A 144,179-nucleotide genomic window follows, 5' to 3' on the forward strand; every position below is an offset into this window, starting at 1 on the left:
TTCGAGAGCATTCGAGTAGCTCAGCTACTGAATTATACTATCCTAACTCTCACTGTCATCAAATACTCATGTACCTTCAAATTCTTACCTAATTTGGGAAGAGGAACTTTTTCTTTTAAAATCTGCCATAAAAATATTTATTTTACTTCAGTCAATATCCCAATCAAAATTCAACAAACATTGTCAACATGAATATGCTCCAGTTGAGATGAAAGCAATAATATGGTGAATTTTTCTGAGCTATTGCAATTACAACACCATGAAATCTACTTAATAATAATATCTAGGGGTCAATAGATTTATTCACATTATTTGAAGTTTGAATTATTTTTATTCAGATGAAACTACATTTTTTCTTCTGAAACTAAGTTTAAAAGTTTATAGATACAAAGTAAATTTATTATAGTAAACTTTTACTTTATTTCATTAATATTTTGGTTTAAATTTAAAAAAAAAACACTTTAAATTAGGTAAAAGTTAGTCAAAATCTCTAGTTTTAAAAATTCTTAACGGAAAATCTCCTATTATTTATTGAAAGGCTTTACTTTATTAGAAACTTTGGGTAAGATTAAATACTGTAACAGCACTTACTTTTGCAAGCCCGTTGCAATCATGAAAATTTAAGCCTTCCAAAATATTTTAACTTCATTTATTAAATCAACATCCAGTTCAGTTCATGTAAAATTCACGAAATTTTCAGCTTGCCAAATCTCAGATACCTTCATTTTCGCAAAAAAAGTGCTTTTACAGTATATCTTTTGAGACTTCAAAAGTTTTTTCTTTTTTCTAAAATCCATATAAAGAACAAAATTTAACTAATTATTCTGTATATTTATTATTTTAAGGTAAGGTAGGCACATGTGGTTAAAGTATAAACAATAAGAAAAATTAATAAAATGAAGAAAGTGAAAGGGTTAAAGATATTATTTCAAATTAAAGATTTTAAAATATATATAATATGTATAGAGAATTTAGAAAAGAAAAGGCAAATAAAATTCATTGATCATTGCATATTTTTATTTTTTTTTTTAAAGATGTAGCATTATTTAATTTGAGGAAAATATAAGTAAAACATACATTGTTAAAATTAAGCAATTTCACGATATTATCTAAGAAGCAATGTTGAGCAGTCATGGGAATTGGCACAAAAACTATTCCTAATTAATAAGTCATAATAAGTCAGTTGAGAGGTTTTAGTTTAACCAAATAGGAAATATTTATGTATTATCAAAATTCATTTGCGTTCAAATTTTTGTAAATGTAACATACAATTCAAATGATTAAGGAAGATCTCATTTTGTAAGTTTTACTCAAAAATACACAACCCAAAAAATATAAAATAGAGAGATTTTTAAGAGAGTTGTTTTGTAAAATGAAAACTAATAAAATTACAGCAACATCTACTACGGAAAAATAGCACCTTAGCCAATTAATTACATGAATAATTTTCAATCTCATGAAAAGTTGTCAGTTTGGAGATTTTAACATATACAGCTCTTCAGAAATAAATTGCTGTCAAGACTCAATTAGGTGCTTTCAAAAGTATGACAATTTATGAACGTAACTTACAATGAATTGATTGTTAGCTTCTTAAATTTTAATAATGTAAAGTAGCACACCTGATGTTAGCTGCAAAAAAGTTTCATTCCTTGAATGAAAACATATGTTAACCGGGGATAAGTTAACTATTTAGATTCTATGATTTTGGAGGATATCCCCCTACTTCTCAATTAGGGGAATGTGGGGCAAAGTAAAATGGTAGAATAATTACTTTGTTTTTAGCGCCATCTATCTACTCATCTTCCCTTATGTAGCCTATTTTAGTCGGGAAAAGTTACTTCTGAAGATCAAAGAATATGATCATGCAAGACATTTTCAAAAATTAATTTTGTTACTAAAAAATGATGAAGTTCTTTTAATTAACATTTTATATACTAAATGAAACCCACTAATATTTGATGCAGTATTTATTTATTTAATATTAAACTTATTTTCATTTTAAATATTTTTTACAATTAGTCACGTGCATGCGGGGCAAAGTGAAATAGATCATTTTGCTTACTTATTCAATCATTTATTAAATCATTTACATATTCATTTATTTTATTCATAATAAATGAATGCTATGATGATACGCAGTAAATTTCATATGAAATGATAGATAGTTTATTGCTTATTTATGAAATACAAAATGAATTTCATATTCATTTATTGCATTCCTTCATTTAATAACTCACTCATTTTCTCAATCCTTCACTATTCCATTCATTAACTTTTTCTCATATATTAATTATTTTATTCATTTTTTCCTTCCATTATCTATTCATTTCTTCATTCATTATTTAATTTATTCATCCATTTGACCAAAAATATTTTTAAATAATAAATAGAAAACATTTTATTAGAAGAATATTTCATTTTTCACTTTGCCTAATAGAAACAAGAAGTTCCGTCTAGAACTAAGCGAGCCTACTTTCCCGTATACCCATACTACTTTCTAGTACCTGATCAATATTCTCAAAAATAGCTAAAATCGCAAATTCTTTCAAACATATTTCTTTTTTAATATCTTAAGCTGATTTCTAGGAATAAAAGATTCCTCACTCATCTAAAAAAAAAAACAGCACCTTTCAAACAAAGCAGCTAATACACTTTTTTCCATTAAAAAAATTCTTTAACAGCGCGCGTTCAAAACGAAAAAATAATAATTAAAATTAATAAGCTCATTAAAATAAATACATCATATCACCAAAAAAAAAATCGTTTCTTTTTACCCTGTTGCTAAAAATATTTTTTTAAATGAATTAATGCACTTTCCAAAATAAATAAAAACAATAAAATGTCAACTTAAAAAAAAAATAATTTTCATTGTCAAAAAAAAAAATCGTGTGCGCATATCTTTAAGTACAAACATAAATGACTTCAAGTTTATTCACCGAAAACTGAATACCTAAATTAAATCTTTACCGTGAAAATAAAAACAAGTCATATCAACAATAATTATTTCAAAGTTAAAACCATAGCTGCGGAGTCGGAGTCAATCTCATTTTGAGATAAAGGAGTCTGAGTCGAATATCCAAGAATTGGAGTCATTTGTCCTCCGTGTATAAATTTTTGCCAAAGCTATGAAGTCAGAGTCAAAGTAGGGGAGTCGGAGTCTGACTAATTGTCGGGCACAGGAGTCGGAGTCAGGTGCTCTAAATTCTCGGAGTCGGAGTCTGGAGTTTGGTGTCAAGAGCTATTTACAACAAAATTTGTTTGAAGTAAATCCGCCTTCAAGTACGGAATCTACATTGACTTTCAGTTTCCCGTAGGCGCTAATATTAAGGGGTTTGAACTGTTCAAAATTGAACGGAAAATTGTTCAAATCAAAAAGATATTTTATATACAAGTTTTTCATCAAAAGCTTTTTCCTACAAAGTTTGTTTGAAGCAAATTCGCCTCACAGTTCGGAATTGCCTTGAATTTCCCTGTAGGCGCTAATGTTAAGTTTTTTTTGAACTGTTCAAAATTGAACAAAAAATAGTTCAAATCAAAAAGTGAAATATGGGAATGAGGTGTCCTTGCCGAGATCTTTTGAACAAAAAAAGGTTTGTTCAAATCGGACTATTCATTCAAAAGTTATTAGGGGGGGGGGGGGACAGACAGACACATTTTCCCCCATCTCAATACCCTACTTTCCAATTTTTAATTTTTCGATATTTATTTAATTATTTTGTTTATTTTTGTCATTTTTTTTTGTTTTTCGCGATATTTTTAAGATGCATAAAGCCTTCTTTCATGTTTTTTTCTTCTTTTTCTGACTTTTACTGGGAAAGTAGGCTAAAAAAAAAAGAGTGAAATTTTTCCACTTTTTTTTGAAGGTACAAATTTTGTGGCAAAAGTTAAAAATGAAGTTTTATTGTAAATTACAATATTCATTCTTTATGTACCATAATTTTCAAAGCAAATTTGCAATTTGTTCATTTTGAAAAAAATAAGTTATAAAAACTATTTCACTTTGCCCCACATTTCCCTACTAACAAATAAGAATTTAAGACACATAGAGAGCTTGAAAACAAAAAGTCTACATGAAAAGGATTGAAATAGGTGCAGTTTTTGATTTTAGCTGTAGTATTAAAATATTATTTTGTGGAATGACACATTTTCTATGATTTTTATGCATGGCACACAGGTAGCCAGTTATATATTAATCAATTATTCAAATCCCTATCACTAAAAGGAAGAAAAGTTACCTTTTTATGAGAATACAATAAATATCTCAGCATTTAAAATTGATGTTAAGAAGTTGAAATCTAATTGTTAAGATGGTTTGAGTCTTTTTCAAGCACCTAATTGGCATCTTAAACAGATGACCACAAACAGTGTGAACAACTAACATATATTTAGATGATGCCTTCCATATAGCCTGTATTCAGATGTTGGATAAGAGTTTGAATGAAAGCCATTTCTTTGCGAGTATTCTCAAAGATGATGGTGGGATCTTCTGCTGTGCAGCGTAAACAGTTTGGAGCCATCACCATAGCCAAATTTTTTGCATCCATTTTTGTTACTGCACAATTTTCTTCAGCTGCAAATACCTGGAGACAAATAGAGAAATACCAAAGATATCATTCATGGCCAGAAATCTGAATTAAAAACCTTTTTAGAATATTTTTAATGTGTGTGGGGGGGGGGGGGGAATCTGGTGTAGTCCAGGAGAAAAAGGTGAGAGGACGGATACAAGGAATGGGCTATGGGGGTGATCGCCCCTCCCTTGAGGCAAATTTTCCGAATTGAAGTCTTAAAACGCAATTGTAGGCCATATTTGACGAAGTTAAGGAAAGAGATGGAGTTCGAATTTGAATCACCTTCTCGTAAATTTTTCAGATTTGAAGTTTCAAAGAAACAAAATCAGACTGATTTTTGGCAATGTTAGTTAAAAAGGAGTATGGAGTTCCCCCGATAGATAAAAATGTTGTGCTGCCCCCCCTTTCAAGCATGTTTTAAATACGTAGGTGAGTTTAAAAATCAATCGCTCCCTCCTAGAAAAAATTCCGGATCCATTCTTTGTACAAGCAGAAGCTAATGAAATCAAAAGTTGAGAGACACTTACTTATGTTAGAAAATCAAAATGGTTGTGGAATGCTGAGTCAAAAAAAAAAAAAGTGGGAATCACAGAAAGATTCTAAAGTTTTACATATGTCTTTAAGATCATAATATTTCCTATGATTTTTACAGCTATTTCTGCATTATTCTTATTGTTCTGCAAAAAATTTCTTGTAAGGGTAGAAATTAACACAGCGTGTCATTTTATTTCATACATTTTTTGGCTTTGGGATGTTCATAAAATTGTAATATATAAAATTGTAATATATATATTTAAAAAAAAAAAAATTCTAACTTTATATAATGTCATTTAAAATTATTGATATCTGAAAGAAAATAAGTAGAGCCTTACCAAATTTGACACTTGCAGTCATCTTTTAGACATTAATTTTTTTATACATAGTTTGATGTTGGAAACTTTAAAACTCATACGCATGCGGTGTTCAAGTTGATGTCAAGGTGGTTTCTGTTCTTACATTTATAAAATTCATTGTTGAAAATAACTGCTTGAAGCATAGGTTGATTCAAATATTGTACAAAGAGATCTTATTAACTTTATATATACATTAGAGAATTAGGTAACAAGTTTAATTCAGTTAAAATAATATTTTAATTTTTGTAGAAATAAACTCAAATATCCATATCATGCATTTTTTTTTCTTAAGTTCTGCAAATTTTTCTCCCATACAATATCATTTTGAAATTCAATCATTTCGTGTACAAATTATATTGCAGGTACAGGCAGATAGATCTGACCAATGAGTGAAATCAAAACTTGGAAATTTAAACTAATTAATGTTAAAACAAAGTGAATGGTTTGCGTGCCATCCAAAATTCATTACCCCTGGTCAAGAATGAAATCCATATGGATAGCTAGAAATTTAACTAACTTTGTGCTAGTACTTGAGAGATTTTTCTTAAGAAAATAAATTAACTTAAAAAAAAAAGGAATATATAGAAGCTTACTTGTAGGAACCGAATAAGATACGAGAAAACTAATCTATTCAGCTCGGGCAAATTTTTAACAATCTGAATTGAAGCTTCAGAATCATTGCAAAAGGTAATACATTCTTCATAGTACTCAGCTGGAATGAGCGGCTCAAACAATTCTCTGTACCACTGTTTGAGTAAGGATGCTGGAACGTGAGGATCATCACACTCCATTACTTCCCATTGGTCAATTCTCATCTTCATGGAGTTAATTTCATCCACATCGCCAGGAACCCTAAAAATTGTACAAACGTTATGTGTGAAACAGCAGTAAAATTAGGGTTTGTGGAGGCAAAATAATGGATGAATATTGCTTATTAACATGAATATCAGCGAGCAGGCCCAGATCTGCATTCCCGCAGACCCCGCAGTAGGGGACGACACTCCCTTTAGGCGCACAAGGGTTCAAGAAATCAAAAAAAAAAAAAAAAAAAAATTGAAAAATACTAGCACTAAGATTTATTCACGTGACAAATATACACTGATGGCCTCTGGAGAGGGGCCTCAGATTTTGTTGTAGGGGGGCCCAAGATTTAGAGATTTGGGCCTGTCAGTGAGTACAAAATCTTGCTTTTTCATGAACAAAAGTTTCAGGAATAATTTCATATTTTACAAATAATGATGTGAGTAATGCAAAATAACCCAGTATGTTGAGGCCATTGGCAAAACTTTAATATCTATATTATGAATTATTTGATCTAACGTATAACGGCTCATGTAATTTCTACTACAAAGTTCTGAAATTTGCCAAAGTAAGAAGATTTTGCCAAAATTTGCCAAAGTTAAATTTTTGGCATCAATACTTGCATGAGGAATGTTTTTCCTTTGCATAGCTAAGCAGACTGTTTAATTTCATCAAAAGTTATGGTATGAAAGTAGACAGCAACAATCGTTCGAGTTTAGCGACATCTGTTGGCGTTTGAGAATATATAAAAATCAGATTATTTTATTTTTAAAGGGAGATTATGAACTAAAATCAGTTTAAGGTTAATTATTTAAACTTTTGCACACACAAAATAAATAAATAAAACTTGTAGAAAATGTAATCGGTATTTCATATGCTTCCACATTATGAGGAAATTAAAAACATTGTTACAGTAAAATTTTAAAAGAGAATCAACGTAATAAACTCTTGGCATGAATAATTTAAAAAAAAAAAATCATCCCTTTTTTAATCAGCTTTTCAAATGCTGTGAAATAACTTACTGTTTCTAAAAGTGTTTTAAATTAATACACTTTTGGATTGTACTCTTAGCTAAAAAAATAAAGTATCAAAAATTGCTTTGATCAATCAAATATCAGTGCACCTAAATATTCCTTCAGTTTGGGCTCCATTTAGCTGCAACACTGCTTCAGATAATGTTGTCTGGACCCAAGGTAAACGATATGTGGGATATCTTTTCCTCTGAAGAGACATCACTTCTTCCAGACTGTTGCCAAACATTGAGGGTCGGAAGATTTGCACCTAAATAAAAGTTAGATACATTGAAAAACAGTTTAACTAGCAGTCAAAATTATTTGCAATAGATTTGCCAAATTATAATTGACAAGCCAATACATAACAAAAAATGTTACAAATAAAATGCTCAGTCTTATATAATTAAAAACTGAGTATATGTACCTATGTATTTATGTATGTAACTATGTATGTATTCATGTATGTATGTATTCCTCTATGTTCGAGTTCCTTCTCCTGAATGCCAGTGAAATGACCATCGAACCAGATATTGATAAATTTGTATTTTACCCATCTTTATGCTTGGCTATTTAACATAATCCTCCAATAATAACTAGCAGAGATATTAATTAAAAACTATTAATTATGATACCTAGATTTTGACATAAAATCCCTATTTTTTGAAGGCTTTCCTCCATTCAAATCATTATTCAGTACTTCATCTCAACTTTCCACAACAATGCTTTTATTAACATTAGTAGTGTGAAGAAAATCATTGAGAAGAAAGATGTGTTGCCTTTTTTTTCTCATATATGAAGAAATAAAATTTTGGCTTTTATTTTGAGGCCTTTCCTGTAATCCGGGAATTTAAAATGTTTCCATTCTGATTATTTTTCTGGAATCTGCCGGAAAAGTTTACTGTTTTCTTTTTTCTTTTGTTCAAGCCTGATTGTTTAACACACGTCACTTGACATACCTTTTATTTTCGAGGCGGACCGTGCAAAGCTGGGCGATACAGCTAGTAATATTTAAAAATTCAGAAATGTGCATTTTTGTGAAGCAACAATTTGTGAAACAAATGACAAACTTTTTCACTTTTCTATTACTCACCTTTAACATCAGTCAACTTCACTAAGATATCTTGAGAGCTAAATTCCTTGAAACATTTATAGGTTATTGAATTTTACTGAAATAAAAAAGCTTCTCAAAAATGTTGTTGTTTCATTTTTCAGTAGGTGCATGTGTCTAAGACAGTAGTTCCCAATCTGTGGGCAATAAATTTGTGAGGGGCTATAGGTGGGAGATGAGTATTTAGAACGAAATAATGATTATAAAACACTAGCGAATATCTGAACTGAAAATGTATAAGAAACTGATTGTTAAGAGTTCAGATAAGGAATTAGAAGTTCAAAAATAAGCATATTAAAGTTCAAGAGCTTTTTCTTTACACCTCGGTTGAACAATAAGGATTGTTTTCACCAATCATCCCCAAATTCATGAATGTTCATTTTTTTAAACTTTGAGTCACTACTTTTAATTTCTCCAGATTCCATTTTTTTTAATAAAAAGAAAATTTCATAAGAAAAAGTTCTTCTGATTTTATAAAGTACATCAATGTGATCTTGATTATGTATTTCTCTTCATATACCTATCAATTAGTTTAGGAAAAGAAAGATGGACCCCCCCCCCCCCTCCAAAAAAAAATACTCATATTTATTTAGTTTTTGTTCAAGAGTTTTTTCAAATAAATAAATAATTTATATTTTCAATAATATCGATGTTCATTAAAGCCAATTGATTGGTTGTTTTTTCAAGGGAGGAAGGGCCGAGAAGAGGGGGAGGGGTTGCAATGGGCTCAGAAAGCTTGGAAAGACTGATCTTCAAAATAGTGGAATTTCAGATTAAAATCTTCAGGTCAAAATTTGTTTACAAACAATTCATGTAAATTATTAACTAAATACAGCACTTCACTAATTAGGCTTCACCTGCACATTTTAAAATAGCATATTTGGAAAACACAGGGTTCCAAATACATTTTCAGTTTGTCCCCTGGGGAAAAAAAGAGACCTTTATCTCAAAACATAAATGAGAAAACCATTAATACAGTTGGAACCATTGGTAAGTTGGGAAAAATAAGGACTAACTTCTTTCAAAAATTTGTTCAAAAATAAGTGCATAAGACTACACTCATTAGCTATAGCATTTTTGTGGGATTTAATGAGATCTGCTATAGTGCAGCACCACGACCTGGGAACAGTTATTTTTATTCAAGCATCAATTAATTGCAAAAAGAAACTGTATATTTAAAAGTGAAAAATCACAAAAAAGAATCTTTTTACAAAATAAATTTTAAAAATCTTTAGTAGACAGATGATAATTGAAAAACTTTAAAAAAAAAAGTGGGGGGGGGGGGAAATGTCACAAAGATTGAAGAGGGGAAAAGGAAGGGCAAATTCAAAATTTGCACAAGAATTAAGTGGTATAAAAATGATCAAAAGAGAAAATACAAACAAGAAAAATGGTTCTATTTAAATTATTATTGGAGGTACTAATTTGAAGTAAAAAGAAGGAAATTTAGTACCAAGTTCACAACAGCATGATTCAACAAAAATAAACAGAAATTATAAAGGGTGATTCCACGATCATGGGCAGGAATTTTTCTCATAACTTCATTTATACACATTTTAATAGGGGCTGGCAGTTAAGAATTTTTTGACCCAGTGAAAGTAATTGACTCAGGTGACTTCCTAAGCAAATTTTTTTTTCTAATTTATTTTTCAATTGATATGTTTTTTTTTTAATGAAGTTAACTTTTCATGTGTGGGACACACTTTTGGACATCAGCTTCAGAGTTCTTGATTCTAGCAATATATCCTTCTATTCTGTTGTTGAAATCTATTACATATATACTTTGCTTTCCCACTAATTACTTTCTAGTGGTAATTTCAAAACGATACACAAGTAGTGGGCCATAGCAAAAGAAAACAGATATTTTGTCCCACAACTATATTTTACGACAAAAGTAATATTTCAAAAATGTAGCATACAAATATTGTTAACCTAAGATGCCACACATACACGTGTCATTCCTTAGGTAAAAATAATTTGGCTTATTACAAGTTTTGAAACAAAATGCAGATCCGTCTGGTGTGGAGCAAAATGTGTTTTCGTGAAATGGCCATAAAGGCACTATACGGAGTTATCACCCTATTGTCTAATTCACTGCATAATATAATAAACCTACTAAAAAATATGAATCTTACAACTGGCAACAATGCTAGGCATGAAATAAATCAATACCATGAGAGAAATCAAGAAAAAAACTTCCATTAATACAAAATGTAGCACTATGGACATCTATTAATGCTGGCCCCTTTATAAATTAAGATATAAAAGCTGGACTTAGGGAGAAAAAGATACCGATTGGGAGGTCAAAAAGAGGTCACTTGCTGAAAGATTAATGAATAAAAAATTACAAGTCAATACCATCTGGTGCAATATAATAATGATAATAAATACCCTGGATTGCTCTATTTCTTCTACATTTGGTTTTCTTAAACTTCTAGCAGCTCCTTTATGAGAAATTTGCTCCAACCTTTTACCGCAAACTAAAGCATACTGGCTGATTTTGAGCTATAAAAATAAGTGTTGAAAACTAAAATTTTTACCTTTTAAAGACAATTACAGAAATTTCAAATGGTTTGAAGTTTTCTGCAGCATAAATACAATTTTTAACAAATAAAAGCAAAATATGACATTAAGAGAATTTTCACCTTATGTGGCACATATAACTAACGATACTTGAAATAAAAATTGCAAAATGTCACTCCCAAAATATTTGGTTTCTCATTACAAAAACAATGCACATTTAGTGATAATTCACTTATAAAACCTTAAAAAATTCTGCTTTTAAAACTAAAGCTAGTACGGTAATTTAAATTATTATATATTTTTTTTTGGCCTAACAAAAATCTATCAATCTACCTTGGCACCCACCAAACATGACATCTACAAATAAAAAAGGCGACTTCTTCCAAATATTTTTTTTTCTGACTACAGCAATGATTATAAGGGTGAGGTGATAAACTTGGAGCTCAATTTTATTTTCATGTTTCAAGGAAAGTAACTGTGGATATTACTTCAAAATATTAATGTTTGTTACACATTTTTTTAATTTTTAAACAGAAAGAACAAATTTTGGCAGCCGGTGAACATTTTCAGAATATACTCAATCTCTAAGAACATTTAAACTGCCCTCCTCCCCCCCTGCTATGGTTGATTTATTTATTTTACTTTCCAATTTAGGAAATAAAACTAGAAATTATTTTTTGAAAAAAGCAGAAACATTAAAATTTTCAGAACATAATTATTTGTTTTACTTTGTATAACTGTTTATGAAACATTGTTTAACCCAAGTAATAACTTTTAGTTTATGTACTCATTCTTTAGATATTAGTAAATCAATTCTTTTGCTTAACAAAGCCATACTTGTTTAATAAAATTATTACCAAGTGTTTGTGATATGTCATGTCAAAATACTTGGGGGTAACTAATGTAAGGCTGATTTCATGTCTAAGCGTTTCTTCGGGGGAGAGTTATTGCGTACAAAATTCATCAAAATCTTAAGAAAAACGTAAGTCAAGTTGATAGATTTACAGCAATTTGCACTTATCTGCTTCAATACTCTCAAAATCAGCCCTAACAAAATTTGTACTCGTTTTCTTTTTTTTTATGCTGCCGCTAAAAGTCCCATGAATTTTAGTTTTCTTTTTTTTTGCCCCTCCACCCCTCCCCACTTATAAGACCCTGTTGCTGCCACTGACCAAGGGGTCTAGGGTGCAAAGGCAGATGTTCTGTTTAGGTGGTCAGTCAGCCAAACGCAGAACCCTCATTGTTTAGTTTCCAAGCATCTTTTATCATTTTATCAAGTATCACCGAAGAGATGAAAGACTGAGTTGACCACACCCGACTCATGAACTGAACTTGGGTCTGTGTCCTAGAAGTGCTGCCGTTGAGCCAATGGGCTTTTTTTTCCAAGGAGTATTCAAGTACTAGTGAGGACTATTTAGAAGCGCGAACCTATTACAATAATTAAATAACGAGCATGGATTTGATTCCAGCTCACATAAAAGTTTCAGCATTAGACAAAACCTTTTGCACTACACTATAAAAGCTTCAAAATCAATTATTAATAGTGGGTTTTATGTAACAGACTGACTACCACTAACCTAAAATAACAATAAAAGTGTAATCTTAAATATTAAAGGCGAATGTAGTAAAATTAGTAATTTAAAATTTTCAGAAGTTATTTCAAAGTTCATTTTAAAATTTTGCTGTGATTGAGCTATTAGGGAAACATATGAACTATTTTCCCAATGCCTTTTCATTTTAATAAAAGCAATGATTTTCAAGTCCTTATTGTACACAAAAGTTTGGCAGCTAATACATTGTTTTTAGACACAAGTATTTGTAGGTGGAAGTTTGGCAAATAATGATGCATTGCTATGGTCAGTTATATAATAACTTGAATCAAATTTAATAAATAAATAAACTATTAAAATAATAACTATCAGCAGATTTAAGGTAGCTTATGTTAAAATAGAAAATAACTCATAAACGTAAAAGATGCAAATGGATTAAAATCTGAAACACTGCATGCAATTTATAGCAAAGCTTGAGCTTGATATCGCCAAGTTTCAAAAAATCAGATTTTTTTTACTAAATGAGTTTTTTACTCTGATAGTTAAGTTGAAGTCTTAAACAAGCCAATTCCCTCAATGTACTAAATTTGATGTTCATTTTTCAAAGGAAAAAAAAAAAGATATATCAATATAATTCGCTAAATTATGCAAAAAACAGTGTCAACCCTTTTTTTAAACAAAATTCTTTTAATGCACCTTTTTGAAAATAAATCACAAAATTTAAAGACAAAAGATAGTGTACAAACCATGCAATAGAATATTTTTGAATGCCATCTCTAATTTGAACAATCAGAAGCGAATGTTCAAAATACTTACATCAGGTGGATCCAGACTGCTACTTTGATGTTTTTTAATGTAGCCTTCCAAGTATGGTTGGAATTTTGAAGAAGGCGGAAAAAAGGTCAAGCACACTGCCATTAGCTCCCAGCCTAACACCAAGCTTTCTCTGCAAGCAGAAAAATTGATCTTAAAATGAGTTAGGTAGAGGGCGAGTCCTGAGAAACTACCCTCATCAACAAGTAAATAAAAATTTTTCTTTATATTAATTGACATATACGGGTCATTCTTCAACTTTTCTGTCATACGGCTTTTATAGTAAAAACTTTTAAGAACAACTCATTTAACAACGATTTTTAATTTCATCAAAAATATATCTATTTAAACCTGTCAACAATTTTTTAATAATGATTTTTATTTTAGTATATTTGTGGTTCACAACATGTGAATTCTCACCTCTGCGGCATGTCACACACCGGGTGTGACTGTTTATGTTGCTTAATAACGTCTTTAATTAAAATTATATACTTATTTATTATTACTTTCACAAGTGTCTCAAAAACGGTTTAAGAATATTTAATATTTTAATATTGTGTTTTAGATCATTTTAGTAGGACAAGGAGTCATATCACACGATAAATTCTCACCTCCGTTACCTAAACACAAAATGCCATTCCCCATTAACACGTGGCAGTAATGACATCAAATTTTATTTTCCATGATACAAGGGATTCCTTGTTTATTTTCAGTTATTGATGAAGTTGTGATATTTTTGTCGAAAAACAAAAAAATAGATTTTGTTTCAAAGACTTAGTATGGTTATTCTGACTTCTCACCTCCGTGAACTTGGATTTCAAGGATGTAAATTAATGTAGAAAAAGAGTGAACATGTTTTCACATGCTTAACATGTGCAGATTGTAGCAACGAAGGAAAGAAAAATTCCCTGAAAAACATATCTATTAGGAATGAAAAATTCCACACCTCCGTAAATCTCACCTCTGTGACAGACCTTTTCAATGTCATTATTTCTGAGGGGAAAATAAATGATAGAGGGGAAATATATCAATAATAGGCATTCTACCAAAATTATAAATTGCCAGTATATCCTCAAATTTACTAAATACTATTTTTTAACATACATTTGAAACTACAGTGAAGCATCCTTTATACGTTTCTCTTTTATACATTTTTATCAATTATACATTTTTTAAATTGGTCCCTGCGAAGTCTAATACATACTAACCTATACCTATCATATGTTTTTTCCTTTGTACGCTTTTTTTATATAGTCCCTTCAAGAACATATAAACGGTGCTTCACTGTACTAATTAAGCTGTACTTTAATTAAAAGATCTTAATAGTATATTCCCACTAATTATTAAAATAGCTAATTGTTTGCACAATTAATAAAATTACTACTCTGATATTAAATTGGCCTCGATTTTTAAATATTAAAAGTTTTTTCTTTTTTTTATTTCCATAAACAAGGCATTTTTTTAATTTTTTTAAATTTATGAGTAAAATAATTTGAACTTAGCTGTTTCATTGTTTATGGTTACATCTAGTACGTAACACTTTCATGTAAGAATAAATAAAACAAGAAAACAAAAGGTTTCGAAATTGAAAAATATTTGCGTTCAAAAGTTACGTTTTCTGGAGAATGACCCATACACTGAAAATTCTCTCATTCATCTGTTTTATAATCCAACATTCTCCTAGTTAGACACGAGCAGAATCGGTCATATTTATTTTCCTGATTTTATGAGATGGCATTTCTAGCAAAAACAACAATAAAATGCTAGAAAAAAAAAAAACTTAGGCCAGCCTCTATCAACAGTGAGAATGAAACTATTTATGACAAACTCATCAATAATAAGGACTTCATTTGTTGAATCTGGTCAATCTTATGATCATTGATTAATATTTTTTAACTTTAAAAATATGTAACATAACTATTGTAATAATTAGGTAACATTCTCAATGTAATTTTACTAATAACTTTTCAACTTAGAAATAAGTTAGGAAAATATAATTAAAAAAGGAAACGAAACTAAAAATTGTGGTACACTGGTAGACAATAAGTTTTGGGAGCAAACCATTTTAAAGAACAACCTTACTTTTTTAAGCATGACATGGAACTCAATTGGCATAAAACTAAATTGACAATATAGTTTTAAAACAATACATAAAATAAGTTACATAAGTTAAGTATCTTAGTTCAGAAGTTAATGATTTTTTAAGAGCCCTTAGAAAATACCCCTCATAAAGCCTCACATAAGAGCAAATCAGCAACTTTAGAAAATAGATAACTGTCATTGTTAAATAATATAAAAATTTGAACTTAAAAATTATTCTGTTTTAAAAAATAAATGGATTAATAAATAAGCTGGAAAAAGAAACTTTGATTTAGGAGCAACTCAGATCTATGTAACTGACTATTGACCAGGGTTTGTGATTTTTTTTTTAAAATAAAAAAAGTCGGATTTTTTTATTTCAATCGGATTTTTGTCATTTAAATAAGATTTTTTAAATTTTCTTTTCAATCTTCAAACACTTGTAGTTATTAGTTGCTTTACTACAATATATTTCATACAGCAAATGTATTTAATTCAGCTTACTTTTTAAAACTAAGATAAGTTCTCTAAGTATTCAATATATTTTTAAGAATTATAAATGCGTTATGACACTTAGATCAGAAGTGATTTTGTTTTATGCTTTGCTTAAAAATAAGGTTTCCATAATCATGTAAATTTTAGTGTAAAAGAATATGTTAAATAATTACATTTTTTAACTAGAATTAGTGATGGATTATGGGGAAAACTGCAAATTTTTATTTGGTTCTGCACTGAATTGAACAGTAAGTTTGGAGCAAACGCAATATTGCAAGAGTTAAAATCTGTTACACACACAGAACGAGGATCTACATAGTTTTGCCAGTTGTAGTGAAGATTATATAATGCAGTGGACTCCCTCTATCTGAACACTCTCTAATGTGAACACCCGATATTCTGAACACATTTTGATGGTTCCGGAGAAACTCCATAGACTTAACATGGGCTGACTTCTCTGTACGCTGAACACAGTATAATATGAACACCCCAGTATTATGAATGCTATTTTCAATCCCCTTCAATTATTACCTCTCTATATACTGAACATGTTCACAATCGGTGCTCGGGAATTCCTATGAATCAAATTGGAAATCCTAAAATACATTCACGATTTTATCACTGATACAATGGTATTAAAGAGAAAATGGATAGAGGAAAAGGAAAAGCCATTTTCCTGGATAATACTGCATCACGTGAAAACATTCAGAGAGCAATATCAGCTTGAACTTTTTGCCACTAAACTAGATTTCAAGAATCCAACTATTGTATCAAGTTGTTTTCAAGACCTTTAAAGTATGATAACCATTAAGCAAAATGCGGCGGTTTTCTTGAAAATATCACTTAATTCAAATCAATTGATTTAAATCAATGTTTTTTTTTAAATCACATGATTTAAATCATGATCTTAATCATGATTTAAATCAAGCTGATTTAAATCATGATTTAAATCAACGAACCTTGCTATTGACTGAACATGATTTTTGGACATGAAAGAATTAACACCTTGAAAGCAGAATGGTTTAAGTACTGACTTTATCAAAAAACTTCTTTAAAAATCATTAAAATTGCTTCTGGGCATTCATGTAACATTTTCGATTATGGTCTAACTCTCATGTAAAGTTTTAACTTAAAGCTTGCATTTCTTTAAAACTTTAAAACTCATTTCCTTTGATTCCATTGATTATAAGAAAGGACATTAAAGTTATTCAATAGCTATAAAGATTTTTTCTATGAGCACTAGAAAAATGATAGCCATGAACCTAAAATCGAGGATTAAACAAAAAAATATGTTTTTCATAATACACAAAATTTTTTATACTTAATTAAAAATTAGAAATTCTTAGTTAAGCACAAAAATAAAAATAAATAAAACTCTTACTTATTTCAAAAGCATTTCATGGTAAATTAAGCTTTGTTCAAAGTAATAGTAAAGAAAATGTTTTTTTAAAAACTATTACTATTTTTTTAAACCACAACATATTGTTTTTTTGCCACTGCAAAGAAAAATCATAACAATAATATTTATGTAAGAATCTTACTTTTTCAAGAAAAATATTGCTTGAGAATCCAGTTTCTGTAGCACAAAGGTTAAATAACACTTTTCACACAACATGTTTTGTATAGATCACCTATTTTTAAAACTAAATAGCAAAAAAGTAAAAACCAAAATACTAAACAAAATGAACATAACAAACTTATAGTATCGTAATAATAATTAGAAACTTTCAACATAATGTTTGCATGTGTAACAAATAAACAGAACTTTAAAACTTAATAAAAACAATTAAAAGTTAAATCAAATTATTATTAAAATTGAAAAGTTTCTAAGAAAAAGGTGAAAATAGAACACACAAATTTTTGAAAAAAAAAAAGCAAAAATAAAACAGAACAAATAAATTTTTATTTTTCAATATTATTCAAACTGTACAAGTCCTACTATGTTCACACAAAAAAGCAAATCATAGTTTGAAGAAACAAAAAAGCAATACCGTTTTATTTTAACTTTTTCTATATTTCAATGTTGTGTTGAAAGCATGTCAATTTATTTATTTATTTTGAATGTGTAAACTAAAAAAAATCAACTTTACATGCTTGAAAAGATTTCGCTCATCATACATTTTTGAAGTTTACAGTACAGTAGACCCTCGTTTCACGCAAATACCACGTAAATTGAAACCGCATAAATTGAGACCTAATACTAGTGTTAAAATAGGGGTTTGGTTCCGTAGATAACAAAATACTTCATTCTAGTGAAGGCTTATTGTATAATAAGTTTAATGTGTACTTATATCGATTTTAATGCACAACATGCATAAATTAATTTCATGTTCTGTTTATAAAAAGGAGCTGGTTATGATAGTCTTTTGGCAGTCATTAAGATTTTTTCTCTGTAACTCTTTGCAGAGCATTATGGCATCTATGATCACCTGCGTCATTTCCGTGACAGAATCTTCTTTCACTAACAAAGCAGAAAGATAATTTCTATTGTCTAGGAATGGCTCAAAATTTTCAATGTGCAGGTTTTTATTAGTTGTGTCACCAATGTCGATATCCTCGTTGGTTTTGGTCACCTTTGTCACTTCTTAAAGCTCTTCTTCCAGTGAGTTCTGAATTGTGTGAGTTTAATAACTTTACTTCTGGAAAGAGCTCTGGAATCAATCGCATAAAATGTCTTCAGTGGCAGAAGCTTATTATTAGCACGCCAAAATGCAGTTCATTACGCGCAATCTGCAATCTTTAGGAGTTTGGATTTTGAAAGAGGGGAAAATTTTATCTGTTTGCATTGCTGTATTTGTGTAAAACCGAAACTCATTCGCATAAAATAAAATAAAGGTCTCATATCTTCAACCGCGTATAATCGAAACCGCGTAAAATAAACGCGGATAAAACAAGGGTCTACTGTAATTGGTTTTTTAATTTCAAGATACTTTCAACAGTCGATTAGTTACCTCTCATTCAAAATACTCAAATATTCAACAGTCAATTAGTTACCTCTCATTCAAAATACTCAAACATTCAACAGTCAATTAGTTACCTCTCATTCAAAATACTCAAACATTCAACAGTTAAATGGTGACCCTTTCATTCAAAATACTCAAACATTCAAAAGTTAAATAATGACCTATCATTCAAAATACTCATTTTTTTTAATTTTTAAGTTGCAAATTATTATAAAGTATGTACCATACCTCTTTCATAAACTTGCCTGAGGCTAACTTAATCTTCATAGAACCCTTATTTTTTGTTTTAACAGCACATACACTTCCTGATAATTAGTGGCGCAGCCAGAAAATTTTTCTGAAAGGGGTTTTCAAAATCGAAAATTGTTGCTTTCTTTCCCATTCAATTACAATACGTAATTATTCAATATCAAAGAATTTCTACAGATTAGTAATTATTTATTCAAAGTAATTGCTTAAAAACAATTAATAATTCGTATTGATATCACTATAAAACGAAGAAAGTGGAAAAAAAGCACAGAATATTTATTATTAGTTTTACTTTCATCTTATATTCATTATTTTGTGTGTTTTTCACGAGATCATTTAAATCATCCTCCTCAAATACATTCAAGTCTTTATGAATGTCAAATGCTAGCTAATAACGGTTTCGATCTTTCGATGAGAATTGGTTAAGAGCCTCAGAAAATCCGGCTTCCTCTCTCTAGATGTCCCTAAAAAGGATTTTTGCAGTGATGGAAATGCTGAGGGACCATGATACCCGGTAGAGCTTTGACACCATTTTAGCTGTCTTATACCAGTATGGACGTGGGGTGCTCATCACGAAATACAACTTTTACATTAAAGAATTGAAAAGTAATTAATGACTGCTTCCCGATCATTTAAAGCAGAAAGATATTTTGTTGAAACCTATTCCGATTGGAAAAGCTCAAATACTCTGCTTTTTTTCCTTGATTTTAACGGAGGAAATGGATGTGCTTGTGTTCTGGGAGGGGTTTTAACCCCAAAACCGTTCCCGTGGCTGTGCCACTGCTGATAACATTTTGAAAACATTATTGCCATACATTAACTGCACGCATGTTAAACGTAACTTTTATTTACGTTGATTTTAAACTATTTTTCTTTCATTCTATCTGCATCCTTCCCCTCTATCTTGGTTCTTTAACTAACATACAAATTAACAACAATCAACTCTAGTCATTGATCTTTCTAGAATAAATGCACATTGCTCAGTATCTACATTGGGAGCTGAAATGCTTAAGAAAATCACTGGCTTCAAGTTATGAATAAAAGAATTTCAAAACATTAACTTTTACAAAATAAAAACCAATATATAAAAGTAATAACTCAAGTTAAAAAAAGTTTTTTATTTTTTGTTTTAATGCTTTTTGACACAGAATAAATCATGGAATAAAAATAATAAAAACTTTAGATTACACTAACTGGGTTTTTCATTTTGTTGTTTCAAAAAAGTTTTAGCTCCTATGTTTCTAAATACTAAAAAAACATACCAGCTTTCTCGAGCAATATTATGAGGGGAATATGATTTTCAGAAATGCAAATAAGTTACTGGAGTTTTGTGATTAAATGAATTCAAAAACAAGTAACTTATTTTCGTTGTTTTCAGTGAATCACTCAAATGAAAAAAGAGAATGAAATTTTTTTAACCGTCACTAGGATGGCACTCAAGATATACCAGATATTTTTTGATCATGCAGCAACATATTTTTGTTTAAAAAAAAAGTGGTCATCTTAATAATTTTAACGCTACAGATTTAACAAAAGGTACTTCATGTCATGATCTCTTATTTTGACACGAAATTCAAAAATCAAATTTATTAAAATAATTAATAGCTTGAAATTCTAGGATAAGAACACCATGAGGGAAATAAAATATTGAAAACAAAACCAAGGATACCTTTTAGGATTTTCAGTGGTTTGTCTACAAATCTGAATGTAAAGCTCATCTCTTAACGCAGGTTTGTTCCAACCTCTGGTTGCAATGTCAAGAACCACAGCTTCGTACGTTTGACCACTTTTGGCTTTGTGATCTAACATATAGGTTTGAATCAATTTGAAAACTTCACAGGCATCTTTTTTCAAAGATTTGTCAGTAGTCATTATCATTGGTTTTCGAATGGGATCCTGTAAATTAACATACATATGAGACAATGAAATCATTACCAGAGTTTTAATTAAGTTTGATATAGAGGGGAAAATTAAATGGTTCAGTTGCATTTTTGCAATTTATGTGGATGTTCCTCGGAACAGACATTGTATTAACTGTATGAACTTTAAGAAACATGAAATCAAATTAAAGCATTTTAAACAGTATATATATGTTTAGTTGTTTAAAATTTAGTATTTTCCTAAAAACATGTAAATCCAAGCATCAAAGTGAAAAAATAAAGAAATTATTGAACTGAAAATTAAAATGAAGCATTTTGTGATAGCATAAGTTAAAGTAACTTCCAACTTTCAAAATAAACAAAACACTTACAGGATGCAAAAGTGTTGAAATCTCAAAAAAAAAAAAAAAAAAAAAGCATAAAATTTTCAGCAAAGCATGTGCTCAGTGCAAGAGTGTTTCCAAACCAATACGGTTTTAGTAATATATTGGAGAAATTATGAAAATTTAAAGTACTAGAGATGAATATTGAAATTTCAATGAAACATCAAATGATCAAACTTGAGCTGTTGAAGAGAAGGAAAATTTGCTACTCAGAATCTCTTTTTTTTCTAAAATGTTGCATGCTAGAGTTAATTCTTGCAATATAACAAACTTCACAAAAGTTGAAAACACGAAAAGTCCCAGCTTAAATATTTTGGGTTATTTTTTATTTTAACTCGAAGAAATCATCAAGAGTATAATCTCAGCACTAAAAATTTTCAAAAACCTTTACTTCTCCAAGGGAAAATAAATTTCAACTGCAAAATAAATAAATATGTCTAAATTTTGAAATATTTTAAAATACATACTTTGGACCAAGACAACATATCTTGCAGGGAAAATTTCTTACGAAATATTCCCTTAGTGTGACGATTCAAATTGTCTTCAGCATATTTTTGAATATCACCATTTGAAGATTTCCCCTCCTGCAAAAGATACACACGAAATATCATGAAATACTTACTTAAAATACAGCAAAATACTGTTGAAAATTTTGTTCAGTATTTGCTATTTACCAGCACTACAAAGTGAATTGGAAATTATTTTAGTCACTGTCTACCGAAGTCACAAAAAATACTAGCCAATTTTTCACTTTTGGTAGCCATTTTTAAAAATGTATGTACATAGCACAAAAAGTAAATCGCTGTTATATAAGCTGTGAGAAATATTGACGACAAATTGAGGGATTATAATAATCTACAAAATAAAACAAAAAGAAAAAAAAATTCAATGGATACATTTTTGATTATAACACATAATAAAGATATTAAAAAAAAATGTATTTGATAATAACAAAAGTAATGTAAGAACTCATACAGGTCTTATTTTATTTATTTTTGAGAAATTTCTGTCTCTTGATAAGATTATTTTTCAGGAATTAGGAACGTTTTAAGGATGTAAATGCAAAAATGAACTATTTAATTTTTTTTTAAATTGCGATCGTAGAAGCGGATCAAGTGAATAGGTGTAAAAAGTGCCAAGATTACTTGATTTTGTAACTCTAAATGAAAATACCGATCTAAAATGAACATCATAAAAAAAAAATTATTTGTCACTATACCTACACGCTTGCCACTTTTGGCTACTGTGACTTGATCTTTTGGTAACCATTTTCAATGAAATGGTCATATCTTGATGACTGGTGACTGTTAATCTAGAGTTTTATTTTTGGATGTGACCTAATTTCATTTCTAACTTTTGAAACTTTATTTAGAATATACAGTAAAACCTTGTTAAATCCTCACTCAAGGGACCAAAAATTTTGACCACTTATGCGGAGTGACGACTTAGGTGAAGTATGAATTAAAGAAAAAAAAGAAAGCATCTAAAAATGACTGAAATACTTAGCTTAACTGAATCCCAAAGCTGTAAGAGAAAAAACAGCCCTCATAGTGGGGTTTACTCGAAATGAAATGAAGTCATATTCAGAAATGAGCAAGAATGATCAAGAAAAATGTCCACATTAGGCAGAATCATAGCAAGAAGTATGCTTTGAATGACCAGCAGTGAGGAGTGAGATTTGAAGCAGAGACTGTGAGAGAAACAACCCTCATAGCAGGGTTTACTCGCAATGAAATGAAGTCAGATTCAGATGTGATCTAGAAAAATGTCCACATAGACAGAATCACAGTAAGAAGTACGCTTCGAAAGACCAGCAGTGAAGAACGAGATTTCAAGCAGGGACTGGATTCAAAGAATCATGCAACAGCTGCTGTTCCTTATTGAAAATCGGGAATGGTTTCAATGCAAAATTCTTCGCTTTCCAAAGGGAAGTTATTTAATGCACATAGAATTCTCAGGTCACATGGCCAAGTTTAAAATTCTGCTTTCACCTTGTCCTCTGATGAGAGTATTGCAGAGTTGATTCAGTTTCTTGTGAGCAATTCAAAATGCCCTTCTTATCCTTTTCTTCTGCTTTTGAAACAGCTACACCTTCTTTTCTAATTGTCCTTCACATCCCCTGTTGCTTTTCAATTCTCTGCACGAGAGCATAGTTTCTAAATTGAAAATTGGACTCAGAAAAATGAACATTACAGCGTTTCTACAAAGTCCGTTGCTATTTTCTAAGATCTGATAAGAAAGAAGATATTTATAAAACAATTTTCAAGTGACTAGAACCGTGGTAGAATTAAATTTGGTGATGAGCAAAGGAGGACTATTTTATATTAAGGTGAACAAGAAAATGCCAAAGTAAAACAGCGACATAAATGGAGTGACCACTTATCTGGTTGACTACTTATTGAGGTTTTACTGTATAATTAAATTAATTACAAAAAAAAAAAAAAAAATCTGCAGCAGATCCTGTTTATTTCAGTTCTTTCATAACAATGGATTTAACATAACAATGGATGTATTTTTGTTAAATATTTCATTAAAACAAAATGCAGTCTTAAATTAACTTAATTTTAAATTATTTAGAACTGCACACAATTTATTATACTAAAACTATAATCTAAATATTGATTTGATTCAAGTTGATTATGCATCGGTGCATTCAGACTTAACAATGTACTAAAATTGCTGAAACACTTAACTTTTAATTAAGTAATGCAATTTTATTAAATGAGGAAACTTCTTAACTATTGACAGAAAAGTAAAAATGAAATGAGACTCACATCATCATCTTCTTCTTCTTCTTCATCCTCCTCCTCTTCTTCTTCTTCAGCAGTGTTGCTTTCTAAGTGTTCATCGCTTCTGTCACAAATGGAATCATAATATGATGGCAACAGGTGCTGACTTGAATCTCTGTGGCAAAAAACGGGTGAAGACAATGGTGGGTCTGAACGCCCATTGAGTGGCTTTGAGCCTATAAAATTTACAAAATGTCCTTTTAAAAATCAAATTTGGCTATGAAAAAAAAAAAGCCAGGGTTCACTTTTATTGAATAGAAATTCCAATAGACATTGAAATGCATCTAGTCAAGCAAATGATCACTTTTGCTTCATCCTAAAATCATGATATGAAAATCCTCAAGGATAACTTTTGAAGCAGCTTGCATAATAGTTAGGTATGCACCGAACATTCGGTTGGTATTCATCTGACAAATTGAATATTTGGTTAAGCTAAATACTTCAACATTTGGCTACCAAATAATAATCAAATTGTTTAAAATATAAACAATTAGTAAATAAAACATTTGTTCACACAATGAATGAAAGCTATAGTATGATACTACAGTACAAAAATTCAAATTGTTACTTACTAAGATTATTACATTCAAAGTAGGTTATATGTAAAATAAGAGAAAACACTCAGATGTTGAAACTTAAATTTTGTTGCTTTTCAATTTTGCTTAAATCTTATGATATGTAACACAAATCCCACCATTACTAACTCATTTAAATATACAGTAACCAGATTAACCAGATTTTAATTACAGTAACCAGAAAAAAACCTTAATAATATTAAGTGTTCAGGAACATGTAGAGTAAATTAAATGCTTTTTCTATATAACAATATAAGCTGTTAAAATGTACATATATATATAAAAATATCTATCATAGCTTTAAAAATATTTAAAAAAGTTGATTATAATGTGTAGAAAATGCTTAGACATTAAATGCTACCATGATTATCAGTTATCAAATCATTTATAAGAAAAGACATAATTACGAATTTATGCATAATTGCAAATAAATCAAACAAGAAATTAATTACATTAATTTGCCTTTGGTTCTTGCCTTCTTTTACCTTGGATGATTTCTTATTTTCTATTTATTTAAAATTAATAATCATAGTTACTGAAGATAAAATTAGCATGTCAAATGGAAAATGCATTTACATTTTGCAAAAACATACAAAATAGGTTTTAAAAAATATTTCAAATTGCCATAAAATAAAAATTAATATTAGTTAAACTTTTTTTTTACCTGAATATTCAGTACAGGCATCCCTTGTATAACAGGGTACTTGTACAACATGGTTCCAATATCACACAGTACTAAATTTGCGATTATTATAACACGGTTACGATATTACACGATACAAAACTTGAATTTAATAATTCACGGTTTTGATGCAACATAAATGTTATTTCTTAAAAAGATGGAATTTCATTTTTGTTTAATACATTCTGCTAATTTTTGATAATAACTCTAATACATTTTTACTTGGTTTTTATGAAACTTAGTTTCGATATAACACGGTACACATCCCTTGATTCACAATAATTCTAAGTCTCTTATAACATGGTTTCGATATAACACAAAACATGGTTTTGATACAATACTATACATATTGACACCATTTTTACTATGTACATGATTAATCAGTGTAAAAAATAAGTTAAAAAGTTTTTTGATACTACACGGAACGAATTAACCATGTTATCCGAGGGACGCCTGTATTCCGCCGAATATTCGAATAAAATTTGAAAAAAATATCCGGAAAAAAAAGGGCATTTTCTGTATCACAAATAATAATGATACTGGTACCAATAAATAAATTTAAAAAAAATATGTACTTACAAGATAACTGTAGATCTGATTTCCCTTTCCTGTAAGATGAATGCAAAGTTGGTGGGTGGTAAAAAAGCTCCTCATAATCTCCTTCAAAGAACCTATAATTGTCAAGGTACTCTAACGATGAGGAATCATGATGGCTCATGCCCTCGTCATCAGCAAAATGGTCTTCATCATCTCTTGCACCATCAGAGTCATCACTTTGCGAGAAGGAATCTTTATCATCGTTGTAGTCTGTCAGTTTGCCTGAACAAATACAAAATAGAGCTAACTCCCAATTCCAAGAATTAACACATACTCTTTCTGTTAATTAGGATATTTTCTGAAGTTTGACAAAGTAATTAAAACCAAATGAAAAACAAAACTGTGTAGATTTGATATGTATCATCCTCATATAAATAACAGCAATGATCGAGTAACGTGCGTGTTTCAATAACGAAACTCGCGACACAGGATGATAATTTGATAATGTGTTTTGGTAATGTTTAACATGCAATGAAAGACTTTATTGTGACAAGGCTGAACTTGATCTGGTAACTTAACTGTTTTACTGGTAAGACTGTGTCATTTCAGGGGAATGAAGAAACAAAAAAGCGGTCAACTATGAATGCTATCTACTGGAGTTTTGGGTTAATCCACTTGAGTTAGGGTTACAATTTCAACTATCAAAATATTACCGAACCGGCAATTGTTTCGTTCAAATGTAGAAGAAGAGAAACAATTTTCACCCATTATACCTTGACGGGTGACTTTCTAGTTATAATATAATCAACAAAATATCACTTCTTAATTTTGAAGTAAGAAATTGCTTTTAAACTGCATGCTTCTAACCTAAATTTGTAGATTTTGAAAGTTGCATTTGTTGGGAATTCCAAATGATATTATCAATTCTTTATGTTTATTTTGATATATTTGGCTTTAATTAAATCTCGGATTTCATTTATCTAGCAACGTCACAAATACTAATTCAATGACTGTAATGTATTTCCAGATCTTAGACACGTGCGTGCCTTATGCCACGAAATGACGAAGTTCCTTTTTCATTTGATTGGCCGCCGTTCTAACATCGGGAAATGCGCATCTCAAATGCATGTCTTGAAATCCATGCAAATGACTCTGGCTGACTAGATATATTGTTTCGGTAGCTCAGATGCTTCTCTCATTTAAGGCTCCGTATTTTTAGTTTCTTGGTCATCCAAGTCGACTGCTTGCCGTCATGCTCTCGATTAAGCATTTTAAAATTGTAAACATAGTCAGCAAACCTTAAGTTTAAATTAATGGAACCTCGATTAGATAAACGACTCTTCATTAGTCACATTACAAATTTATCAATAATGGTTTTGCATATTTACTAAATTATCTATGCCTTGAGAGAACTTATTTTCCAATTTCATATTTCATATGTAAACAGCTTGCCAAGGATATCATTGTATTATATCACCATGGAGGAATATAAAAAGAAATAATTTCAACCACAGGTATTGTTTTCTACAAAGGGCTCCAGTTAAACTCTGCAGCTCAAAAGGGCCACTAATTAAATTAGTCATTGGTGCGATAACTTCATTGGATCTAATCTCAGCGCACAACAGCATTAGCGAATTAAAATCATGATGTTATTGTACAAATTAAGTTTTTAAAAATAAATTATAAGTTAGGAAACAAAATCAAATGCTGGTAAAAAATTAGCATACTACCATATTTAGATTGATTTTAAGCAAAATATTGCAATAATGTTAAAATATGCACAAAAATTGAATTGAAAACATGTTCCGGGTATTACAAGAAGCCCTTTTTATACTACAAGAGAAGTGAACTTCTTGATGAATCGACAATTGAGAACCAGCCGAAGGGTTTTTTTTTATGCCTTTTTGTTCAAAACTCACATTTTATGCATTGAAAAATTAGTTTCTTGTAGCCTCAAAACACGAGCGTGCAATTTAATTTGAATGTTATTGCTATATTTATTTACCATACCAAGGTAAACATTGTATCCCTAGTTTTAAGATGTTTTATTTATTGTACAGTATTTTCCCGCATATTATCCACAGCGGCGTATAATCCACAGGTCCTAAAGTTGGCCTGAAGGAAAAAAAATACCTTTGTATAATCCGTAGCCAATACAATGCAAAAATATAAAGTTTTGATATTTTTAACATACAATTTTAGCAACTAAACTAAAAACATGTAGAAATAATAACTTTTAAATATATTCAAAATTAATTTAAAAACTAATCTAAAAGATAATAATTTCTTCTCAAAATTATCATTATAGTACGCTAATTACTTGAAGCTTGAAGACAAAGAGTCAAGAAAGGTTCGAACGGTCTAATCTTGTGCAAATGAAGTCTTCTTCCTGTTGTTTATTTTACATAGCCTGAATAGCGAAAGAAAAACATTTAAGCTATGAAAAATAAACAACATGCAAGCAGGAAAATGGGCTCAGTTGGCAAATCTTTCTGTAAATATTGAGGTTCAATGCTTTGGTGTTGAGGAAAACAAAGCGTAGATAATCCGTGGCAGCGTACAATCCGCAGTAGATAGAAAATATCTACTACTAATCATCCATTTGGATTACTGAAACTAAGGAGAGATTTTGCTGAAAACCATGCTTTTAAGTCATACTGCTAATCTTAGTACAATTATACATAAACACGTAAGGATTGTATGGCTAAACCTGAGGAAAACATTCTGAATAGTTATAACTATCAGGATAAAATTCTGGTTGAGCTAATGACTGAAACAAAATATGTGCAAGCAAAGTTCCAACAATGCTGCAGCAACTATAACAGATAATCATCGAGCGGCATAATTGTCTGACACAAGTGTATCAGTTGCTGGTGTTTTTATGGAATGTCAACTGAAGAACTTCGAGACCATGACAGATTTAACGTGCACCAGTTACCACTAGTGTACAGGGAGAATTTTTTAAACTGCAGGCCTTTTCACTGGAAAACTATTTCAAAAAACTTGGGTGCAGATTAAGGTTGGTTAGGTGCAACAGTCAACACCAGTGATGGTCTTAAAAGAAGCTTGCAACACAAAGTAAAACTTCCGATGAATAAAAATGACTTACCTGATATCTGTGCTTGCTCCATTAGATATTGTTGCAGAGGGGATAAGTAATTTTCAGCTTGGTAACAACATGGCATATTATATTCAGGTGTTGTACATATTATATCATTTTCATAAATGTGCTTGCAAGAATTGTAATATCGCTGTCTGGAAAGAGGCTTAGAGTATGAATCAAATTTGAAATCTGGCGAGATCTTGGTCTTATGCTGTACCGGTTTAGGCAGAGGGAGTATAAGTTCAGGGATGTACCTATCTTCTTTTCTCTGAACATTACGAGTATTATAGCAATTCAATGGCAAGTCCAACGACTGCTGCTTATAAGATACGGCATTATGTTCATATTTTGGTATGTGGACATTGACCTTGCTTCTTTTAAAGGACTGCAAATTTTCCAAGGGCATCAATGGATTTTGTGGGCTGGAAGCAATATTCTCGGATTTATGAAACCCGTTTTGCGATTTCTGAGCACTGCGAACAAGCCACTGTCTTCTGCTCGCGAGAGGTGTTCCAACAGCTTCCGGACGATAAGAAGAATTATTCTCATGGGTGTAGCCGGACGCATGTTTTATTTGATCCAAATCAAACGACAGGGAGTTCTTCGAGTGAACTTTTCTGTAATGCTGAGGAGTGGACCTCTTCTTCTGCTCGGCAACATTGTTGAAGTTGGTGCAGCTTTTGCCTTTGGTATGGAAAAACTGCTGCGACATGTGTCTCCTGGTAGCAGTGGTGGAGTCGAAGCTGTGCTGCTTCGGTGGTGTTCTTGAAGGGGCACGCCAACCTTCAAAAGAATGTTGCTGCCAAACCGGCACAAGGTTACTCAGCATGGGTCTTTGTGCCGATCCGGAAGAAGGCACTTTCTTGAAATCCATGCTGGTATTTCTTTTTTCCCATTGCTTTGATTCTTGCCAAGAAACGCGAGGTTGCAATACGTTCTGATCTTGAAAATAAGTTGAATCCACACTTTCAGCAGAACAAAACTCCAATTTTCTGGAAGCAAGAAAAACATCATATGTGCAGAATTTTCTCACAGAAAGACTTATTTTGACAATAATAGAATATCTTGATATGTGCATACTAGTTAGTTCTTGGTTTGTTTATTTTTAATGGCGCAAGAGCCCTTAAGGGCTATACTGCGCCAAACAATTTTTTAGAATCAATTATATACATAAGTATAAAGTCAGGATATGATAAAAGTAAGCGTGTTTTGAGGAGAAAGGTATAAATATGAGTATAATTATGAGTAAGTAGGTATAATTATGAGTAAAAGGTATATATTCATAATTATACATAAAAAGTATAATTATGAGTAGTTTAAAATAAGTAATAAAAATATGCAAACATAAAAATAACGTTTGAAACAATATGTAGACAAAAACTTTGAATAACAAGAAAAGGACAAAATCACATTTTGACGAAACAAACACTAAATTAAAAAGGAGAAGCCAATCTCCGTGCTTGAAAACAGCGGTCAACTTAGAAAGGTGGCCGACTTACAAGGGTGGTCAACTTCACAGGTTTTAGTGTATTAAAATTTGGCATGTTTAATAACTCATTCATTAATGGCTGGAGAAGAAATGTGTTTACATTTTTGCAAAGAAAAAAGTACTTAAAGCAAGAAATTTCTTATTTCTGGAGGGGGGGGGGGCAAGCCCCCACTTGTCCATGGGCGCCTATGATGGTAAGTGTCAATAATAATGAATAGCATCCACAGAAAGGGATATCTGAACCCGCCACATCATAATTGAAAAATGTTTACATTTGATTCATTTCTTAATGTTTATAATAAGGTGTTTGACGGGCTTATATCATACAAGAAAGCATAATATGTCTCAAAGAATAAAAGTTTCATTCATTCAAAAATAAATGCATTTTGAAAATTACATACAAAACGGTAAACTTATTTTGCACAGCACAACTGATTGTTTTCGCTATTTTTTACTTCAATACTTAGCTGTACCTACACAGCAATGCCCATGCTAAGAATTTAAAGGCAGTTTCTTGAGTTAGTAAAAATCTCCCCTGAAGTAAATTGAAAAATTCCTATAAAACTATTTTGGACCACTACGGTGTCCAAAAAGGGCCTTTTTTTAAAAAAATTTCTGATATTTACTGGTCTTACCTTGCTATTTCGTTCTATTAATGTAAAAAATAATTATTGTAAAGTTTGAGTTCATAATTTTATCATTTAGAAGTAGCTTAATTTCCTCAAAGTTCGGTAATATCTGATTTTACACAATAAATGCAAAACGAAAGAGAAAGGCTAAGAAAGCAATACAACTTTATTTCATTCAAATCTTTAGCATTTTGTAAGTTGAAAATGATATAATACAGCCATTATATTTAAATCACTATGGATATGATTGTGCTAGTACCTACCAAACTATTTTTTGCTATCGGTATAAGCACAGCAATGTTTTTTGACGAGCAACAAGATCTGAAACTGATCTTCAATGGTTATTATTTTTTCATTACATTCTTTTATAATATATATCAATCCCTTTCAGCAAAACTATTAATAACTGGCTTCTTTGAATAAATTTTAGTGCTTTGTGATAATTCTCCCATATTTCGCAGATTTGTTTAATCTCTCAAGTTTTGCATGATAAAATGTATTAGGTAAATTCATTTTTTCAGTTAATTAAGCTGATCATGAAGTTAGGGAGTCCTCAAATTTCATGATATTTGGGCATAATCTCAGGTACTTTGCAGAATTATTTTTTTCATGCACTTCTTGAACAGCTTTACCGATTGTCTTCTATTCAAGTGTGTCAACTGATTGTCAAAAAGAGTCACATGCAATTTTACTTACCTCTTCATCAATATTTTTATATCGTAATTATGAAATTTGTATTTCATTACATTGAAATCATTTCATAGTACATTCTAAAGTACAGAAGCTGTCACCCAAGGTTTTAAGTACACACGTTTTGCAAGTATACCATATTTTTTGCAATCCAATATCTTCTATGGAAGTGATGGTGAACTAGTGAAACATTTATATTTCAAAACAGTACAAGATTATTAACATTCATTGAATATGGTGCATAGCTCTAGGTGCTATAAATCTGATTCCAGGAGAAGGGCCTTTATGATGAACTATTAAAATCTGTTCAAGAAATTCTCGATGATCATCTCTTGAGTAAGAGTCATACAGCAATTTTTTAACAGATTGTATTCCATAGTTCTTTACATCAGCCACTTTTCCTTATTATTCAGTCTTGTAATGCATTTATTCTTATCAATGAACTCCCAGCAGGCCTTGAATCTGTTACAGAGAAGTACTTTTGGTGCAGAAGAGAACCCTATGCATTTATTAAAAATGGCACCAATAATCAGTTCTATAATGTTGTGTTGACATTCCAGAATTTATTATTTCTTCTTCTTTTTTTTTTTTTTTTGCACCACTAAAACAGGTGCTATTGCTTTTGCCAGTATTGATGCTTCTTCAGTCAAAACACCACACTTCCTCAACTTACCGGATTACCCCGCATTATCTGGCATACCGGAAAAAAGCGAGGTTGACCGGCATGCCGGGAAATTCGAATTTTCTGGCATGCCGGATAGTTTGAGGTTTATTTTGCAACAAAACAAAAGTAAATTTCCCCATTCAGTTCCAATCAGAAAATAAACCACTGTAAGGAAAAAAAAAAGATTAATTTGAATTTTTGGCATCTTGAATTCAAATTATGTTTTTCGCAATCACGAGCGTGTGTGTGTATGAATACGCGTGTGTGTTTGTGTAGGCGCATGTGTGTGGGTGCGTGTGTATGTGTATGTATGAATGTGTGTGAATGTTGTGTATGCAGTGCTGTGTGTGTATGCACGTGTGTGTAGGCGTGTGCGTGTGTGTGTACGTAGGTTCTGTGCAGGCATGAGTGTGTGTATGAGTGTAGGAGTGTGTGTTTGTGTCTGTGTGCAGGCATGAGTATGTGTAGGCGTGTGTGTGTAGGATATGGACGCAACCTGGAGACGGTTTTTGCAATTGGAGCAGCATCGTGAGTCTGGTCCACGCGACGGTGGTGCTGGCAGAGGGTGCTGGTGGGAAAATGAAATGATAGGACGACAAAACAGTCAAGTAAGAACAATAAGCGATCGTGATTGCTCAAAAAAAGTAAATCCCGAAAGTAAACCTTTTTTCAAACAAAATGTGTGTTGCCTATAATATGTGCTTGTAATTTATGGTAGGTCATTATTAATGAATTTAATTATATGCCAATAAAGTTATTAACTCAGAAGCTATCATCGTTACTACAATTCATAATTTTTTTAAATAAATTACTTTAGGTTCCTTTTAGAGAGGTAAGTTTAATTTTTATTTATTTTATAACTATAGGAAATTCTTTAGCACTGATTTAGGGAAGGTAACTCACTGCTTAAATGTTTGCTTACTTAGTTTTGATTCCATTTTTATAAAATTATTCGTTATTGAACAATATTTTTCTGGTTAAAATAACAAATGACATTGTTAGTAAATATTTTTTCAAAATTAAACTGTTTAATAACACTACTAAGATATGTATAGAAATTATTAGGACTCGACCGATGCATCGGCCTGGCCGATGCATCGGCGCCGATGGTTCAACAATTTTGCCATCGGCATCGGCCGCCGATGCTAACTTGCAGGAAACATCGGCCCATCGGCCTTAACATACATCGAAAAGCCGATGGAATTGGCCGATGTTTTTGAAAAAAAAAAGGACCTTTGTTGTTTTACTTTTTAATACAAAGTAAAGGGAGTTATTGTTTTCATATAAAGTTGTTTACTTAAATTTCAATATGAATTTCTTATTTAGTCACACCTGAAAGAGTTTTTAATACTGCATTCAGGTACCAAACAAGTTAATTATTGCGTTGTTTTTTGCGGCTGGATGTACGTGTGTATCTCTCATAAGTCATAACTCAAAAATGGTAAGCTGTAGAAGGATAACTTTTCGCATGTGGGGTGTGCGTACATTCCAGTTGTGCACTTCCCTTTTTTGTTTTCGATCGGGTGTTCTAAAAAGCCTATTTACTCAGGCTTTTTAGAACACCTGAGCCTATTTACAAAAAAAAGCCTATTTACTCATCTTTTGTGGCTATTTATTACTTATTTCAATGGAAAACTAATATAGCGTCTCAGACTGACGATCATTTGGTGATATGTTGCCAAATTGGAGATCATGGAAAAAACATTTGAGATGGCGAAACCGGTTCTGTTTCATTTTGTTAGATTCCCGTTGAACAGACGGTAATTTTTAATTTTTCGATATTTGTAATATGAATCACAGTAATGCATTCTTTTCTGTATCGCTTCGGCTGAATTAAAAGTTTGGGGCTCGTTGAAATGCATTTTGAGGCCCTATTTCTCTATCACAGAAGTTGTGAAACATTTATCATAAGCGTTTTTGTAACTCTTACGGAGCTCCTATGGTTATGGGGCTTCTCGCGCAATTGCAACATTTGCTATGTTTAAAATTCGCCACTGCACGTCAAAACAAACTCGGGTGCAAGTTTTAAAAGGGTTTTTCAGCTCAATGTTTATGATTGTTTTGAACTCTCTAAAAAAGGAGAAGCATAACTACACCCTATACAGATTGTACGTATTACGATCCAAAAGTTCGGGGGACAAGCTGTATAATATCTTACCGAGAATAGTTTACAGTACCGAAGCACATCCACCTTCAAAAGGTCACCTTGAGGGACTATGTACTTCTTCTGTCAGTGTTCATATAACTTTTGGAAACACTCCTGGAAGCCATTTTTGCTAAGTTCTGTGATGCAGAAGAAAGCGGCGTCATTGATTTTTTTTTTTGCTGGGAACAGGTAAAAGTCACTCGGAGCTAAGTCCGACGAAACGTTATGTTATTTGTTTGTCATATCAGAGTATTGACCAATCGAACCGTGCATCCTCAACATGAAAGTCGCCTTCTTCCCCACGATGAAATTAAAGCAGCAGCGCTAGAGGCCTTACAGGAGGTTGCGATAAATTTCTTCCAGGAGTCCTTCTAAAAGTTATACGAACGTTGGCAGAAGTACACTCTCTTAAAAAATTCCAGCGATTTTAACTCAGACTGAGTAAATTTTCACTCCTTTACAGTTTCGAAAACGCACTTTCCTTATAGGAGTGAATTTCATTCCTTTTGCGGAGCGGTTATTTTCACTTCATTTGGATAAGCTAATTTTACTCCCTTTTGATAAGTGTTTTCCACTCTTTTTTAAGACTAAATTAATATCCTAAATGAGTGACTGCTTTCCGTTTTGGAAAGCCGCTATTTCACTCTTTTTTAGATTAAAATAGATTAAATCATTTCACTCTCATTTGGTGAAACTGTTTTTTAAATGTGTTTTCATGTGCTTATGCTGTGTATTTGAATTTAAAACTGTTTTTAAAATTGTTATTTCATTTGAAAAAAAAAATTAGGTTAAAAAAGTGCGAAAAAAAAAACTGTTTTTAGTGTTTCCGAAGAGGTTGCACAAAAACTGTATGGTAAGTACGAAAACTTTTCTAATTTATTAAAACTTTAACTGGTAATATTTCTTGAACTACTCGTATATCGTTACAAATCACCCACGTGCAATATTACGTACATTTCCGAATTTAAAGATTAAAATAAAATTAAACAAACCCACACAGTTCCAAATAAATATATTTAAAATTTTGAAACTCTATATTGATATTCTCGGTATGCCTTTTAACATTAATAATGTTTTAAAAGTTACCTCAGTTCAAATTAATTTAAAAAGTCACTCATAAATTATGACAAGATACGTTTGAATTCAATTTTGTTTCTTCGGGGCCATTCATTAATTACGTAAGGACAATTTTGGCAATATTTTTGACCTTCCCTTCCCCCTATGTAAGGGTATGTAAGATTCCCTCCCCCCCCCTCATCTTACGTAAGATTTTTTTTTTCTTCACAATAATAAAATAACAAGTATTACATCACTGGGATCGTTCTTAAATTAACTATCATTATTATTTTTTAAAACCTTTTTGAGTAAAGAAATGTTTACTGTAAGGAATCTAGACCGAATGTTTTTTCGACAAATAATTTTTGTATATGATGCGATACTAATTAAAAATAAGACATGCAAAACACTGAGTGATTCTTTTATTATATTTTACACGTTTCATTGTTTGAAACACAAAACAGCTCATCCTATAATACATACTTTTACCTTCCTGAAGCAAATGAAATATAATATTTGCCAAACCACTTGACCGCGGATTTCTAATATAAAATATCGGCTTGGAAAATATTAGTAAGAATGGATCTAACCCCCCCCCCTCCAAGTAAGGGTATGTAGAGAATTCCCCCCCCCCTCCCCGTCAGGACACTTAATTAATGAATTGGATGTTACACATATGAATGAGTGTATTGTACAAAGTTTATGATACTCTTTAAAGTTTATTATACACACAAACAATATTCGATTAATTTAAAATACACGCAGTGGTTGGAGCTCCGACCATCGGGAGCGGATTTGATATCCGACCTATAGATTTGCGCATGGTCGGGTCTGTAACACCTGCCTAAAATATATATACAGTACACACACACACACCAAAGATGGTAACGGCTGTTTCAAATGTCCTATTTTTGATTCGATGACCGAAACAAAATTGTTGATGAAAGTTTCATTCATTTGGAAGAAAAAGTTACAAAAAGTTCGCCGTAACATTGCACGTGGATGATTTGTAATGATATACGAGCAGTTCAAGAAATATCAACTGTTTCAAGTTTTAATAAAAAAGAAAATTCTTCGCACTTACCATGCAGTTTTTGTGCACTTCCTTCAGAAACCTCACTGGGCAACAAATATTGTTTAAATTCATTAAATGAAGCCATTTAGATAGCGAGATCCACTTGGTACTCGCGACCAACGTTGGGTAAGCCTAACGTGGAGGTATAGAAGATTCTCCCTAAACAAAATCACTTGACAGAATCGAACCAATGAAAATGTTTTTGAGTCCTTCTTTTAAAGAATGTTTTTATATTTCGCTCATCAAACGGAGTCTTTCCGAATTTCACGCGAATAAAGAAAAGTTTTAGTCTTGGTTTTTTCGTAAAGCGTCTTTTTTCGATAAAGCTAGCACTCAGAAAGAATGAATGCACCCGCAATAGATTTCACTCTTTTTAAGAGTTATTTTTTCGCTGCATAGTCTTTTAAGATGACCATTTTGTAGATAGATCTACTTCGGTAATGTGAACAATTCAGGGTAATATTTTTTTAGGTACATATGAATGTACTCATAAAATAGAAATTTAGGTCGAAATCTGATTTTTTTTTTGAGCAATCACGATTGCTTATTGTTCTCCCTTGACCGTCCTTGATGTTCCGGTTCCTTTTTCAGCTTGGACCAGGCCTGCAGCAGCACCACCGTCCACCGGCGGCGGCGCGGCTGCTCCTGAGCACTGTCCACCGGAATCCACTTTTGCTGGGCGGTGGCGTCCATGTCCTACACACGCATGCTCATACACAGTCGCCTACGTGCACACACGTAAGCCTACACACACACGCACACAACTATATACACGTAAGCACCCATGAGGAGGGACATGCTTGGGCGGGGGAGCCATTTCTGGGAACAATAACTCTAACCAGTAGAGTCTTGTCGCAACTTGTGATTGCGAAAAACATAATTTGAATTCAAAGTGTCGGAATTCAAAGTAGAGTTAATTTTTTTTTTTTTGTGATTACAATTCATTATTCGTAGAAAGGAAGTAAAGTGAATTGAATCAATGAGTTAGGTTCCACGGCACACAGATTCTGGGTTAAATATCGATTTATTTAGTTATATCTATATACACAACAACTATTCACATATGTTCACGTTGATACCATATACGGTGCTCAGTCTTTCACGGTTTTTGTAAATCCACCTTGGGGACCGGGCACTACTCTATCGTTCGTAACAGTCCACCTTTACAACGGGCACAATCTCTCCCGTCTCTACAGTTCTCTTTCAGGATCACGGGCCCAACTCTCCCGCTCCTAAAGTTCAGTTCGGACCTCGCTTGGTCCCGTAGAAAAACCGGCAGCCTCCGCGACCGCAACTGTGTCGTTCTCTCTTCGGTCTTCTCCCCCTTCTCTCCGGTGGGTTCTATTTATAGGGGGTGCCTGACCTTCGGTCAACACGGAGGGCTAGGGGACGCACGTATGCAGTTTTTGGGTCTCGTAGCCCCTTCGCCCTGTCACGCACGCACCTCCGTATGTCGTGCCGACCTAGTCCTAGCCTGACATAATGATCCTTTAAATCCCTGACAAACTTATAAATTTATTTCTGTTAGATTTTTTTTTGAGCAATCACGATTGCTTATTGTTCTTATTTGACTGTCCTTGACGTTATGCTGATTTTATTCCCTCCCCCCGACTCTGCAGCACTCCCGCCCACCGTCCTCCGCAGGCGCGACTCCTCCGATCCTGAGCAATGTCCCCCGAAATCCGCTTCTCCTGGTCGGTGGCGTCCATATCCTACACACGCTCATACACACACACGCACACACACGCTTATGTGCATACACAAGTATATGCACACACAAGTCTACACATGCACAAGAACTTACACATGCAGAGAAACACACACGCCTACTTGCATGCACAGGTCAATGCACACATAAGCCTTTACATGCACGCGCGCCTACACACACACACACAACTATACACACGTAACCGCCCAGGAGAATGGCAGGTTTGGGGGACAGGAGCAGTTTCTAGAAACAATAACTCCAATGAGTAGGGTCCTGTCCCAACTGGTGATTGAGAAAAACATAATTAAAAATATCAGAATTCAAATTATTTTTTTTAAACTTTTTTTTTTTTGCCATCGGCCAACGGCATCAGCCATCGGCCATCGGCAATCGGCCATCTTTGAACAATCGGCCAACAATCGGCATCGGCCCATCGGCCAAAAAATGCCATCGGTCGAGCCCTAGAAATTATATTCATTTTAAACTGAACATATATTTTTTCCGAACCTCGATTTTTCCGGCATGCCGGAAAGGACCAGGCAAGTGTTATTGAAAATTTGGTGACCCCCGAATTTTGTGGCATGCCGGATAATGCGGGGGTAATATGGTACAAAGAATTGTACTGATTTGCATAAACTGCAACATCTTACAAAAAACATTTGTATATTTACTATATTTCATGGCTAGTGTAATTTTGAAACTGTTTGCACAAAAATGGCAATTTTAAAATTATTTCTGTTGATAGAAAAAGCAATCGTATTTGGGATTAGTTTGATCCTTTGTCCATACACTTATATGGCAATGATGCAAACTTCATCTGCTTTGAGCTACCTCTAAATATTATTCAAATGTTATAAAATTTTGTCCCACTTATTTTCTAATGTATTGGAACCAAATGGGGGGGGGGGGGTACCAAATGGGGGAGGGGGGGGGGTAAGGCTCAAAAAATTTTCACCTTCGAAATTTTGGACCAACCTAATACACACATCCTTTAACCTAATATCAAAGTGTATTCCGTGTTGTAACACCATTCCCCATTAGAATAATCACAACCTTTCCTCAAAGCCCATAACACCCCCCCCCCCCGAAGAAAAAGAACTAGCTCAAAACAGAAATCTCTCCGAAGTGAACAAAATAATTATAGCAAAACAAAAATCACACTCCCTCTTAGAAAAAAGGAATTTAATTAAAATACGCAACACAATTGGAGAAAAATGAAATACCCCTTCTCCATCTCCCTAAGAAATCAAAAACTCCCGTTACAGTTTGATCCAACACCCCTTATAGGTTATCGTAACAAAGCAAAATTGACGTAAGTATAGTTTGTAAAGTCAGTTCCACATTTATGGTTTCTAAATGCAGACAAGTAACATGCACTCAGCGGCTCAGTTGTTAAAACAGAATTTAGCGTAGGCCTTTCAAAGTTATTGACATTTATAACAACTGTTCAAATAACACTGGTGGACAAAATTAAGAGATGGAAGGCATTTTCACATTTCTCGGAAAATATCACATAAAACCTGGATAGTTGGTTGCCATATAATAGCACTATGGCGCTGGTGTCGCTGAGATGGGTTTATGTATTCTTGTGGGTGTTGCTAAGGCCGCAAGAGGTATAAAAGTCCGCAGCCAGCTGCTCAGCTCATTCCACTCTACAACACAGTAACGATCTGCATTGTTTTTCTTGAATAATCTTGTTGGTTTTTTGTTGATTTTTAGGTGAAATGAGTGAACATCATCGTTTAGATGAAGGTATGAGGAGGACAATTGTGGGTAGACTTGAGGCAGGACAGTCCCAAGCTCAGGTTGCTAGGGAATTGGGTGTAACTCCAAGCGTTGTTTCAAACTTGTGGAGTTAGTTTAAAAACAGTGGGACAGTGTCTAGAAGACCAGGACAAGAACGTCCGAGAGCAATAACGCCCAATAAAGACCATTATTTGTTACTTACAGCCAATCGCCAGAGGACGTCTACAGCGACACAACTGTCTAGGGACCTTGCTGCTGCCACAGGAACATTAGTTTCAAGGTACAGAGTTGCCAGGAGGCTCGGTGAAAGAGGGCTGTATGCCAGGAAGCCCGCCATTTGCATCCCACTAACTCCCTCCCACAAAAGAGAGCTGGTACAGATGTGCAGAGAGCACCAACACTGGACAGAACTCCAATGGGCTAATGTTCTTATCACATATGAGTTCAGATTCAGTCTACAACCTGATTTTCGGTGAATATTCATATGGAGGGAACCTGGGACTCGATACCATCGCAGTAACATCATGGAAAGGGACCATTTTGCTGGTGGAGGAGTGATGGTTTGGGCAAGGATCAGGCAAGATACCTGCACACCTCTCCATGTGTTTGACACTGGTTCTGTGAATGCCCAAAGGTACAGGCAGGAGATGCCTATGTGTGACCTATGTGTGTCTTTTCAGGGGTGCTGTTGGCCCTGAATTCGTTTTTATAGACGATATTGCCCGCGACCTCACAGGGCTGTCTTGATTGAGAAGTGTCTGGAAAGCGGAGATATTCATCGAATGGATTGGCCAGCCAAATTTCCTGACCTCAGTCCCATTGAACATGCTTGGGATGCTCTTGGGAGGGCTATTGCGATACTCCAACCCTCACCCAGAACCATTCCGGAGTTGAAATCCGCTCTAGTGGATGAGTGGCAGGGTCTTCCACAAGCACTCCTTAACTCTCTCATTAACAGCATGTATACTCATTGTGCATACTGCCTATCAGTCAGACATGACCACACACCAAACTAGAGGCGACCACACATCATACAAGCCTCACTTTCATCGATATCTTTCATCATGAACTTCACTGCACATTGGAATGTAGGCAATAACTATGGCCAAGGGGAATGGCACTTAAATTTTTGCTTTGCACACATTATTGTCATACTATAACTTATATCCATACCAAATTTCATTTATTTTTATCCAGTATTTCTTGAGATATTTGGGAAAATGCTTTCCATCTCTTAATTTTGTATACCAGTGTATATCTATAAATTTAGAACATACTTCATCTTGTGCAGGAAAAAAAAGTTCTGTAGAGTGATGCAAAGGAAAGGAGATGTGAGGGAATTGATGCACCCCACAATTAGACAATTCATAGGAACTTTTTGCTTAAAAAAAAAAAAAAACTAATTTGAAATTTGCAAAAACTTTATTAAACTTTAATAAATAGCCTATATATGACTTTATTTTCACATATAAAGGGGAGATGGAGATACATTGCACACACTTTCTGGGTTTGCTATTCTAGTACAAAAGTTCAAGTAAAATGTAACAAAATAAAGTTATAAATGCAACTTTTAACAAAACAAATGTATTTATTACACAGACGTTATCATATGATAATTCCGATATCTTAGGCCTGGTCATTCGTTTTATTGTTGTAAGGAAAATTTTTTAAGAAATGTCTGAATATCTGCTTTCTTTGGCCAATTTTTGAGAGAAGTAGAATTTCAAAGAAATTACAAAAAAGGGATTCATTTTCTTGACATTTTTACTATAAAACATATGATGGAAACAAAACAGCATTGAACTTAAACATAATATTTGGCAGAAATCTTACTTAAAGCAGTAGTTTGTGCTGTCCAATGAACTGTGACTGTGAGAAGCCATACTCGAATCTCCAGAACACCCAGAGTCGTAAGAATACGTTGAAAGAGTATGCTCTGACAAGGATGAATAACCATGCTAAAAAAATACAAAAAATTAAAAATCATATACATATGTGATAATCTACCTTTTCAAAAAGGGCAGAGGGTTGACCAAAAACACAGAAACTGCAGATTTCACACTTTATAATTTAAAAATATTAAAATTAAATCAGTTTAAACTAATAAAGTTGATTAAGAGAATACTATTTTTTCTCCCACAACATCACTCACAAATAATTTATAATACCGATGGGCCTTAAGTATAATTAACAAAATGTAATCATTTTTTCTCTAGAGTATATAATAGTGGTTTATTGATAATAAAATGGATTTATAGCTGTTGGAATCTAACAAATTCCATGTTGGCTAAATTCTGCAACTGTGTATGCCAACCTGAATATTTGACGCCAAGTTCGGCAAAAACATTACATGGGATCGACTTGTTAAGTGAAATCACAAATTATTTTGTGTTTTAAGGCTAATTTTCAATGAAACAAGCCAAACTTTTAAATTAAAATGAGACAAAAAGTTCCATTAAAGTGTAAAATAATCCACCAAATCAGTAAATTAGGCTATTAAATGCAATTCAAATGTAAATCCATTCAATAACAGTAAAGTTCCATTTAAATGTAAAATAATTCAACTAAATTAAACATCATTAAAGGCTCTATTAAAATGTAAAACAAAACATGGGGAGAAAACATGGTCATAGCAAGTGATGTGACCAGGGGTGCGAACTGGGTCCGCTAAGAAAGTGCCAACCTTGACTTCCAAAGATTGCACAGGTTTGAGGGTGGGAAAAAAAAAGAAACAGATTTGCACATTTTTGAGGGTGCAAAAAAAAAGGGGGGGGGGGGGGGAAACGAATGTGCACTGGGCAATTTGCATAATGCCGTTTTATCCAGCACTTTGTATTTAACTATCAACTCGAAATAAATAAATTCATTCCTTTCGTAATCAGTTTTCACTATTTCTGTAATTTTTCCTTACATTTCGGAAACCAAAGTACTTGAAAAACATTGCATGTAGTTACATACTATTTACTATACAACACTCCACGGTCCTAGGTACCACCTACCATTACATGTGGTTTAACCGGTTGGATGGGGCCCTGATGACAGCCGTGTTTTGAACCAGACCAGGAGCCGAGTAACCCCTGACCTAGCACCTCCAGAGGTATTAATTTAGAATGGAAATTTGGAGGAGATTTGACCACGAATATATTAAATGTGTTTCAATTACCATTATTGAACATGGAGGATTTTTCTGTGGCTGGTTTCAAACCAGGGACCCTCCAGTTCCGAGTTCAAGACCTTACGAACTAAACCACAATGGCCCATTACATACTATACATACAAGTATGTTAGATCAACCTGTACAAAATATAGGGAAAGTAAAATAAATTAAAAACCATTCTCACTCGAATTTTTTCATTTCTTGGACTAGTACTTGATGGTGTTGTTTGGGTTGAAACACACTTTTGATACATGGGATTTTTTTGAAGATTTTTTGCCTAAAAAGTAAATTAAATTAGTTATGAAAGAACAGTATAAAAGTCAAAAAATTAAAATGTTTTGATAAATAAGTTATGTAAATAAAATAAGACAAAATTAAAGAATGTATTTCATTATTATATAAACATAAAAGAATTCACCAGCAACAGACTTGGAGACAAACTAAACTGATTCATGAAGATGAATATCTATTTGAAACTATTCATTTTATCACCATTACAGTCTATCTGAGGATTGTTGGTACTCGGCAAACTACGAAAATCAATTCTTTTACAAAGAAACTGCTAGCAGTGGTGCAGCCAGAAAATTATTCTGAGAGGGGTTTTCAAAATCGAAAATTGTTGAATCTTTTTTCATTCATTTCTAATGCAAAAATATTATTCAATTTATTTTACCAAATTTCTATGGATCAGTAATTATTCACTTGCTTAAAAATACTTCATATTGATATGGCAATAACTTTAAAATGGAGAGGGGGGGAGCCAAATATATTTATAACTACCTTTATTATAATCTTATGTCAATTTTTCGTGGGAGGTTTTCATGAGATCATTTGAAACTTTCTCTTCAGATAAATCAATATCTTTATAACTGTTTATATAAGAGCTAGGCCATTAAATCGTTCTTCCAAAATGGCTATAGAGAAATTCTACGTCCTAGGGAAAAGTATGATCTTTCGCAAAGTACGTGTATGTCAAAAGCAAGATAATAGTAACAGTTTCGATCTTTCGATAAGAATTAGGAAGGATCCTGAGCAAACCTCAGGAAAAACAGACCTGATTTCTCTGGCAATTACCTGCACATTACCCTCCCCACAAAACTACATATGAAACCTAAATACAAAAATGACCTGAAATCCACAAAATTCTAAAAATTTGCAAATTGCTTTTTTACAAGCTGAGTAGTTAAAAAGAGTTGAATATATTTAATGTAGCAAAGCTCAAAACATACGCTGATTTTAGTAGTAGTTTGTGTTGCAGTAGATTCCTTCTTAGCTTCACCACAACCTGTATCACTAATAGTCTGTTTCAAAGCCTATAAATACAAAATATTACAAATTATAAACACTGATCTTTTAAAATTTACAGAAACTTATTAAATGAATAAAAAGTAAGAAATTTGTTTACAAAAAAAAAAAAAAAAAAAACCTCACACAAGTTATAAAGAAAAGAGGAAAAATACCTAATTAAGTAAGATATTTTCTAAGTACATAGATTTATGTGAAAGACATTTCCTATTTTAAGCTCAAATTAACTTTTTCAGGAAGGCAAAGGTCCTTCTGAAAAAAGTTAATTTCTTCATTTATTCTGCAACAACAAAATGAATATCACATTCTAAAAATACAAATATTAAAACACCTTAATGTAAAAAAATCCGGAAAACTCAAAGTATTCAAAAACGAAAAAGATATCAACAAAATCAACATACTAAGCATTTAAAAAGTAAATAAGAACATTTTTAAAAGCCCAAGTTTCAAAATTTGCAGACAGATATTTTGGAGTTTCAAGGAATCTCTTTTGCAATGTGGTACGGTGTGAGCTCACACATGTAAAGCCATCTAACAAAAGGATTTTGCCTGCAATGCCTTGTGCTTTTTCCACAAGTTTGCCTATAATCTCAAAAATTGCTTACTTTTATTTCACTGAATGTACCCAAAGTACAAAAAAATGAATGATTTTTTTATATTTTGAAGCCTGGCTGCATTGCTCGGCTTCGCACGGTCAACCTTGAAAATAAAAGTTATGCCAAGTGATGCATGTTCAACAATCAGGCTTCAACTAGAGAAAAAAAAATGCTGTAAAATTTTACGTCAAAATAAATCATTCTTAAAGAAAGAAAACGGAAAATAAAAAATTCCCAAATAAATTAAACGCAACCCTCGATAAATACAACTAAAATCCCCCCCAAAAAAAGAAGATGAATTGCCAAATAATAATCAAAAGGAAAAACTTTATTTAGTCACAGCCCAAACAAAAAAGAGGTGCAACCTTCTGAATGCTGATTTAAAATCAGATTGCACAAACGATACTTTTTGAATATGAAAATAAAGTTCCATTAGGCTTAAAAAAGGTCCGGTGATTTTAGCCTTTTTTTTACTGAAATTCAAAGACTTAAAATTAAAGTTTCTTTCATTATTTATATCTAATATTTCATTTTACATTTGTATCAATTTTAAAGTAGTGTTTTCAGCATTAGCTGTTTTACTCATTTTTCTTCTGTTAAGTACTTTTACACAGTCATATGATTCATAAATAAAAAATATGCATCAGTTGATACACAGTCATAAAAATTTTCTTTATTCTGAGCATAGTCTAATATTTAATTAGGCACTTTTAATACGAATTAAAATTGTTACAATACTAATAGTTTTATGAAGATTAAATAAAAATGAAATACATTACTTTGTTATATTAATGATGAATTAATACATCATAAAAATATAGTACATAGCTTTTTGGTTAGATTTTATAAAAAACAAGCAATACTACTATGATTAATATAATATTTATATTGAAAATACCAAAGAAAAAATAAATATCGAAAATATCACCTTATTTTCAAAATAAATATCGGATATATATCGTGATATATATTGACTGATATATATAAGAAAACCCTAATACACACACATATACACACATATAGGGTGTTCTGTTTTAACCAGCAAGACTTTTATTTTCGCAACCATTAGTCCTAGATGGATACTTCCAATTGCAAAATGTTCAAAGTCAGATGCAGAGTTAAGCTATTGAAAGTTCGAAGCAAAAATAAAAATAAGTCAAAAAATACCTAGTTGGTTCCCTCACTTCCTTCGATTTTCAAAAAAAAAAAAAAAAAAGCTGTAAAATCACCAGGAAGAAATGAAAAATCATTATTAAGCCTAATGTCATATCAAAATCTATTTTCATATCAAAAAATTATCGTTTGCTCGATCTCATTTTAAATTAGCGTTTAGAACATTGCCATGTTTTTTTTTTTTTTGGCTGACTAAATAAAACTTTGTTTTTGTTTTGAGGTAAAAATTTCCCTTTTTGATTATTATTTGGCAATTTATCTTCTTTCTTTCTTTCTTTTTTTTTAGGATTTTAAGTGAGTTTAATTTATTCGAGAATTTTAGATTTACCGTTTTCTTTCTTTAAGAATGATTATTTTGACGTGTAATTTACAGTATTTCTTTCTGAGTGTTGAACATGTGTCACTTGACAGAACTTTTATTTTCAAGTTAGAAACTTCAAAGCTGGGCAATGCAGCTGTAGTACTTCATAAAACTACAAAAGTACAACAACATTTTATTTTATTTTTTACCACCATTGGCAAACAAATAAACACATTGTTACTCTTTTTGGAAAGATTGCAAAATGTTTTGTCTTGATAAATATCAACAAAACATCTACAGTTGGATATTGCTTGAACTTTTCCCTTTGTTGTTGATGATTTGTCATATCAAATGCATGTTAACAACTGTTTCTTTGATTTTACTGCTTGAAATATGCTTGTAATGCATTAGACTTAACTGTCACAAAATTTCATTTGAAAGTATCTCTACATAAAGCTGTAAAAATTTAGAAATCTGTTCTTACTTGAAGCTTTGATAAGGATAGCACATCACTGTTTTGTGGTTTCTGCCACATTGTCTTCTGACTTTTGGAGTTGTAGTAATAAAAGCGAGAAGTGTTTGGGTCAAAAATTTCCCACCAAAGAGTGTCATCAGATTTTTTTCTGAAATTTAAGAAACAACAAAACTGAAGCTCAAAGTAATTAATCTGTATTTTGAAAAGAAATTTTGAAACATTATAGCAAAATATAAAATCTCAAACATACAAAAAGAATTTGAGTTTCAAAATACAGAAACATACAAAAGTAAAAGATTTATTAAGATCATGATGTTCTTAGAGACTAATAGTCTGTTGACTAGTTTGCAGTATGGTTTCAGGAAAGGTAAATCCTGTACTACTAATTTATTGCATTTCTACGACAAGGTTACCTCAGCTTTAGATAACAAAAAATGTGTGGATGTTGTTTATATTGATTTTCAAAAAGCTTTTGACAAGGTACCGCATGTTGCTCTTCTCAGCAAGTTAGCTGACATTGGAATAGGAGGAAAAACTTTACTTTGGGTTAGAAATTGGCTTACTGGTAGGAAGCAAAGAGTAGTTGTGAGAGGAAATCATTCTAATTGGAGTGATGTTTTAAGTGGGGTTCCTCAGGGATCAGTTTTAGGGCCTCTTTTGTTTATTATATTTATGAATGACATCAATGAAAATATTTCTGGAAGCATGAATTGTTTTGCTGACGATGTAAAAGTTATGGGGATTGTCGAAAATGAAGAACAAGTAAAACAGCTGCAAGAGGATTTAGATCATATTACTAAGTGGGCAGATAAATGGGGTATGGCAGTTAATGTAGGGAAATGTCAAGTGCTACACTTAGGTCATGGAAATAAGCGTATGAGATATCGTTTACAGGGTTCAGTCATAAATCAGGCAGAAAATGTTATGGATCTGGGTGTCTTTATAAATCAGGACTTCAAGTTTAGTCAACAGTGCAGTATTGCTAGTAACAAAGCCAACAAAATGCTTGGGTTCATCAATAGATCTATTTCAAACAAATCTAAGAAAGTTCTTCTGCCTTTATATAGGAGTTTAGTAAGACCTCATTTGGAGTATGCTGTTCAGTTTTGGTCGCCTTATCTGAAGAAAGATATTTTTGTATTGGAAAGGGTTCAAAGAAGGGTAACTAAATTAGTAAGGGGACTCTCAGATTTAGATTATGATACCAGACTTAATAGGCTTAACATGTATAGCCTGGAGCAAAGGAGAGTCAGAGGGGACATGATTCAGTTATTTAAATTTATCAAAATGAAAGATGTAAATGGATTAAATTTTTGCGGGGAAAGCAGGACAAGGGGTCATTGTTTTAAGCTATTTAAATCTCAGGCTAACTTGGAAATCAGGAAAAACTACTACTTTAGCAGGGTTGTGGGCACTTGGAATAGCTTACCGGAAGAGGCGGTAATGAGCAAGGGAGTGGATAGCTTTAAGAGGGCCATTGATCTTCATTGGGGACTAATTAATTGACTAGGACCAGCCTAGCTGGGCCCAGTGCCTGTTGCTGGTCGTCACATTTGTATTTGTATTTGTATTTGTATAAAAATTTATGCAAAATTTCAACTTTTAGATTTATATAGTTAAACTTTTCTCTATGTGGTAGAACTACCACACTAATAAAATATGTTCCCTGGCATCGACTCTGGTACAATGACTATACCACAAACAGCCTGAAAAAGTGAACGGAGCCTCCGTGACTTTCCTTTTAAGATTTGTCCGTATGATGTATTTGACAACATGAATTCAAAATGAGTTTCAAAAGTTTTTCTAAAATTTTTTTTAGATTATTACACATTTATAAAATTTTTTTTAGATTATTGCACATTTTTTTTTCTTCCTTAACATATTAACCAGCTTAAAAATTTTTAGTACCTTTAATTTTATAATTGTTTTAAATATCAAGTTTACGTTTCCTGTCAGTTCAGCGATAAAAATTGTACCAAGCGGAAAAACATTAAATCGGGGGGTGGGGTTAAAATCATGAACACAATCATGAAGAACTTAATTTTGCTACTAAAAGAAACATGGAAAAGGAATATTGTAAAAAAAAAATAAGTAAGAACTCACATTAATGCTCCAGCTGGTGGATGCCAAACACACTCGCCTGTAAACATATTTACATAGATTTCTTCCTTGGTGCAAGGCTCTATGATTTCAAACCACTCAATTCTGGTGAAAAAAAAAAAATTAAGCAAACATTATAGCACATTTTTACACAACACGTAGTAAGGCTTTTATATCCTAATTTTATATCATCACACAGACAGAAGATTGTTCTGCTGTAGGCAGGTAAGTATCAGCAGAAATTAGTTTTTGAGATATTTGAAGAAAGGCGTTTTGGATTCCAACGTTTTTTACGTGCTTTTATTCAGCTGAAAACCAACTGAGCAAGCTTGTACAGTGAAGTTAACGTACAACGGATGACAAAAATGCAAAAAAAAACAAACAAAAAAACAAAAGAAAAATGAAAAATTGGCAGTTACTGCCCTTTACCTACTCACAGCAGTGTTCTTGTTAACATGCCCCCCCCCCCAAACACACTTATAATATACCACTGGCCAGATTATGTAGGATCCCTTCCAGTCTTATTCAGGCTAAGAAATGTGTCGGGAAAATAAAATTTAAAAATTACCTTGCTTAGCCTCCTTTATGTAGGGGTCATGCTTGTCTGACAGACATTTATGATATACGCCACAGATTTTACTAGAAGAAGGGTTTACTTTAGAGGTTGTAATGAGAAGGGAAGTTGATGGCTTTCAGAGGGCCATTGATCTTCATTTGGGACTTATAAATTGATTAAGGCCAGAGTCTGTAGCTGGCCATCATATTTGTTATTGTACTACTGTATTTGTAAAATCTATTCAAAGATATTTTTAAAACATTAGAGATAAGTAATCTGAAATAAAGTTTATATTGCTTTTTTCATGTGACCAGAATTTTGAAACTAAAAATCAGGACATATCACTAGCAAGAGAGAGGGGAGCAGGAGCGGATCCAGACTATGGATTTGGGAGGGGAACTTTTTTAGCAGTTTATGTTAATGGCGGGGAGGTCGGGGCATATGAAGTAACTCACTAAAAAAATAATCTTAAAAATTGAGTTTTATAACTTATCCTCTGCATCTTAACACCTCTTATAAAAAAAATGTCCTTTACAAATTTTGCAAGTATAATTTTCAGAAAATAATTTAAGAAATCATTATTTTCATTGCTATAATTTTTGGCAACTGATATGGGAGGTCCGGAAAATTTTGAAATTATAGCCCTAACCAGGAAACATCACGATCAAGGAAATTCAAAAAAATTCCAAATTGGTGGCATTCGAAAGAGCATTGGAAAACATGTTTATGGCACTGAAACTACGTGCCCTCGTGACCACGTTATCGAAATATGATGTCTTAAAAATTGCCGAAATTTTTAGTAAAGTCGCCAAATTTAGCGAGTTTTGTTCAGAAATGGAAGGTACGGCGCGAATTCAGCATCTGCATCTGACAAGACATTTCACTTCCATATTTGGTCACCACCAAAGCGCGTGAGAAATAGCGCATTAATTCTTTACTGGGGTGACTACCATGGCGCGGGGTGTCGTGGCACAGACTGCGGCATTGAAATTTTTAGGGGCTTGTGTTCCGGGATATTAACGTGCAACTGTATAGGGGAAAACGCCACAGCCCGAAATATTTGTTTTATTTTATTGTAAAAACAATGGAATTTTTTGTTATTCTTAAGACTGTTAAAAAACTGATGTTTAAAACTTTTATGCTTCTGCGGGTGAAATATTTCCACTGAAAGAGTTTTTTCGATGATGAAACTGTTTTGAAAAAAATATGATAACCGTAGTGAAATGGTAAACACACTTTAAAGTCTTTTTTTTTTTTAAAAAGTCGTAAATCTGAAGTCTTCAACAGTATCTAAATACGAAGAAAACGACATTTTTAAAGATTTCAAACCATGTTCTCAAATTTAAAAAAAACGATTTCTGTCAGTTATTTCCAGTGTGTTTTTCGTTATGTGTATCGTTTTCAAGTTATGTGTAAACCCTCTAACAAGTCAAATAAAAAAAAATGTATTAATTTTTATTTTGCTCGTATTTGAATTCCCTTTTAACGTGAAACATAATTGGTAAAAGTGACTTCAGTATTTTTAAAAATGACTAAATAACATGCAATATGATGTGTATTTACGTTATAGCGATTTTCAGTTGCAGTGACAGACTTTTTCGAACTACAGGGGTTGTTGTAATGAACGTCGACTATAAAATTTTTGATAAGAATCTGTTATGAAGTAATTTCCGACATCGTTAGTTTTGCTGTGCAAATTTTTGACATTTACTATCCGTTGTTTTCTTTTTTTTAATTATTATTTTTTTTGATTTTAAATTAAACATTTTTGCTAGCAGTGGTCAGACAATAAAACTTCATGAATGATAATAACTTTTGAAAAAATAAATAAGAGCTGGGATACTACAATCCATGATCATGTTCTTTCAACATCAAAAACTATCCATTTTATTTTCAATATATAAGCTTTAATAAGCATGTTTTTTTTACTTATTCATATTAAGTCTCATACATAATTATTAATTACTTACAACACATTTCCTTACAAGAGTACAAACTTAAATTAGTTAAGTAAAACACACTTGAAATGCACTTAAATTCTGAAATGCATTATTATCACGATTACAAAGTTAAATCCTACGTTCAATTTCGTTATAAAGTTGTAACTCCTCTGGATAAAGCTCTCTAGTTTCCATTTCACAGGCTTCATAGTTACTTTTTAATTTTACCCACACAAGTAAAGGGTTAATTCGAAGCATCGTTTACGCGCTTTGCAGATGACTAGAAATGGAAATGAGAGTCTTGCTAGACGCAGGCGATGAAATCACGTGGTATTTTCCATTTCTTGCCAAGTCTTTAAATTTGGCGATTTTTCGTAAGATTTCGACAGACTTTGACCCCCCATATCTCAAAAATAAAAGGACGTGGGCACACAATATTTGGGTCAAATTTTTTTCTAAAGATACTCTTTCGAATGCGACCATTTTAAACTTTTTTCATGATTACTGAACTCGTGATGTTTCCTGGTAAGGATGCAGTTTTAGACGGCCTCTGATGATGTTACGGGGAGGAAAGGTTCGAGGGGCTTTCTGTGGAAATTTTTAAAAATTGAAGTTTTAAAAATGCGATTACAGACAATATTTGTTGACGGTAAGGTAAGAGATGGGACTCTTAGGGGCTGCCCCAGATCGATTTTTTTTTTGTAGAATAGATCTAAATCGATCACCCCTCTGCCCAATCTTTCAAAATTGCAGTACCTAAAACGCAGGTGCAGACTAACTTTGATGATGTTACAAACAGTGGGGTTCTGGCGCTCTTATTGAAAAATGTTTTGAAATTGAAGTCCTAGGAAACAAAGTTTTTAAGCGATATTCAGTGATGAAGGATTTAAATGCTCTTCCCGTTGAAATTTTTTAAAATTGTAATTTTTTCATTTTTAGATTTCCTATGAGAGCATTCGGGCCCATGTCCGGAAATTTTTCGTAATTGGTGTCTTAAAAACGTGACTGTAGACCATATTTGATAACGTTACAGTTTCGGCAATTTTTCAAATTTGAAGCTCCAAAAAAAAGCAATATTAAACAATTATCAATGTTTCTAGAATGCGAGGTGTTAGGTAGTTCTCCCCTGGAATTTTTTCGAAATTCAAGCCCTGAAAACGAGATTTGAGACACTCTTTAAAGGTTTCGGCGGGGAAAAGGGGGCTTCCCAATTATGAAGACTTTCTTATTTTTAGACCAACTAGGAAAAAGAAAAAAAATGGAGAGGATGTAATTAACTGACTAATAAACCGCCACAATTGAAAATTTTTATTTCAACAGGGGTAGAAGTGACCGACTTGTTACATATAGGACATTTTCCACAAAAAATATAGGACAAATATAGGACACATTATTGGAATAGGAGGAAAAACTTTACTTTGGGTTAGAAATTGGCTTACTGGTAGGAAGCAAAGAGTAGTTGTGAGAGGAAATCATTCTAATTGGAGTGATGCTTTAAGTGGGGTTCTTCAGGGATCAGTTTTAGGGCCTCTTTTGTTTATTATATTTATGAATGACATCAATGAAAATATTTCTGGAAGCATGAATTGTTTTGCTGACGATGTAAAAGTTATGGGGATTGTCGAAAATGAAGAACAAGTAAAACAGCTGCAAGAGGATTTAGATCATATTACTAAGTGGGCAGATAAATGGGGTATGGCAGTTAATGTAGGGAAATGTCAAGTGCTACACTTAGGTCATGGAAATAAGCGTATGAGATATCGTTTACAGGGTTCAGTCATAAATCAAGCAGAAAATGTTATGGATCTGGGTGTCTTTATAAATCAGGACTTCAAGTTTAGTCAACAGTGCAGTATTGCTAGTAACAAAGCCAGCAAAATGCTTGGGTTCATCAATAGATCTATTTCAAACAAATCTAAGAAAGTTCTTCTGCCTTTATATAGGAGTTTAGTAAGACCTCATTTGGAGTATGCTGTTCAGTTTTGGTCGCCCTTATCTGAAGAAAGATATTTTTGTATTGGAAAGGGCTCAAAGAAGGGTAACTAAATTAGTAAGGGGACTCTCAGATTTAGATTATGATACCAGACTTAATAGGCTTAACATGTATAGCCTGGAGCAAAGGAGAGTCAGAGGGGACATGATTCAGTTATTTAAATTTATCAAAATGAAAGATGTAAATGGATTAAATTTTTGCGGGGAAAGCAGGACAAGGGGTCATTGTTTTAAGCTATTTAAATCTCAGGCTAACTTGGAAATCAGGAAAAACTACTACTTTAGCAGGGTCGTGGGCACTTGGAATAGCTTACCGGAAGAGGCGGTAATGAGCAAGGGAGTGGATAGCTTTAAGAGGGCCATTGATCTTCATTGGGGACTAATTAATTGACTAGGACCAGCCTAGCTGGGCCCAGAGCCTGTTGCTGGTCGTCACATTTGTATTTGTATTGTATGAATAATTTTGCTATGAAAAAAGAAATAATACATATCATATATTATTCAGTTGTTCTTATTAATGATTTTGTTTAAAAAAACCTCAAACAAAATATTTTACATCTATAATGACTTTCCTGTAGTTGAAAGAAAAATTTTTGAAAAAAGTGTACTTTATAGACTAAATAACTAAACAAAATTTGAAGAAAGATAATTTTTATTTTTTCTTCCTCACTCATGACCCAAGTACTAATTCCACTGCTCTTAGATTTTATATCTAAACTGAACCCTTTACGACTTGTATTAAGAACAAACAGAGCTTGAGAAGGATCCTTCTGACATTTTTCAGAGTTTTCTTTATGCTTGAATGTTTTAGCATGCTGCCTCAATTGCGAAAATCCACTATTGCTTATGGGCACTGAACAGTTGCAAAAATGGCAAAAAGCGATAAAATCATCTTTTCCTTTAGTGCACCATGCACCAAAATTTGTAGAATTAATGTCCTCCTGGTTCAACAACTCCACACAAAATGTTGTTAAGCAATGTGATTTCGCCATTATAATTCCACTTATTACAACAAACTACGTTTTAACATCATAAGGAACTAACCATTCCACGATCCCAAAATTCCACAAAAAGAAAAGATTGCAAAAAGAAAGTTAGAACATTCCGATCAGAAAAGGCACTAAACACAAAAATATACCAACGAAAACCATGATGGTAAACAAAACAAACGGCTGTTGCCCCCCCCCCCCCCAATGCAAAATTCTAAAACCAACTTCAGCATTAGTTCTCGAAACTCCAGCCACTATAGAGTGACGTCACATTGCAGTAGCCAATGAGAGAAGATGCCTGTTGCAGAATTTAGTCAGTTGAGTTTTTAATTTGAAATTCGTTTGGGCACGTACTTTCAGCGAAAAATCCGATGTCAGAAAGTTTATTTACCGTTCTTTTTAAAAGATATATATGGTATAAAACGGAATATAGGAAATATAGGACGATTTTGATGCTTTTTTTGAAAATATAGGAAATATAGGACTACTTCGACCCCTGTTTCAAGGTTCTTTTCAAAAGAAATTTAGATTTTTTCGCAACATTATTTTCTTCAACTTATTAAAATAACTTTGTTTTTCCAAGGTCCATTCTATTATTCTCTTTAATTGTAAGAAATGTTTTTAAGAAACATTCTAATCAGTCTTCTGGGGTGGTTAACCATCCCCTCTGGTTGCATCACTGAATTGTAGGAGCTTTAAATTTTTTGATCAACTCTACACCAAATGAATACAAAAGACAGTTTAAACAGGTTTGTGTTCAAAAAGACTCTTTTTGAAAGATTACTGGAAAACAGATGCAAAAAGCAAGTACGAAAATTTGGGAGAATAGAAATGGCCCTAAAGTGGATAAATTGAACTACTACTGGGAAGCTGTATTGTACCATATCGATGAGCCTTTCAGTACGACGAAAAATAATTACTCCGTCCCCGAACTCGAATTTTTATGTAAACTTCTTATAGTCTCAAAACCCCTTATGACGGAAGCATTTAATTTTTACATTTTTCTATAACTGTCTTTACATTCATGCATGGCTGGATTTTCAATTTTTCAGAACTGGAGCAAAACCAAAATCCTGCCACCCTTTACCCACCTTTGTTGAAATTTTATATCGAGGTTCAAAAAAAAAAAAAAGAAAAAAAAAAACAGAAATAGTGTAAATTTGCATCCTCCTAGAAGTTGCTACCCGGCAACTAGGGGGGGGGGCAAAGGGTATCAACTATGTACAAAAGGTAAGCCAAGAGCTTGCTGCTGCCTAGATCCGGCAGTGCGATTCTTGTATTCACACAAGTAGGCACGAATTCATTTATTAAGCAATCCCTGTTTTTCTGTATCAAAGACTGAAAACAAAGTGTGTCAACAAGTAGATGTTCTCTTTTAGTTTAGTGTCAACTCCAGCCGAATGTCTTTATTAAAAAAATGTGCATTTGTTTTATCGTTTTATTAATCTAATTTTGTTGCATTATAATAGGGGACTAGTTGGTACTATTTTCACTTATTAGAAGTTTCTCCTAGGGTGAATTCCCTTCATGCTATGTTAACAAACAGAAAAAATTAATCTTTAAAGTGTCAACTACAGGTGGTTTTACCTTACCCTGTTTTCTGAACAGATTTTGGTTTAGTTGGGGTTTTGGATTTTGGAAAAGGACATTTCCCAATTGTCATTTTTGGATTCGCATTTGCAATTCCGTCCTCATTCTTTACCGCGTCTTTCTCCAAGCTCAATTTCTATAAAACAGAATTTTCCTGCACTCTGTTCTAGAAGTTTTTAGGTACACATGAGATTTTGGGGGGAGGGGAACATTTCTCCAGTTCCCCTCCGTGGATTCGCTTTTGCCATTGTCTAATCGCTTTCCCTGGAGCCTTTCATCACGCTCTAAAAAACATGAAAATAAAATCCTATACTTTGTTTTCTGAACATTTTTAGGATTACTTGGGAATTTTTTTTTTTTGAGGGGAGAGGAGAACATTGCCCAGTTCCCCTCCTTGCATCCGCTTTTGCAGTTCACTCTTCGCTTTTCCTTGCGCTTTTCTTCAAGTTCAAGCAAGTTCTATAAAACAGAAATTTTTTTGCTGTACTCTGTTGCGAAAATGTTTAGGTACACGTGATATTTTTTTTTTTGGGGAGGGGGGAGGGGAACATTCCCCTACGGCTCCACCATCCGCCTCTGCTATTGTCTGATCGTTCTTCCTGTAGCCTATATTTTCAAGTTCAAGTTCTATGAAAAAATATCTTCCTGCTCTCTGTTCTAAAACCTTTTAGGTACACATGATATGTTGCGGGGAGGGGAACATTTCTCCAGTTCCCCTCCATGGATCCACTTCTGTTGTTGTCTAATTGCTTTTCCCGATGCCTTAGTTCACATTCTAAAAAACGGAAAAAAAATTCTGTACTCCTGTTATCTGAACTGTTTTAGGTACACTGGAGATTTTTTTTGAGGGGGGGGGGGGGGGACATTCCCACAGTTTTCTAATTTCAATCTGCTTTTGCAATTCTCTCCTCCCTTTTCCTGGTGTCTTTCTTGAAGTTCAAGTTTTAAAAAACGGAAGAATTGTGATGCATTCTGTTCCGAAACTTTTTAGGTATGATTGGAAATTTTTTTTTTGGGGGGGGGGGGAGGGGGCGTTCCCTTCCCATGGATCCGCGTCTGGGAGGGAGGGGAGACAATGTCCTTCTTTGTGGAATGAAATCATTAGCAATTGCTCAGAAATTTTGAAGAGTACAGCTAGTACTTGAGAAATAATTCAGATAAACCTAGGGGTGCCCCCCTAAATATCACAAAGATCCCTCTAAAGCAAAAGCTCCCCCCCCCCCCCCCAAAAAAAGTGAAATGCTTATCGATGAAAAGACATCCAACAAAAGAGAATGGAACTTCAGACAGATGTCTTTTTTCAAGCTCACTTATTTCGCATTGAAAAAGGGGTCCTTGTAACAATCAAAACATGTGTATGCAGTAATCTGCAAATTCGGTGCAATCACACAATGTTAATTCTTATTTTGATCCCACAAATGTGTTGAAAAATCTAGTTTATTTATATCTTCCCTTATTTGGGGAAATTGTAAGGCAGGAATTGGTGGTACTTTGTAATTTCAGGGAAAAGCGTTGCCTTTGGCCAGCGGGATTGTGAGCCAAAAAGCGGGTTAGTACAGCCAAAAACAGGATGTCTGACCACTTTACCTTTATACTCTGTTCTCACTGGAAAAACAAAGATGTTCTTCTTAATTCTGTGCATGCAATGCACACTCGCGTTAAGAAAACCCCTCTGCTTGAGCAGTGCTCTAAAAATGTTCAGTAATTAAGATAGCTCTATGCGAATGGGTTGTAAAAGGTATTTACAAAGGCACTTGAAAATGACATTCAAGGAGATTATTTATGGCTTTAACGATTAAAAATATTCTTAAGATTTCATTTGTATAAGTTTCCACAAACGTAATACATTGAATCTCATTAAAAATCAGAAAAACAGGATGCTTGGGTTTATCAATAGATTTATTTCAAACAAATCTAAGAAGGTTCTTCTGCCATTAAAAGAAGGAGTTTAGTACCGTATTCTCCTGCGTATTATCCACGGACGGCCTATAATCTGCAGGTCCTAAAATTGGCCTGAAGAAAAAAAAGCTTCGTATAATCCGCGGCGGCGTATAATCCACGGATAATACGATGTAAAAAGATAAAGTTTGAATTTAACATACCATTTGAGCAACTAAACTAAAAACGTGAAAAAGTAGTTACTTTGAAGGCATAATCAGAATTAATCTGAAATATAATCTAAAATATAATGATTTCTTCTTGAAATCTTGATTATAGTACGCTAATTACTTGAAAAACAGAGTCAAGACAATGGAGAAACGGTCTAATCTTGTGCAAATGGCTACCTATTTCACTGTAATCTTGCTTATTTTACATGACTTGAATCGCCAAGAGGAACTGTAAAATACTTAATAAAGATGTAAAAACTTTGGTTAAAATTTGTGAGACATAATGTATAAAATTTTAAATAAAATATTAAACTTGAATATTTCATTTGTTTACCATTTAACTTCATCTTAATATCATTGCGTTGTGAAGGTGACTACAAAATGATTAATAAATGTGTAACAAGCCATTTATTTTAAATATCAAAAAAAACAATAAGGTATCATAAATTGATAATTATCAATCTTCATTTAAAAACACAATTATAACGGATAAATTCTTAAAATTCGAGATTAAATATCATTTCATAGAATACCAATCAATTACCATCAGTGAATATATATTGACCGATAAACAGTTCCACCAATGTAAATATGGATTTAAGACATTAGTAACCACATTTTTGACCGATAAGCAATTCCACCAACGTAGATGATGAATTTAAACCTCAGTAAGCACATATCGACCGATAAGCAGTTCCGCCAATGTGGAGATGAATTTAGATATCAGTGAGCACATATTGACCGATAAGCAGTTCCACCAATGTAGAGATGAATATATATATAAAAAAAATACGAAGGGATGCGACGATCCCAACGTAAGACTTGCTGGTAGAACCAACGTATTTCTCAGGGATGGTTAATTCTCAATTTAGTCTGCAAGTCTTCACAGGCTCATTCAATATATTTTGCTGTGGCAGTCAGAGTCAGTTCCAAGGGAAGACATTTCGTCGTTTCTCTGGGACGGTGAGATTACTAATTAGTCTGAGATTATTTACAGACTCATTCAATACATTTTGATGGCGGTCAGTTCAAAAGAGGACATTTCGTCGTTTCTCGTTGATGGCGTTTTATGAAAAAAATTGGCAGATGAATGCTAGGTTAAATATATACGATGATCACACTATACACTTTGTTTCGAATCTTTTACGAATTTACGATGATAAAAGATACAATTTTTTTTTACGTTTTCTTCTAAAAGGCAAAAATAGCCCGCCAACAAACTCGCCTCCACACATCATCGCCGCTTGAAGAGCACACACTACTAGAGCAAGATAAATCACGAAAACAAGATTGCAAAATGGCAAAGGACGCTATCACTTTTGACGAATCATAATCCTGGGATTTAAACTTGACGTTTACCACGCCTTTGCATTTGACGTCATTATGTAACGGGCTCAGAAAAACTTTCGTTGAATATAAGTAATGCCAGCTGGTGCTGCCCTCTTGCGTGTGATCATGTTGTTAAAGTGAATAAAAAATACAATTCAACAATGAACTTTAACATTCCCCCCCCCTATAGGAAAAAGACGAAGATGGGGAGAGCAAATGTTTGTGGTAATGTGTAAACATTTCAAAATACATGACATTCAAAAACAAAAATGGCAAGTTACCTAAATTTCAATGGAAGTGAAAACCACTCTGTATTAGCATTAAAGAATTTTCCAAAAAAAAATTGAATCGAAAAAAAAATTGTTGTTCTTAATATATATGACAACATAGTTAAACTGAAAAACTGTTCGACCTTCAAATTGTAACAATTGTATGTTCAATAAAATTTCCATGATAAATCACAACAAATATTGCAATTGTTAGTTAAAACATTCTCCAAAGTAGCTAATTTTAGACAATGATCAACCATTATTGCAATTGTATATCAGGTAGCTAATCTGATATTAATTATTAGAGTGATCATACAGATGTTTTGCAGCAACAATACAAATGTATATTACAATAATAAATGAAGAGACAAAACAAAAAAAAATCCCCTACTCAGCAGGAAAAATTTTACTAACATGTAATTTAATGCTTTTATCATTTGTATCCTGCGGCTTTACCAAATAATTGTCATTTCTAAAAATTCTTTCAATGGTAAATGGCCCTTTATATTTAGGCATCAAAGCACCCGGTTTGTTCAAAACCCGAATGAATACCTTATCATTAATTTGAAATTTGTGAATTTTTCTACCCTTTAGTTGGGTTGCGTGTTGTTTAAAATATTTTTCTTCATTTTCTGCCACGGCTTTTTTATTTTCATTTGCACATTTATCCATTTCCTTAACATATGCATCATAATGAGACACTAATTCAAGATCAGAAAATATTTGCATTGGAACATTGATGTTTCTACCCAAAAATAGTTCAGCAGGAGAAAAACCAGTAACACCATGTTTACTGGCGTTATAATGTAATTTAAAAATCTGAAGTTTTTGAGACCATTCATATGTATTTTCGGATAATGATGCAACAGATTCCTTTAAAACTCGATGGGTTCTTTCAATTGTGGAGTTCCCACGGGGATAGTAAATTGAAGATTTCCTATGCTCAATGTTTAATCCCTTGAAAAATTGTTCAATCTCATCAGAAATTAAATTGGGACCATTATCAGTCAAAATTACCTTAGGCACTCCATAAGATGAAAAGTATGTGTTCAGGCATTTAATTATACTAGTAGACGAAATATTTGATAAACAGAAAGTTTCTAAAAATCTGGAATAATTGTCTACAATTGTAAAAATAAAAAATTTGTTATCAACCGACCTACATAATTTACCTACCAAATCACAAGATAAAAATGATCCAGGGCTTAAATCCTTCTTAGGAATGAATTTTGGTACAGTGTTATTACGTTTGTTCTTATTAGCCAGACATTTGGGACAAGCACGACAAAATTTTTTAACCGCAGTAAACATGGATGGAAAAAAAATATAACTTCTGCAAAAAATTATATGTCTTCTGAGCTGCAAAATGTGGAGTGTGGGCATTTTCAATAGCAGCATTTCTTAAAGTAGTTGGAACATAAATCCTTTTAAATTTTTGAATTTTATTCCTCTTCTTTACCTCAACAACCTTAAGTAAAATTTTGTCATCATCTAAACCAAATGTTTCCAAAGTATTTTTATCATTGTTTTGCAATCTTTCAATAATTTCTAAAATTTCCCTATCCTTCTGCTGTTCCTGGAAAATAATGTCCTTCGACAAGTTATGTTTTGGTTGGAAAAGATTAATGTTATTAACTGTCATTTGATTTTCCTCATATACGCGGCTTAAGAAATCGCTTGGATTTTTTGCCCCAGGGATAAATTGTGGGTCGTATGAAAAGTCACTTAAAAATAAAATCCATCTGCATACCACGTCAGGTTGTTTTTCCATGTGTAAGAATTCCGTCAAAGCTTTTGCATCACAAAAAAGAGTAAATTTGACTCCATATAAAATTTCCCTAAAATGTTTAATAGAAGAATAGATAGCGAAAAATTCCCGCCTCACAGAAGAATACTTTGATTCAGAAGGTGACAATTGCTTAGAAAAAAATTCAATTGGAAAAAATTGATTGTTGATTTTTTGCATAAGTATAGCTGAAATGGCAATTTTGCTAGCATCAGTAACCAAAAATAAAGGAGCATCCTTTACAAAATTTTTTAGTGTTGGCTTATTTAAAATGGCATCCTGTAATTTTTCAAAAGCATCCTGACACTCGTTTGACCATAGGAATGGTGTGTTCTTTTTAGTCAAATTAACAATAGGAGCAACAATTTCAGCATACTCAAACACAAGATGTCGAAAGTAATTAGTCATGCCTAAGAATGCTTGTACTTCTTTGGTGTCTTTTGGGATGGGAAATTTATTTACCTTATTTATGTTATTCTCAGAAGGAGAATAGCCATTATGGTCAATGTTGAATCCTAAATAGGTTATTGAAGATTTACACAGCTGAAGTTTAGATGGGTCAAGAGTCAGGTTAAAAAGTTTCAGTCTATCAAAAACCTGTTGTAGAAGATTTAACAACTGGGACATGTCATCAGCTGCCAGAACAATATCATCAAGGAACCATTGTAAGTTAGGTCCTTTTAATCCCTTTAAACAATGTGATAAAAGAGCACAAAAGTAGCTTCCACTATTTCTAGCACCAAAAGGAAGTCGTTTAGGCTGAAAATTCCCCAATTCAGAGCAAAAGGCCAACTTTTCCCTATCCTCGGTTCTTAATAAAATTTGGAAAAAAGCAGATTTTAAATCAAGCACACAATATAAATTTCTACCAGAAATATTCTGCACTATCTCTGAAATTTTTGGTAAACAAATTTTGAATGGTTCAGTAATAGCGTTTAAAAGGCGATAGTCAACTACCATTCTGAAATTTGGTTTTGCATTGGGATCATTTGATTTTGATGGTTTTTTTACAAAAATGCAAGGGAAAGAATAACTACTAGTGGAATGTTCAATAATTTCGGCCTCTAAAAGCTTATTAATCTCCTTTTCAGCAAATTGCTTAGCTATTCGAGGTAAAGGGTATGGTTTAGTTGATAGAGGAAAGTCGTGAAAAAGTTTAAATTCAGGTACTATAAAATCCGTAGAACCAAGTGTTAAATAATTTTTTGAAAAAACTTCATAGTTGTCCATTAATAATTTTGTCATTTTATTTTTGTCATTGTTATTAAGGTGATCTAAGCAAAAATCATTGGGAGAAAGTTCTTTCTTTCTTAACTCCTTAATTTCCTGCATTGTTAAATTGTTTACATGAGCGGTTTGAGAATCAGAAGGTTGTTCAAAATCATCTTCAGAAATTTCCTGAACAGTACCTAAGCATTGATTTTTTTGAATGATAAATTCAGTGTCCGAATTGTTGTCAACGATGATGTACATTCCCTCAGCATTTTTGGCAGAATGTAGAGAAAAATTGATGTTACATTTATCCTGAATCTTGCCAGGTGAAAAAAGCAATAGGTTGGAATCTCTAAGTTCCTTAGGAATACACATTTTTACGATTTCAAAAGAATTAGGAGAAATTTTAACATTAAGAGCAGATTTCACTTTGAAATAATTGGTTGAAAGTTCCTGAACATCATTACTAATGGTATCATTGGTTGCAGTAATAGCATTAGCCTGCTTAATTTGCTCATTAGGCGAAATAATAACGAAATCTAATTTAGTTTTGTCAGTGATTATTCTCTTATTTACAGTGTCGAGAATAATTTTGTTACGTTGGAAAAAATCATATCCCAAAATAAATTGATAATTAGTATTCCAAGAAAAATTTGTGGTGAAAAAAAGATTTGAAAACCATTTTCCCTGAATTTTGAATTTTAAATCTACAGCTGACCTACAACTTATACTTTCGTTATTCACGGTTTTAATTTTCACACCCCTTGATACATAGTTTAATTTTGAGATCTCTTTAATCTTTTCTAAAACGGAACCTTGACAGATTGAGATGTTCGCACCGGTGTCCATGAGTGCATAGCATTTAAAATCCTTAAAAGTAATTTCAATGACAGGTAATGCATTATCAGAGTTGGTGCAAGACATTAGTACCTTATTAGTAAAATTCTGTAATTCATTATCATTTTGATTGTGAGTATTAAATTTTTGTAAGGTTCCCATCTCCTGCACAATTTTCACATCATCTCTATAAAAAATATCATTGATCTCATTTGAAAATTTTTTTTCCTCCTTTAAAGTTTGGATCCTGCCATCCTTCAGTCAATTTGACATGATTATGGGGTTCCGAATTCTGATGGCTAGCATAACCTCGAATACCCCCTTCTAGTTTAAATTTCCTCTATTTGCATTTCCTTTATTGTATGGCCTGAAATTCCTAGCTCTCTGCCGGTTGTGATAACCTCTATAGCCTGAGCGGTTCCTTTGGGAAAAATTGTTTTGATTGTGACCCCTGGAATTACCTGGAAAGTACCAACATTTAGTGGTCCAGTGATTACGGCCACAAATATGACATTGAACATTTTCAAAATTGGTTTGATTTTGTGAAGTTGATGGACCCTGATTAAAATTTTTATCTTGAAAATTATTTGGTCTATTCACCTGAAGAGAATTTACATCATAATTAAAAGTTGCAGCATTCTCATTTATCCCCTTTGAACTTTTTAAATTGTTAACAGATTCTGTCAAAATGGAAATTTTTCGATTAGTTTCCTCCTGGCTTTGTAACAAAACATTAATTTCCAGTTGTGGGTTACAGAAATTCCCAGAACTGTTAAGGGCATTTTCAACATGCTTCGCAATTTTAAGTGCCTGTTTGAAAGTGTTGGGACCCTGCTTCTGAACCTCAATTCTGATGTCGGGCCTTAGAGCATCAATAAATTTGGAAAATTTTGATTTATCCACTAAATCCAAAAGATCCTTCTCTGCGTTGTTATTTGGGTTTAAAAATCTATCAGCGGCTTTAACAACACATTCACTTAAATCCGTTACGGATTGCCCCTGCTTTTGTGATATACCCCAGAAATCCTTTTGAGCAGATTCAAAGGAAATTGTGTAAGAATATTTTCTCTTTAACTCTTGAGAAAGCTCGGAAAATGTAGCATTGGCATTTCTTTTTAAGATTTCGGAAATAAATTCCTGTGCTTTGTCTCGTAATCTCAATTTTAAGATTATTATTTTCTTTGCAGCTGACCATTTTTCGAGTTCAGCAATTTCACAAATGTTATCCAGAAATGCATGCACATTCTCGGAGTCTTCTCCAGAAAATGTTGGGATAAGGGGTAACAATGAATTTGCCATGATATAAATTTTAGTACTTATTCAAAATATATATGCAACTCAAAAAAAATATATATGCATTGATGAAAAAAATGACACATAAATATTCAACATAATAATAAAAATCATAAAATGCAATAAATTATATAATGCAATCCAGAGTGGTCCCCAAAATTTCATTGAAAAGCAATAACCCCTGTTCGGCACACACGGCACCATAAAAATGTAAAATACTTAATAAAGATGTAAAAACTTTGGTTAAAATTTGTGAGACATAATGTATAAAATTTTAAATAAAATATTAAACTTGAATATTTCATTTGTTTACCATTTAACTTCATCTTAATATCATTGCGTTGTGAAGGTGACTACAAAATGATTAATAAATGTGTAACAAGCCATTTATTTTAAATATCAAAAAAAACAATAAGGTATCATAAATTGATAATTATCAATCTTCATTTAAAAACACAATTATAACGGATAAATTCTTAAAATTCGAGATTAAATATCATTTCATAGAATACCAATCAATTACCATCAGTGAATATATATTGACCGATAAACAGTTCCACCAATGTAAATATGGATTTAAGACATTAGTAACCACATTTTTGACCGATAAGCAATTCCACCAACGTAGATGATGAATTTAAACCTCAGTAAGCACATATCGACCGATAAGCAGTTCCGCCAATGTGGAGATGAATTTAGATATCAGTGAGCACATATTGACCGATAAGCAGTTCCACCAATGTAGAGATGAATATATATATAAAAAAAATACGAAGGGATGCGACGATCCCAACGTAAGACTTGCTGGTAGAACCAACGTATTTCTCAGGGATGGTTAATTCTCAATTTAGTCTGCAAGTCTTCACAGGCTCATTCAATATATTTTGCTGTGGCAGTCAGAGTCAGTTCCAAGGGAAGACATTTCGTCGTTTCTCTGGGACGGTGAGATTACTAATTAGTCTGAGATTATTTACAGACTCATTCAATACATTTTGATGGCGGTCAGTTCAAAAGAGGACATTTCGTCGTTTCTCGTTGATGGCGTTTTATGAAAAAAATTGGCAGATGAATGCTAGGTTAAATATATACGATGATCACACTATACACTTTGTTTCGAATCTTTTACGAATTTACGATGATAAAAGATACAATTTTTTTTTACGTTTTCTTCTAAAAGGCAAAAATAGCCCGCCAACAAACTCGCCTCCACACATCATCGCCGCTTGAAGAGCACACACTACTAGAGCAAGATAAATCACGAAAACAAAATTGCAAAATGGCAAAGGACGCTATCACTTTTGACGAATCATAATCCTGGGATTTAAACTTGACGTTTACCACGCCTTTGCATTTGACGTCATTATGTAACGGGCTCAGAAAAACTTTCGTTGAATATAAGTAATGCCAGCTGGTGCTGCCCTCTTGCGTGTGATCATGTTGTTAAAGTGAATAAAAAATACAATTCAACAATGAACTTTAACAGGAACATTCAAGCTACATAAAATAACCAACATACAGGCAGGCAGCAAAGAAGAACATGCATACTTCGTAAAATAAACAACATTCAGTCGGCGTACGGTCTCGATCGGTGAATCTTACTGTAAAAATATTGAGGTTCAATGCGTTGGTGTTAATGGGAAAAAAAAAATCACAGATAATCCGCGGCTGCATATAATCCGCACCTCATAAACTTTGCCTTTTTTAGCAGATAATCCGCAGATTATACACAGGAAAATACGGTAAGCCCTCATTTGGGGTATGCTATTCAGTTTTGGACGCCTTAATGAGGAAAGATATTTCTGTGTTGAAAAGGGTTTAAAAAAGTGTAACTAGACTAATAAGGGCACTGTCAGATTTAGATTATGATATCAGACTAAATAGGCTTAATATGTATAGCCTGGAGCAAAAGAGAGTCATAGGGGACATGATTCAGTTGTTTAAATTTATCAAAATGAAAGATGTTAATAGATTAAATTTTTGCACGGAAAGCAGGATGAGCGATCATTGTTTTAAGCTCTTCAAATCTCAGGCTAACCTAGAAATTGGGAAAAACTACTATTTTAGTAGGGTTGTGGGCACTTGGAACAGCTTACCGGTAAAGCTGAAAATTAGCGGTCGCCACGCGCCATGTGGCAATTAAAGTTGCAAAAGTGGCAATTAAAAATGTATCATCGATCGCCACCCCCGGTTGCCACTCTCGCTCAGTCACTCTACTTGCATTCCCAATCGAACCACATTCCCCTCGCCCTGTTCCGAGCTACTTCGATGCATTCTTTTCCCCACCGCTAGAGGGAGAAATTCATCTGCAGCAGTGTACCGTCATTTGCACTTTGAACCCTGCACGTGCCACCTGCCTTGCGATAGCTGTTCAGCGATCACGTGGTGGAAAGCCTAAAATTGAAGAAGAAGAGGAGTCACTTAAAGTTACATCATTTTTCCTCAAAAGATAAATGATCAATTTATTGATCACTTACCATTTCATGATTCATTTAAAAATATATATTAGTTTGAGATGTTGCTTACAACAGGAAAAACATCATAAAGGTCCCTATTATTTGCAAAATGATTTAGTAATGCTCCAAAACTGAACTTTTTCCTCGTTTTGCACTGTACTAAAAGGTTTGATTTTTTTTTTTTTTTTTGTCTCTTCTGTAAAATTTTATGCTTTTTGGTTGTGTCACCTTCCTTGCATGTGAGCGATATTCTGATGATACTTTTCTTCAAAAATTTGAAACATAGTTGCAGTTTTAAAAAGTGGCTACTAACTTTAAAAAGTGGCCACTAATAAAACTCAGTCTACCGGCCACTGACTACTAACCAAAATTCCCAGTTTTCAGCTTTACTTACCGGAAGGGTGGTAATGAGCACGGGGGTGGATAGCTTTAAGGGGGCCATTGATCTTCATTGGGGACTAATAAACTGACTAAGACCTAGCTGAGCCCAGAGCCTGTTGCTGGTCGCCACATTTGTAGTTGTATATTATACTTCACGGTTATATAAAATTGAACCAACAGTATTGTATAATTATAAGAGGAAAATTCCCCAACATAATAATAAATAGTCGATAAATTCATGAGGCAATGCTTGCTTTTTAAGGTTGACACCTGTAATACAAACAAACATATTAAAATTTTAGTTTGAATGAGCATTGAAAAGCTCTATCTTCGATTTTAATATCATGTTAGAATGAAAGTAAGATGCATTAGTTGATGATGTAGTTAAACTCTAAATTTTAGAGAGAAGAGGAATTATGTTAATGCTCCTCATCCTGATTGATTCTTCAAATGTCAACTTTGGATTCCTTTATTTTTACGCAGTCAATCAAATGCACTATTATGCCCTTGTCTAGAAAAATTAGTCATACTTAAAATTTGAAATAAGACCCCAAGACGTAAATAGTGAAAAATACAGCATGTAAGTCAACTTGAATGATTTTAAATAGTTATATTAAGGAATACATTTTTACTTTGAAATTTTTCAAACATTTTGTGTGATGGCTAAATAAATATTCTGTACGTTTTAAACTTCAAAACATCAAACTTTAAATTACACTTCATGATAACGAATGAGATGTAGCGATATTTTATAAATGACACCGGAACTTAAAAACACGTGAAAAAAAAAGCGTTTCAAATTACAAATAAATTTTCAATTGTTACTTCAAATATACGCACTTCTTCGACTCCATTCTTAGAGTGTGTCTAAAAGTCTAGAAAGCTTCTTATTTCCCAATTTTTATGAAAAAACGCAATCCCACAATCCAAAAAGCAAAACGAAACATCATGAAGCGCAAATAATCGCAGACGACTGCCAGATTCCGAAACAAAAACATACCTAGTAATGAAAAGTAAGACGCTATTTTTACTTATACCTTATATATAGCCTGCTTTTTCAGAGAGAACTCGATTACATAATTAAAAAAAAGAGTTGCATAACTATTTTAATTTTTTTTGGTATAGTCAAGATAATTAGGACGAAAACAAGTAGCATATGATGCACTCTCAACTCCACACTAACAGGTTTTCGCAAGAAAAATATATGATGGCGGTTAGCGTGAAGCTGAATGACGATCATTCTGCTAAAAATTTTGGAGTGAAAATTCCGTTTAAGGTTGACATTTGTGGTAAGTGCGTCATTATTTTTTAAACTAGTATTTCATAATATCCATGTATTCGCCCAAAAAGTGCGTATCTGTTTATCGTTTTGAATGATGAGTAGTTTTATTGCTAGCATGCGATATGATTCAATAGTAAACAAAAGAATTAACAATCTTAGCGTTGTTGTAACAGCTGTTTCAACGTCGTATTTCGTAAAACTTTGCCTAAATCAGGGTAAAATGTGACTCATGCTATTTTTTAATAACAATTTTTTTTAAATTCGCAATAATATCGTATTGATAAGAGTAGTATTTTATTCAGCATAGACTTGCTTTTCGGAATAGGATTTATCACAATTTGGCTTTACGATTTGAATATGTTTTTGAAAGAAAAAATATCATTCCCGTTAATCTTTTACGAAGTTATAATCATCCAAAAATCAATTTTACTTTCTTAATTTTAACTTAAACGAAAGCAATTTGCGAACCTTTCAGTATCAATTAGAAGTTTTCACAAATGATTGTAATGAATAAATTAAAATCGTATTTTTGAATTCTGCTCGAATTTTCAAACAGCCTGTCAATTTTTGCTTATGATACGATTAGAAATCTATTAAGATAAAATGAAGCATTTATCTATGTAATAAATAAAAGTAATGACAATAATATAATCAGAGCTCAAATAATGTTTCTTGTATTATGAAGCATAGAAAGTTTTATGAAATTGTGTAATGAATTTTAACCTAAGAATAGAGAAATTAGTTACAGCATAACCTCCAGATATAATTCAGTTATATACTTTTTGCTTTGAAATCAAATTTTAAAAGCTATATTAGCTAAAAGTGGTACAAAAAGCATAGTTAAGATAAAAATATGACGCATGCACTCAAAACCCATAACCACCGGAGGATCCACAATATGCAATGAAAGTTCATAAATCTATAAGGCATGAACACATTGTAGACAGCAGTTTGGTTTAACAAACAAATCTATTTGGTCACTCATATTTGATGTAAGTGTTACAAAAAAAATGCCTACAGTTACTTAATGTCTTGACAATTACTTATTGAATACATTTGTCATGGTATTTGTTTTTTCTTTAATTTTTTATTGTGTAAAACCAGTATACAAGAATAGACTGCTAAAAGTATCTATGGTTCAATTAAATTTTGTAGTTATTGGTCTATTGGACCAATGACATTTTTTTTTAGAATTTCTATGCCTGCTATTCCTTCTATTGGATTTTGAGATTTAAGGGTTTATCAAAAATACTCAGATTTTGATGCCTAAAAAATGTTTTTAAAAAGCCAAAAAAAAAAAAAAAAAAGCCTAAAAAGTTTATCAACGCACTTAAAATAAAAGAATTTCTCTTATATTTTCACATGAATTCTCACTTAAAATATTATTGCTTTCATAAGTGTACATATAATTGTCTTAAAATATTTATTCAAGATAAAGATTGTGATACAATTTTCAGTGAAGCTTGAAATAAATGGTAAATTCTGAAATTCAAAATACTAAAGGGAAAATGTATTTAAACCCAAGTATTGGCAGCTAAGGGGTAACAGGTGGCTGCCAGGATGTGCAACCCTTATCTTAATTCCATGTGGATGTCCCTCCCTATATCTTAACACTTGTTCTGAAGAATGAGAAGGGCAATCATGCACATCAGTGGATCCTGAAAAAGAGAGGCCAAGGAAGGGTCAACTCCTATCTTCCAGAATAACTTATAAAAAAGGGGAGTGAAGACCCCCCTTGCTTCACCCACTCACAAATTCTTCAGAAGTTATTTGTTTCTTTTTGTTATCAGCAGCTCCTTTCACTGATGGACACCTGTTGTTCCTTTTCCTGAAAATTGAATAGTGCAACTCAGTTGAAATGTAAGAAAGCTTTTAACAATGAGTCAGTTCTAATGAATTTATGTAGGATAGTGCTGATAAACTGGTTTTAGGAGATATAGAGAGCAAGGTTGGCCAAAATGGACCTTATGGTTTTTTCAAAAAAAAAAAAAAAAAAGCATTTGAAAAACAATTTTGCCTACTTTGTTTGGGCTATTTTTAAACAAAATAATTAAATACTGCTACAATATATTATCTATTTGTTAAGTTTTAAACAGCAGGTAATTAACTTGAAATTGTTTTATGTATTTTGAATTTTAATTGTCTTTACAGATATGCATTATACAAAATTTAATTACACCTATGCCTATCAAAGTCTTAAGGGACTAAAAAAAAGTTTCTAAGATTTTAAATCAAAGATATTTGATTCATTTCTGTAACTGATCCAGCAATAATTCAAAATATTCTTTGTTTAAATCAAGTAATTTCTGATTTTCTGAAGGATTGTAGATTGTGTAATGAAAGCTATATATTATCCAGAAACTTCACTCTGATGCTTAAAGTTTTTTCTGACTTTTCAGAACTTAAAAAATATTTACTAACAGTGGGCTGAAAACTGCATGAACATCCTTTATTACTGTCCTACAAAAATAGTTAATATTTCTTACTCAATGGAAAGAAAAAGGGAAAACTATTGAATCAAAAAATTTAATTAAAAAACTATCTCTATTTAGGCTTAAATTCAGTTAAAACAGATCTAGACAATTGATGTTCTGCTGCACTATTGAACAAATAAAGTAAAATAAAGTGGGGAAAAAAAGAATAATAATAATTTATCAAAATCTGAGCCTCTATTGTTCTTGACCAGTCTTACATAATATAGATGAACGCGCGAATGGCGTTCGCAGAAAATTTTTGGCTCTGCAGAAATTTTTTTTCAAACTGCTACCGTTGATTTAAAAAATATATATATATATATATATATATATTTTTTTTTTTAAAGGGAATTTTTAAGAAAATCCCAGAATTTATTTCTGTTAAAGCCTTTCTCCAAAAGCATTTTAAAGCACATGTGTAAAAAAAAAATAATGGTTTTGGCAGTGGTTCAGTTGGTGAAAAATAAGCAAACTATATGTTATTGTAAAAAAAAATTAAATGATGTAATGATTTAAAGCACTTTTTTTTTGTCTCTTTCATATTTGAATATAAATTTAATTTTTTATTCAAGGGTGAGTGAGGCAAAATAATTATTTGCAGAAAATTTTCCAGTTAGGATTTGTGTTCGCAGAAAGCTTTTCATTTTATCTAAGTCTGTTCTTGACCTTGGGTTTCAGTATCTTCCATATTTTTCTGCCGAAAATGCTAATTTTTTACTAGTTTTACTGATTTTTCTCACTTTAAGATGATTTCTAAGTTTTGTCCATTTGTTCACGAAAGTAGAAAATACATGTTCACTTCAGTATGAACTTAATGAGTGACTTATATAAAAAAAAAACTTCCATATTTTTCTGCAGAAAATGCTGAATTTTTATTAGTTTTACTGATTTTTTCACCCCAAAATGGTTTTTTTGAAAATGATCCAATGGGCAATTCCGGTAAAAAATGAAAAAAAATTTCTCAGTTTTAATTCTATTTCCCAAATATAAACTGATACAAAATGATTAAATTTATTTACAAGATACTTACTACATCCCACTGAATGAAAAATCATATTAGTTTTCCAAAATAGATCCCTAAAGTATAAATTAAAAAAGTTTAAAGAGTTGGTGTCGGACGTAAACACACAAATAGTAAAAATATTTTTTGGCGAGTTCAAGCAACATTTTTCAAAGAAGTGTTTCCCGGTTAGCTTTTATTATTTAATATGATCATTAAACCTTCATGTACAGTTTAACTTAAAGTGCATACTGCAACCAGAATTTTTGAATGAACTAGTATTAATAACTGTTTTACAGCAGGGGTACTTAGCCCGTAAAATTTCGCTATAAGAGTTCCCCACACTATGGGATAAGTGGTTCCTCCCATAACAGTGAGGATTTGAAAATCAAAAACAACTCTGATGAAATATTTGTATTAGTGAAATACAAGACAACTATGATGACTTAGTAGAAATTTATAGTTCAGCTATCAAAAACTGCTAAAGCTGGTGATTAGTTATTTGTGAAACTTACCTGAAAGAAAACCATTAAGATTTATGTAGATTGTTGATCTAATGTTGATAATTATTCTTCCTTAGCCAACTTTACATAGACGCAGTCATTTAGGGTTTCCAATTTCTTTTTCAACTTATAGTTAGGGCTAATTTGCCAAAATTGATCTTAATCAACTGTATTACGTTCATTCAACACACCTTTATTTGTAAAACTAAAATATATACCTAAAGGCTTTCAATAAATTTCACAAATGAAATTGTTTTGTTTTAAAATTTTTTGTGATACGGATTGAAAAGACAGTAAATATCTCATAAATGAATGCATTTGCAAAAAAGTAATTCACACTAAAAATTTACATAACTTTATCATGTAAGACTCTCTTATCCCTTTTTTAGATATACTTCATTTAAATTTAATTAAATGGGGGGTGACCAGGGTTGCCAGACGTCCCAGATTTCAAGGGACAGTCCCGTATTTTGAAAAATTGTTCCGCGTCCCGGGGAACTTCCATACGGGATGGCTAATGTCCGTATTCTTGCTGATAACAATGTTTTACAGAACGAGGCATTATTTTAAGGGGGAAAAAATAATGGGCAATAAGAAAATCATGTGGCAACAAACGCAAAAAATTATTTTCTTTTTGATTTTGTTCGTATGTTTTTGTTTTGGCAGCAGACCATGAGGAACCGAATGGTTACTTCTTCTTTGCTCATTGACTAAGGTTGGAAATATATCTCTGCGCCTGCTTTGTCAATCACAATGAAAACAATTTTTATAATTTGATAGATGGCATTTTGTGAAGTTTAATGCTTTATTGCGATTGAATTTTTCAGATTTATCATGAATAAACGTCTTAAAAATCTGCCTCCCCCCCCCTTTCACTCCTAGAGGTCAGTCCCGTATTTACTGTTCTTAATTCTGGCAACCCTGAGGGTGACCTACTTACCCCTTACTATGGGGTATGTGGGTTACTCATTCAATTTTTTTTAAATATAATCCTTTAGAATAGTTAAAGCATTCTTTTATAAAATAATGATGGATTTCTGTTTATTAATAATGTCCAAGATAAAACCAGACAATAACTTTAATTTTTTTTTATTTCAAAACTTTTGTATAAGTTTTAAAAAACGAACTGTCCTCAAAAGGGGTCCTACTTACCCCAATCAACCCTATATGTATATACAGTAAATTCTCTAAGTTGTTTTTTATGGTTTCACTTTAACTTTGAAATTAAAGGCTAAAAAAGGAGAAACAGTTGAAAACATATGCTGTTTAAAGGAATGTAACTGTCTTACGTAAAAAATTTTTTACATCCGACACCTAGATTTTAATAAAAATATTCATAACTTACAAAATGGAAATAGGTTACATCAATGAGATTGAAAATCTTACTTTGTATCCAAAAATACATGTATGCAGCTTTAAAATTATTGTCTCAGCATAATTAATTGCACATTTTGGTGTCGGACGTAAAACACTGAATGTACCCCAGAGGAATTTTACAAATCAAAATGAATAATATTTTGACACATTTTTTTGCAACATCACCAGCAATACATTGTATCTTTAAATGGTTATTCATCTCAATTCATAATGTTAGTATGTACTCAAGATGTTGACCTTAGTTTAACCTTCTGTAACTTATTTATAACTGAAATTATCAAATTTTAGACAGGCATTTCAAAATATACAACTTTTTACCTTTAAAATGATACTTCATTTGTTTAGAAATTTTGATTTTGAAAATTCGATCATCTGGTTGACCTTTTCGTGGAATTACCCCAACACGAAAAAAATCATACAGCATAAAAGTATCTCCAAAACTGTTTAAAAAATTTTTAAATATTTCAATGAGAAAAAATGCATAAAAATCTGAAAAAATGCTCTAAAAAGTCTTTAAAAACACTCTAAACGATAAAGTGGTTGATCTTTGATTTTTTTGTGTGACAACCTAAGTTTGTGACCTAAGTTGTCATTGTAAAATGTACAGCATGAGTTTTATTCAAATCCCCCTTAATAATTTTAGTTGAGTTTAGTAGATAGAGTGTAGTTATTTCAAATTATATTCCATGAAATATAGAAGTTTTTTGAAGTATGTATAAAATATAATTCTAATTAAAATGTTAACTTCTTTGTCACATACGAGTTCATGAACTATGTACACCCAAACCTCTTTTTGTGCGGTGGATAGGGACCGTGTGAAAAAAAAATCGCTTAAAAAAAGTTCATTCGTTTTATAAATAACTTCGTCCATTTTTATCGTCAATTGAGTCCCTATCTGATTGAAATTTTCATACGCCGCACAAAAAAGTTCGTACATGTTGTATCCTTCCTTATTCATCTTAGTTGGAAGGTGGTGCGTGGGTTTACTTAAGTAACGAACATCGAAACCGCTTACGAACTACACATACTTTACTGGCACAAGCACACAAAATTACATACATCTTAACAAAAGGTGAAAGCACTTTTCCTTCTCAGTTACAGTTAGATCTCGATCCAGTTTACATTCTCATACAGTCACAGTTAAAGTTAATAGCATTAAGACACTACATCCCTCCCCCCAAAGTCCTTATGACTACAGATCAAGTCTCTTTGGAGGCTTTCTGATTCGAGTTGACCGTCGAAGCACTGGAGTTAGTTCAGCAGCTGGCAAGGGCTTGGGATCTGGAGCAGCTGTAGGCATTATTGTCTTTCTGGATGGACTTTTTGGATCGGGGTACACCACAGGTGAGTTTGGGCAAACATTGGAGCTAGCAAGTTCATCAGAATCTCGGGAAGCCTCGCAAACGGACTCCCTATTTGGCTCGGATTGAACCGTGGACGATTCCTGTTCCCTGTATCTAGGGACTGTACTCTGTGACGTCTCGGACTCGGATACTGCAGTGTTGCGTATCTGGTCAATGTGTCTCTTCCATAACTGTCCGTTAACATCTATGGTGTAATGCAGGTGACCATCTCTACTGACGACTGTACCGAATTTCCACCTTCTATCTCCTTGGCGATAATTCCGTACAGCGACTCGATCACCGGTATTGAAAAATCGATCTCTGAAATATCTTTTTTTCGTCTCAGATCTATCTGGTGTCGAACATCGGGTATGAGCAGATCAATTAATGTCCTTATCTCTCTCTTCATAAACATGAATGATGGGCTTTGTTGGGTAGTTATGTTTGGAGCTTTGCGATATTGCATTAAAAACGTGTTTATTTTTTGACGAAGGGAACCTGGGAAGTCAGACATCGCCCTTAGCAATTGTTTAACGGTATATACATACCTCTCTGCCTGACCATTACTAGATGGCTTATAAGGAGCACAAGTTTTATGTACAATACCATTGCATTTCAGGAATTTTTCAAACTCTTCTGATTTAAGCTGCGGTCCATTATCACTGACAAGGGTAATGGGTAACCCATATCTCGAAAAACACTCTCTTAGGCATTCGTTGGTGTTTGCAGAAGTAATTTTCTTCATAGGAAATACTTCAAGCCATTTGGAGTACGCGTCCACTACGATAAATAACATGTGTTCGAAGATTGGGCCAGCAAAATCTATATGAATTCTCTCCCAGGGTGCACTTGGATATTCCCAGTAGTGTGTTTTAACTTTTGGGGGATCAGCTTTATGCTTTCCACATTCTGTGCAGCTTCTTACCATCTCTTCAATATCCTTGTCAATATTCTTCCAATAGATGTATGAGCGGGCTATGCCCTTCATTTTCACCATACCCAGATGGCCTGTGTGGAGATCTTCAAGTACTCTTCTTTGGTAGCATTTTGGAATGCACACCCTGGATCCACGTAAGATGCATTCATCTTCTACAGCAAACTGGGCAGTGTCATCTCCCTTCCCTCTTACATGTTTCCCTGATTTTAAGGCATGATAGATGGGCTTTAGCTCTTCATCAAGCTTGGATTCTCTAGCAAGATCCTTTGAAGTAATTGGCAAAGTCTCAATTTGGCACATTTGAAACATAGATATTTCATCTCTCAGATCTAAATCTTCTGATTTTAAAGGAAGTCGTGATAAGAAGTCTGCATTACCATGCTCAGCAGTGTTCTGATATATAATGTCAAATTGGTACGCTTGTAAAAATAATGCATAATGCAATAATCTTGTTGCTGACAATACAGGAAGACCTTTTTTGCAACTAAATATGGCAACAAGAGGTTTATGATCAGTGACCAGAGTAAATCTTCTACCTTTTAAGTATAAATAAAAAATTTTTATTCCCCAAATAATTCCCAAGGCTTCCTTATCTATTTGAGAATATCGCTGCTCCGTTGGGGTCAATGTTCGAGATGCAAATGCAATAGGATGTTCAGATCCGTCGGGAAATTGGTGCGCAAGGACGGCGCCTAAGCCAACAGGTGAAGCATCTGTTGACAAGATAACTGGTAAGCTAGGATCGTAATGAGCAAGGACTCTGTCCGAACATATTTCTTTCTTGATTTTATCGAATGCTTCAGAACATTCCGCATCCCAATTCCATTGAACCCCCTTACGGGTCAATTGATGCAACGGATATGCCAATGTTGCAATATCTTTCGAGAATCGACCATAAAAATTTACAAGTCCCATAAACGACTGAATCTCTTGAACATTTTGGGGAGTTTTTGCCTTCATAATAGCTAAAATTTTGTCATCTGTTTTTGACAAGCCCTGAGCATTGATTTTGAACCCGAGGAATTGTATTTCACTTTGAAAAAATTTGCTTTTTTTATTATTTAACTTTAGGCCATGTAGCCGACATCTTTCAAAGAATTTTTCTAACTTTTCGCAATGGGTTTCTATATCGGGCGTAGCAATGCGAGCATCATCAGAAAATACTTCTACCCCATCTAAATCCTTAAATACAGATTCAATGTAGCGCTGCCATACCGCTGGTGCGGCATTCACCCCATACATTAAACGTTTACAAATGTACTTAGAGGCCTTTGTGAGTGCTTATTGTGAGGAGTTTTTGACTCTCTTCGTGCATTTCCATCTGCAGATAAGCTTGACTAAAGTCAATTTTAGAAAAAACTCTACCCCCACTGAGTGATGAAAAAATTTCCTCTACTCGCGGCAAGGGGTATTGCTGGACTTTAAGATTTTTATTCAGCGTGACTGAATAATCAGCACATAATCGTATGCTGCCATCTGCCTTAACAATTGGTACTATTGGGGTCGCCCAGTCACTTGTTTCTGTTTTTTCTATAATGCCTTCCCTCTCAAGTCTATCGATTTCTTCTTCAACTTTATTCTTAAGAGCGAAAGGTACAACGCGTTGTCTGCAAAAAATAGGTTTTGCATCCGACTGCAGCTCTAATTTGCATTTATAATTCTTTATTTTCCCAACACTCGAATTATCAAAAATATCTGCATACTTGTTAAAAAGTAATTTTAAACGATCATTTTCAGCTCCAGTTGTTTTGACATGTTTGATGCCTGCCCAGTCAATATTAATTTTGTGTAACCATTCTCGACCAAAGATCGTGTCTAAATCTTGTTCTACTAGGTAAAGATTTAATTCCTGTTGCTGATTATGATATTTAACATCTACTGTTACGTATCCCAGAGGTACAAGAGAATTTCCATTGTAAGTCTTAAAAACTAAATTAGTAGGAGAAAGTTCCTTTCCAGAAATTTTCCGGAATTTTTTTATGCTCATGACTGATACAGTTCCCCCTGTGTCCAGTTCCATCTGCACTGGTGTATCATCAATGGAAACCGAAATCATTATTGGAGGTTGTTTTGGTTCCTCCTTTAAGTTTGACTTTAGTGTCACTTCGTACATGGGTACGCTATTTATATTGTTTTCCCCCACTTGCTTCTGTTTTACAAAATTCTTTTTGGTTTTGGGTGTTCTCTGGGCAGCAAAACAAGCTACTTTAATATGCCCTATTTTCCCACAAAAAAGACATTTTGCAGTCTTAAATTTGCATAAATTCGGAGAATGATCCTTCGAAAGGCATCTATAGCACGGTTTTTCAATTTTCACTGCCGAGTTTTGAACTTTCGTTTTGTTTACGGGCTGTTTCGCATAACTTTTATTTGAATGTATTACGTTCAATTTCGTACCAATAATAGCATTTGAGCTTTGAGAAGCTTTTTCCATAGCCGAAGCAATAGCTAATGTTTTAGATAATTCCAAATCATCTTCTTCGAACAGTCTATCTAAGGTTGTTCTATCCCGTAACCCACTTACGAAAACGTCTCGGAGCATTGTATTTAACATGTTTTTATCATAATTACAAGGTACCGCTAGCGATCTTAATTCCGCTATGTAAGCACTTATGCTTTCCCCTTCCTGTTGTTTTCTGTTTAAGAACATATGTCTGCTTGGAATTATGAGCGGTTTAGGATTTAGATGTTCCTTAAGAATATCAATAAGAGTATCGAAATCTTTTTCAGCAGGATTTTCTGGAGCAAGCAAATTTTTTAGCAAATTATACAACTTAGCCGATAGGCTAGAAATCAAGGTTTTACCTCTTTTAATTTCCGCAACATTCTGAATATCTAAAAATGCTTTAAAGCGCTCAATAAATGAATCAAATGATTCTGACGTTTCGTCATATTTATCAAACTGAACACCAGTTACTTTCGATTTTGAATCTGGTTGTTCTTTCGTTTGTAAAGCTTCCATAAGCATTTTATTTTGCTCAATTAATTGCTGAACTAGTTGCTCCATGACAGATTTTTCTCAATTAGAAATATATCAGAATTAATAATTCCTACCTTGAGCTGTCTTCAGTTTAATAAACCTAATCCTTACTTGATTTCGCACTCTTTATACTCTCAAACATCGTCGCCAGTTGTTGTATCCTTCCTTATTCATCTTAGTTGGAAGGTGGTGCGTGGGTTTACTTAAGTAACGAACATCGAAACCGCTTACGAACTACACATACTTTACTGGCACAAGCACACAAAATTACATACATCTTAACAAAAGGTGAAAGCACTTTTCCTTCTCAGTTACAGTTAGATCTCGATCCAGTTTACATTCTCATACAGTCACAGTTAAAGTTAATAGCATTAAGACACTACAGTACAAAAAAAGAAAAATCGCACAAAAAGAGGTTTGGGTGTACTATATCTTATTTTCTTTGCTAATTGTTTAATTCTGCTTTAATTTTGTTGAAAAAGTTAAGCTAAAAGCTGTCAAATGTCTTATATATTATTTTTTCATACATTTTAACTACATCACTTTATTCTTTTAACAGAAAGGAATTGCATTTCTCCGTGCAGCTCACCAGAAAATGCCATGAAGCAGAGCAAAAAAGAACACCGTAAACCTGAGCAGCAAATATACAGACCTGGAATGGGCCTGCATAACAGGAATATAAGAACAGACGAGTTCAAAGATTCAAAAGCCGCACCAGACCTACCTAGAACAAGTTCACATTGTGATGGTTCAGACTCTGCTACAGTTAATAGATCAAATCATGAAGATAGCCATAGCAAAAAGGCACACGCTAATACCAAGAACACCAAGAATCGCAGACCTGACATTCAAGTCTATACACCTAAGCCTAAAATAGTTGCACAGTCCAGTGATAAGAAACAAGATTCACAAAAACCCCCTAGTGATCAGTACCCTAAAGCGGAAAGTGAAGACATTTCCAATTTACCCAGCAAAAAATTGAGTCCGTCTTTTCCTAAGAAATCTGTATTTGAACATGATGATCGAAAATCTCCTACGCAAAAATCTGTGAGTAAGAGTTCTGTGACAAAAGTGATCAGTGCAAATTCTTCAGAGAAAAAATCATGGGCAAGTATGGTAGAAGAATCAGACCTTTTAAATTCTAGGTCCACATCGGATGACAGAATGTGCAATGGCCATTTAGATGACGGTGAAATACAAACTTCAGTCGCCAAAGATGGGAAGTGTCAGGAACGAAAATCTTCAAAATCAATTAAAGATGACTCCAATAAAAGTAGGCACAGGGTCAGGAGAAATTCGCTGAAAAGTGAAAATCCTCATGTACCGATTGAAGAATTAGACAAAAGTGATGTAAACATAGCAAAAATTAATAAACAGAGCTTTAATAGCAGTCAACAGAAACATAAAAATTCCGAAGAAAAAGAGAGAAGGCACAGAAAAGTAGGAACATTTCTGAGAGCTCGGTTAGTAGCGACTTAAAAGCTAATCATGTCTTTGAAAGAATGAAAGACTTAACCATTCATAATTCTCACATCAATAGCAATAGTGAAGATAATAAACAGAACTATGAGTCAAATCAAAGCAAAAATGCTATGCTCGATAAGACAAAAATTGAGAAAAAGAGACGAGAAAAAACAGAAATTACTATCCCGCCCAGGTTTCAGAAACTGAAAAGCTCAAGTGTGGAAAACCAGCAAAATAGTCTGCAAGATAAATATAACTTAAATCACGGTGGTGGTCTTTTAAAATTGCCTACAGAATATGAAAGTCCAGAAGTAGTTTCAGAGACATTAAGTAGCGTTATATGCCCTCCGAAAGCGCATCGAGAACCTCCTATGTTTATCCACAAACAATTGTTTGACCCAAATAACCCCAGCAAACCCGAAATAGTTAACATTCCTGCTCACATACCACCATCTCATGTGTCTTATACGAGTTCGAAATATTACACCCCAGAGCCTGTGAAGAGTTCCTATATTAGTTCTCCTATGCCGAGTGCAGGTTACATTCCACCTCCTCAACCACCTGCGATGAGCAGTTCTTACCGATTTGTGCAACAAGATATTCCTCTTGTGAGTAGCCCTGATAGCTTTCACCCCCTCAGGGATGGTATAGCCCCACCTGTGCCTTCTGTGCCAGATGCCAGATTAAATGCTGTGTTTACTAGGCCTTCTCAAATGTTTAGTGAGATGTCATTGGTTGGTCCTGAAGCTGCAAAAAAGAGGTAATTTAGAATATAATGTTGTTGGTTGTTATTTTTAAATGCTTGAAAATTATTTTTTTTCCTTGTATTTAAAGAAAATAAAAAATTCTTGACATAAAAAATTAAGAAATCAATTTGATTTGAATTAAATAGTTTTTTTATTATAATTTGTTCGATGTATGAAAATGAGAATATATTGAAAGCGTTCTGAACATTGTACTTAGTTTAAAAAAGGTGTTCAGAAATGTGAAAAGGGGTTTGAAAAAATATTTTATTGTGCTGAATATGGGAATGTTTAATTACAGTCAACCCTTGTTTATAGCTGTTAATTCGTTCCAGACTTAACCGCAATAACTGAATTTCCGCGAAGTAGAATTTTATATTTATAAACCAAATATTTTCCTAATTAGAGCGCATAAAACTTACTTACAACAATTTAAAAAGGTTTTTAACATAGTTAGAGCCTCCTAGACATGAATCAGCACCCTTAACGACTGTTACATTTGCATTACTTAATATACTGTAAAAAATATGAGATATATTATATGTAATAGATATCACATTGTTAATTATTGGGAAATAATACACACACATGCAGTACACCCAACTACTAATCTATGAAAATAACTCAACTTGTCCGATGATGCATTAATTGCCAGTTAGTGCCCATATATGCCCCCATTCTTCCTCTACATTTATCCTCATTAAAGGTATTACGTGTACAATGTAAAAAGCTAGTGCATTGTTGAGCACCATTTGCAAATGTATTGATCCCCTAGTAATACAATACAGTGATTTATACTTTCCAGTTAGTGTTTAATGATTAAAATGAGATAGCCATTCCCTACACTTTCTTCGGCGATTTTATACCTCCATTTTCTTAACTAGTACAACTACAGCCCCTCAGAAGAGCTCACCTTACTTAAAAGACATATTTTTTTATTCTTTTGTAGGAAAAAGTTTGCATGAACACGTAAAAAGGGCTAATTACTATATTTGAAAAAAAAAAAAAGTGATGAAGTGAAGCCGCGAAAGTCGAAGCGAGAAGTAGCGAGGGGCGACTATTTTCAAATTTTAAGATTATTTTTTTTATTTTCCTTTGTTTATTCTATCTAGAGATTACTAGATCACTCTCCATTATTCATAATCAAGAAATGTTGATATCTGTTCTAGGTTAAAGCCTATTGTTGAGAAGAACTTGAATGATATTGTCATGTTAGAAAGAGAATTGTCATCATTGTTGAAGAAAGGAATTGGAAGTTCTAGTTTAAATAATCTTCGTCAATGCAGGTATGTTGGTTTTGCTCAATAGATTTGAATTATATTTGTTTATTGTTAAATATTATAAATAATTTTATTTTTGGAATGTCTTTGTTTATGGGGGGTGCCACTTTTCCTCACTTAAGCTGCTATGCCTTCAACTTCACTATTTTTGTATCATGTGCGTTAGGTGTTTACATATTCAGCATTGCCCGCCTTTTAAATTAAATCTTTTTTGTTTTGCAGTATGAGAAGATTTCTTGACTTGTATAAGCTCACTAGACAACGGACTGAACATAGTCCACTTGCGCAATTGAATACATATACATGCATTTTCCCTCTATAATGAACACCTTTATAATCTGAACACTTTTGCTCGGTCCCATAAGTGTTCAAGAGAGTCCACTGTATATCCTGCTCAGTGTTAATACAGATCCTTGTTAGCATATTTTTCTACTGACTATGTTGTTTTGTCACCTAGATTTGCTATTTCATATTCTTATTCCTTATATATCTACATGAATTGCTTAAATACTGCAATAAAACAGTATGCTGTGCATACTCTGTATGTGTAATGTATTTTTTTTTTCTTTTTTACATTTGAACAAAGGTGGAAACTACAGTTGCGTTATGAAAACATAATACTGGCTGATCCCAAATACTGTGCTGAAAAAAATCCCGAACAGAGTCTTTGGAAAACTGCTTTTCATCAGATCATAGAAAATCTAAGGAAAAAGTTGGAAGAAGATCCCAAAGATGAAGAAGCAAGAGAAAACCTTATGAACCTTATTCTTGAGGTAAGTTGCAATGTATTTCACAGATTTTTTTTAGTTAATTGTTTAAGATTTTGTTTTTGTATTAGTAATGATTAAATGTGATGAACTGAATAAACAACAGCATTTTTGTTTTTGATTTTAATACACTCAGAATGATCTCAAAACGACAGAAATTTTTTTTTGTCTCATCTCAGAGCGATAATTTAAAAGTTATTTACAACTAAAAATAGATTAGTTTCGTTTTCCGCTGAAACGGGGAGTCACGTGACTCTCCGAGAAGTGACGTGGGGTGTGCCTCGTTTTCTTATTGCTTAACGTCTTTCTTTTATGTCCGTGTGCTCTATGTAGGGAGCTTTAGATATTTCTGTGTTTAGTTCGGGTATTTATTTAGGTATTTTTTTGTATTTATCTGTCAAAAATATGGTTTTTTGTGATTATTACATGGTTGAATGTTATCAGTTTCCAATCCGCATCTTAGCTTCGCCCCCAAAAAAAGTCTACTGTATATTCAGAAGGAACTGTTCTATTCTTTCCAGGGTTGGCCGAATTGGACCCAATTGGGTTGGACCCAATGGGTTTTTTTGAAAAAACCCATTTAAAAAAACCCATTATTTAGCCCACTTTTAGGTTTTTTTAAAAAATTTCTGAGAAGTTTTTAAAAGAATTAATTAATTTAAATACTTTTACAATTTAAACTTCTTTTTTATTTGTTCTTCACCACAGACAATGAACATAAAAAATGAATTTTGAACTTTAATAGTATTTCTTAACTCTTAACGGCATTAAAAAAATACTTCAAGGATTTTAAATAAATATATTTAACTTTTTTCTTTAACTGGTCAATAAATAACTCAAATTATCTTGACCAAGTCCTGTCACATCTGATTTTCTCAATATTTGTAGATTGTACAGAGAAAACTAATGTAGTTAAAATGCTTTCATGTGAATTATTTTCTGATAACCAACGCATCACAAATCTCGAATAAACACAAGGTATATTTTTTAGAAAATAACTCAAATTATCTTGACCAAGTCCTCTCACATCTGATTTTCTCAATATTTGTAGATTGTACAGAGAAAACTAATGTAGTTAAAATGCTTTCATGTGAATTATTTTCTGATAACCAACGCATCACAAATCTCGAATAAACACAAGGTATATTTTTTAGAAATAAACAGATTTTTCAAACGGTCGACAGGTACAGTATTTTCATTATCTTACGAAAAAGTTTAATATTTTTTACTCTGTACACAGAAATAGAAAAACGGGCAACATAAAATTCATAGAAATGTCTTGATTAAGCTGGAATTCAGTAAAAAGGGATTTTTAAACTACTCGAGGTTCTACAGTAGTTTTGCATAACAAAATGAAATACAATCAAGTAAAATGCAAAAAAAAAAATGTAGTAATTAAAAATGAACACTACATTTTATCACTCGAGAAGTAACTTTGCCTTAACTGTTGGCAATAATGAAAATTAAAAAATCTAAAACTTCACCATTCTTGTGTTTTTTTCGTCTTTTATACTTTTCTTCAGAAATCACTGAATTTTAACTAGTTTTCCAGCTTTTTTTACCCGAAGACAATTTTTGCACTTTGTCTATATACTTATGCTACAATTTGCTACAAGTACCCCACATTTTCCCTAAAAAAGACAAAAAAAAACCCAACTTTATACAGTTGGGTTTTTTGGGTTTTATTTTAAAAAACCCAAAAAACCCTGGGTTCATGGGCTTTTTTTAAAAAAACCCGGGTTTTTGCCAACCCTGATTCTTTCCCTGTGCTTGCTTGCGCTATTGTTCAAATTTCCGAGAATTCTCCTAATTTACCCTAGGGAAGCGAAGAATGTGCAGGTTAAAGGGGAATGACACTTTCCAAGAATTTTGAGAGATTACATACCTACTGGTAGTCAATAGTCACTTAAGCCATTTGTTTTAGACAAATAGAAGGCATCATATAAACATGAACTAAAGAATTGATCTTAATATATCTTTGAATCCTAAATATTTCCTTGAATTATTATAGGGAAGGAATTGATCTTGCTTTGAGAGAAAGCATATTAATGCGGGCAGGAATTCAATTTATTTCATAAATCGAACATAGTTATTTCAAGAATTATGAAAAGTGATTTACCAGCTTTTTTTTTATGCTCAAAAATAAGAAAGAGCTGTCGCTCTTTTAGTAACAAAAAAACAAAAAAGACTTTCCCATGCTTAATTTTGCTTAAACATTGATTTACATGAAAAGTTATTTTTATAGTTCATATGTCCTATGTTCCATTAAGGTTACTTATTTTTCGAAGTTCTCACAACTTCAACAATAACTTTTTTAGGCCTTTTCTTAAATTTTTGTAAAAATTAATTTGTGTCTTTTTTGGTTTTTTTGCGTTAATTTTAAGAATTGAAAAAAATGCAAAAATTGTTTTGAAAATATTATACCTTAAAATTACTCAAGCTTAAAGTTATATTTTCATTCAATTTTACTTTTTCTCTAAAATTATTATTATTAGTATTTTTTTGAAATTGGTATGGCCAACAAATACTCTTAGGGTAAATTAGAATCGAAAAAAAAAAACTTTAAAAAAAAATTTCTGTACAGACTCTGTAAGAACACCAAAATATTTATTATTTATCAAAATGCATATTTTTTCAAAAACATTTCAAATATGAAACAGTATTGTACTTATTTTTGTTCTTATAGCCTTTGTTCACAATCTGTAGCTTTTTTTTTTGAAGAAGTTGAACATTTGAAAAAGAAATTGAACTGTGGAACTGATTGAAGTATCGCATTTTGCATCAAACAACATCTCAAATATTCTAATGAGCTTTTTCTATAAATTATTTTTTGTTTCGCATAAATATTTTGACATTAAAATAATGTGTTTTGTTTTTCTTAATTTGCTTAAAAAACTTTCTGAGTAAACAGCAATATTGAAAGGGATTTTGCAGTTAATAAATGCCATAAAATTTCAAATTTAACTTTAAAAACATTGTATTTGAATTGAAAGGGAAGATTAAAATCGCGTGCCATCGATGGCAGTCAAACCACAAATTTAATAACTCATTTATAGTAAATGCCCCGAGTTATTAAGCGCAAACTTTTAAAAAAAAAGCCAAAAAATCACACTTCTGAACTTTCACATACGTCTCTGATTTCAGCTTTAAAAAAAAAAATGCTGGTTTGTAACATTTTATTTTTTGCAAATTATTGATGTCAGATTTTTAGAGTCCTTGTTCCATTGCACAATAATCTTTGTAAATCGAAAATGTATTCAAAGATTAAATGTACATAACAAATAAAGAAATTTAGAGGAGCATCAGCGTTAAACTCCCATTGAATAAAATATGCTATCCTAGACTAGCATATTTTATGTTCAATTTTAGTCATGTTTAGTTTTAGAGAATATTTTTTTTTTTTTTTTTGGAAATTATGCCAACAGTGAACATACTTCGCGAAAATTTGATTCTCTTGTGCAAGATTTCAATCCTTTTGCATCTTGTAATTATTTTAATATTTTTTTTAATTGGAAGCTGTTTTGACATGTGCTACCTCAAATTTTTTTATTTAATTTTATTTTTAAAAACTAAAAAACTTTGTATCCTTTTTTTTAAGTACTCATGATGAGTATTTTCAATTTGAAAATATAGCTCTATGAATTTAAACTTACACATTTATTTATTACATTAAGTTATCCAGTAAAAGCAGGCTCAAATTTACATTCAGTGTATTTATCACTTAAGCAGCATTTGTATATTTTTGGGTATGGTGACTTTAATAAAAAAATTTTCTTTCTCACTAATTTTTATATGTACTTGAAGACAGTTACAATATTTTTTTGGTGCCCGACCAAATAATACGTACATATGAAGAAATGATTTGGATACTTAGCATACTAATAAATGATTTGCAAACCTCTAATATTTTTGAACTTAGTCAGTTAGTAGCATAGCCAGAAATTACCTCCTGCTTTGGTGTTTGGTCATAAACTCTCATATGTATATAAACTTACCACATTTTGGCTGGAAATATGTGTAAAAACCAAGGGCTGTGGAGGGGGATGGGGACCTCCTGGCCTCCAAACTATATCTTCTTGTCTTGCAGTACCTTATATCAAAATGAATTCTCTTTAAACTGGTTATGTGAAAAATTTTGTAAACTACTATGTACTAAGGTGTTTACTGTAATAACTGTTTCTAAAAGGTCTTTATTAGGTATGCACTGATTGATCGGTCACTTGGGTGATTATTTTTAACTAGCCAGTTTTTACCTGTTAAGTAGTAGAAAATTTATTTTACAATTAAAGTTACTCTGTAAGATGGTCAGTCACATGCTTGCTTGCCACTCCCCCCCCCCCCCATCCAAATGTTTGTGTGAATAATATAATTCAATGGATAAGAAGTTCAGATGGTGATAAGGATTTATCATTAAAAATCATTATTTTGGTTAATTAACGAATTATCTTCACGTATTCATTGCCAGGCAGCTAATTTGCCTTTTGGTGCTACCCTGGGTTTAACTATGAATGGTTCTCCCAAGGTCCTCTTTTTAATCCTAACTGGTCCTCTTTGGTCCCCTTTTTGATTCAAAGTGGTCCTCTATTACCCTTTTCTATGGATAAAATGTGTTGGGAGCCCTGAAAGGGATGTACTTGGATATTTTTAAGTTTTAAGTAAAACGCATTTAAAGATAAGGTCCTAGGTAAACTTAGAATGAAAAGGTTTTCTAAAGCATGCTGTTTATCAGCAACTACCAGGGCTGTTACTAATACTATCTCTTGCCCCAAGACAGAGGAGGGGTTCACTTACCATTTGTACTGGTGACCTCCAAATTAATAAATCCGTACATCCCTTTGATTCTCACTGCTGCATTTGTAAATTTGCATAAATACGAGAATTTACAAAAAATAAAAAGTGAATTGGTAGTACTGTCAGCCCCGCTTAATCGGGTAACGGCTAAACGAATACTCCGCTTATACAAATAAAACCTCCCGGAATCGAATATTTCCCCATAAATGCAATGTTATAGATCCCCACTTAATCGAATAGTTTCCCCGGATAATCGAATAATATTCATCAACTTACGCAAATATTTTTGATAGGAAAAATTTTGAATTAATTAGAAAAAAAAGTAAGAACAATTGACGTAATGCAGTCAATAACAAAATTAAACAACACAAATAAATATACACATTTTATGCGATGATAAATTGATAAATGTTAAATGTAAGATACAGTAGACGAGGAGGGGAAAAGGGGAGTCAGAAAAAAAGATCTTATTATGGAATTTTTCAAAAAATATTGTTCTGAAAAAAGGTGCGAAAACAGATTTCATAACTCAAGTTGTAAGTTATTTTTATAGTTTTCAGACGTACTTGTAATATATATACTAATTACTAAACTATTTTGTTTATTTAGCTTGTTCAAAAAACTTTTTGTCAATAACAGTTATATTTCCTATATATAGTTATCGATTTGTTATTATTATTACATTTTAAGACAAATGTTGTCAATTTACAAAGGTAAATAAAATTTCCCCGCTTAATCGAATAATATTTCTTGGAACCGACGATATTCGATTAAGCGGGGCCGACATATGTGTTGAAATAAGCATTAAAAACTCATAATATAATTTAGAAATCCTGACAGAACAAAACAGAAATACTATTTATTTGGTTGAATGGCTAATTGTGAAAATAATTATGTGCAATATCTCTCTTTCTCATTTTAAAATGTCTTTTAATGAAACATTGTTTGATACTTTTTAGGGAACAGTATTTTATGAAAATCTATTAGAAAAACAGCAAGAAACGTATGGCTTCAACCTAACCAGGCTGTTAGAAATGGAGCATATAAATACTGCCTGTATTCCTGAACAAATACGCATTGTTTTAATTAGCACGCAAAAACTTCTGATCTATTTGGGAGACCTTTCTCGATATAAAGAACAAGCATCTCAAACGGCTAATTTTGGTAAAGCGAGAAGGCAAGTTAAATTTTTCATTTAATACAAAATATTTTATGTGTCTTTGCTGTGTCTAATTTTGGTGAAATCTTTTAAAGACATTTACCTTCTATTTATAAATGTTTGTAAATGATTTAAAATAATTGTAACTATTTTAAATGTTTCAAAACTTACCCATTTGTTTTTCTATGCAAAGTTCAACATTCATGTTGAAAGACAAAATTTCTGCAAATCTGAAATGCTAATGTATCTGCTATCTTTCACAATTTGTGTTTCTTATTTTCAGCTGGTATCTAAAAGCTCAAGTCATTGCACCCAAGAATGGAAGACCTTATAATCAGTTGGCTATTCTTGCTTTGAATGCAGTAAGCAAATTTTTCAGTTTTGTTATCGGTTAAAATTTATTGACTATTTTAAAGTTTTTGGCTTCATAAACTAATATACATAATAAACAAAATAATTGTACTAATAGTAAGTTTTGTAGTGAACACATTCAAAATAATTAATTAAAATAATGTTCCATTTTTTTTTTTCTTAAGCAGTCAAGGATTTCATTCCCCTAACAGTTAAACTTTTTTTAAAAATTCATTTATTTAAAAAAAACTTTTTTACAGCACTGGCTATGCTAAAACTGGCTACTGGCTAGAACTGATGTTGAAATCACGCAAAAATTAAAAAAAAAGAATTGTATGGACTATGTTACAAAGTAAACAAAAGAGCAAAACTCTGTAGAAAAATTCGACCAGTACTAAGATTTTTACCCGCCCACGTTTAAAAAAATTCCCTTATTCAAAATGATAACATTTATACAACATTTGTATTTCAATTTTGAGATCGCTTTTCAAAGTTTTCTGCTATTTTTCCCGAATATTTGTGTATTTGTACTTATGTATGATAAATAAGATAATTTCTTTTGTATCTCCTAAGAGATATGTAAGGATTAGTAGTTTTTGTAACTTACGTATAGCCAGTCTTGCATAATATAGACGAACGCGCGAACGGCGTTCGCAGAAAATTTTTTGGCTCTGCAGAATTTTTTTTTCAAATTGCTAACGTTAATTTCAAAAAAAAAAAAAATTGTTTTTTAAAGGGAATTTTTAAGAAAATCCCAGAGTTTGTTTCTGTAAAAGCCTTTCTCCAAAAGCCTTTTAAAGCACACGTGTAAAAAAAATAAATGCTTTGGCAGTTTTCTTCAGTTGGTGAAAAATAAGCAAACTATATGTTATTATAAAAAAAATTAAATGATTTAAAGCACTTTTTTTTGTTTCTTTCTTATTTGAATATAAATTTAATTTTTTATTCAAGGGTGAGTTAGGCAAAATAATTATTTGCAGAAAATTTTTCAGTTAAGATTTGTGTTCGCAGAAAGCTTTTCATTTTATCTAAGTCTGCGTATAGCATTTCTTTAGTTTCTACAGTCAAGGCTTACCTAACCTGGCAGTCTTGTGTAGCTGTGATTAGTATCTGCATAATCTTCCCAATGCTGCCAGGTTAGGTTTACCCCAACTATATTAAAGCTATTCTTGTAAGAAAGGAAAAGGGCATAGTGTAACCTTCGCAACACAAACAAATCATTATGTTTTTAAATGCAATATTTTTTAGTAAGTTGATACTTGGTTTTGATTTACATAATGGTTAAATATAAATTAAAAGCCAACATTTAAACTTCCTGCAATAAAATATAAATATATATCTGAGGCATTGAGAAGCAAAGGGCTGTAAGTGGACCTTTTCAACTTTTGAATAAAACACTATTAAAGATAACATCCTAGGTAGACTTTCATTGAATTCTTTTTCTAAATCATGCTGTACAGCTTCACCTACCAGGGCTACTAGTACTATCTCTTGCCCCAAGACAGAGGAGAGGTTTCCATACTATTTGTACTGGTTATCTCCAAATTTTTAATTTTGCCACTTACATCCCTTTGCTTCTCACTGCCTCATGTGTAAAAGTTACATATATCTGCAGCAATGAATTTAATGTGTAAGATTAAGTAATATTTATGAAATCACATTGCAGTGACTAATTTGATATGGAAAGAGGGTACCATCTGCTACGCTCCAATTTGATTAGCAATTTGTTTTCATTGTTGTTGTGTTAGTTGACATAGAGCAATAAACAAGTGAACATTGCATTCGGATCAAGGTCTTTTTTGCATGACTTTTTTACTTTCTTCTATATCTAATATATAGAAGAAAGTATTGGATTCGTGCAAATTTTCGAATTTCGAATTTTGACGGATTCGAACGTTTTGAGGTGTGCTGAGTCCATTTCGACCATTTTTGGAAAATGTCTGTCTGTCTGTGTGTGTGTGTGTGTATGTGTGTGTGTATGTATGTATGTGTGTGTGTATGTATGTGTGTCACGTCTGTGTGTGACCAGTTTTTTGTGGCCACTCTACAGCAAAAACTACCGCATGAAATCGAACGAAATTTGGTACACATATGTGCCCGTATGTGAACTTGTGCCCATTAGTTTTTGGCGCGAATTCCTCCAAGGGGGGTGGAGCAATGGGACGTTTTTCGAGTTACGCGTGCTTGCTATTCCTCAGGAAGTAAATGGCGGAATCAAACAAAATTTGGTCCATATGTTGGTATTAACAGGAACAGGTGCTGATTCAATTTTGGTGTCAATAACTCAAACGGGGGTTGAACTATAGAACGTTTTTTGTCGTCAATTGTGACTGCTGTATCTCAAGAAATAATGAACGGAATGAAAGAAAAATTTATCCGCAAGTAGCCCTTAGTGGGTATAAGAACTGATTTTATTTTTGTGTCAACAGCTAAAAAGGGGGTAGCGCAATCACCCGTTCTTTTTTTCCATTTTGAGTGCCCTATCTCAAGAAGTAATGCTACGTTCTGGTTGAAATTTGGAATATATGGGAATCCATATGTAAACAGGCTTTGGTTCTATTTTGACGCCGATCGCTCCAAGAGGTGTTGATTTTTTTTTTTGCGAATAAAAATATTTTTATTAATGCAACAATAAGAAAGATAAATTGTAATAGATTGTCGTCTGCGTATTTCTCGTGATTTTAATTGTATGTAAATGATAGGAAATATTTTCCCAATGATTTAAAATTTTTAACTGTTGCCATCTTATGTTTGTTAACAAATAAAATATTTGTAATTCATTCAAGCAAGGCTTTTAAAATAACTTTCAATTTTCGCTCTTTGCTTTGCTTTTGCAATAATTCAGACATTGGGATAGTCGTCAAGTTTTTGCATGTGTCATTTTGTTTTTGTTGGGAACATTGCTTCCTCGTCAAGCATGGGGAGGGATCAGAAAAAAAAAAAAAAAAAAGAAAAATATAGAAGAAAGTTTCGTGATGGCCACAACATACTAATTTGTTTTGTTGTGTGAAGTCTGAACTGCACGCTAATCAGGGTTCCCTGATATATATCACAATATATAATCCAATATTTAGTTTGAAACTATCATGATATTTTGATATTTTCAAAAAAAATTTCAATTATGGTATTTTTAATATAAAAATTATATTAATCATCATATTATTTAATAATCATATTTAGTAATATCATAGTTATACATTTATTATTTAAAAAAAAAAGTAAATTCTATATTTGTATGATGTATTGCATCATTAATATATAAGAAAGTAATATAACAGTTTTCATTCATATTAAAAGTGCCTAATTAAATATCAAATGTTGTATCAGAAAAAAAGAAAATGTCTTATGACTGTGCACCAATTAATACATATTTATTTCTGAATCATATAATTGTGTAAACGTAACTAACGGAGGAAAAAAAGCAGCTAATGCTAGGTAATTTCCATTAAAATTGATAAAAATGTAAAATGAAATATATATATAAGTAATAAATGAAACCTTAATTTTAAGTCTACATGTTGTTCTAATAAATTAAGAAAATAAGTAGTGATTTTAGGATGCATTTACTCTTTTGAAGACTTCTGTTTGTGCTGATTGAAAGTATTAGATATATATCAAAATATCTGATATATATCAAAATATCAGATATTTTTGATATTTTCGAACGCTGACACTAATAAACCGCATGCCATTTTGCAACTGAAAGCGAAAGTCATATGCGTCATTGCTGATGTTATACCAGACATCTGTGAGTGGGTTATTGACAATTTCATTGAGCATGTCAACTCATGCTGATGCAGTGAAAGCTGTCACGTGCCAGATATTGTTTCCCACTGTTAGATTGGGGATTCTATTGACTGTAAATAAATAACAATGCATGCATTTTCATTGTATGTAACTTTCAATTGATTTTTAAATGTGTGCAAAGAACTTTACTAATTATGATTTGAATTAATAATTTAAATAAATTTATGTGATGTGACTAAATCTTTTTTATTTTGTCCAACAGAGGAGAAAGTTGGATGCAGTATACTTTTATGTGAGAAGTTTAGCAGCCAGTAATCCATTTTTATCAGCCAAAGAAAGTCTTTTATCATTATTTGAGGAAGCAAAAAGAAAAGTAAATAACATTATTTCCATTGATCAAAATTAATTTTCTGGTGGTTAAAATGTTTTAAAAATTCATAACAAGCAGTATTTTATACTTTGTTGCCTCAGAGCAGCAATCCATGTTGTTACCTTATTCTTGAATAATATACAGTGAAGCACCGTTTATGCGTTTTTGAAGGGACTGTATGAAAAAGCGTACAAATGAAAAAACGTATAATGGTATAGGTTAATGTGTTATAGACTCTGCAGGGACCAATTTAAAAAACGTATAAGAGAGAAACGTATAACCACGGTGCTTCACTGTATATGCAAGTTTGTTGATGTATCTTTTTTTATTTGAATTATGTGCAATAGAAAATTAACATTGTGCCAAGTTGACTACCATTTTTTAAATTTTTTTGCATTAATGTTTCCAGTACGAGGTGTATGAAAAGAAAAGAAATCAGGCAAAATCTGATGAAGTGGAAGCTTTGGATGCTGCAGAAGATGAAAGACATGAAGTATGGATCAAGCCGGATGGATCAAGTAGTTGCAGACCTGCAGAAATGGACAAAAACCTCGATGCTTCAGACTTTAAAAATTTATCAGATGTTGAGGTAAGCTCATTATGTTTACATTTATTGCTGATGTAATGATATGCATATCTATTTTATTTAATCTGGTGTACGTTGATTTCTAAAAATTTTTAGATATTCTGTTTAAACAAATGGTGGTTAACTATTGACATAAATCAAAATTCCATGTATGGATTTTTTTTTCTCTTTACATTGAGGTATTAAGGTAGTTATCAATTGAAAATGCTGTAAACTCCCTATTATCCGTGAGTCAGTCAACGATCAAGAACATGTATTTTCGCAGTAAAAAGCAAATACCAACGTCTGTTTTTTGTTGAAAAATTGTAAATTTAAAGTCGGTTGTTTTTGTTTTATTTATTTAGGTACTTATTTGCTGTTCTTTCTTCATCAAACATACGCTTGTTCTTCATAGATTTTAAGTTCTGTTGTGTAAAAGTACAAAACATTTTTAATATACTATATTTATCTCCACTGTTTGAAGAAAGTATTATACATCAATACAGCTTAAATTTTTGAGGAAGAACAATTTTTACCTTATTTGTCCCTCATTTTAGCTTTTTTGCGGTCTATCCGGGGTTTTTATTATCCGCGGCACTTGTGCCACCCAATGCTGTAGATAATCGAGAGTTTACTGTAAGTTTATTTTAAAATAATTCATTTTTCAAGGGTGAGAATTTTCTGCTATTTGACAGCAGTAATTACTGAATCATAAAAAGTTTGGGGGAGGGAAGGGATCATTTTATTGCAAATCATACCTGTAATTCCATTTGTAGTCAACAGTAGTCTGACTTGAGCCACTGTATTAGTAATAGAGCTGCGGAGTTGGAGTTGGACTGATTTTGATGTACAGAATTTGAGAGTCAAATGCTTTTAAAGTTCAAAATTCAAAGTCTCGTCATTTTCTCTCAGACTCTGCATCCATGAAAAGTAAAACTGATTAGTTTTTGGAGATTCTGTAAAGTAAGCTGCGTTGTTAAATATTTTTTCATCTAAGATAATTTTTCCTTTGATGATACCTTCTTTTGCCTGAGGGAATATTTTGACTGCTTATTTAATAACATTACAATAAAAATAAAGTATTGTATTCTTTTTTTTTTCTTTTGTAAATTTGCCAACAGTTAGGTATTATTTTACAAACTATTTCTGTTTTTTTTATTTCCCTTATTTAGTTCATTTAATAGCTCTTTTTGTTCATAGAGCTCTATTATTGAAACATTTTTAAAAAAGTTTTATTATGTAGGAATATACATTAAAAAGATTTAATGTTTCAGAACATCAACATTTCAAAACATGGATATTTTTGAGTCAGTGTATTGATATCATAGATATTTTGAAACATCAATGTTGCACCACTAATATATATTTCTAAAATATACATATGTATATAATGTGTGTGTGTATGCAGGTATATGCTAATTAGGTTTTAACTGTTGATTATTTTTCAGCTAAATAAAAGGTTCGTTACAAGTTTTTTGCATGTTCATGGAAAGCTCTTCACCAAAATTGGGTAAGTAGCTGATCTGAAACAGATTTTTTATTTTAATCTATATAGTCAGTAGTATGCCCATTGAAACACTACAGAAAGCCATTTTGCAATTATATAGTTGTTTGTATTTAAGAACCATAGGAAATGTGTGTTCCACAAGCTTGAAATTTATTTAATAAATTATCGAGTACAAATAACTTTCAAATTATTTTCCCTTCGCATCATTGAGTCATCAGAATCTTAGTATTAGAAAGATTTTAAAAAAAATTAAAAAAAATTGTTTTCATTATTTAAAAATTGTTAAAAATCCTTTTTATTTATTTATTTATTTTATTTATTTATTTTATTTATTTTTTTTTTTTTTGAAAATATTGCAAATTTCCACACTATTTCAATGCTTATAGGGTTAAATGTATGCTTACTTTAGCTAATTTAAAAATTTCAATCTTGTAATAGCAGAACTGATATTAATACAAGGTGAATGTGCTCCAAATAAAAAATATATATCTGATACTATATGAGTCTTCTGTTATAATTCTTTCTTTCTTTCTTTTTTTTTTTTGTTTTTTTGTTAGTGATTTGCAGGTTTAATATTAATAAGCTAGTAGTAGGGACTTCCTTTTTTTGCTAAATTCCAAGTGGAGACAAGAAAAAGAGCTGTAATGTATATTAATATTTTACCATAGCAATTTTGTGGACCAGGCTATATTCCTCCCTATTAAAGGTTAGTTATACTAATATTCAAAAAAGATGAAGTAAAAATAATAAGAAAAGAAAATAGTAGGAATTAGGGCTGGATATAAACTAAAATTTCATACCCACAGTGCCAGACAATTGATTTCTTGCAGTTTATAAGATTTTTCTGTTGTCTTTCTGAAAAAACTATTCGCATGGGATGCGCACCCCCTGAATTTCACAAAGACCCCCCCCCCAATCAAGAGCCCCCTTAAAATGAGAAAAATACCCCCCCCCCCCCCTGTCAGGTGGGCGCCCGACTAGTCACCAAGGCATTTAGTTAGTCGTTCAGGATTTGTCGGACCTTGGTTATGATAAATAAGAATTATCCCATTGGATGGTGGTGGTGTTATTCCCAGCAAAATCTTTAATCCCCTTCCTGAAATGGTCCAGGTAGGATACCACTATCCCTGTAGGATCATCAGAGTGTAATTATGCTAAGTGTGAGAATTTAAAATGCTTAATTTAAAAAAAAATATTTACATTTTTATTTAATAATAGTAATGGATTAATAATTTAGATTAATATTGCGGAAAGGGGAAGCAAATCAAGCAGCCATGTTTTTATAATCTCTTATAGTAACCTTCACCACTCAATGGTGCACAGTAAAAATCAGCATCAAATGAGTTAAATTGAGGATTTTGTGAGAGAAAGAGCATTTTATGACTCTGAAGTAAATATTTTCTTCTTTTTTATTTTATTTTCTGTCTTTGTATTTGTAAAACTAATTAACTGAATTTTATTTTGTTATAAAAGAGAAGTACTTTAAATATTTTGGTTATGAGAAAATAATGACAGTGCATCTAGATTGACTACGATTTTGGTTTTTCTTAAACCATGTGGTGATTGTACCTTGGGACAGCCAAACATATAAAACAAACTTAGGACACATTCCAAGGTACAACATATGCATGGTTCTCAATAGTTAAGGTATGTTTGGAACAATGTTATAATCTTGTGTAGTCTTTTAAACACATTTAATGTAAGATAATAATTCATTAATTCATTATTCATGACTTAATTAATTACCATGCAAAAAATATTGTTTTTGTTTTTTGCTGCAAAATTGGTTCAAGAATATGGCTGTTTCCTGAATCATGAAGACTTTCTCATATTACAACAGGATGTGTCCCAAGGTACAATAGGATTGTACCTTTGGACAGCTTGGAATTCTTACTCTAAATGGCTGGCAATATTTTATTTTCAAACTGTCTGAATTTTAAAAAATATATTGCATGGAGGTATGATAGGATATTTTAATGAGACTTCTAGATTTTAAATTTGATTCAAATAATGGACATTAAAAATTAAAATGTGAAAAGTGTCCCAAGGTACAACACTCTCCTCTAATGTTGTTACTTATTCTCCTTCCCAAGAATTTGATCTGAACACATTCACACTTAAAAACTTAAGGGGGAGTGTCCCCTTTTCTTAAAAACTTGAGTTTTAGCAAGCGTGAAATGAATTATTCATAAAATAGTAGCATCATTAATTTTTTAATAAAACTCAGTTTGTTTAAATATCTTGGATTAATTAGTAACTTCCCTTTCATCATTGTTTTAAATGAACAAAATAATATGCAACTAAAATGTTTTATCTCTGTGTCTGTCTTACTCTCACTAACTTTGAAATGTCTTCAAAAATTAACTCTGAAGGTTGAATTTTTCTTAAAGCAAAATTTGACCATTTTCAGAAATATCAAAGTCTAGAAAATTACTAGAGGTGCAGAAATGAAAAAAAAAAGAAGAAGAATTGAGATAGACTGGGGGGAAGGGGGGGGGATTTTCCCTAGTACACTTGAAAAAACAATTCAACTTTCAATTGCATTATTAATTTATTTATTTTTGCCTTTATGTTCCATAAATTTTAATTGTTCCTACAATTGAATTTATTAGGATGGAAAGCTTTCTGGAGACCTTGAATCATATGTTGAAAGAATTTTACTTCTTGCTACAACGGACGCCTTTGCCGATAACATCTTCCCGTCTTCTGCAACTTTTAGCAATAAATATATTTTCAGTCACAAATTCTTCTCTGAAAGGTATTTATTTTTCAAGTACAGTATAACTTTGATTTAACAATACCTGATTGAATGATTTTCTCAATTTAATGATACATTTCACTGGTTCGGATTTGACTGTATTGAATATCCATGCTCCTCGATTTAACTATACAGTCGAATCCCGACTTACGCGAGGGATGTGTTCCAAGACTCCTCGCGTAGGTCGAAATTTCGCATTGTGGAAAAATGTTGTGTCATATGATTTTTTTATCAACATACCCAATCATTTTAGACATTCAAACATGTTTTAAACTGTTGCTGACCATTTGTTAACTATATATTACTGTTTCTTACAGAAAGAGCTGAATTTTTACCGTATTTTTTTTCTAAAAGTTGCATTATTCAACATAAAATACTGTTAGGATGCACAAAATTAATGATCTATGGGAGAGAGATATATAAAAATAGAACAGTACGGAACGTATAGTATGTAGTAATAATAAAGCACTGCACTGTAATAGTGCTGCACAGTAGATACAATAAGTTACATTTATAACTTAAAAATTGGAAGATGATGATTTATCCTGCGCAATCTGATAGCCATTCCAATATATTTTTAAATACAGTAGCTTCTCAATTGCTTTAATATTATTTACATATATGGTAATACCCCTCTGGGACCCCCTGGACTTATACAGATTGCCTTCTTTTGACTTTTCATTATACGTGTGGAAAATTCACCCATTTACCTAATTGTCGTGCTACCTTCGACCCACTTTCTAGTTGTTCAAGCTTATCAAGAGTCTTTACCTTTTCTTAAATTGTCGCAAACTTTTGGTTTTTGTTTCCGTCTTCAAACTTAACATGACACATCGTGCCTAGGTGCCACAATATTTCATCACCTTTCATATTTAGAATAAATAAATGTAAAATGAGGAGTGGTGATACATACACACTAACAATGCTATGTTTATAGTGGGGTATGTGAGAACTTGCGCAGTCAGTGATGCGGAAAGGATGAAAGTACATTCACGAATTAGTGTTTAGTAGTCAATAGAAAAACCGAAACCTCAGCATCACAATTCCTTTCTAAATATTTTCGAGTTGAGACTGAAAAATTCGCTTTAGCTCTAAAATTCGTTGCCCCGGAAAAATTCGCGTTATAGCCATTTCGCGTAAGTCGGAACGTGTTGTAGCGGGAGTCGACTGTATCCTTGATTTAATGAGAACTTTCTCCAGTTCCTTGACGATCGTAAAATTGGGGTTATGTGCAACTTTTTAAAAAAAAAGGTAATAATGTTCTGAATGATTTTATTTCTGTGTAAAAAATTTGATAACAAGTAACTCAAACTAAAAATTTGAAAAAAAAAAAAACCCACTGAGTCACGAATGTATAATCAAGACGTTTTCACTGCAAAAACTGCGGAAAACCTTTTAGAGGTTTTTAATTAATATCTTCGTTCATTAATGGTATCCAAAGATGCAATCTAGCTAAGAACACTCTCGATCAACTCTCATTTTGAACAATAATTTTTTTGAAATTTGTCGTTCCGTATAGGCGCTAAAGTGGTATAGACAGATACACAGACACACATATACAGAGACACGTCAAACTTATAACCCCCCTTCATTTGTGTGTCGGGGGTTGAAAATCAACATGAATTAAATCATATTTCTGTTATGATTCTGTGTTACTTCATTTATCTTTACTAATAATAAAGCTGAAAGCCTCTCTGTCTTGATATCTGGATCTCTTTCTAAATGTCTGGATCTCTGTAACGTGCATAGGGCCTAAACCGTCCAGCCGATTTTCATGAAATTTTGCAGAAAGTTAGTTTGTAGCGTAGGAGAGTGCACTTCGAAGCGATTTTTCCAAAATTTGATTTTGTTCTTTTTCTATTCCAATTTTACCGAGTAAATTACTGCACACTGGACGACTATATTACAAAATTATCATAACGTGGAACTGTAACATGGGCAAGCAAATGAATATAGCAAATTGGCGAGAAAATCATCATCCAATATTTGTAAATATAGAGACAAACCAAATGACCTTTTAATTTTCTACTACGGGCAAAGCCATGCGGGTACCGCTATTTATTATATATTTACCCATTAGGAATGCGAATTTTCTTCTCGTCAGTCCATCCATCAAAAGTTTTCAATAAATTAATAACAGTCTTTTATCTTGTTTCATGTCTGATTCTTCAAATTTTTTATTTTCCCAGAAAATGGGCGTGAGCTGGGAGGGAGCTCGTTGCTGCAAGAACAGGCTCTTTACACCAGCATGATAATGATGTCTCTGGTGATGGAACGATGCAAATTGCTCCATATTGCCCACAAGGCTTCACCGGAGTTCACCAGCCAGGTGGTCAGTGATGATCTGGCTCAGCTTCTACCCTCAGTCAAAATATGGACTGATTGGATGTCCTGTCAGAAAAGCCTGTGGCCACCACCTCCTCCTTATGTCTTGGAAAAGCTTAATGTCAGGTTTGTATTTTCACCAAAAGTTGCAAGTGCATTGTATGCAAAACATGAATGTGGTATAAAGATGTCATAAAATTAAGTATTTTATATTCAATGTAAATTCTGCCCCCCCCCCCTCCCCCCCAATGAAAGAAATTATGTACAGTCATCCCTCGTTTACCACGGTTAATACATTCTAAACTGTACTGTGATGAATGAATTCCTGTGAATTAGACTTTTTATGCATAAATTGAATATTTCCTAGTAAGAGCACTGAAAATTTACTAATTTCTTACATACATTTTTGAGCATAACTAGAGCCATAAATATAGCCTAACTATATGTAATAACACCCTTTAATGATACTTACTTTTTGAATAGCTAGTAGACAAAATTTACAAATGTATTTATCCCCTAACAATAATACGGTGATAATACTCCCTAACAAATTTTTATCAGTTGTAAAAAGATTGCGGTTTTTGCAAATCTCCTGTCCCTCAACTGGTTCTGCAGCCACTCAGAACAACTTGCGTTACATAAGGGGAGAAACCAGTTTAGACAGGTCAAAAAATCCTTTTTTTTTTAAATGCCATAAAATGTTAGTAGAACTATTCAAGAACATGTTGCCAAAATTTTAATTCAAAATTCCATTTTGTTCCAATGCTATGAGCACTTAAAAAACTGAAGATTGAAAAATGTTCTCAGCACTGTTTTTCAATCGCGTTTTTCTTGAAATGGCTTTTTTCAACTGGTGTGCTTTCTAGCGTAAAATGTTATCGGCCAATCGTTGTGAAATTTTGTGTGAATATTCTTCATCCAATTACACTCTATATGAACCTAATTTTGGGGTGATATTATTATAAAAAAAAAATTTAATGCTAAAAGTGGTGAAACGAAGTGGTAGAAAAACGGGAATTTTGTGATCAAACACCTCAAAGGCATGAAATATTTTAGGTTTTTTTTTTTTTTTTGACCAGAATTAGGTTTATAATCTGAGGAAATATGTTGTTTAACCATTAAAAAAAACCTAATAATTACAGATAAAAATTGTGACTTTAGAAATGCACACCAGCAACAAAAGCACGATCGAGTCGCAGCGGTAAGTGACGATGGACTACTGTAATGTTATTTCATTTGAAAAAAAGAGTTGCTGTCATTTTCAGTTTTGATATTAATTTTTTTTCTACACAAGATCATTGATTAATTAAGTGCACATTTAATCTTTCATTGTAATTGGTTCTATTACACAATATTAACAAAATGAAGTAAAGAAATATCTTTGTGTGAAAAGTAAAAGAATAACTTTACATCATACAAATTTGCAGAGAACTGCAGACACGTGTTTCCAGGTTACAAGTAACCCCATTTTCAATGCAAAAAAGGTAAAGTACATATGAAAAAACGTCCTTCGGAAACCATTTTTTGCTTTTGTCAAGTGTCATTTCATTAATATCTCACCTCTTTTGCTTTGAAAAAGGGGTTACTTGTAACCCCGAAACACACGATTGCAGTTCTGTGCAAATTTGTGTGATTTAAAACATTGTAATACTATTTCTTTTTGTTTTATTTTACCAATGTGCAAATAATGACTATGTTTTCCCCTTAGATTCAACAAAAATGTTTGGGTATCATTTGCTGATTTGTTGACTGCATTACATGAAATTGATGTTAGCAGTCCTGTGATAATTAATGAGAGGAAGGAAGGTAAGATGCTAAAGTAATTATTGTACTTATCAAGTTATCTCAACTTCCTTGAATAAATATTTATGTTAATGTTTCTATCTGTATTTTTCAGATTCTGAACCTGTGATACTTGAAGAGGATTGTGCGTTTGCCGGCTTTGTTCCTCTCATGGGAGCAATACATGATCCTGCTTACAGTATAGTACCTTTTGATAAGGTATCTATTTTGGTTTAAAGTTTATTTTTCTTTTCAGAGTTTGTTATGGATTTATGGATCTTGAATGCTTTTTGATGATTTTTCAAATTCTAATTGCTAAAAGCAATATTTTTTGTATTTTAATGTTTTTATGTGGTCAGCATATTTTATTTATTTAAGTTTTGCTTTAAAAAGGCTTTGATTATTGGCAGGGGCGTGCACAGAAATTTTTTTGAAACCCGTCACAAATGACTTTCCCGCGCCCCCCTTCATATTTTCTACCCCTATATATCACAGCTAGTTAAAATATATTGGGCCCCCTTCAGGCCGGGGCCACCAGGTGTGTCCCCCCCCCCCCCCCGTGCACATCCCCGTTGGTTGGTAGAAATTTTTTAATTCCTTGCTGAACGTCACATATTTTTATCGGTGAATATCTCTGTACATTTTCAATTTTAAACAAAATCATTCATTTTTCATTTATTTTTTTCACAAAAATTTGCCAAAGAGAATTAGTCTTATGACTTTTAAATCTTTGAGAAAGTAGCAAGGGCGGCAAATAGGGGGGTCGAGAGGGGGCGGTCGCACCCCCAAATTCTTTGAGAGGAATGATAAAAATGAGCAAATTTAATTTACGTAAATCGCAAATCAATGTTCAAGAAAAACAATCTTGCTTGCTATCCATAATGGTTGATGAAACTCGATCCATTTCCAGACATGAGCAAGTGTCTTCCTTTTTTAAAATTACAGTCGAGCCTCCATATATCGAACTTCCACATATCGAAATTTCTCTATATATCGAAATCGCAGCAAATTTCAATGTTCATTACATAGAAAAACTTTCTATATATCGAAAAAATCTCGATATATCGAAATTATTTTTCAAGACATTCGAAGTTTTTTCCCGCTTTAGACTGTTTATCTGATGAAAAATGAAGGTTGTGGGAGAACATTATGTTCACTAAAGGTTGCTACGAAACTCATAAGGAATCTGAGGTTGAGGGGTGAGTATAGATAGGTCGTTGTTCCGTTCTGGAGTTCTTAAATTCCCTCGAGTTCATTTCAAACCTTAGTTGTAACCAGTAACACTGTAAAATCAGTTTCAAGTTATCCTTTTTGTCTGTTGATTATCATTCCTAGTCTTCTTTAGCTTCAGTAAAAATCATTCAAGTTAAGTAGATTGATTTTTTGCTTTTCACTCAATTCCATTGTCAAAACGAAAATCCCCTAATGTTACAGATCAAGTTGAATTGTCGAAGAATGAAGATGTATGACGACGCAAAAGTGTAATTTCTGTTAATTTTTTAATTCTTAACTTTCGTTTAATCCGATGCTCGTATAAAATAGAAATTGGGTTTCAGGCACGAAAATTAGCATTAATTTTAATGTTTTAGGATTTTGTTATGATGAAATACAATCGTTTCTATATATCGAATTTTTTCTCCGGCAATTTGCTACTTCGATATATGGAGGTCCGACTGTATTAGAAAATTCATCAAGCTTTTAACCCGGCCTTTTCAGAACAGAAAAAACTGATGAGAGCCTTCATGGTTAATTTTTAACTAAAGACTTAATTTCGTGATATGGGCTAAATAGCTCGTTCTTGTGTGCTCTGTGTAACGATGGTTATGAGAGGCCCTTGCAGTGGTGTGCGCTGCATGATTTTTCACAGAAAAATGCCTTGTTATTTTACATTCATTGTTACACTCATGTTTTAAGTGTGTCTATTTAATGAGTGTTCATCACTTTCTTCTGCTTGAAACACATTTCAGCTGCTCAATTCATAGTATGCTTTCATAGATACTCTTTAGAAATACATATTATTTTTGAAAAAAGAAATATCTCACATCAACAAATATCTGTACTGGGAGCTCTGTACTCCATCGTGATTACTAGCTGTTAGCCAATATGTGTTTTGTTCTATACTGAGTTAATTCATGTTTAAGAAACTCGACCCCCCAAGTGAAATGCTGAAATGCCACCCCTGGAAAGCAGTGGAGAGTATTTTCATGTATTTAGTATTAGATAGGCATTTAAAGAGAATGAAAAGTTAGTAAATTTTTCTGTGAATATGAACTTAAATGAGGCTTTTCGATGTTGTTTTTAATGAGAAAAAAAGTATTTTGTTTGATTATTATGCCTGTATGTTAAGTATAGTATGTATGTTTTCAACTTATTATGTATAACAACCAAATTAATTTCTACTATCAAGAATTAATAAAGTTATCATTACAAAATGCTTTTTACAGATATGTTATCATTAAATGTGTTGACTTTCCCTCTAGGATAAAGCAAAACATTGCTTAAGAATAAGTAGGATTCAATTTTTTGGTGATTATCTATGTGGCATAACCCCACCGTATATGCAGTTTGACGTAGAAAGGAAGAAGTTTGTATCTCTGGTGAATCACATATGTTTAGAAGAAAGACTTGAAAGAACTGTTTTATATAGCGTAAGTTTGTTTTCCTACTTTACTTGCTTTTTATATGTTTTATCTACCTTAGGTTTACTGAAACCTTTTTTAGGGCAAACAAAAAGGAAAATCTAAATGTATTTTTAAATGTTTATTACTGTTAAACTATAAATCACTTTCTGTGAAAAAATAGTTGTTGTTTAACAAAATATTGTGTCACTAAATGCTGTATATCACAAAATTTTGCTATACTTCTTAAAACTCTTATATCGAAAAAAAAAAAAAAAAAAAACTTTTTACAAAGTGTAATTTTTGCAGATATACTAATTAAAAAACATTACCAGACCTCATGACAGTCTGAATTTTACAGAGTTCAAGCAATAACCTTTAATTGCTAGTTTATTCAAAAAATTTATTGATTTGTTTCAATTATTGTAAACATCTATTTCTCATGCTAAGATTTTGAGTATGGTCCAAAAGGCGAAGCTCAATATATATCAAATGCATTTGCTAAATTAATGATTTGATTTTTAATTAGGTTTGGATAGCTTTTAATTTGCATTATATTTTTGCATGTGTTCATTTCATAAGTGTTAATTGTTATCCATTATTTCCGAAACTTATTCCCATGAATTGAAAGTCTGCTATGTAAAAACAATTTGGTGTTCAAGTGATTGTTGACTTATCTTAGTGTACTTCAAAAGGGCGGTGGGAGGGAAGTAGTGTTTTAAATAATTAAATTACTGTGAGAACAGTTGAATAATTTAGGTGTTTAGCATCAAAACCAGCTGAATTCACTTTTTTAAAATTTTACAAAAAATTTACAAAATTAAAATTTTACAAACTTAAAATTTTACAAGAGATTTTTAAAAAAACTGCATCATTGTTTTTTTTTTTTTTTTTTTTTTTTTTTTTTTTTTAAGATTACTGTTTACTTTTTTTTTTGTCAGCAGTTTTCCAGCCTGTTTGAGCTAGATGGGATCCAAATCATTTTGAATGGTCATAGCATCCACTAAGAAGTAACAAATTTTAAAATGTGCTTTTAAAAAATTCTCGGGTTGAACTGGCACCTTGAATATGAGCACTTGAATTAATAGTTGCTGTAGTTCAATGAGATAAGATAAAACAGGAAAATTGATTTTCCCAAAGTACTGTTACATAATAGCTACCTTCATCCCCCAGTCAAATTACTTCATTTATGTGTTAGCAGTACTCACTCAGTTGCAACTGTCTAATAATAAACCAATATTAGAAAACAAGGTGAGAGATTTAGTATCAAAAATTAAAAGTGTGAAATATCTCACTTAATAGGCCTTGCAAGGAAAATGTGTAGAAAAAACCGTTATGATTTTACTATACATGTTGTTATAATATGTTTATTTATGTACTTATGCAGTCAACAGATGAAACCTACAGAGACGATGATTTGGATGATAATTTAGTTGGAGAAACCTCTCATGGTAGCGTTGAAAGTAATGAACTGCAAATTCTCTGGTCTAGGAAAGAAGCTCTTAGCAAAGCAAAAGAAACAACAGGAGAAATATAGAGCTCAAGTTCAAGTAACTAAACATTTTTGTTAAATCATTTTTTTGTACTTCCTTTTTTTTTTTTGGTTTTGTTTATTCTTATATGATTGAATTATTTATTTATAGGCAGTTCTCCAGAAACATCAGAATCAGCGACCCATTGTACTTAAAATAAAACCAAGATACTTAATTCCTGACACCAATTGTTTTGTTGATCATTTGAAACTTTTCAGAAACATACTGGCTTCTTCAGAATTCCACTTAATCATACCTTTAGTTGGTAAGTTTTCTATTTGTTTCATGAAACGTTTAAATACCAAAGCTTATCTATCAGCCGTCTAAGGGGGAAAAATGAAAATCTATTTCTGACAAAATAAGTGTTTCTCCCCATCAAGGATTACTTACTGAAGAAATTATTTCTCCATTAACAGCATTAACACAGCATATAAATTCGTTCTATGTGTGACAGGGTTTGTTGATTTAAATAAGCTTCATAGTGATTTTTTTTAACAAAATCATTAATTAAAATCTGTTTATTTCATTTTTATATTTTAATTTTGCAATTTTTTGTATTGCTCGAAATTTAACTACACTGCATTATACAATTTTAACTTCAATAGGCAAAACTACACAGATTCCTCTTTCTGTGTGTGAAACAGATTTTCACTCTTGAAATATTGTTTTTACTCCAAAATTACAGTTCAATTCAGTGCAGAGCCAAATAAAAATTTGCTTTTTTTCTTATATACCATCACTATTATAGTTTAAGAAAAGTAATTGCTCATCATTAAAATTTTACATTAAAACGTACAAGACGATGGAAACCTTATCTTTAAGCAAAGCATGAAACAAAATCATTCTTAGCTAAGTATTATAACATATTTAAAAACTCTGTAAAATGTATTGAATAGTTAGAGAACTTATCTTAGTTTTAAAAGTAAAGTGAATGGATTCATCCATTGTAATTGTTTTCGTTTATTGATCGTGGCATAATTTATTATTATGATCAATTACTTACGATTCAAGAAGTCGGATTTCTCATTTGCAAGATACTTTTTCATGTGTACTTTTATCCATCAAAATTTTCTTGTCCATAAATTCAGGTAGTAAACCATATGCAGAAGACCATATCGCATATTTGTATCGATTAGTAACATGATAGTGAATATTCCTTAAATAAAAGTTATCTGCCCAGCTGCCTGATATTTTCTTTAAAAGTTTTAACCCTTTTTTAATGCGAAGAAATTTGGACTTAAAGTTTTTTTTAAATAAAGTACGAATCCTATAGACATTTCTTAGATACAAGATTAAAAAAAATCAGTAAATAAGTTTAAAAAATCAGTAAGTACCAGTGGCATTCCTTTACCTGCAGTGGTAATTTGTGGTGTCACCCCACCCCCCGAAATAAAACTTTTTATGTTTTAATCTAAACATGAAGTTCGTAAAATTTTCAGACACAACTCATTTTTATTTTTGGGGTGTAATGAAAGCTTAGATTAAAATACAAATATAATTTAAAAGCACATTTTTTGTAAAATTTGCTGTAGATGCATATGTAACCACCCCTAATAGTAATATTGTGCTCTAGTTTTTGTCTAAACTTGATTATATTAAATGCAATTTTAAGATAGTAGGGGGAAAATTTAAAAATTAAAGTTTTTTTTGTGGGGGGATCTACTTTGAGCATTTCCCCTCAGGTGGGTGTCACGTGGGGCAGACCACTCCCCCCCCCTCCAGAGTGACGCTACTGAATAAACACATTGGAGAGGGGGGCATGAGTCTTTACATCTTGTCCTGTAGAGATGAAACGGGCTCAGCCCGAGCCCGGGCCCGAAGCAGGCTCGGGCGGGCTCAGGCTCAAGCACAGATATTCAGTCGCCAATCTCCATACAAATTCAAAGCAAATAAATATTTTCCTACTGTGAGAAAATGAAAGGAACGTTTAAATCAGCTCAATCAATGTCAAATTAACCCCCCCCCCCCCAAAAAAAAAAATAACAAATAAAAATACGTCTATTTATAATGTTTTTTTTTTTTTTTTTTTTTTTTTTTTTTTTTTTTTTTTTTTTTTTTGCGATTACTATTGCAATATGTCATACAGTAATGCATTTGAAGTGGAGCATTTTAAGAAAATTTAGAAACTTTTCTCTGTTAATGAAGAACATTTGACGTAACATTTTTCATTAACAGAGAGATCAGGTCAGACTTTAGAAGGCTTGGTTTTTGATGTAAGAAAGTTTCCTTCGGGCTCGGTTGGGCTCGGTTACAAATGTTCGGGCTCGGGCGGGCCCGGGCTCTTAAAAATGAGCCCGAACTCATCTCTATTGTCCTGTAACGGCATTTTAACTTCTTTTATTTGGAAACTTTTATAGATAGTGAGCACTCATTTTTTTTCTCCCCATTATGTATTTAGTGATAAATGAGTTGGATGGTCTTGCTCGTGGAACCCGAGTGAATGAGCACACATCTCCAGAGCATGCAAGCAGAGTCACAGTATTGTCTCGTGATGCAATTCACTTTCTAGAGCAGCAGTTTGCCCTGAGGCACCCACACCTGAGGGCAATCACTTCCAAGGGGTCTATCATGGACACCATAAGTTTTCGAAGTGAAGAGATGGGGAAGAATAAGGTAAGTGTGTCTGAGTTGGCAGGGCCCAATACAGGCTGATTTTACTACCGTTTTTTTGGTACCTTCACAAAAATCTTGTGTTGAAATCGGTACTTTCATAAAAATCAAGTAATAAAATAAGTAGCTTCATAAAAACATCAAAAAATTGCATTTTAAAATATAAAATTTATTTTTCTGTTTAAAACAAAATTTACTCATAAAATAAAATTCTAAGCAGGTTTATATGAACAATCGCTTAAATAGAAACCTTTTTGTAGTATTTTAACTAATTTTTAGCTGTTTCTCACCAAAGTGTATTTATGCAATATTATCGCAATCTTTCAACATCTGTTTTGGGAAATTGTTTTACTCACAATTTCTTGTATTGTACACAGTACATAGCCCATTAAACTGAAATTACGATGGTATTTTTTGTACTTCTTAGATTTTTAGCTCCCCCCCCCCAAAAAAATCCTGTTAAAAATAATGCTAGATGACATTTACACTTTTGGAACTAAAATTTCACTGACTCTACTTCTCTTTTACAAAAATGAGGATGCCTCTTTCTAAAATTTCACAAAAACAGTGCTAATGATAAAAAAAAACCTTCACAAAAATAGAATGATGCAATACTTTCACAAAAATAGGTAGCAAGAAAAAAATCCTGGATTGGCCCCTGGTTGGGTTTCTAAAAAGATCTTTTTTGGACTAATCTGCCGTGGGCAGATAAAGGGTAGTAACTGCAAATTTTTCGTTTTTTGTATTTTTGTGATCTATTGTACGTTAGCTTTATTGTACAAGGTCGCTTATTTGGTTTCTGCTGAAAAAAGGCCTAAGAAAAACGTCTCATTCCAACATTTCCCTATTGTTAGCATTGAATCTGACACGCATTTCTTCCAATATCTCGAAAACTCATTTCTGCAGATACTGCCAATTATCTGCCCACAGCAGTAATGGAGGTTTCTTTTTTGAGGAAAAAATCAATGGTTAAGTTTGTATTTGTTGTCAATGTATATGCCAACTTCAGGGGCACCCCGATGGTAGGTCGCTGGGATCTCTTTAAAACGTCTTTATTCATTAAATTTTGGTCTGACAATTCGGCAAAAATATTGCCATTCAGGAAAATGATCAAAATATGAGGCATTGAGAAGCGGAGGGATGCAAGTGCTAACAATAAAAATTTGGAGATAACCAGTACAAATGGTAGGTGAACCTGTCCTCTATCTTAGGGCAACAGGTAGTACTAGTAGCCCAGGTAGGCGCTGCTTGACAGCATGATTTAGAAAAACTTTTCACTGAAAGCCTACCTAAGACCGGAAAACACATTTTACTCGAAACTTGAAAATGTCCACTTACATCCCTTTGCTTCTCGCTGCTTCATGCAGCAAATTTTGTCTGATGGGTTGACAAAATTTAGAGTTTCGTTCGGAAACATTATAATTATTCAGCAGAGCTTGGTGTTCCATTCGTCAAGTTGAGTTTCTGCCCTCACAAAAATTTAACTTCAGGGTGTCTGCCCCTGGCCCTCTCAGGAGTCTGGCCTGAAGGAATTTAGGTACTGCTACAGGCCCTTCACAAAATTCTAATCAATAAAAAATTAACAATTTACAAAATTTTGGCTCCAAAAATGTCTTTTTTAAAATTGTGATCAGCCCAATTGATCCTGTCATACAAATAGTGGTTTGGATATCCAAAAGCAAAATACTATTCACTCCTGCTGATCTTCCTTGCTGCATAATAAAACAGTCATATACAGAAGTTGGTGGTGATGAAATCAATATGTTTTTTGCAGCTAAAACAGAAAGCCAACAAACATGCAGGGTTCGTACGAGTCATGGGAACACTGGAAAGTCATGGGGGGGGGGGGGGAATAAGCAAATTACAGACCTAGAAAAGTCATGGAAAATTGAAAATTTCATTCAAAGTCATGGAAATTTATTTGAAGTCATGGAAAAATGCCCTGGGCTAAGAAATAGCTAAAAAAGCAGTATAAATCTTGAGTGATTTAACAGTATTGTGCATAATAGCTATTAAATCTCGAAAATTGAACAATCCCAAAAAACAAATCTGAATTTTGAAATCCCATCGCATCCACTTCCATAGCAGCCACTCGTCTATTTTTGCAATGTTATTTTAGTGCTTGCCCAAAAATCATTTTGAATTTATCTTTATTTTCAACGTTTTTATATTTCATATTCTGCAGTTGCGAACTTGCACGTTCTTGATTTCGCCAACCCAAAGAATGCAATTCAATTGCATCCAAGTTTTGTTTCCATCACTCATAAAACGTTATTATGAAACTTATCTGAGTTTATCTTAATTTGTTGAAGGTTTTTGAAAATGAAGATCTTTAGTCAGGTGATAGAATAGAGAAATAGGGGAATTTTAATACTCTGAAACAGTAGTGCCCAACATATGGCCCGCAAAACTAATCCATGCGACCCACTGCTACAAAATGTGACCCACTGCTTGAATCAGAAGATTTATTCACTACTGTTTTTTTTTTTTTTTTTAAATATCTAGTGTAGAAACATACTTTGCTAAAGAATGACTTTACTATTAAAGAACCAAAAAATTTCAAGTTAAGTGGATGATTAAATGCACTTTTAACACTAAAAGGCAACTTTTGAAGCAAATTTATTGAAACTTGTAATGACTCATTCAACTATTATCCCATAAATTATCATTCTGCCTGTTTATATTTAAAAAAAAAAAAAAAAAATAGACATTGAAGCTTCATTATATTGCATTCACTGTATTTTTACTTTTATTTAAATTTATATGATAAAGACAAATAAAAGAGAATAGTTTACATGCAGTAAACCAGACAGTCCGGTTATCACTTTCAATCACAAGTAAGTGCTTGGATGAGGTAGTGGCATTCACATAGAAGTTTTTCTAATGCTCATTTGTATATATATATATATATATATATATATACACAGTCGGACCTCCATATATCGAAGTAGCAAATTGCGGGGGGAAATTTTGATATATCGAAATGATCTTTTTTCATAAAAATATCCTAAAACATTAAAGTTAAAACTAATTTTCGTGCATGAAACCCAATTTCTAATTTTAACGAGCATCGGATTAAATGAAAGTTAATGTTTAAAAATTTAATAGAAATTACATTTTTGCCCCTTCATACACCTTCAATCTTCGGCAATTCAACTTGAACTGCCACATTAGGGGATTTTCGTTTTGACAATGTAATCGAGAGAAAAGTAAAAAATCAATATGCTTAACTTGAATGAATTTTACTGAAGCTAAAAATACTAGGAATGATAATCAACAGACAAAAGGGATAACTTGTAACTGATTTTACAGTGTTACTGGTTGCAACTAACATTTGAAATAAACTTGAGGGAATGTAAGCACTCCAGAACGGAACAACGACATTATTTACACACCCCTGAACTCCAGATTCCTTATGAGTTTCATAGCAACCTTTAGTGATCATAATTTTCTCCGCTAACCTTCATTTTTCATGAGACAAACGCTTTAGATTCCACTTTAGACAGTGGAAAAAAAAAACCAACGAATGTCTCGAAATTTTTTTCGATATATAGAGATTTTTTCGATGCATAGAAACAATTTTTCTATGTAATGAACATAGAAATTTGCTGGGATTTCGATATATAGAAAATTTTGATATGTGGAAGTTCGATATATGGAGGTTCGACTGTGTGTATATATATATATATATATATATATATATTAATTGCAAGTTTGATATTAAATAGTACTATTCTCTTCATGTAATAAGGTCATAAACATTTTTATGAAGTCATGAAAAAGTCTTTTAAAAGTCATGGAATTTTTTCATCCAAATAGAGTATAAACCCTGAACATAGTATCTTGAAAAAGCATGTATTGTTTTTTTTTTTAATCGATTGCATGCTATGTGATGAAAAATCTTCAAATACACTGCCAGTTCAAGCATCAGCCCCAACATATGAAATGGGTTGAAAGGAAGTAGTTTAGATGCACTTCTTACTGTTTCTCAAAATTCTTCAATTTGCAATTTTCGTAAACCCTCATTGGTTCATTTATCTTTGATTAAAAAAAGAAATAAAATTGATCTATTTGAAGCAATTAAAACTGCTAAGTTATGTAGGTATTTAATTGATGCTTGTTGCAAAATGTAAACAGCGGAAAACAAAATGGTATTCAACATAAAACTTTTAATTACATTATATACTCACATATGAGTAGCATTTCGTCTTTCAGAAAAAAATTACAAATGTTTTGCCTGCAGTGTTTCTTGGAAATAAACGTTGTAAAAAGAAATGGAAAAGTTTTAAAAAGTGCAATTTGCATCTGTGTATTAATAGATTTAGCTTTTACAACCTTAACTTTGCAAAGATTTAATTTTTGTGATTACATTTTTTATTCCTGGTTGCTTTAACCTGAATAGATATCATTCAAACTGCTTTTTTATTTGCTGTAGCTATTTCACTTTTTTAGAAACTCAATATTTTCTTGTGATCAGTTTGACAAAAAATTTAAAATCAGAGTTCAGCAATTGTTTTAAAATAGTCTTCCGAAATTCTGGGCTTTTCCCACAGTTTAATCTAGTAAGCAATCAAAGAATTGCATCCTAATGTGTCAGTACTTATTTCTTTGGTGTTAAGTGAATGCAGCTAGACATATTTAGGTTTTAATTGTGTTTAATTAACGTACTACAACTTAATTAACGTACTACAACTATAATTCAATCCAGGTTTTTTATATTTTTAATAATTAGGTTAATATTAAGAAAAGTACTAGTTGAAAAAATATTTAATTGTATTTCTATTTGTGTTTTAGGGAACTAATGATGATCTTATTCTCACTTGTTGTCTGTATTATTGTAAGGATAGAGCAAAGGATTATATGCCAAAAAGTAGAGGTGAGTTGAAGTTTTCTTTCCTAAACTTTACAAGAAAGTCTTTTCTCTTCCTTGCATTTAAGTATTTAAAATTCTAGAAAAAGTAACAAAACTTCTTTGGAGCAACCACTCTCCATTCCTAAAAAAAGTGGTCCTTAATGGAGGTGGGTCTCTCTAACATGCAATAAACAATATTAGCACCAAAAAATGTTATATATAATTACATCTTGGTTATAATATATTAAAAATATTATTACAAAAGAATATTAAAATTCAAGAATTAAAAATTTTCAAATTTTAAATTAGAACTGTACTTCTAAAATTATTTTCCCATAGAGAAACTTATTAAATTATGAGAAGCGGTTTTTCTGCATCAGATTCTTTATTTTTTGTGAGAAAACTTAGTATAATATTGTCTTTTAGTTCAAAAATAAATTATTAATGTCTTCACTATTAGTGCACCCATGAGCTCTAGACTCCATGCATGAGCCTATCTATTTCTCAACTGTTCAAATGAGCCAAAAATAGATTCTGACCAGTAAAATGAACTAGGAATGTCCCTGTCCTATTTATAAGTTGCTGTCCTTATCAACCTTCGACAATGATGGACGGACACCTGACCTACAGCGAAGGTATACGTGTGTCACCTTTGATTATCTAAGATGCGAAAAACTACACCCTCATTTTGGGACTCTAACCAGAGGGAGTACCAGGTACAAAAAGAGTTTTTTTGAAGCCCCCCCCCCCCCCTTTATTCTGGTTTCTTTCTACTTTCATAAGCAAGACAGATACAAGGGAGGAGCGATCGCCCCCTCCTTGAGCTAAGATGTAGGAGCTCTTTCTTGGCATATTTTCGATACTGAAATTCCAAATCGGTATTTTTTTAGACAATCTTATAACTTTAAGAAAAAGAGGGATCTTTCTTGGAACTTTTTCAGAATTAGTCTTGAAAATGCAATTATAGCATACCTCTTAACCTTAACACTTTAGTGATAGGGATTGGAACTTAGTTCAGAAAATTTTTCGAAATTCCCAAGAACTCATTTTTGATGATCTTAGATGGGTTTTGTGGGCTCTCTCCTGAATAGTTTGTTTGAATTAAAGTCCAAAAAAAAAAAAAAAAGCAATTATAGGACACCTTTAATGACATTAAGGTAAGGGAATGAGTTCAGTATACCCCTCCAAAATTTTTTAGAAATGGAAGTCCAAAAAAAAACAAAAAAAAACTTGATTTGAGACAATCTTTAATGATGTTAGGAGGTTTGAGAATTCATAAAAATGTTAAGTATCTGGGATCAGTCGCCCCCTCCTTTAAAAAAAAATAAGATTCTTGACTATGAACTCATGTGCTCTCAAGAAAGTAATGATGAACCATTGTTCATCTGCGGGGAGCGTGTAAGAAATTATATGCTCCACGCAGTTACATTGCGTAACACTTGACAGGGATCCCAAGATTAATAACTCGGATCTCTATAATAGCGTAATGGGGCTTTCCGCGATTGCCTACTGCCCAGATGCATGAGAGGGCCTGAGTGCATATGGCCATAGACAGTCGTGAAGGCATGACTGGAAAAAACCTCCTGACCGAATAGCGGGATAACTTTATGGCATATCTTTTGACCGCTATTCGAGAAAAAGGGCAAATTGGCTGCCCATCATGTATATTGTGTCAGTGAGTAGAAAAATAAATAGTTTGTGTGTTGTGAACATGGTCTCTTCAATTCGCTCCCTCTCCAAAAGTTGATTTATGAAAAATGTGAAAAAGAAGTGGCGAAAATCCTCTTCACTCCTTGAATAATTTCTGGATTTGACCTTGCTTCTGTCCTTATCCCTGTTTTACTTTAAGTTCCTTCCTTTGTTTGCTGTGCAACCTTTGCAGACTTCATTTCTTTTATAGTATTAAATTTTGAACTAAATGATGAAATGATTTTGAACATAAAAGATGAATGTCACATGTTGTTGCGAACCCAAAGCTAGGAAAGGGAATGTTATTTTCATATTTTATGTCAACAAGCTTTGTTTTCTTCTAGGCCAGGTACAAAATCCTATTACTTTTTCTGTTCCCCCCCCCTTTTTTTTTAGGAAATAGGTGTTGGAACATTAATGTTTTTGCTATATATATATATATATATATATATATATATATATATTCTGATTTAAAGGTTCAAAACTTGAATTTTCCTGTTTCAAAAGCTGCTACTAATCTTAAAAGAGAATGTGACCTCTTTCATCCACCTTTTTATATTTTACTGTAAGCATCTCTTCACTTTTTTATTTCATTAGCCAATGTTTATATCTGCAAGGGTCTGTCAGATGAAATGTAGGTCCTTTTAAGAACCCTTCACAAAAATCTGATTTGTTAAAACAAACCCTTCACAAAATTCTGATTAACCTAAAGGACCCTTCACAAAATTTTGGTTGATCAAATCGGACCTTTCATGGACTCATTTTTTAATAAATGAGTATGCAAACCAGAAATCTTATCTATATTGATAGATAACTTTTGGTTTACATTTTGAAATTTCACAAAAAGATTTTATTTTTCACATTTTTTTTTTTTTTAATTAACAAAAATTAGACCCTGAAAATTCTTGACAGACCCCTGGTCTGTAAACATTCCCTCATCTATTTTTTACTGGACTGCACTACTGTAGCATGAGCATCCACTAGGAGAAGATGTAATTGCTTGTCCCCTCTTGAAATTGTAATATATTTTGCATACTCCTTGTGAAAAGAAAACAAGGCAGATAACATAAAAAAGGAATAGGTCTGTATAATAATTACAAATGCAGGGGTTTTCTTGCCATGGGCAGATAAATGACAGCATCTGGGAAAATGAGTTTTCGAGATATTTGAAGAAATGCTTTTTCGATTCCACTCTAACGATGGGGAAATGTTGAAATTAGACTTTTATTTTGTGCTTTTTTTTTTCAGTGGAAGCCAAATAATTAATCTTGTACAATGAAGCAAGCGTACAATAGATAACAAAATGCAAAAAGAGACTTAAAAATTTGCCATTACTGCCCTTTACCTGCTCATCTCAATTTCATCACTTAATTCTTTTCTCTGTTGCTAATTAACTCATTTATTTTTCTGGAAAAAAAAACTTTACTTTTTTAATATTGATTATCCCCTCTCTTTCATAGATGAGCCTATGACTCTGTTCAGAGAAGTTGTTCTGCTCACCGACGATCGTAACCTACGAGTGAAAGCCTTGGCCCACCACGTTCCTGTGCGAGACCTTCTCTCTTTTCTTCAGTGGGTCAACTCTTGAAGGAGTCACAACGTTTTTCCAAGAAGTTACTGCAGATGCCACTCTTCTCTCAGAGTCGAGCCACCGTGGAGGTAGCTGTCGGGAGTCGAAGGTTGTCATGGCGATACTGTGCCATTCTAAGCTGCTCGAGCAGTCATACGAGGTGCTCTCGCTATTCATCAGTCATTACGAAACGCATCCTCAGTCACTGTCAGTCAGTGCGTCGCCATGTTATGTTATTATGCGAATCACTTCATTTTCTTGTCATCTTTGTTTTCCCTTAAATAAAATACTTTTAGATATTTTGAACTCATTTGTTTTTTTTTAGTTTTTTGGTTCCAAATAGCACCTGGAATATTTTAAGGAGCTAGTCTTTTTGTTGTTAATCATTTTAAATTGTTGTTGCTCTTTTTAAAAATAAGTGATTACCCCAACATTATCATTTTCAATACATTCCACTATTTTTAATTAAAATGATTTAACTGGAGAAAGTTGAAATTGGTGAAATGGCTCTGTATAAAACAAACTACAGGTTACCAAACTTATTTCGTAATTTCGTACTTATACTTTGCTGTAAGTGCCTAAAACTAGCATAGAAAATTCATAGATTTGCCTTAGTGTTACCAGATCGTCGTAAGAATATTTGTTACAGTGAAACCTGTTTATAACGATACTGTCTATAACAATAAACCTGTCTATAACGATATTTTTCTTGGTCCCAGCAAAATTTCAGCATAAATAATCACACTGTCTATAACAATATGTTTTTAGGTCCCAACAGTATTGTTGTAAACAAGTTTTACTGTATACGATACAGTTACCCTACTTTGTTGAGCAATCTTATTTCTGTAAAATAAAAAAGAAAAACAAAATCAGAAAAAAGGCAAAAAGAAACCATTGGGAGAAGCTTATTTTGTCTTATATAAAATATGACACTCAAAATATTTGCAATTTCTTATTGTTTATTATATTAGTTAATTTCATATTTTATTGTTTGAGATTGCATTTCTAATGAAGTTCCTGCCAAATGTTTTATGCATCTTTATCATTATTATTGCAAATCTTTTGTAACAAAATAAATAAATAAATAAATAAAAAGTAAATTCACTTAAGGTTTTGAAATTTTAACAAAAAATAAAAGAAAATATATTAACAAGGTTTCCATGGTGCTCAAAAATCATTCAAGTTTTTCAGAATTATGAAAAAATCTTTTAGAGATTTTTAGATAGGATTTTTTTTTCAATAAATGTGTCAAGATTAACTAAGCTCAGTGAAAATCAAAAAGCTCTTTTGAAGTGTGAAAAAAGTCTAGTATTTATTGTTTTGTTCCCTTAAATATTATATTTTCATTTCTTATCTCCAGAATCAGCTTACTTATAAATTTTCAATTCATTTAAAATTTGTTCATATTTTAGGAAAAACCTACGGTGATGCTGAATATTTTATGTAATAAATATAATCATAAATGTAATGTTTTTAAACCAAATGGCTTGCACAGCCAAAATTTATCTTCTAAGGGGAAAGGAGCGAATGCTTAAAACAGACCTTACATGTCTATAAATTACTGTATTAAGATTGGCAATGTATTTTAAATCACATACATGTTGACCCCCAAGCCCTTTTGCTGTGCCATTCACCTAAATTGCAAGTTGTATTACTAATAACGTTAAGCTTCATAAAGTTTTTTGTTACTAGTTTATGTAAAAGAACTTTTTTCTTTTTCTTTTTTTTTCAAAATGTGGTTTTTGTGTTTTGGGCTACTGTGAAATATTTGAACAACTAAACAATTAGATGTTAGGAAAATGTTTCAGAAAAACATGTTTCTTTTTTCCCCTTAAAAGTTATATCTTAATATTAAAAGGTTGTTTTTTTTTTTTTTGGTGGGGAGGGGGGGGGGTATTGTATGATAAATTCTTTTGGTGGATTTATGGTTTAGCTGCAAAAATTTTAAAAACTAAATAGCGTGTTTCTTGTTATCACTTTTAATTTTTGTCTCTATATCAATTCTAATGTTTTATATTTTTGATATTAATGCTCAAATTAACTAACAGTAAAATGCCCCTTTAAACATTTTGAAGCAATCTTGCTTTTAAAAGCTCAAAAGTGGAGAACACTATCTGTAAATACTGTATGATTTTATTGTTTACTCAATTTTGAACTAATTTCAGGAAATGCCATCTGTAACATTATCTATATTATCATGGTGAACATGGTTTTAAATCAAGCTAGACTGATTTCTAGTTTTGTTTGTTTAAAATAAAATACAACTTTTTCAATGTTATCTAATCACCAATTAAAGTGTTTTCATCATCATTTAATAGAAATCATAACATTTAAAATGGTTAGAGAAAAGTTTTTGTTTTCTTTTAAAACTGATCAACCTATATACTCTTTCCAATCTCTCAATTTTTAAAATGATAATTTGTTAGAAAGAATTTTATATACCTTTAATGAAACTGTTTTTGAAAAAGTAATTGCAAATTTTAACGCTCCTGGCAACAACAAGTTTGAATATTTTTATACTGAACTTTGAAGTTAATCATTGAATGGCTTATCACCAGGAATGTTAACACTAGAATTACGGGAGGTGTCATTTTGACCCCAAGCGCACCTTTTTTTGCTAATTGCTCATCTGTATTTTCATAAAAAGCTTAATCCTTTCTTAGCTTCTCCTAAATCATTGTGCTGTGTAATAATGTAAAGTGTTCAAGAATATTGTATACAGTCAAACCTATATATCTCGAATCTCCTTATCTCAAAACCCTTGATGTCTCGAAAAAAAATATTTTCCTCAGCATTTTCTATAAAAACCCCTATGTATTTTCCATAGTTATCTCGAAATTTATTTTTCGAAACCCTTCATATGTCGAAATTTTTGCACAGAAGCAAGTTTCAATTGTTGTTTTTCTTTGGCAATTTTTGTAGTAATACCAGTTCCAGGGACAATTGCATAACGTTTTTCATCCCTTTTCTTGGAAATTTTGTGAATAGGGGATTGGGGCAAGATAATAGGGGAGTTTTGGTATGGGGGGGGGGTGCTGTGTTTTCCCCAGAGTTTAGAATCTTTGTGTATTTCTCTTCAACAGGTTGTCCACTTTGAGGAAAGGGGGTCGATTTTTCATCTGTCAGTTTTCAAGCGAAAACAAAAAAGCGTTCCTCATTTTCATCAATTTGCTTTTTTAACTCCTACAAAATGGATGCTAAAAATTTTTTGAATGTGGGGTTAAATTTTTAGCTGAAAAACCCAAGTTGAAATTGTTGTTCATTTCAAAATCTCATCCTGTGCACTTTTGACAATAATAAAATTTCAAATCTAGTAAAATATTGAAAATACTTTATTGATCGTAATTCGAAGTGATCCCGTAAGTACATATATAAATGCATATAGCTTACGTGTGTGTAATTGTGAGAGTTACTAGTGTAATTTTTTTAAAACCTTGATAACTCAATATCTCAAATTTTTTCCCCGTCCTGAGAGATTCGAAATATTGAGGTTGTACTATATTTTTTCAAACTGAACTAATACCTAGAAGCGTGAGCAGGCGTCATTTTGACCCCTTTGAGAAAAAAAATACAAAGACATTTACTGATGCTGAAAGAGAACATACACTCAAAAATGTCTTGTGGATCATATTGTTGAAAGAATTTGAAGAGCTGATATTGTTTTTGTATATAAAAGGAGCATTAGCTGCTAGTTTCTGAACTGAAACTAAACAGCTCTGGGTATTTTAAGGGTATTTTAAACTATTTTTAAATACTTCATTACACATAAATAAAATCTCTGTATCCTTTGGAAAAAAAAAAAAAACTAAATATATTTATTTTTAACTAATTTTTATGAATGTATAACATTATGTAGGAAACTGCAGATTTCTTCTCAGAGGGTCAAAATGACCCCTGCCGTTTTTCTAGGTATACGGAGACCGCCGCAGTTCTAGTGTTAATGTAAGCTGTATAAATTATATTGTTTAATTAATCTCAATCTTTTTAATTCTCTCTTTTGTTTCTAATATTTAGAGCAATTCCTTTTGATGATGCTAAGTGGTGTATTGCTGTCTTTATTTAAAGTGGGCAAATTATATTTTCATTTACTTGAAAATGCTTTGTGCACCCTTATTTGTTAATGTGAATCGAGTATTTTTCAATGTTAGATTTATTCGATAATTTATTTAGTCTTCTACCTCGAGCTGTTTATTGAATATTCTATAAATTTTAGATTATTTTTTCTGCATCAATGATAAATGTAAGAAATATATATCTATAAATATATAATACTGTTGGATAAAAATGCTTTGCATTGGTTTTTTTTTTTTTTTTTATTGGTGTACATGTATAAGTGTGTACGTAATCGGAAAGTGATGAATTCAGATTTATCCATTTTTGTTAATCTTTTGTACAGTAGGATGTTGATTTGAACAAAATTACACATGCACTACTTATTTTGAGCCACTTTAGGGGCAAAACAACAAAAAAATTTTAATAAGTTAATAAAAAATGGGGTTGAAAGCAGATTAAGAAAAAGGGGTGAGAGGGGTGGGGGTTACTTAAATGAATTTTCCTGCTTGAAGTGCTAAATATTAAAAGGTTCAATAATGTAACAAATTGTGTTAGTAGTTAGAGAAACAATTTTTTTTTTAATTTAATAGTACAATATGGAAGTTAACTGCTTTTAAATTATTTAAAGTTTGTCTTCAAAAATATTTTCTATTGTACATTATATTACAGTTAAAAACAAAAAACCCTCAAATGACATATTTTCTACCATTTTCCTGCGTCCTGTTTGTCAAATACACCTTGAAATTTTTATACATTTAAAAGATAGTTTAATGAAAAACTCTGGAGATGCAACCCACCTGTCTGAAAATTCTGTCACTCTTTCTGTGCATCCCATAGTAGAATTTTATAGAAGGTATTTATTTGGAAATGGGAATTATTGAGTAGAGAGGGCAATTTTGAAATTTCCTGCTTAGTTTCTTTACTATGTGTGTATCTTTTCACCTATGTACGTTGAAAACTATGTTTGACGATCTTGTTTTTCCTACTTCCAAATCTAGGAAGGTAAGGATTGGTCTTGCTCTCTACAATTTTCATTAATGCACTTTCATCTTGGTCCAGATCCCCATACCTTTTTTTTTTTTTTCACTCTGTTGAACTCTAAATGTGTGTCTGCAACTGTAATTTTTAAGAGAACTGGTTGTTTTTTGTTTTTTTTTACTTCCTAAAAAAATCTAGCATTCATTGTGGAGTAGTGGTAAATGATTTTGTTATTTTCTTTTGAATAGTTAAGAACATTATTTATTTATTTTTAAAGTTACAACAATAACATTTTTTATTTTGTTGCTATCTATGTAAACATGGAAGATAATTTTGAGTTTTTAAAAGTCATGAAACATTGCATTCTTTTTTGGTCTTGGGGGTCAAGAGTCTATATACTTAAAGTAATCTTTCTTTTTTTTTTCCACATATAAATTTGGAAACATATTAAAAATATATACATTGCATAAATGTTCTTAATTTTTATCCATATGCAGTTTTTTTATGTTTTTATTGCCAAATTAGCCAATTAATACCCGGTGATACATATTGGTAGAGGAAGGTGATTCAGTGATAATTTTTAGCTCTGAAAAATTCCGATAAGCTGTCGTGTGTATGCATTTAACCATCAATTAAGTGTTAAAAGTACCTAGTGCGATTTCATCCTTTAGTAATTTTGTTTGTAAAATATTTAATTTTAGAGTTATGTATGAATGTAAATCATGTGATTTTTGTCTGCATATATCCAGCAAACTAGTCTAGAATGTAAATTAAGGAGCGAGTGAGCTTTTAAGCTACATATTATTTTTAAATGCCCTGAGTTTTCTATCATCTACATGTTTCACATTGTTAAAATTACCAATAAAATTAACTTTTATTTTTTATGCCATACGTATATTTTTAAGCCTTTTATACAAAAGGAACTTTAAAATGGGTTCTCAACGTATAGTTAGTGGTTGTATTGTACAGAATTTACCATTAATATGAGGCTGTTTACTCCAGGAGTGCCCACCTAGTGGGGGTCATGGCGCAGACTGCACCATTGAAATTTTTATGGAGGGGAGTGTTTTAGGGGTATTTTTCTCATTTTGGGGTGTGGGCTCCGCGATATTGAGGGGGTGCGCCCTTGCCCTTGGGGGGGGGGTACCGCTGTTTACTCAACTTTTGTACTTACAAGTTATATGCAGTTAACATTGGTTATAACGATATTGAAGGGTCCGCTTATGATGAAATGTTAAAATTGCGGTGGCATTATGAACAAGGGTAATTTTGCAATGAAAACAATGACATGCAGACTGCTATTCTACACAATTTCTTCGCATAAACAAAGGGAAAGTTGAGTAACACCATTAAATGGTTTTCAAAAGATTTTCGACAACAGATTATTTTTGTTTACTAATTTATCACTTATTTCTGGTTTTGTAAACCTACAATGCTATTTTTAAAAAATGTCAAAGCTTTTGTGGTAGTAATATGCAGTGATGTTCCTATCAATTTTTCTGAGGGTATACTTCCAGTAATCCATTACGCACAATATGTGTATGCGTTCATATACATAATATGAAAATTTTTTAAGCTTGAGGGTATACGCTATGTGTCTGAAAAATGTTTGAGAGTATATGGAGTTTAATCCTATGAGGGACATCACTGGTAATATGCTTTCAGTGTCTTCATCTGTACCCATAATTTTGTGGTTTGTCCCCAAGTCGGTTTTTTTTGTCTAACTATGGCAAATGTCATCCACAGTTTCACATACCCCTACATCCTCCTGAACCATTAAATTTGCTATCTAGGAAATGGAAAATAGGCACTGTAGATTTAGGGTGTAGTTATGACATCATTCTAGTTACAACTGCTGGAGTTGGGGCAGAGAAGAGAATTCTAGAGCACTTGTGACTTTATTTCAACATCACCAAGTTCATCATTTAAGCAGTGACTTGACTACTAACTAGTTTGTCCTGCTTTTCAAGCAACCTGAGATGTATCGTTTTAGCCAATATGTTAACTATGTTGTTATAGTAAACAAGTTGACTGTATATGATTTATCGTCTGGGAAATAAAGTAAAACACTAGTAGAGTGGCCAGTGCTTCAGTAGTGGCCACTTCAAGTTTACTTTTGTACTTTGAAGAAAAAAATGAACAATAATAATGTGATTTTTTTGTTGATAGGAATGTAACTATCATATTGAATCAGTTTTATTCATCAGTTATTTGAATTTCAAGTAGGTGAAGTAAATACTTCCGATGGGAGAATGTCAGGTGGCCATTACTGAAATTTTCAGACATTGGAGTAGCCACTGCTGGATCAAATTTGAAGGTTGAGAAAAAAAATGATAAAAATTGAAGAAATTGAAATTCTGGAATTTTTAGAAATTGAGAAGATTTAGAAAGTGTTAGGCTTTTTAACGCTCATTGAGTTTCAAGAGGGGCAATTAATATTGTAGACCCACAGTTCAAAAATATACTCCACTGTGGCTACTACTAGTGTGTTTTAAACCTTGAAGTGACCAATACTGAAGAAGTGGCCAATACTGGTGTTTTACCTTAATTGTTAAAAGAAATTTCATCTAATTTCTTGAATGGTATAAAGTTTCTCTGGTTTTACGATTCATTAAACTTAAACTCCTATTATATACTGTGAAAGTACCTTTTTTTTTGCGAGTCGTAATTTTCACCCAAATGCAGATATCAAAGATTTCCCAAGCTGAAAATTTTGCAAACTTTATATGAACAGAGCCGAAAGTTGGTTATATGTTAAAAGTTGAAATATTTCCTGAGGCTTAAATTTTCACGAATACAATGGGCTCGCAAAAACTAAAGCCACATGAAAACAAGTGCTTTTGCAGTAAATGCAGTACACATAATGCATTTAAACTTGAATTAATTCGCTTAACCAAACCACTGAGAACCATTCATATAAATTAGTATCATCTGTTTTATATTTTGTCTTTAAAAATATTTTAGCTTTTAAAATTTTAATGAATATAATGACTTTGTCACAGAAATATAATGCAACATTTTGAATGTAGAAATGGTAGTTTACAACATGATTTAATTGCTTACGAATCATTTTAAAAGTTTTAGGTACTCTTCAATGAATAATCGGTTTAAAATGACATTATTTCTCTGCTTATGCTTGCTGCTTATATTTATTATTTAGGAATTTCAAGGATGTTTTTAGAGTGATTGTTTCATATTGTCTTTGAATTGAACTTGAAGTTAAAATGGATAAATGCACTTTGACAAATTATTTTGTTTTTTATTGTGGGACAGCCTGTTGCTAATCATAATTTTCTTTTATGTGTTTGTTTAATTTTGAACTACAAAATGCTCCACCGTACAAGTTGATAATGTTTATCAATGAACCAACTTTGCTATCTGACGTATATCCTTTGTGTTGTATAAATGTACTTATTTTCATGTTAAAATTTTATATTTAAATCCTGTACAGAATTATATATTTATATATGTACTTTTTTTGGTTTATGAATGTTGAATTAATTTATAATGACACACAAAATGTCAACATATCTGATGAATTTTGGCTTCTTTGTTTATATATTTTTAAAATCTGGTATAATTGGGTATGTATGTAAGATTTAATTATAATTGATTGCATTTGTGTACTATTGAATGCAAATGCAACTGTACAGTATATTATACGTACTTATTATTTTGAGTATGTTAAAATAATATAAAAAGTGCAACTGTGATGAAATTTTTTGATGATAATTATGAATATGACTAGTTGTTTTGTTGCTACTTTAAAAATTTGTTTCACAAGTTTGGTACTTTTAAATGCTGTGATTTATTTATTATGTATATATTTTCTCATATTGTATTGTACTTTCAAACGGGTCTTCTGGTTCTGCTTCAAACTAATTTATGTATCTGTTCACTTAGTGATTTTTTTGTGCCATTGTGAATGTTTTGAGTTGCAGAACTTTCTCCCCTCTGTTGTTTAACTTTTGTTTTGTGGCTTTATTAGGTAGATCATAGTACATTCATATCATATTTTACAAGTAAAATTATTACTATAATTTTAAAGAGTGTTATACAAGCCTTTCAATAATCACTAATAAATGTATCTTCAATCTAACATGTAGCAATATGAAAAAGTTTATATTTTAGATGCCATTAAGCCCACTGTTTCAGTTTTTATAAGTTAAAAGTTCTGGTTTTCAGTTGAAAATTAACTCAGTGCTCTTGGCATGTTTTTCACTTTTTTAGCTACACTTTAAATCATCAATTTATTGTTTGTTGTTTTGGTTTGTTTTGGAACTGACAGTACTTAATTGTTCACAAATCTTTATTTAAATAATAGCAGCTTATTCATATTATAATCTTTACTAAAAGCTTCTTTTAGAAATCTATAGAAACATCCTAGAATTGTGTTAATTTGTGCCACTTTGCATCTATTGCCCTTTTCTGAAATTGAAAAAGAAATCAGTATTATTGTTTTAATTTAACATTGAGTATTTTACTGAACTGTATCAAAATTAACAAAACATGGAAAGTATTTTAGATCAGACTTGAATTGTGATCATTTTACATAGCTTGCCTTTTATCATTTTGATTTATAATATTTTAAAACTTGTTAGAGGGTTTTTTTTTTTGACTATTAATTTTTAATGCAAGGTTGCCACGCCACAGGAAAAACTCGAAAAAACAAGAGGAAGAGAGGGAATTCAAAAACAAGAAAAGCGGGGAAAATTTGAAAATGGCCTTAAAAACCTAGAAATTGCAAGGAATTTTAATTAAAAAAAAATAGAAGTTGAAAAATGAGGCTAAAATGTATAAGCTACCAAAAAAAAAAAAAAAAAAATTAATAAATAAAATAAAATATAAATAAATAAATAAATAAAAAAAGTTGTTTTAACATTTTTTTTTTCTGGTTTTTGTTTAAGTAAATATCAAAATGTCTATCATAAGTTATTGAATGTTTTGTTTGATATGCATCTTGAATTTTATGCTAATTTAATTTAGAGCGCATGAGATTAGTCATCAATATTTTCTATTGCTCTGATAACTTTTTTTTTTTTTTTTGCATTTTTTCTGTTAAGGTTCAAGTAAAAGTAGTTAAGAGAAGTATTTCCCCCCCCCCCCCCCAATAAAATTTTTTATACAAATATTTCTTTATTATTTCTGTTTTACTGAATTCTTTGCTTCCATTTATTTAATTACCAACCCCCCCCCCCCTTCCCCCGTGAAACTATTAGGATATTAATTTTCTTATACAAATGTTAGTGTTTGCTCGTTTGTAATGCTGCATACTCATACGGGGATTTTTTTACCCAGCATTGAGTGGCAACCCTTTAAAGAATCAATACAAGTATCTTTTTTATTAATCTCACTGCCGATGTGCATTGTTGTATGCTACAATCTGCCGATAGCATATTTGTAAAATATACATGCAGACAAGAAATGTTTTTTTTTTTAATACAGGCCTATGAGGGTTCTCAATCACCAATCAGAAAAGAAAAACTTCAGTGAGATCCTAAGCTTTAGGCGTAAAAATTGGGCCCCAAGTTGGTAAACTAGGCTTCCAACCAAAATTTATAGTCCCAAAATGCTACTAATGACCGTGTGTTTCTAACTCTGATGCTTTTTGCTTCAGTATATGTTTTTCATTTTCAATGAGGCAGTGTAAAGTATATATGTGCATCTTTTATTTTTGTATTACTTGGAATTTCTCAAAAACCTAAAATAGTCATCGCTCAGAGTAATTAACTCATGATTATTTCAATTGTTGTTCTTATAAGCGAATTAGCTTCTATTTTTATAAAATAATATCAATTGTCTTGGGGGAAATCATCTTTAAATTGTGTTCTGAAACTAAAAATGATTTAATTGAGGTATGAGTTGTAAGTAACTTATAAGAGGAAGTCACTACATTTCAAAAATCTGCGAAATAAGAAAATGTTACGGTATTACCCCGCATTATCCGGCATGCTGCAAAATTTGGGGGTCACTAGATTTTCAATAGCACTTGCCTGGTCCCAGTGGCGGTTCGTGCCTTGAAAAAGTGAGGGGGCCAGATTATGGGTGCACTCGCCCCCCCCCCCCCCCATTTTTCGAAAAAAAAAATTTAATATTTTTTTAATGTTTAATTAAACTTCCTTAAAATAAATATTTAAGTTAAAAAAATAACATTAAATTCATTTTAAACATAGGACAAGCTACAAAATACTTAAACTACTAAGTAAATCATGAAAGATATTAATGTCATTTTTATGTCAAGGGAGTCACTATCACCACCTGGCTTTTCGAAACAAATAAGTTTTAAAAAGCTATTTTAAATCTTTTAATAACTAATTATTTTGAATGAGTAAAATTAATTTTATTTTAAGCAAGACCAATACAAAAGTGCAAAAATATTGTAATCGGAAAAATATGTAAACATTATAAATTAATTAATTTTAACAAAGATGAAAATACACCTCAGTATTCGCTTTAAAATTAATAAAACAAAAATAGACGAACTAAATTTAAAAAAAACTAAAAATAAATAAATTTAAAAAGTAGTAAAAAAAATACGGGTGTACCCCTCTGCATATAAATCAGCCGGAGCCCATGGGCCAGATTCAGAATTTTTATGCAGACAAAGAAAAAAGCCATTGAACTCTTTTTATTTTCTTCAAATTATTGATAACTTGTTACATTTTCTTTAAACTACATGAGCAGAATTCAAAACAAGTAATAATTTCTGTGTAACGATGGGAAGACATTTTTTGAATTAAAATCTTGTAACGATATATGCACATACGTGCATACAACACACATACAATCATGGCGCAACAAGAAAATAATTCTTAAGGGGAAGGGGGGGGGGCATAGTAGGAAAAAAACTCATCAATTTAATTGATTCGATTTGCTCATCAAATCTCTCAATTTCGAAACTTGTAGTTTTAAAAATGCAATTTTAGACGGTCTTTGGGGAATTTGTCTTGTTAGGGGAAAGAACAATACAGGGGACTCCGAGGAAATTTGTAGAAATTGAAGCCTTAAAACGCGGTTACAGGCCATATTTATTGACGTTAGGGTAAGGGATGGAGCTTCGGATCTCTCCCCGATCGTGTTTTTTTAATTTTTTTGAAAAATAAATAGAAATCAATTCCTCCTCCCCTCTCCAATTTTTCGAAATCGCAGTTCCAAAAACGCAATTGTAGATAAACTTTGAAGATTTTTAGGGAAGGAGTTCTGGTGCTTTCCCCTGGAATTTTTTTCGAAATTGCAGTTTTAAAAACAAGCACAATATTCTATGATATTATGAGGAGGGGTTCAGAGACTGTTCCTCTTACATTTTTCATAAGTGGCTGTTTAAAAAACATATTTTTTGATGATATTACACAAAGGCGGTTCGGGGGCCTTTGCCGATATATTTTCTGAAAATAAAGTCTTAAAAAATGCAATTATATGACTATATTTGGTAACATTAGGGACAGCAATCTTTCGAAATTGAAGCTCCAAAAACGCAATTTGAAGCAATTTTCGAACGTAATTTTTAGGGATGTTGTAAGGTATTGGAGACTTTTATTTTCAGACGAAGTCGAAAAAAGAAGGAAGAAATGGGGAGGGGGGGGGGGGCGACTGGCTGACCCAATTAGTTGTAACTATTGAAAATTTTTAATTCACAGACTCCTTTTTCAAAGAAATTAAAATTTATACTAATATGATTTTTTTTTTTTTTTTTTTGAATTAAAAAATCTCTTCTGCCCTATTGTGTTTTTCAGATATGTTTTTAGAAATTTTAAAGAGTAAAATGCTCTTTCGCTAGAAGCACGTGTTGCAGAATGCATAAAAAGACCTCGGAAAGAAGAGTAAGGCCTCCCCAATGTTCTTGTTGTTGAGACAAGACGGGCCTTCAAAATTAGCGGTAAATTTGACCTTTATTTAGTTTAAATGTGCTTTCTGATTATTTTTTTCCCAAATTTTAAAATTGAATAGAAATTTTAAAAAATCAACTTACCTAGTAAAAGTTTTGTTGGGCAAATGGAAACAGTAGTTTTTAATACGAGTTGAAGGGTTCAAATTCAGAGCTTCGAACGGTAACGAACAAGATTTCTTGCGATAACGGAGAAAAAGGAAAACGGACAGGCCCCGGGACAAATGTCTAGTGTTCGTGATCGGCCGACTTCGCACCGATCTTTCTTGAAGGAAAAGTTGAGAACATTAAGATAGACATTTCAGGATGGAAATGCAACAAAGTAATTCCTTTAAAATATTTCCTGATCTGCCTTCCCCTCCCGCACATCAATCCTTTTTTTTTTAATTTCAAGCACATACGCGCAGAAAAGAAAAGAAAAAAGAAAAAGGGATAATAAATAAAAAGTTATAAATTGTCTGAAAAAAGTGAGGGGGCCCGGGCCCCCTCCCACGAGCCGCCACTGCCTGGTCCTTTTCGGCATGCAGGAAAAATTGAGGTTAGAAAAAAAAATAATACTATATATATAAAAACTATATGTTCAGCTTAAAACTGAATATAAGTTCTATGCATGTCTTATTAATATTAATTAACAGTTTAATTATGAGAAAATATTTACTAACAATATCATTTGTTATTAATAATGAATAATTTTATAAAAATTAAATTAAGACTAAGTAAGCAAGCATTTAAGCAGTAAGTTACTGCCCCTAAACCAGTGCTAAAGAATTTACCATAGCTATTCAATAAATAAAAATTAAACTTCCTGCTTTAAAAGAAACTTAAAATAATTTATTTAAACACATTATGAACAAATCGCAGTAACGATGATTGCTTCTGAATTGATTACTTTATTGGCATATAATTGAATCCATTAATAATGACCTACCACAAATAACAAGCACATATTATATGCAATACGCATTTTTTTTGAAAGAAGGTTACTTTTCGGGATTTTATTTTATTTTTTCCTTTCTGTGGTTTGTATTCCGATTGGAACTGAACGGGGAAATTTACTATTGTTTCGTTGCAAAATAAACCTCAAATTATCCGGCATGCCGGAAATTTCGAATTTTCTGGTGTGCTGGTCAACCCCGCATTATCCGGCATGCCAGATAATGCGGGGTAACATGATATCTTTCTTTAGATGCGACATGATTCTTGAAAACTTTCTCCGATAGGATTCCGCAAGGTTTGTTCTTGATCTCTTGTGTTAAACTATTAATGAATGCAATATTTTACCTGATGTGAGAAATTTAATATGTTATGAAGTTGCTTGTATAGATGTTTACTTTTTTAAGTGGTTCGAATTGTAGTCAGAATCGTATTTTCGATAACTCACAAAGCTTAGAATCCTAAATGATACTTCTGTGTCTACTTTTTCTATGCTAATATCATCCTGCCACAAAACTGGAGTATATTTTAGAATCAAATCGTTTTTCTTATACAAAATGGTGAAAATGTATGAAGGAACGACTCTATGCAAATGTGAATGTGCCTGATTTGTTTGATACCTGAATAAGAAAAGAAAAATCAATCTGTGTGAAGATTTCTGTTCAATATGTTATGGCAAAATAAATGGCTACAGCTTTAAAGTTAATCAATGTACTTGCTCAATTATTTCACGTTCATTCTTCTAGTCAATTTTAATACTTCTGTGAAAGTCACTGAACACATACATACATATATATATATATATATATATGTATATACAGTAAAACCTGTGTAAGTTGACCACCTGCGGTGCACTACTTTAGTGGTCAACTTAAACAGGTGGTCAACTTACAGAGGTTGATTTATATGATAAGGGCTAATTCCGTGCCTGAAACTAGTATGTTGTGGCCATCACGAAACTTTCTTCTATATTTTTCTTTTTTTTTTTTTTTCTGATCCCTCCCCATGCTTGACGAGGAAGCAATATTCCCAACGAAAACAAAATGACACATGCAAAAACTTGACGACTATCCCAATGTCTGAATTATTGCAAAAGCAAAGCAAAGAGCGAAAATTGAAAGTTATTTTAAAAGCCTTGCTTGAATTAATTACAAATATTTTATTTGTTAACAAACATAAGATGGCAACAGTTCAAAATTTTAAATCATTGAGATAATATTTCCTATCATTTCCATACAATTAAAATCACGAGAAATACGCAGACGACAATCTATTACGATTTATCTTTCTTATTGTTGCATTAATAAAAATATTTTTATTCGCAAAAAAAAAAAAAAAATCAACACCTCTTGGAGCGATCGGCGTCAAAATAGAACCAAAGCCTGTTTACATATGGATTCACATATATTCCAAATTTCAACCAGAACGTAGCATTACTTCTTGAGATAGGGCACTCAAAATGGAAAAAAAGAACGGGTGATTGCGCTGCCCCCCTTTTAGCTGTTGACACAAAAATAAAATCAGTTCTTATACCCACTAAGGGCTATTTGCCGATAAATTTTTCTTTCATTCCGTTCATTATTTCTTGAGATACAGCAGTCACAATTGACGACAAAAAACGTTCTACAGCTCAACCCCCGTTTGAGTTATTGACACCAAAATTGAATCAGCACCTGTTCCTGTTAATACCAACAAATGGACCAAATTTTGTTTGATTCCGCCAGTAACTTCCTGAGGAATAGCAAGCACGCGTAACTCGAAAAACGTCCCATTGCTCCACCCCCCTTGGAGGAATTCGCGCCAAAAACTAATGGGCACAAGTTCACATAGGGGCACATATGTGTACTAAATTTCGTTCGATTTCATGCGGTAGTTTTTGTTGTAGAGCGGCCACAAAAAACTGGTCACACACAGACGTGACACACATACATACACACACACACACACATACATACATACACACACAGACGTGACACACATACACACACACACACAGACAGACAGACATTTTCCAAAAATGGTCGAAATGGACTCAGCACACCTCAAAACGTTCGAATCCGTCAAAATTCGAAATTCGAAAATTTGCACGAATCCAATACTTTCTTCTATATATTAGATATAGAAGAAAGTAAAAAGCGGTCAACTTAGACAGGTGGTCAACTTTACAGGTTTTACTGTATATATATATATATATATATATAATATGAGACAGTGAGAAGCTAAGAGAAAATTAAAAAAATTAAAAAATCGGAGATAACCAGTACACATGATAGGTGAACCTCTCCTCTGTCTTGGAGCAAGAGAGGGTACTAGTAGCCCTGGTAGTTGCTGCTATACAGCATGATTTAGAAAAAAATTTCAATAAAAGCTTACCTAGGATATTATTTTTTAACGCGTTTTTCTGAAAACTTGAAAATGTCCACTTGCATCCCCTTGCTTCTCACTGCCTCATATAACAACTGTTAAAATTATTCCTACACATTCTTTCGTACATATTCGCTAGTAAAATGAAAATAAATACAGTTCGTACTATGTGTTGCCTTTTCCCTCATTATTAACTATTCAATTTTTGAATTTTTATATTCTTTAAATTTAACATCATTTTTGTATCGTGAAATTTCGCTCGTATTCTGGACAATCAGTGTGATTTTTAAATGCCGACTTAAAACTGCATTAACTCCATGCCGTCGGAAACCGCTGTAGTACTGATGCTTTTAGAAAGTCTCTCTTCTTTTCACTATAATTCACTTTGGTTCAGCTTTGGTCACTTGATCATTATTTTACTTTAATTTTTTTTAAAGCTATTTTCACTTGAAAAATATGCTTTTGTACCGATACACTGCATCAGTAAACAAATACATAATCAATGAAGCGCCTCAATGAAAAACCCTCAGTTTTTTCCTGTGAAAACCCAATTATATATATCAATTCCATCAAACTTCTATAATAAATGCCTTCACTCGAAAAACAAGAATTTCAAAAATGACGAGATAAAACTCAAATTTGAACATATCGCAAGTCAAAATGGCTCTGTCTGCGTGGTATTCAAATTTGAAACAATCAAATACTCAAATCAACATGTATGCTCGTTTTTGAATGGGTAATAATTTCAAAACTGAGTATTATGTACTTCTTTTTGAGTATGAAATAATTCAGCACACTATTTGAAAACATGCGTACTCATAATTTGAAACCGAAGGTTTCAAGGAAATTTGAAAGCGTGAATATACTCATTTTTGAAAACTTCATTTTTTTTTCCTCAGTGTTCTTTGTTGTGTTCTTTCTGTATCCTTTGCAGTAATTTGAATTTCTTTCACTTCAACTACTTATTAAGGTAAATAAGTAAAATTAGTTTTCATGTGCAGAAAAACCTAAAGAACGAAATTGACTCTAAGATCGTTTAGAACTGGGAAAAACATTTGATAGGATCCAAAAAAGCAAAAGTGGAGCCTCGAACAAGCTATTTCTTCGTCATAGAGATAATAGTGGGTGGAGGGTGTCAACTGAAGTTCAGTTTAGTTCATGTCATCAACGTGAAACTTATCAGACTTGAACACAATTTTTTAAAGCGTAGAATTCAAGTCCGGACAGAATAATTTACAGAATTGAAAATTTGCTACTAATATTGCATTTTCCAGCTTTATTTCACTTTTAAATGGTTACATTAGCTATTCCGATTCCGAGTCACAACTGACTACAACTGTATTTATGTCGAGGACTGCATACTAAGTGCCTTGCCTCCATTATTTTTTTATACCGATAGATGGCAGCACCATCACCGGATCGAACAGTCAATGAGAATTTAGAACTAGTCCAGGAGCTAATAGCTACCTGGTGCTGGCACCCCCCAGAGGTATCGTTTCACTTGGAGGACATTGAGACCACGAGCATATTTAACGTCGTCCAGTCCCCTTTAATGACGACGGTGGATCTTCGACCATCGAGGTTCGAACTCAGGACCCTCCGGCCCCGAATCCGACACTCTACCGATCGGGCTACCACGGCCCCCATTAGCTATTAATTGCTGAAAAATCAGTAAAATTTGAACGAAGGTTGTTTTTTGGAATGCGCAATGAAGGATTAGGGGCTCGAGAAGAGGGCAACCTATTTTTAAATCCCGCCGTTTTTGGGTGAGCGTTTCACTGCCACGAAAACCTTAATAGTGGTAGTCTGCTTCAATTTTAACATTTCAAGAAGGATAGCAGGCCTTAAAATGGAGGGAGCAAGTCTAATCATTTGCTTAGTAAAAGCTGACCCAAAGACCCTAAGTCACGTGACTGAACAGCGATTAATGGTTGGCACGTTTTGAGTGAAACAAGCGAAAGAAACCTGATTTCTTCCAATACTTTGCTTCAAAATCCATCACGTGAGATGGAGTCTTGGCTTCACGAATGAAAGTCTTCACTCCCTCCATTTTAACTCTTATCAATGGGATAGGTGACTCGTCGAACGGGGGGGGGGAGCAATAGCCTAGTTATCTCTAAAAGAAAAGGGACCTCGCCCCTTCTCTTTTCAGAGTTAAAAATGAATGATAGATTGAAAAATATGATTTTTTACAAGGTAGATTGCTTTATTTCACAAAAAAAAAAAAAAAAAATTAAAATTCCAAATTAAATGAACTTTACTCATGTTGAGTAAGAATGGAAACTTTGAATTGGAAAGGTGAAGTCTGCGGTGACCATCTGTCCCGATATTTGGTGCCATATTCCACATTTTTAGGGGTCATTTAATCAGTAAGACTAAAAGTCAATAATATTGCTCAATTTTACAAAAAAAAATCAGCTTCAGCCTTTCCCCCCCTCCTGGTGCACCAGCCTCCTATCTCTATAATGGTACCTTCACTTGTGAAAACCGCCCTTGCATTCCGGAAAGATGAAATAATTTAAAAATTAAAAATGAATTTAACATTTATCGATCATTCAACGTCTCATGTCTTAGTAAATTACGAATCGAAAAATATGCTTCAAATGTGAGAAATAAAACTCCATACCCCCCTAATTTCTCCCTTGCACCACGCCTAAAAGTTATCCGTTTTGATTGTACTATTTTTCCTAATGGCTGCCACTCAAAAATAGATGGATTGCTGTTTTGTGAATGCATGAGTAATCTTGAAAATTTAATCTTAAGATTATTCAGGGTGTCCAAAGGTTCTGAAGTCGCAATATTTCATACGAAGTCAAGAAAATTTTTCATGATTTCGCACTGTTTAAAAAAAAGAAAGAAAAATCTTTTAAAATTTACTTTGCCAAATGCTAATATGGCTTAATGGTAAGTATAAAGGATGATAGCCTGCTATGAAATGCAAGCTTTGATGTTAGAAGCAATTATACGATAGTCTGACCAGTAAATAAACGGTTCTTTTTTCTTTTTTTTTAAATAAAAGTTTCATAATATTTTCTTGGATGAAATGGAACGACTTGAAATTTTTGTTTGTTCATAGGTAAGACACGTTAACTGCGTTTCTGAACCACTCTTCGGGCCCCCCCCCCACACACACACACGCACACATCTAAATATAAAAGCAAAACCATAAGAGTTCTTTTTTTTTTTTTTTTTTCAAAATAATTGCGCATAACAAGAAAAAGATTTTTATTTCACGTACTAAATGCTACAATTTTAACAATATCATGAATTTCTGAAAATGAAATTATGCTTTGTTGTTCATTTCCTGGCCAGATCACACGACGTGATAAGAATGCACGTGAAAACTCAAAAACCTAAACATCAAACTTCTTTATATGGCTCTTGCAAAACTGAAGCTCAACGCACTTTGCTATTCAAAGGGATCTTACCAACGTTGACGACACAACATCAATCCTCCATAAGCATCTGCAAGTATTCATAACGACGCAGAATCCGGTCCTTAAGCCCTTATGAGTGATATTTCAGAAGTGATATCTGAAGTCATGAGAGCAGAAACTCTTCGTGAGCTATGAATAATATGTTTACTCTTTCCTCTAGTAGTATAACTGGTGGAAATGCGCGTGACATTTTCAAATTAATGTTCCTTGATAGCATTATCGCTGAAAAATTTAAAATGCATAAGGATAAATAAATGAGCTTCCCCTACTCCATTACTTATAGGTTGGTGGGAGGGGATTCATTTAGGGGCTACTAACTCTCCCGGCCAAAATTTATAAACAAGAAGTGTGGAAAAGGTTCAATGTCTTAACGATGTCCATTAAAACAAACCCACAAACAAAAAATAAAATAAGTTGAAAATAAACGGGATCGGGTAAATTACCATAACGTGGACGAGGAAACTACCATATGCGAAAATGAGTGAGCAAATTAACATGGCAAATTGGCGAGAAATTCATCATCCATTATGTGTAAATATAGAGGCAAACCAAATAACCTTTTCATCTTCTACTACGGGCAAAGCCGTGCGGGTACCGTTAGTCTTTAATAAAACTTCGAGCCGCTTTTACCTGTCTCATAATTAAAAAATGGACTCAAAATCATAGAATCTCATTTTACTCTGTAATTACAAAACTAAAAACATGGTTATTACAGTGGATTCATTTATAACCACCTTTCCGCTTCTTATAGGCAATTCGTTGTAGGAAAAGTGCACAGTATTTTTTAAAATCTTTTAGCATTGATGATTTTATTTTTTCTCTTATTAGATCTTAAATTATTGTTACCTTTGTTTGAAACTAATCTACGTACGAAATTCATAGAATCGCAATCAATCGGGGGGAAAAGCAAGACCTATGGAAGGGGTCCGGACCCCCTGGACCCCTTCCTTGTGTGCGCCACTGCCGAAATGCTATCGTAGAAGAAACGGAGTTAAGGAACGGAGTACACTCATCAGGGTTCAGCCGGAGATTTTGCAACATTGTCCTTTTATATATATACTAGCAGTACCCGCACAGCGATGCCTGTGCTAAAAATTTAAAGCAAATCCGTTGAATCAAAGGAAAACGGAGCCCTCCCCCCCCCCCCCCCGCCAGATGTGAAATGATCATGTTTCTTGAACGACTTTCTAATTAAAAAGAGAATCAATTAACATGCGCACAATGAATTTAAAATGAAGTAATAACAGTAAAATATTCATAAGCAACAAAGGCAACTTCCTCCAAAATGTTTAAAAAGAAAGTAATTGAAAAATTGTCTGGAAAATGGACCTAGTGTTATAGCAATTTCTCGAAAGAGAAGCCTTGAAAATTGGCTCAGTTAGAATCGCTTATATCTCCTGTTCTAATTAATTGAGAAGAATGGAACAAACATCATCCTGTTTGGGAAGGAAAACCCTTTCCAACGATATATAATGTTTGGGGGTGGGGGGATTTTTTTTACCCTCTAATTAGCCGAAATTTAGCTTAATTAGTTAATTAGAAAAAAACTAATTCGTGATTTAGAATTTTGGCTTCAAGGTGCACGGGCCCGGGGTACGTTCGAATTTTTGTGCCAAGTTTCAGGGCTGTAGTTGCTATGGGGGCTTTTGGCCATCGGGTACAAACAAACAAAGAAATACCGTCACCTTTATATATATATAGATATATTTCTTCACACAACTTTTCGTGATGTCTGTTTTACTTTCCTGTCAAGCTTTTTTACATTATTTCACGTTTTGAAAAAAAAAAAAAAAAAACATTTTGCTACCGCCTCAGAATTTGCCGAATCACTCCAATCTCTTCCTTCGTCCGAAACAGGAACTAAAGTCGATCAGTCAGCACCACACAATGCAAATTTGTTTTGCAACTTTGAGGACGTCTGGATAAAAATGTCCGATAAAGTGCCATATCCTGATTAAGGGGCATCCGTTCGCGCCCGATCCATCACTGGCCTTTCCTCGCCTGGTCACGCGACCGGCCAAGGTAGCAACTTTTCAGCAATAAACCCCACTCCCGATTTTCATTCCATCTCGTGTTCTACAATTCTCATCTTATGGTGTCGTGATTGCTGTCTTATGGAATAAGCTTTTTTTCAAGTAAGTTGGTCTGTTAAGGTCACGTTCTCTTTCGAACAAATGCTTTGTTGCGTTTATTTTTGGTTTTTCAAAGAAAATGTTTGTGTGCATTGAACTTTACACGCTCATCCAAAACAAACAAGAGGTTTGTTTTGTGTAAGCTGTCTGAGTCCGATTAAGATATCAAGGGGCCCGAGACCAAATACTTTTTTGGGGCTCCCTGTATTCAAACTTTATAACTTTAGCCACTGGTTGGAACAATTTTAGCCGTAGATTAAATTATTTTCAGTCATTTGGGGGCCCCTAAATATCGGCGGCCCTAGTCCACGGCCTAGTTGGGCTATTCAATAATCAGGCCCTGTAAGCTGTTTTGCAATGTAGACTCGTTAAATAATCACCTGATCAACAAAAGTTCAAACGTTGTGTAAGATGTTGCACATTGCCGTGAGCAGTTAAAAGGCAGTAACTGCTAATTTTTCATTTTGCATTTTTGTCATCTTTTGTTCGTTAGCTTTGTTGTACACTAGTGGCACCCGCACAGCTTTGCCCGTAGTAGAAAATTAAAAGGTCTTTTGGTTCGCCTGTATTTTTACAAATAACGTATGATGAATTTCTCGCCAATTGGCTTGCCTATGTTACGGTTCCACGTTATGATAACTTGGTAATTTACTCGTCCATCTTATGATAATTTTGCTCGGGAAAATGTTCTTAAAATTGGAATAGGAAAAGAACAAAATCGAATTTTCGAAAAAATAGCTTCAAAGTGCACACCCCCATGCTACAAACTAACTTTGTGCCAAATTTCATGAAAATCGGCTGAACGGTCTAGGTGCTATGCGCGTCACAGAGATCCTGACAGACAGAGATCCGGACAGAGAGAGATCCAGACAGAGACTTTCAGCTTTATTATTAGTAACTAGCGGTACCCGCACGACTTTGCCCGTAATAGAAAAACTAAAAGGTCTTTTGGTTCGCCTGTATATTTACAAATAATGAGTGGTGAATTTTCTCGCCAATTGGCTTGTACCCATGTTACGGTTCCACGTTATGATAATTTCGTATCTCGCCAATTGGCTTGTGCCCATGTTACGGTTCCACGTTATGATAATTTCGTAATTTACTGGCCCATCTTATGATAATTTTGTTCTTAAAATTGGAATAGAAAAAGAACCACATCGAATTTTCGAAAAATCGCTTCGAGGTGCACACCCCCATGCTACAAACTAACTTTGTGCCAAATTTCATGAAAATCGGCCGATTGGTCTAGGTGCTATGCGCGTCACAGAGATCCTGACAGACAAAGATCCAGACAGAGAGACTTTCAGCTTTATTATTAGTAAAAAAAAACTTGCTTCTTTTTGGTTTCAGCTGAAAAAAAAAGCATGAAAAAAAAAAAAAAAAAAATCCACCGTCAAATTCCAACATTACAGTCCCAACAATCCAGTTTACATTAAAACTTGAGTCCTTAAAGTTATCCATGCCGGTTCTCCCTAATTTTGCCCATAAGTCTCCCTAACTCTGATATTTCAATATCAGCAGCATATCTTAGGCATCCGACCTTGTCTGCCCACCTTTGTCTCGCCATGCGGGTGTACATCCGTAAGGGAGCAATATCCTTTCCATGAGGGGCCAAGAAACTAACCACTTTCTGAATTGATGACATTTTATGACACGAAAACGATAAATGTTATTTATACATTAAAAAGACTCATTTTTCTCTCATTATTTCAATGATCATATGAGGGGCCAATAACATTTGGCGGCTATTCTCAGTAAAACTTTTCAAGCTCCATTAATGAGCCGCCAACCGGTTTCCTTACTTACTAGAAGAATTCTCTACTTTGCATAACAAAACAACTGATTGTGAAAAAGCTCTCCTTTCTCATAATCAAAATTGCGCGCCGAAAAATTTATTGTACTGTCTTGCAGCCAACATTGCTTTAGGAGCTTTTTCTTTTTTTAAATGGTACTTATTACCCTCTGGCTTCGAATAATTAAGAGGTAGGGGGGAGCGTGAATTTTTTCGAGGTTGAAAAACCAAACGGAAACTAATGAGTGTTATCATTGAACTCTGGCTTATCAGTTTTAATTTATTGCAACATTAATACCTGCCGTAAATTGTTAATAGGATGCCGTGAGTTACAATGGAAAACTTAAAGCGTAGTTCAGAGACGAGTTATTCTTTAACATCCGCGGGGATATTATGAGGTATGACGCGGTGGGAAGTCTTTTCAGTTCATCTCTTTTATTTGAAAAATAGTCTTTAGGTTAGAAAATGGAACTGTTTTCGGGTAATCTTATAATGCTTAAGCATGTGATGAAAGGTTACCCTTTTCTGAGCGGAATTAAGATTAATGATAAAATTTTAGGCCCGCTTCATTAAAAATAAAAAATTTTTTCAAGAAAGATAGTGTTCCTAAAGAAAGATAGCTTATACTCCTCATGTATTCGGTGGATCTTTATAGCATCGGGTATAGAACCCGCGATCTTCGTTAACAAAAAAAAAAGCCCGATGTCTTAATTACTAAGCTTCTATCTACAGTAGGAGCTATCTGAAAATAACATTTACACAGTCATAATAACTATCTTTCTATGGTAGGGTAAAAAATGTAATTTTAAAATTTCAAAATAATGTTTGTGACAAAAAATTTGTGCCTCAAAATTTTAAAGGAAATTTTTGAATATTTTTCCAATTTAACAAATTATAACCGTTTATGAACTCTATAATTCTGTATTCAGTAAATTACCGCCCATTAGCTAGGGCTAAAGCAGAAATACATGAAATACACCGCCAGCTCAGTCATTTCCAGCCGAAGACTGCATTTTCGTAATTTACTGAATATACCATACCTTGCCTTCAATCTTCGAATTGAACCGAACCATTGCTTCGGTCACTCGTCTGGTTTGTGCTAATTCTATATTAGCTACCAGTTCGTTTGGCACTCTTGGCTTCCTTAAGAGGTTTTCCATCCCTAGCTCAGTCACTTTCCTATGCCGGGCTGATGAGTGCTAATAAGCACGAAACTGCAGTCTTCGACTGGAAGTGACTGCGAGCTGGCAGTGTATTTTATGTCTGTAATTCTGTTTCTTTTTGGGAAATATGTGAGTCTCCAAATCAGGCCTGATTTTACAAAATTATTTACTAAGTTAAAAACCTTTCTTGCGAATAATTCAAAGCAGTTCATTAAAAAAAAAATCATGAGTAAAATTTAAGTTTTGTAATAACGTTTTTAATTGCTTATTTTTGACAAGAGTATTCATTTCTTTCAAATGTGATAATCTTGAAATTGTTATTTGTAAAAAAATAATAATAATAAATAAATAAAAAAATAAAAAGGAAAATTTATTAAATATTCTAAAGTATTTTTTAAAACACTTTTTTCTAATCAAACAAGTGTGAAGTTCTAAAATCAGTATGATAAAAGTAATAAATTTGAACATTGAGAATCCAGAATTTAAAGAAAAAAACATTTAGACTCAAACCTTGTTTTGTGTGGTGAGTAGAGACCGCATAAAAAAAATCTCTTTAAAAAATCCGTTCAAAATTTCACAAGTAACAGTAAAAATAGTTTTCACAACAAATATTACTGCTAAATTGCAAAAAAATAAAATAAAATAAAATAAAATGTATGTTTTTATAAGTTCAGTGCAAATATTAAATTTTTTTAGATTAGAAATCAAACCATTTATCAAGAACAAAAACATTATTATTCTCATTACTATTATTATTATTATTATTATTATTGTTGTTGTTATTACTATCGTTGTTGTTGTTGTTATTTATTATTATGTATTAATTATTTAATATTTATAATAATAATAATTATTATTATTATTATTTTAGGTAAAATTAATAAAAGTTTTTACAAATATATTTGAGTCATTTTGATTTCGCTCAATTTGATTAGATTTTGGTTTTAAGTCTCGTATTATCATTATTACTTTTTGTTTCCTTTTCTTGTTTGTCACAAAGACTGGAACAATAAAAGG

At 32.4% G+C, this 144,179-nt stretch overlaps 2 protein-coding genes across 2 annotated transcripts; one reads left to right on the forward strand and one right to left on the reverse strand.

The window, feature by feature from the left end:
* Window positions 1-3,465: 3,465 nt before the first annotated feature.
* On the reverse strand, window positions 3,466-64,443 carry LOC129229742 (uncharacterized). The gene is made up of 18 exons (XM_054864110.1): window positions 64,384-64,443; window positions 61,547-61,651; window positions 56,384-56,517; window positions 49,318-49,419; window positions 47,224-47,362; window positions 44,594-44,677; window positions 43,549-43,641; window positions 42,041-42,165; window positions 29,011-29,996; window positions 25,944-26,183; window positions 24,121-24,283; window positions 21,786-21,897; window positions 20,725-20,951; window positions 13,273-13,402; window positions 10,775-10,888; window positions 7,386-7,543; window positions 6,055-6,313; window positions 3,466-4,580 (listed from the first exon to the last, which is right to left on the reverse strand). Exons 1-18 carry the CDS (start codon window positions 64,441-64,443, stop codon window positions 4,386-4,388), a joined length of 3,426 nt encoding a protein of 1,141 aa, XP_054720085.1. The 3' UTR covers window positions 3,466-4,385.
* Window positions 64,444-69,264: 4,821 nt separating this feature from the next.
* Window positions 69,265-118,687, forward strand: LOC129229743 (telomerase-binding protein EST1A-like). Its single transcript, XM_054864111.1, is given in 21 exon segments — window positions 69,265-69,338; window positions 80,505-81,408; window positions 81,486-82,169; window positions 83,322-83,438; window positions 84,019-84,205; window positions 89,950-90,167; window positions 90,433-90,511; window positions 94,510-94,620; window positions 95,027-95,206; window positions 96,631-96,692; window positions 99,302-99,447; window positions 101,637-101,898; window positions 103,481-103,578; window positions 103,670-103,773; window positions 106,035-106,202; window positions 107,560-107,679; window positions 107,681-107,722; window positions 107,816-107,969; window positions 110,103-110,317; window positions 115,109-115,190; window positions 118,316-118,687. Coding segments are annotated over 20 exon segments (4,020 nt in total). The 5' UTR covers window positions 69,265-69,338; window positions 80,505-80,545; the 3' UTR covers window positions 118,444-118,687.
* The last annotated feature ends 25,492 nt before the right edge of the window (window positions 118,688-144,179 follow it).

This window comes from Uloborus diversus, chromosome 9, assembly GCF_026930045.1.
Source record: "Uloborus diversus isolate 005 chromosome 9, Udiv.v.3.1, whole genome shotgun sequence".
NCBI classification, from domain to species: Eukaryota; Metazoa; Arthropoda; class Arachnida; order Araneae; family Uloboridae; genus Uloborus; species Uloborus diversus.

Bases quoted from the DNA above. Each gene is read 5' to 3' on its own strand.
- LOC129229742 (XM_054864110.1), bottom strand. From the start codon at position 64,443: ATGTTCAATGTCATATTTGTGGCCGTAATCACTGGACCACTAAATGTT. The intron at 47,363-49,317 runs GTGAGTTCTTAC...CTTAAATTTCAG, and splicing joins CCACCAGCTGGAGCATTAAT to AAAAAAATCTGATGACACTC. The intron at 26,184-29,010 runs GTAAGTCATTTT...GTATTTGTTCAG, and splicing joins GGAGCAAGCACAGATATCAG to GCAAACTGACAGACTACAAC.